The 144179-nt window shown below is 41.2% G+C and overlaps 3 protein-coding genes across 5 annotated transcripts in view; all 3 read right to left on the bottom strand.

Annotated features, from left to right (window-relative positions):
* LOC132818674 (adenosine 5'-monophosphoramidase HINT2-like) overlaps positions 1-335 on the bottom strand; it is an 8886-nt gene extending 8551 nt beyond the window's left edge. The window contains exon 1 of one of the 2 annotated variants that reach the window (XM_060829710.1): positions 84-335. In XM_060829710.1, coding sequence (XP_060685693.1) covers positions 84-194 — 111 coding nt within the window. In that variant the 5' untranslated portion in view covers positions 195-335. The remainder of the gene's footprint in view (positions 1-83) is intronic. The other variant, XM_060829702.1, reaches the window with a different exon arrangement.
* An 11290-nt stretch (positions 336-11625) lies between these two features.
* taf1c (TATA-box binding protein associated factor, RNA polymerase I subunit C) lies at positions 11626-64123 on the bottom strand. The gene is made up of 14 exons (XM_060829690.1): positions 63930-64123; positions 61963-62059; positions 50112-50221; positions 48440-48535; positions 47998-48068; positions 47117-47364; positions 38232-38360; positions 37283-37400; positions 34233-34304; positions 23569-23704; positions 19651-19779; positions 16197-16374; positions 13359-13496; positions 11626-13061 (listed from the first exon to the last, which is right to left on the bottom strand). Exons 1-14 carry the CDS (start codon positions 64065-64067, stop codon positions 11776-11778), a joined length of 2946 nt encoding a protein of 981 aa, XP_060685673.1. The 5' UTR covers positions 64068-64123; the 3' UTR covers positions 11626-11775.
* A 25067-nt stretch (positions 64124-89190) lies between these two features.
* gba2 (glucosidase, beta (bile acid) 2) lies at positions 89191-143468 on the bottom strand. 2 transcript variants are annotated; one of them, XM_060829671.1, is made up of 17 exons: positions 143199-143468; positions 140919-141010; positions 140475-140590; positions 136887-137105; positions 133654-133893; positions 130100-130202; positions 122950-123103; positions 120131-120256; positions 117919-118103; positions 116865-116969; positions 113780-113887; positions 108534-108685; positions 100213-100319; positions 99370-99512; positions 96343-96458; positions 92071-92262; positions 89191-90407 (listed from the first exon to the last, which is right to left on the bottom strand). In XM_060829671.1, exons 1-17 carry the CDS (start codon positions 143405-143407, stop codon positions 90225-90227), a joined length of 2550 nt encoding a protein of 849 aa, XP_060685654.1. In that variant the 5' UTR covers positions 143408-143468; the 3' UTR covers positions 89191-90224. The 2 variants fall into 2 exon arrangements, with proteins under 2 accessions (XP_060685654.1, XP_060685662.1); XM_060829679.1 differs by lacking the exon at positions 136887-137105.
* Between the last annotated feature and the right edge of the window lie 711 nt (positions 143469-144179).

Below are 144179 nucleotides of genomic sequence, written 5' to 3'. Positions count from 1 at the left end.
GCTCGGTGTGACAGGTGATTGGTCGGAGGAGCTATCAATCAAAGCCGCCCCTTTTTTGTGAACACGAGGCCTTTCTTCCGTACCTGCTTCCAGCCGCCGCCGAGTCCTCTCTCCAGCAGCGCCCGCCTCACACACACAAAATCCGGCTCTGAGAAGCGTCTGGGCAGCCTCAATGCAAACAGTCTGCTCATCATCTCTTACACAGGTTAAAGCTCAGGCTCCCTGCACTCAGATGCGCTCCTCTAAATAACAACAATATATTCTGTATTACAGCCTCTGGTTGGTTAGCCCTAACCATGTGGTTTGAAACAGTAAGTGAGCTGTAGCAGGCACTCCGATTTTATGACCAGGGAGATGAAGTAGATCGGAACAAAACCGATTTTAAAGTGCCCCTGCCCCTCAATAATATAGCACAAATATGCCTGGGCACGGATGGCCATTAACCTTCTGAAAAACACTTTAGTTTGGCTGAAACACATTGGTCTACTCCTGACCTGAGTGTTACAGACTGGCACATTCTAAAGTTCAGGACTACATGCTGGCGGATGCACTGTAGCTTAGCCAACAGCTGCAGAGGTAATTGTAGCGAAAAGTCGCTAGCTATTCCTTGTGCCATCATGTAACAACGAACTTTTTAAAAACAGTTTTTAGCTTATATTGTCCTGTATATAGTTTATTTTCATATTTGGTAAATCTTCCAATTTTGCATTTGTATTGAGGCACCTTAGTGTACATAGTGTCATTTGAGAAATGCGACTTTTTTGTTCGATGTTTTGTAATGTCTGGCTTGAATTGTTTAGTTAGGTATATTATGAATAAAATTTATTCTTTGCAAAAAGAATTGCATAGATGTGTGGGTTACCTGTATTTTGAGACATTTCAATTGTTAAAATATTGCTGAGTGAAAAGGTATTTTACAAGTATTAATAAAATAATTGTAGAACGGTACAGCAAATAAGGAGGCCATTCCACCATTCATGTCCATGCTAGCTCTCTTTAACAACAGTTTAAGTAGCCCCCCCCCCCCCCCCCCAGCCCCCAGCCCCCTCCCCCCCATAACTTTCTATACAGTCAGTTCCAAAAATGGGGAATGTCAAATGAAAATAGCTTTGGTCTGTGATGCCTCATATGATTGATTAGGTTGCTGCCAGTAAGACCCTAAAATTGCCATGACAAGTCTTGCAGCTTTATGCTGTACATTTGAAAAAGACTTGCTGCATTTCTCCCAAACAAAAGATACCGAGTACAACTTAGCTTTTGCCATGTTTGACAGTAGTTCCAAAAGCCTTACACTGCTATTGCAGTTAATCATCTTGATTCATAACTGGAAAAAAAATCTCTTTAGAGAGTCCCAGAGGGCGTTATAAGTTACAGGAGACAAAAGAGAAAATATAGGAAACCTTCAAATCGTTACTTCTTCCTTGTAGCATTCTTTTTTTATACAGTACAGAAAGGTAGAATTAAAGGCAGGAAAGTAAAGTTGAAATCAAGCTCAGCTGTAATTGTACTGAATGGCAGCGCATGCTCAATAGGCCACTGGTCTACCTGAACCTTTACCTCCCAAGGCAAAGATGTCTCAGCGAGACTTCAGAATGTTCTCACGGGAGAAGAGGGGCCAGCGGCCAGCAAGAGGTCATTGTCCACCTCGGAACCAACAATATAGGAAGGGAAAAGGTTGAGATTCTGAAGGGAGATTATAGGGAGAAAGACAGAAATTTAAAAAGGAGGTCCTCGAGAGTAGTAATATCTGAATTACTCCCGGTGCTACAAGCTATTGAGGGCAGGAATAGGAGGATAGAGCAGATGAATGCATGGCTGAGGAGCTGGTGTATGGGAGAAAGATTCACATTTTTGGATCATTGGAATCTCTTTTGGGGTAGAAGTGGCCTGTACAAGAAGGACGGATTGCATCTAAATTGGAAGAGGACTAATAGACTGGCAGGAAAATTTGCTAGAGCTGCTCAGCAGGATTTAAACTAGTAAGGTGGATGGGACCCAGGAAGATAGTGATGAAAGAGATCAGACTGAGACAGGTATAGTTGAGAACAGAAGCGAATCAAACCATCAGGGCAGGCAGGGACAAGGTAGGACTAATAAATTAAACTGCATTTATTTCAATGCAAGGGGCCTAACAGGGAAGACAGATGAACTTAGGGCATGGTTAGGAACATGGGACAGGGATATCATAGCAATTACAGAAACATGGCTCAGGGATGGGCAGGACTGGCTGTTTAATGTTCCAGGATACAAATGCTACAGGAAGGATAGAAAGGGAGGCAAGAAAGGAGGCGGGGATGGCATTTTTGATAAGGGATAGCAGACTGGAGGCCTGTGACCAGTGGAGTGCCACAAGGATCGGTGCTTAGGCCCTCCACTTTTTGTCATTTACATAAATGGTTTGGATGCGAGCATAAGAGGTACAGTTAGGAAGTTTGCAGATGGCACCAAAATTGGAGGTGTAGTGGACAGCGAAGAGGGTTACCTCAGATTACAACAGGATCTGGAGCAGATGGGCCAATGGTCTGAGAAGTGGCAGATGGAGTGATAAATGCAAGGTGCTGCAATTTGGGAAAGCAAATCTTAGCAGGAGTTATACACTTAATGGTAAGGTCCTAAGGAGTGTTGCTGAACAAAGAGACCTTGGAGTGCAGGTTTATAGCTCCTTGAAAGTGGAGTCGCAGGTAGATAGGATAGTGAAGAAGGAATTTGGTATGCTTTCCTTTATTGGTCAGAGTATTGAGTACAGGAGTTGGGAGGTCATGTTGTGGCTGTACAGGACGTTGGCTAGGCCACTGTTGGAATATTGCGTGCAATTCTGGTCTCCTTCCTATCCGAAAGATGTTGTGAAACGTGAAAGAGTTCAGAAGAGATTTACAAGGATGTTGCCAGGGTTGGAAGATTTGAGTTATAGAGAGAGGCTGAACAGGCTGGGGCTGTTTTCCCTGGAGTATCAGAGGCTGAGGGGTGACCTTATAGAGGTTTACAAAATTATGAGGGGCATGGATAGAGTAAATAGGCAAAGTCTTTTCCCTGGGGTCAGGGAGTCCAGAACTAGAGGGCATAGGTTTAGGGTGAGAAGGGAAAGATATAAAATAGACCTACTAGGCAATTTTTTCACACAGAGAGTGGTACGTGGATGGAATGAGCTGCCAGAGGAAGTGGAGGAGGCTGGTACAATTGCAACATTTAAGAGGCATTTGGATGGGTATATGAATAGGAAGGGTTTGGAGGGATATGGGCCGGGTGCTGGCAGGTGGGACTAAATTGGGTTGAGATATCTGGTCGGTATGAACAGATTGGACAGGAGGGTCTGTTTTCATGCTGTACATCTCTATGATTCTATGACTCTCTAACTGGACGATCAACTGGGTGGTACAGCAAGCTTGAATAGTCTAATCCTGATCTACCCACAGTTCAATCAAAGTATTTGTTTTGGTTATCAACTCTTTTTAAAAAAAACTTTTCAATCAAGAGCAGCAATAATGAAGGAATACATATGCTCATCCTATCAACAATGGTACCACCAGTCTGTTTTAAGATTTTACATTTATTCTTGTGGATAGTTTTGTCCCTTTGTGCTATGCTAAGCTTTAAATTCTGGCTGAAGGGTGGGCTAGGGTCAGGTCTGCACCAATACAGTTAACAAATGAAATTATTAGGAGGTACATGATAATTGCTCAGGATAACTTCTACAATGTTCTCTTTCTGCAGGAAAGAGTGTGACCTCCACAGCTATTCTCCACAGCAAGTTAAATTGAACTAAAATGCAAACCTGTGGTGCATCACTTGTCAGAGTTCCAAACATCAGCACTTGTACAGAAAAACTATGTAGGTTTCTCAATCATATATTGCCTCCCACTAACAGCCTATTTACAGTCCAGCAACATTCATCAATATTTTTGTGAGAGTATGCATTCAAAACATCCATTTTCACCTTCTTTAATCTCTGTGCTCTTTAGTGATTACATTTTCAGATCTTGGATCATGACCCTAGCACTTTCTCTCTGGTGCCTATGAGACAAATATACTGTATAAATGCAGCATCATTTTTATTGAGGTCATGTGCTGTAAAACAGTGATTTTTCAGCATTCAATAATTCATATTTGTCACTTGGACCAAGGACTCTCTCTCTCTCAAGGATTTTGTGAAAGCCATTGGCTTTTCTTTCACTTGAAGGGAAGATGTGGTCTGTTGATCTGAATCATAGGTATATTCTCCCACTTGTTTTGGATTGCAGATCAATAGTTCAGCAATAGAACCCACTTGCTTTACTTCATAATTGTCCTCAGGATGAAGCTCCACTGTCCGCTTTCTCACTGGATGGGAGAATCAGGCTTAGTGAACTCAGACTCCATAAACATTCCTGATGAAGGTCTTATGCCCGAAATGTCAACTCTCCTGCTCCTCAGATGCAGACTGACCTGCTGTGCATTTCCAGCACCACACTTTTCAACATCTAACTCTCACGCATCTGCAATCCTCACTTTCTCCAAGTTAACTCACAGCATAGAGTAATGGTGATAGCTTCATCAGCTTCCTTGTTCTGAGGCACTTGTTTGAGAAATACAGGAAGGGCATTAACTTTCAAGGAGGTGCTAGTTTGTTAGTTTCCAATGTACAAATATACCGTCTTTTGGTTTAAGTTTGCCAACAATCAGCTCAATGACAGATCCTTCTTTGCTTCATTGCTCATTTGGCATTAAAGGCTAGACTGGACTGTGTGACTGAACATTCTCCATGATACACTTCCTAATAAGCATCACTTCACTTGTGTATGTCCTTAATACAACTGCACTACTGTATCTGATCTGCAGATTTCACATTGCATGATGGTGTTTTATCTTCTTGAGCTTCTTCATCCTTAAACTTTTACTTGGTCATAGAAAATGCTGCAATTGTCAGGTGAGCTCTTGATTGTGCGTTACCAATGTCACAGATTCAGTGGACATTGCGGACCTTTTCAAGCAGATTAATTGTAAGGCTTAGGAAAGTACCTTTTAGATTACTTACAGTGTGGAAACAGGCCCTACGGCCCAACAAGTCCACACCGACCCGCCGAAGCGCAACCCACCCATACACATACCCCTTACCTTACACTACGGGCAATTTAGCATGGCCAATTCACCTGACCCTCACATCTTTGGACTGTGGGAGGAAACCGGAGCACCCGGAGGAAACCCACGCAGACACAGGGAGAATGTGCAAACTCCACACAGTCAGTCGCCTGAGGTGGGAATTGAACCCAGGTCCCTGGCGCTGTGAGGCAGCAGTGCTAACCACTGTGCCACCGTGCCGCCCTTTGTGGTTCAACTCATACTTCTTGTTGGAATTGATTTCTGCCTCAATCGTTGGTCTGATTGCTGAAAGTATTGATCTAGCCTTGCAATATTTTGCTTGATTTTCAATTTGACAGAGATCTTTCCCATATTCCTATTGAAAACAATGGTATGTTTCCTTAGAACTTCTGATAGATCAGTCTCTGCATCTGACAAGCAATTTACTTCAGCCCAATGAGTTTGATTTTCTTCCTAATAAAACTGGAAATTTTCCTTTGTGTTAAGAAGTGTTCAGACTGACTGTGTAACCAAACATTCTCATTGATACAATTCCTTAAAGGCATCACTTCGGTTGTGCACGTTCTTAATACAGTTTTTGAGGGTTGCAGCACAATATGACTCAGGTGCTTCTGATACATTGACGGCTTAATAAAAATATGGGCCCACTTGTGGCTCAGTGGTAGTGCCCCTACACCTAGGCTGAGGAGCCAGGGCTCAAATCCCACCTGCTCCACAGCTGTGTAGTAACATCCTTGAACAGGTGGATTAAAAAAATATAATTTTTTAAGAATTTTTTTTAATTCAATGAAAATTCTGCTCATATCTACCACCATTCTTACAAGTTTGATATTTACTAAGGGAGTGACCCAGTGTCAGAAGCTCTCTTCAGATGGAGTGTGTTGGCTTTTCCCATGCCCTTTTGTACTAGCCTATTCAAGTTTCTGCACTTGGATGTTATGTTTCTTCTTCAAACATGCTAATTCAACGTGTCCTTTTTTTCTACACATTCTACATACAGCTTCCCAACATCAGTAACTTCCTGCTGTGACTGTTGTTCCATACTAACGGCAGCTTTGAGTCTGTGTTGGTTCTCTTCTTTTAGCCACCATTTTGTGAACTCTCTGCTCAAGCTTAGCTGTTGAGCTTCCTTGGCTGCAAGTTACATCAAGACTATCTCTGATAGCATTGGTTGTCTCCAAATTCCCAAATTCCTGCCAACATCTTTAAAATTTCTATGAACTGAAGACAGATTGTATTGGTTGTGTCTCAGGATTCTGAACCCATCAACAGTCACTGCTGGTTTTGGTGAAAAATGTATTTGTAGGATTCCTACTATTCAGAGCTTTTTTAACACGGCTTTTTTGGTTGTATCAGACTTCTCAGGAGGTTAAAGGTTTTGCCCCCCCATGATACTTAGGAAGGCAAGGGCAACTATATCTGATTCAATTTTGTTAGCTTGAACAAAATAATGTAACCTCTCTAGATATACAGAGCAAAATGTCTCATCATTCCGTATTTTTTTTTAACACTGGGAAGGGCCTATACTGCATGATATACCACACACAAAAAAAGCACGAGTTCACACTATTTAAAATAAGGTAATTCTGAGACTGCCTGTTCTCTTGAGTCTATCTCCCAACCCAAAACATTTCCTTCCTTATAGTGCTCGTTACTCAGTATGCCTTTAAGGTAGGGCACTCGGAAAGCTTTTTTTTTAAAAACACTGTTCACCTCTTCTTTAGGTGAGTTATTTCATTTTTTTTTAAATGACTGTCCTTGTTTTGTTGCAGTAATGGCATCCCTTAATTTATTGGGGTCCAGCTTACATTTCAGAATTATAAGCATAGGCTTTCAGTACGTACAAATTTGATTTTAAATGTTTACATAAATAAATTTTTGTGATTTGGCAGATCTCAGAAATATCTAGTGGCAACAGTCCAGAATTACATTGACACTTGACAAAATCATATATAACAATAAATCTTGGTAATGTATTATCAAAGCAGTGTTTTAAACACAATCAAAATTAAGAAATATGTTAAATCTTGGTTTACTTTGATTCATGCTGATACAAGTTGTTACCTAGTCAACAAATGTAAGATCCTTTATCAGCATTTTGGTACGTTTTTCTTCTTTCCCTCTCTTTCTGTTATGAAGGTGTTCAGGACAGGCTGAATTCAATTTTCACAGCTGATCAGCTCCCTCTAATGCTTTGCCAGTATATACTCAAGTCTAGACTAAGAGAATCTGGAGAAAAAAGCAATGTAGCCAAGTCACCATAGTGTCTACGTAGAATTGTACAACTGCTTTTCCAGTAGAATCACCTAATGGCAATCAGGAGAAAGTTTGGGGCACTGATACCACTCTAAAAGCTGTACTGTGTCCTGCTAACATTGCACAACTGAGAAAACCAAACCTGGCAAACTTTGACCTGTATCACTCTACTCATTAGCAGAATGATCAGGGGATTTAGCAAACTTATATCTGTTTTTAAAATGCAGTGAGTGACACTACGACTGGTTAGGGGTGCGATCTTGCATTACTGCCAAATACCTTTCAGTGCCAATAACCAAAATTACCTGCATTACTTGGAGTAATGTTTCAATCTGATTCTGGAATAACAGGAAAGCAAGCTGTACCAGAACTTTTACAGAACCCCACATCATATAATTTCATTTGGTGCTCAGTGGAGTATAATTTTAATGCCTGTCGAGACATTCATTAGTTTTCATAATTATTAGTTCAATGAGAAAAAACATAATTGCGCAAGCTTTGAGGAACACCTTCAAAGCATAGTTAGTATTTAAATAGCAGATGGTTAAGAGTCAAATAGATGACTGTCAATTCAAATTCTGGATTAGTGGTGCTGGAAGAGCACAGCAGTTCAGGCAGCATCCAAGGAGCAGCAAAATCGACGTTTCGGGCAAAAGCCCTTCATCAGGAATAAAGGCAGTGAGCCTGAAGCATGGAGAGATAAGCTAGAGGAGGGTGGGGGTGGGGAGAAAGTAGCATAGAGTACAATGGGTGAGTGAAGGAGGGGATGAAGGTCAATTCAAACCTCACTGGAGAGCTTCAATGTAAATTCTAGTCTGACTTCAGGGCTAAGTGCACAGCACTACCAGTTATGTCCTCCCTCAAAGGTCCTGATATTTTCTCCAGTGATTCAGCTGAATGTTAAAATTTTCATAGCTCTGCTTGAAGATTGACAGCTACATCTGCCTACCTAAGACAATGTACTTATATATAAAATGCTTTGGAATATTTAAAGTATATACAAAGCAACCCCGATCATCCGAAGGACACTGGCGGGGAGTATTTCGTTCGGTTAATCGAATGCCGGATAATTGAGGCTCCTCTGTAAAATGCTACATAAATTCAATGTTTCTTAGTTTTAAAAGCAAATTTAGAAATAACACTCCAAGCCCTGGCCTACGCATCACTAACTAAATCTATATAAGATTAACAATTGTATTTAACATGGAACCACTTGCATGAACAAAAGTAAAAACATTAAACTTCAATGAATTCCCACTTTTTTTTTGGATAGAATTGTTTCAGGAGGCAATTTTGAATATAACTGTAGTTGCATACATATTTTACAAATGAAGATGTAAAATATTTCACACAAATAATCATGTGGGGATTATTTCACACAAATAATCTATAGAAAATTCATATCTATAGTTCAATGATGACATGTCAATCACACAATCGAAGAACAAAAGTCCTCAAGTGTAAAGAAAGGCTCAAAAAGCAGGAGGTATTCCAATTCAGGGACAAGATGGAGTTTCTTGCAAGAATTTAGTCCTCTCAGTTTATCATATATTCACGTATGGGTACAATGACAAATTTCATGAGAAATGCATTCTGCTTCTTGGTGGGATCTTCTCAGCTGAACCTTTAGGCAGCAGATTTGATTCTCCACCACCCAGGACTACTCCTCAACTTAACCTTTCCTGTCATCACCTCAACCCACCCCTGGAGATGCCAGAAACCAACTGAAAAGCACAACATTTCAGTAATTCTTTCCTATAGTTCTCCTGAAGTCTAACCTGGAAAGAAGTGCTTTTTCCTAGGGCTAGCAATGCAAGATCATCCTGATCATTCCAACAGAACCTGAGTGCAATGCCACAAAAGAATGAATGACCAGCGCTGTTCCATGATGTATGCACCACTGTTGTGCTCAATGCTTCAAGCTCCTTACATTGTCTGGATATCACTGATTGGCAAGTATCCCCTCCATCATTTGCCTCATTAATGTCTGTCTCTTCACAGCAGCTACAGATGTAGTACTGCTTGCATTATAGACCTAGACACTACCAACACCATCTTTGGGTATGTTGTGTTCTACCAAATGGACAGACCCATGAGAAATTGCTGAAAAGGGGCATTCAGTCTGTTCAGAGCATCATCGCATGGAAGTTCCCCTCCAAGCTACAAACCATCTTGACTGGAACTATACTGCTGTTTCTTCACTGTCATTGGATCAAAATCATTGCTCTCCTTCCTTAAAAGCACTGTTCAACTTCTGGTCAATGGTAACCCCCAGAATGAGAGTGTTAATCTTAGTAAAGTCAAGTCAGTTACGGGGTTAAGGCAGTCAAACATTTAGCACAAATGTATTGATCCAAGAAGAAATATTAGGAACAAGATGCATGTTTTCCAGTTGAGATAATCAATCTAACCTTTGAGCCATTATCAGGCAGATCATGTCTTGAAAGACGGTCCCATTGCCATATATACATGATAAAGTGCACAAATTTTCCCTTCAAGTGGCCACATGCAAGATATTTGCAGCCTCGATCTTTACATTGTGCTGCCACATAGAAAGCAATATGACTCTTGGTGACCTTCACAATAGCCTGTGATACAGCCCAACAATCTTGTACTTGACCCTTTGCATTATCATTTCATTGTCATGTTGTTAACTTTCAGGTACACTGCCCTGTGTACACTCCTGCAAGTCTGAATCACGTCCCCAGCACGATCCCCGCAGCTGATGAATCTTAGATGCCTTTCTTGAAGGGACATTGTTGGGACATTAGTGTTTGGAGTTCTAAGAGATTAGAATCAGAATCCCTAGTGTGGAAAGAGACCCTTTGACCCAACAAGTCCACACTGATCCTCTGAAGAATAACCCACCCAGACCCGTTCCCCTACTCTATTATCCTATATTTACCCAAGCCAATGCACCTAACCTACACATCCATAAACACAATGGGCAATTTAGCACGGCTAATTCATCTAACCAGCACATCTTTGGACTGTGGGAGGAAACCCACGCAGACATGGTGAGAATGTGCAAACTCCACACAGTCGCTCAAGGCTGGAATCGAACTCAGGTCCCGGGCGCTGCGCGGCAGCAGTGCTAACCACCGTGCCGCCCTAAATAAAGATTCTTTGATTTAATTCCGTAGCAATTGCTTCCATTAATGCAAAGATGTTAAGAGTGCCTACACAAGTTTTTTCCCCCAATTTCTGTTTTGCTTCCCTCAGTTTGGTATTTGTACTGTGTAGGAAGAAATGCAAACAAATCTGGGGGTCGCTCCCATTTAGACTGCACATTTTTGGAGAAAATGTATTTTGAAAACTGAATTGGAGAAAAAGAGTGATGGCAAATGTTTCCTTCAAGTCATGAACTCCTTGTCCTCTATTTCTTTTCTCCTAGAACTGGAAATAGTCTTCTTTCCTCTGGTGTCCCTTCTTGTGACTATCAGCCCTTTCACTATCACCCTCAATTTTCCACCTCCGTCCTACTGTCCCCACTCCCACAAAGATCCTTATGCCTTAGGCTTTTACCACTCCTTGCTTAGTTTACCTGCTCATTTGCCTCACCAGAGTACACAATATCCCCCATTGTGTTCACCACTCCTTAATACGCAGCTCCTATCCTTCCTGACCCTTTGCTCATGACTGTCATTCATATGCATCCCAGTTTGCTATGTCTATACTGTAGAATTCCTTGAGCATGTGACAACAACGCCCTTTAAGTTTCACTCTGTATCAGTGAACGTTTTCAATGGTGTTCCCTGGTTAGTTGTGTTAGCATGAGGGTGTGTGCGCGCGCGTGTGCGTGTATACAGCTACTCCAACATTCCGCACACAGAGATCAGCATCTCAATTGTGGCACTGACTTCAGTTTCAGAAGTTACTGCTATTCACAGGCCTTGGAGATCTCTACGGATGAAAATAAAAATTAGGAGGTATACACTCCTTACATGTTCAGCGTTAAAGAACTAAAAACTAGGAAGACAGAATATAACTGAGACTTCTCATTGACGGGTCGACATGAAGAAGCTTCACTTGTTACAATGTTAGCATCTGTGCACTGAAATGGTTTAGATATGAAGCAGCTAACTAATGGAAGACATTTCATACTGGAGCTTGGAGGAAAAAGTCTACTCTGCTAATCACATGCCTCATTATAAATTGACCAGTTTGTGAACAGGCGTATTCCAATATTTGGCTAACAAAAACCTGAAGAAACATTATTTTAAATATTTATTTATCTATGTTTTTTTTTAAGTATAAATTTAACAAATAATAAAACAAATCATTCAGGTGAAAACAATTTTGGACTGAAAATTTCCAAACAGGAACTAACAATCATCCTGCAAATACAAGTACTGTCCAGGTAGCCAAAGTTTACATTTAAATGGGATATGTGCAAGGTAATTCTCTCCCAAATGAAGACTCAATAGTTTTGGTTTTAAATTCTTAAAATCCCATCTTGGCTCTTTTCTTCTTCGGCTGAGATGATCCAAGTTGACTCTGAGAGGATGGTCGCCAGGGTACTTCATAAGAAGATGCAACTTGTGATGGTTCAGGAAAAGACATCTGAATGGATGAAGTTAATGATAATGGCATACTTGGTTCATCACCCTCTTGAGGAGGTTGGAATGAATGGTCTTCCAGGGCAGCTAAGTAATTTTGAAGAATCCTTTTCCGTTCATTGGGAATACTGACTAACTGCATTTCTTGTGAAAAAATTGGTACTGGTGCCTGGCTTTGTTCCACTACAGCCGCACTGGACTCAGCCTCCATTTCTCTACGAGACTCTTCAGCAACTGCCCTAATTGATTGATTTGTCTCAGCTGATTTATTGGATGTAACATTACTTTCTGTACCAGACAAATAATCACTGTGCTCTGAATTTATTCCAGAGAAAGTACTCCAACTTGAAAAATCACTGAAGTCAGACAAGCCAGACACTGAGGAAGTGAAACTGCCCGAGAGCGCTTTCCGTTGCCTTGTCTGGGCTAATTTTTCACGTCGTCTTTTCGCACGTAGTGCTTGAATCTTCCTGTCCCGGTACATACCTAGCTTTTCTTCCCACCACTGACTCCACTTTCCTTCCCACGCAGCTGTTAGCCTTTCACTTAGTTCATCTCTCCAATTTGAGGCATCCACAACATCTGGGACACTAACAGGATCCAGTATTGGAAATGTACTGTGACAAAGGACTTGTTGCTTCTCCATAACTGCACTCATTTTATCCCACAGTTCCCTGCATGTGTCAGTTGATTCTTCACCCTTCTTAAATGTTTTACATGAAAACAAACGTTTTGAACTGATACCAGTACGTTTGTGGAGCATATTGGAGGCACTTTGAAAGTTTTTTTGCTTCTTTAAAAATGAGTTTACCCATCTTGAACATGTAGCAAGAGCAGTACAACTGGGTTTTAAAGGTTTATTAGTACATTGGAAACTTTGTTCATCTCCTCCACTTCGCGAAGAACTTCCTTCTGGTCTTTCAGTTTCACCTTGTGCCAAATCTTCTGCTCTTTCATCCCTACCGTCTGTAGAATGATTTGATGATTGTACCCTTTCAGTCAAAATTGAGTTATTTGGTTCATGATCACATCCAACCCTCACTCTAGAGGTTTTTCTACTTGTTGATGAATTCTTACGAATTAGCATCTGGTAAAACAGGTCTCCCACTGCAGAGAGCTGAATCACTGACAGGGACTTTTTGCCACAACAATGGTAAAGTGTTGCGAGTCCTGTAAAATAAGAACAGGGGTTTTTCTTCCTATCAAATTCATTCAGGACTTCAAACACCAAGTTGTAAATTTAAATTGCATCTATTCCTCATCTTGTTCAAATCTACGGGTATATAAAAACTGCAACATACCTTCATGCTACCTTAATGATTATAAAGCGAAGATCTTGTAAGATTTCATAAAAATTATATTTCCCATATATGAATCAGTCATTGTGAAATGGCAAACAAATTTACAAACAACTTCGCTGGTTATTGGACTATTTTAATACAACCTTTTGAAAAATGCACATCTCACCTGCTCCAGGGGAGTGAAGCCTCTCAACAACTGCTTCATGTTGCCGAGGTAACTTGACCGGTAAATGCTGCATCATATCATAAATACTAGAAAGCTTCAGTGGTGGGCCAAGTGACTTGCAAGGAAGCTGAGATCCACCTAATGAATTTGTAAATGTTTTGAGGAAATTGAATATTTGTATAATAATTACATCCCTGCATAACCACTTAATTGGCCTGAAACTTGTACAGTTTACAGCAACAAATCGTCAATGAGATGTGTGGGTTTTATTGTGATTTCAGTACTAATCACTGCACTTTCTGCTCTCACAATAATAGGAGGTTGGTGCTGAAGAAGACATTTTTGTCAAGTTTCAAGTTTCACAACATCATTCCGATAGGAAGGAGACCACAATTGCATGCAATATTCCAACAGTGGCCTAATCAATGTCCTGTACACCCATTGAATGCTTGCCACCCTATTGCTCATCTGGCTCACTACCTTACTGGCCACGTTAGCCATCCAGCTCACTTATCTCAGTTCTCAGGAGAGTAGGGAGACAGTGAAGGGTTTGGTGTTAGATAACCAGTGATAATGTAGTGGGTTAGACAGCCAATGGGTACAAGTGGGACAGAGATTAAATTGTGACCCCAGGATTTTTATCTGGTGTTTTGTGATTCAACACCATCTGAAAACTGCAATCTTTAAGTACTGTTGAAGTTTGCCAGATGCCACAACACAACATTTATGACTCTGCATATCGGAGAAACATTTGAAAAATATATTTTATTGGTGCTACACTTGTCAAAATATCTTTGAATTGCTCGATCGTGGATGGTCTTATCTTTTAATGCCAGCAGCTACCTATGAAAATGTTGGCAATGATGTCAGAAGCACTGAAGTCAGAGTGCAACCTCTGTAGTTACAGCAGCAACAAATTCAGCCTTACTGTAAAACCAATCTTAATTTTATTTTTGTGGAAACTGTGTTAAATATCTCCAGTGACTTAGACTTTTAAATAATTTTTAAAAACTTTTTTAAAGAAGTCTGTTCATTATATTTAAACTGCCCGTTTAATCCAAGTCTATGTTCCAATCTTTAATTTACTCAATGAAATTGTTAAATTAAAATGATTTCAGTTTTGTTTCCTTTTTGTTTCCTGGTAGGCTGAAGATACTTTAATCTGATTAGTGCTTTGAGGGTTTGATGACATTACTGGAGTGAGACACCCGTAATCCCCATTGAAACGCAGTATAGCTAAGTTAAAGTTCTCTCCACAGAAATTTCTGGATCTGACCTTTTTCTGAGAGGTCAGCAGTGAGTGTCTTTGCTTTACTGTTAACTGCAAATCAGAGGCTATTGAGCCAAAGCATCACCAGCAATGACTTCTCTTCTGACCCTTTACTGTACTTTTAGGGGCCACCAATCTTTAGACCCCCACTCTTGATTAACCACATTATCCACAGCACCTTGGTAACCCTGGATCAGCTTCTACACTTATGATGACATATTCTGCTCCATCATTTCACCAACTCTCAATCCCTCTTCTCCCTTAATACTATTCCTAAAATCAGTTTAACACAACTTCTCCAACAAAGGGCACTAGTTTAACACACTTAGTCAGAGTCATAGAGATGTACAGCACGGAAACAGACCCTTCAATCCAATTCGTCCACGCCAACCAGATTTCCCAACTTAATCTAGTCCCACCTGCCAGCACTTGGCCCATATCCCTCCAAACCCTTCCTATTCATATACCCATCCAGATGCCTTTAAATGTTGCAATTGTACCAGCTTCCACCACTTCCTCTGGCAGCTCATTCCATACACGTACCCATCCTCTGTGTGAAAAAGTTGGCCCTTAGGTCCCTTTTATATCTTTCCCCTCTCACCCTAAACTTATGCCCTCTAGTTCTGGACTCCCCTAGCCCAAGGAAAAGACTTTGTAAATTTATCCTATCCATGCCCCTCATGATTTTATAAATCTCTATAAGGTCACCCCTCATCCTTTGATGCTCCATGGAAAACAGCCACAGCCTGTTTAGCCTCTCCCTATAGCTGAGATCCTCCAACCCTGGCAACATCCTTGTGAATCTTTTCTGAATCCTTTCAAGTTTCACAACTTCATTCCGATAGGAAGGAGACCACAATTGCATGCAATATTCCAACAGTGGCCTAATCAATGTCCTGTACAGCCGCAACATGACCTCCCAACTTCTGTACTCAATACTCTGACCAATAAAGGAAAGTATACCAAACGCCTTCTTCACTATCCTATCCACCTGCAACTCTACTTTCAAGGAGCTATGAACCTGCACTCCAAGGTCTCTTTGTTCAGCAATACTACATAGGACCTGACCATTAAGTGTATAAGCCCTGCTAAGATTTGCTTTCCTAAAATGCAGCACCTCACATTTATTTGAATTAAACTCCATCTGCCAGTTCTCAGCCTATTTGGCTATCTGATCAAGATCCCGTTTTAATCTGAGGTAACCCTCTTTGCTGTCCACTACACCTCCAACTCTGACGTCATCTGCAAACTTACTAACTATACCTCGAGTTCATATCCAATTCATTTGCAGAATTTATAACAGAATTTAAAATGTTCCACAAATCCCAGGTAAGCTACCAAACATTGTTATCTCGCAGAAAATTGTTTGTAGCTGCCGTTAAATATCTTTGATTAGCTATAGATCTCTGGGAACCCCTTTAATATTTTCCTTTCTCCCCATCAGCCCACCTTGAACATCCTAAAATCCACCAAAGTACGCTATTTTTCTTTGAATCATTATCATCTTGTTGTTACAGAGCAGACAAACAAAATCTCACTAATAATAAAAGTCAGAATTTACTAATCACCTGAATACTGCAGAAGTAAGACTTCCTGGGTACGCTGAGTCCCCAGGACAATCTTGTTTGCTCTTTTTTTGGCTGCCCCACATGCAACTTGTGCAAACATCGGTGGTGACTTCAGCATGTGAGCCCATTTTAGGACAGGTACAGTTGGAAATCGCTCATCTACAATGTAGGCAGAATACTATATTTGAAAAGTAAAATATTGATTTAGTATTCTAGCACCACAAGTATCAATTACTGAATATTATTTAAAATCTCTCAAAGGTTTCATAATTAGATATTATGTTTTAAAATGCTTAGATCATGACCTCAACATTGACACAAAATAATCTTGTTTTGGACCACCATTTTCTTCCCACCGCTAAAGCCAAACTGATACATTTTGGTATAAAGTCTATTGACGTCAATCAGACTGACAAAGTGACTATTTTTTATGGGTGTGCCTCAATAGAAATGTCGGAGCGTGCAGCAAGAGTGTGCAAACACTTGAAGTTGAGCTAAGTGTGGGAGTTCAGACAAGTGCTGGAAGGAGGTATTGTTGTGTCTTTCTCCAGCCATTTTTACAAGGGGCTGCTTTGTGGTCAAGGTGCTGCAGGTTAGATCGAATACCAGACCTTGTTGAAGAGGACAAGCAACAACAAGGTGAGGATGAGACTCATTTTTGCCCTAAGTCTGCTAGTTGTTAAAGAGGCAGAGATGGCAGTCAATAGAGTGGTATGCTCCTCCAGTCAGATGTGGAAGATCAGGGAGCAGTCGACTGTCCATGGCGAATACATCTGAAGGAAGTGTATTTATCTGCAGCTCCTCTTAGACACCATGGATCGGTTGGTGCAGCAGTTGGAAGCAATCAGGAGCACAGAGAAGGCAAAGAGTGCGATAGATAGCAGTTTCAGGGAGGTAGTCACTCTGCAGGTACAGTCACGTAGATGGGTGACAACCAGGAGAGATAGGCAAGGAGTGCAGGAGTCTCCTGTGATTATCTCCCTCTCAAACAAGTATACCATTCTGGATACTGTTGGGGGGATAGTTTCTCAGGGGAAAATAGCAGCAGTAGCTGCCAGGTCTTTGGCACCATAACTGGCTATAATGTAAAGCTGGGTATAAGTGAGTAATTGTAATGGGGGACGCTCAGAGTCACAGAGATGTACAGCACAGAACAAACCCTTCGGTCCAACTCATCCAACCAGACATCCAAACCTAATCTAGTCCCATTTGCCAGCACATGGCCCATATGCCTTTTAAATGCTATAATTGTACCAGTCTCCACCACTTTCTCTGGTAGCTCGTTCCATACACGCACCATTCTCTGCGTGAAACGTTGTCCCTTTGGTCCCTTTTATATCTTTTCCTTCTCACCCTGAACCTATTCCCTCTATTTCTGAACTCCCCCACCCTAGGGAAGAGGCTTTGTCTATTTATCCTATCCATGCCCGTCATGATTTTATAAACCTCTATAAACATCACCCTTCAGCGTCTAACCACTGCAGGGAAAACAGCCTCAGCCTATTCAGCCTCTCCTAACCCTCCTAACCTGGCAACATCTTTGTAATAAATCTTTTCTGATCACTTTCAAGTTTCATAACATCATTCCAATAGGAAGGAGACCAGGATTGCACGCAATATTCCAAAAGTGGCTGAACCAATGTCCTGTACTGCCGCAACATGTCCTGTCTCATCAGAGGCACAGACAGGCGTATCTACAGCCACACCTGAGATTCCAGGGTGGTGTGCTGTCTTCCTGGTACAGGGTCAAGGACATCTCTGAGCAGTTGCAGCAAATTCTTAAAGGGGACTATGAAGAGCCAGAATTCGTTGTAAATATTGGTAGCGATGACATAGATGGAAAAATATAAGGAGTTAACCACCCGCCTAAAAAGCAGGACCTCAAGAGATAGAATCTCTGGATTACTCCTGGCACTATACACTACTGAGGGTAAGAATAGGAGAAGACGGCAGGTGAATTCCTGACTGAGGAACTGGTGCAGGGAGCAGGATTCGGATTTTTAGATCACTTCTGGGGAAGAAGTGACCTGTACAAGGACAGGTTGGACCTGAACCGAGAGGCAAGAACTGATTAGGGATAGTCAGCATAGCTTTGCGCTTGGGAAATCATGTCTCACTAACTTAAATTAATTTTTGAAGTAGTGAAGAGGATTGTTGAGGGCAGAGTGCTGGACATTATTTATATGGGTGGCAGTATGGTGTCTACAAGTTTCCTCACAGTAGACTGGTTAACAAGGTTAGATCACATGTAACATAAGGAGAACTAGCTATTTGAATAGAGAACTGGTTCAAAGATAGAAGACAGAAGGTGGTGGGGGAGCATTGCTTTTTAGACTGGAGGCCTGTGGCCATCAGTGTGCCTCAAGAATCGGTGCTCAGTCCGTTGCTTTTCATCATTTATATAAATAATTTGGATGTGAACATAGGAGGTATGGTTACTAAGTCTGCAGATGACACCAAAATTGGAGGTGTAGTGAAGGTTACCTCAGAGTACAACGAATCTTGACCAGTTGGGCGAAGGAGTGGCAAAAGGGGTTTAGATAAATGTGAGGTGCCGGGTTTTTGGAAAGGCAAATCCAGGCAGGACTTATACATTTAATGGTAAGATCCTGGGACGTTTGCTAAAAAAATAGACCCTGGAGTGCAGGTTCCTAGTTTCTTGAAAGTGGAGATCCAGGTAGACAGGATAGTGAAGGTGGCATTTGGTATGCAGGTCAATGAATTCGGATATAGGAGTTTGGAGGTCATGTAGAGGCTGTGTAGGATATTCATTAGGCCACTTTGGAATCCTGCTTTCAATCCTGATCTCCCTGCTATGGAAGCATTTTGTGAAACTTGAAAGGGTTCAGAAAAGATTTACAAGGTTTGAGTTATAGGAAGAGGCTGCACAGTTTGGGGCTATATTCCCTGGAGCGTGAGGTTGAGGGGTGACCTTACAGAGATTTATAAGATCATGAGGAGCATGGATAGGGTGAATAGCCACGGTCTTTTCTCCAGGTTGGGGGCGTCTAAAACTAGAAGGCATTGATTTAATTTGAGAGGGGAAAGATTTAAAAGGAACCTAAGGGACAACTTTTTCACATATAAAGTGGTTCATGTATGGAATAAGCTGCCAGAGGAGGTGGTGGATGCTGGTACAATTACAACATTAAAAGGGTGGGTATATGAATAGGAAGGGTTGAGGGGGATATGGGCCAAATGCTGGCAAATGGGACTAGATTAATTTAGAATTTCTGGTCAGCGTGGATGAATTGAATCAAAGTGTCTGTTTCCATGCTGTACAGCTCTATGACTCTATGAATAGGCACACAGAAGTTTGGTTTAAAGTCTCTTGCAGAAAACAATGGCTCTCGTGAATTGAAGCCAAGGTGTTCATTTCCTTTTCACTAATCAATTGTCAAAGAAGCAAACAAAATCAGATAATCAAAAGCAAAAAAGATTCAAGAGCACATACCTGAGTGGTAACAAGATAATGATATGGATTTACATCTTGCAGATGTTTGGGAAGAATTACACGTTCACCTTTTTGACAGTTAGCAGTCGCTCCTATCTTAAACAAGGTTTGGTCACAGGTTTTGCCAGCCTAAATGTGCATATTCAAAAGTAGTTTAGAATTAGAAAATGATGCTCAGATAGATATGATGTCTATCTATCATATCTATATGCTTGAATAAAATACAGTCCTGAGGCTTTGGTTTTAATATTCATTCTTGGATGTGGGCATCATTGGTCAGGCTAGCATTTATTGCCTTTCTCTAATTGCTCTCAGGAAAGTGGTAATGAACCACCTTCTTGAACTATCACAGTCCATGAAGACTATAACAGCTCCATGGATGTGCTTAAGGGACGAGAAGGAATGGCAATTTAGTTACATGTCAGAACAAAGAACAATACATCACAGGACTAGGTACTTCAGCCCATGAAGCCTGCACCAAAACATTTTGCCCTTGCATAATAAAACTGCCATCACTTACAGGATCTGTGCCCCTCTTTTCCTTTCCTATTCATATATTTGTCCAACTGCTTTTAGAATACTGCTATTGTGTCTGCTTCCACCATCTCTGGCAGCACGTTCCAGACAGTCAACACCCTGTGTGAAAAACTTGCCCCGCACATCTCTTTTAAACTCCTCTCCCCACCTTGAACCCGTCCCCTAGTAATTGATCCCTTCACCTGAAGAAAAAAGCCTCACACTTTCTGCTCTATCCACACCATTCACAATCCAACAAACTTCGATCAGGTTGCCCCCTCAACCACATGTGTTCCAGTGAAAACAAACCCAATCTATCCAACCTTTTCTCATAGTTAAAATCCACCACTGGGCAACATCCGAGTAAACTTATTCAGTACTCTCTTCAAAGCATTCACATCCTTCTGGTAGGGTGATGAGCAGAACTGCATGCAATAGTGTGGCCTAACTAAAATTCTATCAAGCTGCAGCACAGCTTGTCTAATACCCAATGCCCCTTCCAATGAAGGCAAGCATGCTACAGGCCTTTTTTCTACTACCTTATCTACCTGAGCTGCCACCTCCATTGATCTGTGGACCTGCATACACAGATCCCTCTGCATATCAATACTCTTAAGGGTTCCACCATTCATTGTATAACTTTAATTTGTACTTGATCTTTCAAAATGCATCACCTCACATTCGGCCGCATTAAACTGCCATTTTTCTATCCATGCCTCCAACTGTTCTTTATCTGCTGTATCCTCTGTCAACCCACTTCGCTATCCACAACTCCATTAATCTTTGTTTCGCTAGATGGTATGTGACTTTAATGGGAATTTGCAGATGGTTGTTTTCTCATGAAGCTGCTGTCCTTGCCCTTCTAGGAGGGAGACACTGTCTAAGAAGCCCCAGAGGGTTGTTGTAGCAGATCTTGTGAATGGTACAAACTGCTGCCACTGCATGTCAGTTGTCATAGAGACAAAAGTTCCACAGCACAGAAAAAGACTCTTCAGCCCATCACATCAATGTCCATCAAAAACAATCAATCACCTAATTATTTTAATTTTCCGGCAGTCAACCCACAGACTTATATGCCTTGACATTGTAAGTGTTGATCTAAATACTTGTTAAACATTATGAGGGTGAGATACAGATTCACATCGCCTTCTAGGTGAAAGTGATTTTCCTCACATCTCCTCTAAACCTTTTTTTTTAAAAAGTTCCTGGTCTTTAATCACTTCGTGGAAAAGTTTCTTCCTGTCTATTTATTATGCCCCTCTTAGCTTTATACATCTCAATCATGTTCCTCCCAATCTCCTCTGCTCCAAGGAGAACAACCCCATCTGAACTGAAACTCTCCAGCCCAGGCATCCTCCTGGTTGATCACCTCTGCACCTTCTCCAGTTCTATCACATCTCTCTTATAATGTGGATTCCAGAACTGCACATAAAGCTCTAAACGTGGCCAAATCAACATTTTATACAGTTCCAGCATAACTTCCCTGCTCTTAAATTTGATCCCTTGACGAATAAAAGCAAGTATCCCATATGCCTTCTTAACCATTTTATCCATTCCTGACAGCTTAAGGGACCAGAGAACACTCACACTAAGGGGCAAGTGATCCTTGGTGCTTCCCAAGGTCCTACTGTTCACATATACACCTTTGCCTTGGTTGCCCTACCCCAATCCATCACCTCACATTTATATGGATCGAACTCCATTTGCCACTGATCAGGCCACCTGACTAGCCCTCCTTTAATTGAAGACGATCTTTCTCACTATGTATCACCTCACCAATTTTGTAGCATTTGCAAACTTACTGATCAACCCCCCTAAATTCAAATCTAAATCGTTTATATAAATCACAAACAGCAAGGTCCCCCAACTCTGACCCCTGCACAACCCCACTAGACTCAAATTTCCAGTCAAAAAACACCCTCAACCATCACCCTTTGCATCCTGCCACTCAGCCAACTGTGGATCAAAGTTGCCAAAATTTCCTTGGATCCCATGGGGACTTACCTATGCTATCAGTCTTATCAAACGTTTTGCTGAAGTCAAGTAGACTATATCAAAAGCATTGCCATTATCTACTTATCTAGTCACTTAAAAAAAAATTAAATCAAGCTGGTCAGACCTGATCTCCCCTTAACAAAAAGATGCTGACTACGTTTGGTTAATGTATGCTTCTCCAAATGCAGATTAATTCTGTTCCTCAGAATTGTTTCCAAGAACTTCCCCACCATCGAGGTTGGCCTGTAGTTTTCTGGTTTATCCCTTCTTGAATAAAGGTACCACATTGACTGTCCTCCAGTCCTTGGATACCTCCCCTTTGGTCAGAAAGGAAATGAACATTTTTGCTAGCGCCCCTCCCTTATCTCAGTGAACAACCTGACATATCAGGGAAATCTGGGATAATACACACTTCACAAGTTGTGGACTAACAATCAAGTAGGCTGCTTTGCCCCGGATGGTTTCAAGCTTCATGAGTATTGCTGGAGCTGCTCTCATTCAGGTAAGTAGAGTATTGCATCACAGTCCTGGATTTGTACCTTGTAGATGGTGGCCAGACTTTGGACAGTCAAATGATGAGCTATCTGCTGAAGAATTCCCAGTCTCGGACCTGCTCTCAGAATCCCAGAATTCCCAGGGGAATCAGCAATGGCATAGCCATTGAATGTCAAGGCCAGTTGCTGGATTTACTCTTATCGGGAATGGCCATTACCTAGCACATCAGTAAAGTAAATGGTACTTGCCACTTAACAGCCCAAGCGTGAATACTGTCCAGATCTTGCTGCACTAGGACACTGTCTACTTCAGTATCTGAGAAGTAACGAATCCCCACCTCTGAATTTATGAGAGGGGGAAGATCATTAATGAAACTGCAGATGATTACAGATAGGACACTACCCAGAGGACCTCCTGCAGAGACATCCTGGGATGAGATGATTGTCCCAGCTCGCAATAACTCTGCCTAGGCTAAACCTCCTTGATTCCATATTCAGTCAAATACTGCCTTCATGAAGCATCCAAGGCAAATGTCCAATAACTGTTTACAACAGGTTTACTGTTTTTTGTAGAATATGTCAGTTGGTGTTGCCAGCTGCCAACATCTACTACTACACACACATGGCCATCTGCAATGGCTGAGGTTCTTGTTTTTGGACGTTTGAATTACTTCTGCACAAAGCTTTCTGTAAAACCCCAGAGACGCAGTACTGAAGCAAGGGATGATAACTGCACATGCAATAAAAAACTCCCATTATAGACACATCATAACACCAATAGATATACTCAACATCATTATTGGAGTGAGAGAGATAGGAAAAGAGCAATCAATAATCAATTTCTGAAAATACAGAATATTTGTCAACTTAAGTCCCAAGAGTTCTAAATCGATTTTTTTAAAAATGTACCTACCCTCACATCAGTTAGGTCAAGGCCGGTTCTGTCAGCATACGTATAAACTCGTGGGTGAGCCGTGAAATCGCACCATCTCCAAGGCAACTGGGCATTAAAGTAGAGGTTATCCACTTCCTTTCGAATTTTCTGAAGGCTGATGACATTTTAACAAAGAAAGATAATAAAAATGAATGATAGAAGATGCCCCAGCTGACACATGTATATTAATTACTAAGCAAGTACATTTAGCACCATCTTCATATGATCACACCATATTTTACAAGACATGACTGAAAGGGAAGGGAAGGAAACAGTATGCCGAACAACAGCCTGTTTCTCAAACAAACAGAGCACTTTTTAAAGCTGTGGGTAAAAAATGAGGTCTGCAGATGCTGGAAATCACAGTTGAAAATGCGTTGCTGGTTAAAGCACAGCAGGTCAGGCAGCATCCAAGGAATAGGAAATTCGACGTTTCAGGCATAAGCTGTCCATCAGCAAGTGATAGAAAGAGTTTAATTATCTGACAGCCACAAGACTAGATCTAAGTTCTGAAGTCTTGCCACATCCAGTTGTGAATGATAATGGACAATTAAACAATTAACTGGAGGAGGTGGCTCCACAAATAGCCCCACTGTCAATGATGGAAGAGACCAACACATCAGTGCGAAAGAATGAGAGTGAAACATTCGCAGCAATCTTCAGTCGGAAGTGCCAAGTCGAATGTTCCATTTCAGCCTCCTCCAGGGGTCTCAGCATCACAGATACCAGTCTTCCTTCAGCCATCGAGTCAGAGATGTACAGCACAGAAACAGACCCTTCAGTCCAACTCGTCCATGCCAACTAGATATCCTAATCTAATCTAGCTCCATTTGTCAGCATATGGCCCATATACTTCCAAACCCTTCTAATTAAAAAACTCATCCAGATGACTAAAATTCTGTATTGTACCAGCCTCCACCACTCCCTCTAGCAGCTCTTTCCATACACACCACCCTCTGCATGAAAACGTTGCCCCTTAGGTTCCTTTTATATTTTTCCCCCTCTCACCCTAAACATATGCCCTCTAGTCCTGAATTCTCCCACCCTAGGGAAAATACTTTGTCTATTTACCCTATCCATGCCTCTCATGATTTTATAATCCTCTATAAGGTCACCCCTCAGCCTCTGACGCTCCAGGGAAAACAGCCCCAGTTTATTCCATCTCTCCTGATAGCTCAAATCCTCCAACTCTGGCAACATCCTTGTAAATCTCTTTTGAACCCTTTTACATTTCACAACATCCTTCCGATAGGAAGGAGACCAGAATGGCATGCAATATTCCAAAAGTGGCCTAACCAATGTCCTGTACAGCCGCAACATGACCTCCCATGGTCATGTTGCGGCTGTATGGACATATTGGTCAGAGTGTTGAGTACAGGAGTACATGACCTCCTGTACTCAACACTCTGACCAATAAAGGAAAGCATACCAAATGCCTTCTTCACTTTCCTATCTACCTGTGACTCTACTTTCAAGGAACTATGAACCTGCACTACAAGGTCTCTTTACTCAGCAACACTCCCTCGGACCTTATCATTAAGTGTATAAGTCCTGCGCTGATGTACCTTTCCAAAATGCAGCACCACGCATTGATCTAAATTAAACTCCCATTTGTCACTCCTCAGCCAATCATCCCATCTGATCAAGATCCCATTGTATTTCCTTGCTGTCCACTACGCTTCCAATTTTGGTGTCATCTGCAAGTTTATTAATTATACCTCTTTTGCTCACATCCAAATCATTTATATAAAATTACGAAAAATAGTGTACCTGGCTTCGAAGTTTTTGGTCACAGGCCTCCAAGTCTGAAAAGCAACTCTCCACCACCACCCTCTGTTTTCTACCTTTGAGCCATTTGGGTACAGAACTAACTAGTTCTCGCTGTATTGCATTAAATCTAACCTTGCTAACCAGTCTCCCACGAGGAACTTTGTTAAACACCTTACTGAAGTCCATATAGATGTCATGCACTGCTCTGCTCTCATCAATCCTCTTTGTTACTTCAAAAAGAAAACTCATTTAAGTTGGTGAGACATGATTTCCCACGTAAAAAACCATGCTGACTATCCCTAGCAATAGCACTGAAGATTTGTGCTCCAGAACTTACTGCTCCCTTAGCCAAGCCTTATAATAATGACTGAAAATGTGTTGCTGGAAAAGCGCAGCAGGTCAGGCAACATCCAAAGAGCAGGAGAATCGACGTTTCGGGCATGAGCCCTTCTTCAGGAGGGCTTCTTAGATCAATGCGTGGTGCTGCATTTTGGAAAGGTACATCAGCGCAGGACTTACACACTTAATGATAAGGTCCGAGGGAGTGTTGCTGAGTAAAGAGACCTTCTTGTTGTCTACCTGACAACAAAGAAAATTGCCTAGCTGTGTCCTGTATACAAAAAGCAGGATAAAACCAACACAACCAATTATCACCACATCAGTCTACTGTCGATAGAAGGTGTCATTAACTGTGCTGTCAAGGAGCATCTGCTCAGCAATTATCTGCTCAGTGATGCCCAGTTTGGTGACAGACCACTCCTGATGTCATTACAGCCTTCGTTCAAACGTGGACAAAGTTGATGGATTTCAGAGGTCAGACAAGAGCGACAGCTCTTGACATCAAGGCTATATTTGACAAGAGTGTGGCATCAAGGAGACAATGAGACTGGAAACAATGAGCATCGGGGAAAACTCTCCAATTGTTGGAACCATACCTAGCACATCGGAAAATGGTTGTGGTTGTTAGGAGTTAGTCATCGCAGCTCCAGGATATCTCTGCAGGAGTTCCTCAGGGTAGTGCCCTAGGCCCAACTATCTTCAGCTGCCCCATCAATGATCTTCCCTCCACCATAAAGTCAAAAGTGGAATGTTCGCTGATGATCACACAATGCTCATCACCATTCACAACTCCTCAGATTCTGAAACAGTCAATGCTCAAATGCAACAAGATCTGCACAATGTCCAGGCTTGAGCTGACAAGTGTCAAGTAACATTTGCTCCACTCAAATGCCAGTCAATGACCATCTCTAATAATGGACAATCTAACATCTGCCCCTCGATATTCAATGGTGATACTATCATTGAATTTTCCACTAATTAACATCCTGGGAATTACCATCGACCAGAAACTCAACTGGACTCACCATGTAAATGAAGTGGCTACAAGGGCAGTTCACCTTCTGACTTCCCAAAGCCTGTCCACCATTTATAAAGCACATGTCAGGAGTATGATGGAATATTCCCTACTTGCCTGAATGGGTGCAGGTCCAACAACACTCGAAGCTGGACAGAATCTAGGACAAAGCAGCCCGTTTGACTGGCACCATCTCTATAAGTATGCATTCCCTCCATCACCAATCTATAAGATACCCTGCACAAATTCACCAAAGATCCTGAGCACCTTCCAAAATCATGACCACTTCCATCTTAAAGAACAACAGCAGCAGATAGATGGGAACTCCCCTCCAAGCCAGGCTAGGAGGAAGGGATCAAGCAAGGGAGCCATGGTTTACGAAAGAAGTTTAATCTCTTGTCAATAGGAAGAAGAGGTTTACGTTAGAATGAGGGGTGAAGGTTCAGTCAGGGTGCTTGAGAGATACAAGTTAGCCAGGAAAGACCTAAAGAGAGAGTTAAGAGCCAGGAGAGGACATGAGAAGTTGTTAACAGGTAGGATCAAGGAAAACACTAAAACTTTCCACAGGTATATCAGGAATAAAAGAACAACTAGGGCCAATCAAGGATAGTAGGTAAAAACAAGGACTGCAGATGCTGGAAACCAGAGTCTAGATTAGAGTGGTGCTGGAAAAGCACAGCAGGTCAGGCAGCATTCGAGAGCAGGAAAATCGGCGTTTCGGGCAAAAGCCCTTCATAAGGAATAGAGGCAGGGTGCCTGCAGAATGGAGAAATAAATGAAAGGAGGTGTGGAGAACACAGCATAGAGTACAACAGGTGAATGGGGGTGGGGATGGAAGTGACAGGTTGGAGAGGTGGTGGAGTGGATAGGTGGAAAGGAAGATAGGCAGGTAGTACAAGTCATGGGGATGGTGCGGAGCTGGAAGGTTGGAGTTGAGGTGGGGGTGGTGGGGGAAGGGCAAATGAGGAAACTGGTAAAATCACATTGATGCCTTGAGGTTGAAGTGTTCCGAGGTGGAAGATGAGGCGTCCTTCCTCCAGGCTTCGGGTGGTGAGGGAATGGCAGTGGAGGCGGCTCAGGACCTGCATGTCCTTGGCAGATTGGGAGGGGGAGTAGAAATGTTGGGCCACAGGGCGGTGGGGTTGATTGGTGCGGAGATGTTCCCTAAAGCGCTCTGCTAGAGGAGTCCAGTCTCCCCAATGTAGATGAGACTGCATTGGGAGCAACGAATACAATAAATAACATTGGTAGATGTGCAGGTAAAACTTTGATGGATGTGGAAGGCTCCTTTAGGGCCTCAGATGGAAGTGAGGGAGGTGGTGTGGGTGCAGGTTTTGCAATTCCTATGGTGGCAGGGGAGGATGCCAGGAAGGGAGGGTGGGTTGTTGGGGTGCGTGGACCTGACCAGGTAGTCACGGAGGAAATGGTCTTTGCGGAAAGCGGAAATGGGTGGGGAGGGAAATATATCCCTGGTGGTGGGGTCCGTTTGGAGATGGCGGAAATGTCATTAGATGATGTGGTTTATGCAAAGGTTGGTAGGGTGGGAGGAGAGCACCGGTGGTGGTGTTGGGGGGTGCGGGGGTGTCCTTGTTACGGTTGGAAGGGTGGGAATTGAGGGTGATGGGGTGGGATGTGGACGAGATGCATTGGAGGGCATCTTTAACCACGTGAGATGGAAAATTGCAGTCTCTAAAGGAGGAGGCCATCTGGTGTGTTCTGTGGTGGAACTAGTCCTCCTGGGAGCAGATACGGCGGAGGCAGAGGAATTGGGAATACCGGATGGCATTTTTGCAGGAGGTAGGGTGGGAATCAAGTCGGTTGTCATTAACGGAGATAGAGAGGTGCAGGAAGGGGAGGGAGGTGTCAGAGATGGTCCAGGTGAACTTAAATTCGGGTGGAATATGTTGGTGAAGTTGATGAATTGCTCAACCTCCTCGCGGGAGCACAAGGTGGCACCAATGCAGTCATCAATGTAGTGGAGGAAGAGGTGGAGAGTGGTGCCATTGTCTCCAGGAAGTCCCAGAAGACTGGAGGATAGCAAGTGCTGTCCCCTTGTTCAAGAAGGGGCGTACAGACAACCCTGGTAATTATTAACCAGTGAGCCTTACTTTGGTTGTCGGTAAAGTGTTGGAAAAGGTTATAAAAGATAGGATTTATAATCATCTCGAAAGGAATAACTTGATTAGAGATAGTCAACATAGTTTCGTAAGGGTAGGTTGTGCCTCACAAACCTTATTGAGTTCTTTGAAATGATGACCAAACAAGTGGATGAGGGTAAAGCGGCTGATGTGGTGTATATGGTTTTCAGTAAGACTTTCAATAAGATTCCCCATGGTAGGCTATTGCCACAAAATTCAGAGACATGGGATTGAGGGTGATTTAGTGGTTTGGATCAGAAGTTGGATAACTGAAAGAAGATAGGGTGGTGGTTGATGAGAAATATTCATCCTGGAGTTCAGTTACTAGTGGTGTACTGCAAGAATCTGTTTTGGAGCCACTGCAGTTTGTCATTTTTCTAAATGACCTAGATGAGAGTGGAGAAGGATGGGTTAGTAAATTTGCAGATGACACTAACATAGGCGGAGTTATGGATAGTACTGAAGGATGTTGCAGGTTACAGAAGGACATAGATAAATTGCAGAGCTGGGCTGAGAGGTGGCAAATGGAGCTTAATATGGAAAAGTATGAGGTGATTCACTTTGGAAGGTGCAACAGGAATAAAGAGTACTGGGCTAATGTTAGTGTAGATGAGCAGAGAGATCTCTGTGTCCATGTATATAGATCGCTGAAAGTTGCCACACAGGTTGATAGGGTTGTTAAGAAGGCATATGGGTGTGTTAGCTTTTTTTGGTAAAGGGATTGAGCTTTGGAGCCACAAGGTCCACTGCTGTCGTACAAAACTCTAGTGTGGCCGCACTTGGAGTATTGAGGACAGTTCTGGTCACCACATTACAGGAAAGATGTGGAAGCTCTGGAAAGGGTTCAGAGGCGACTTACTAGGACATTGTCTGGTATGGAGGGAAAGGTCTTATGAGGAAGAGCTGAGGGAATTGAGGCTGTTTGCGTTAGAGGGGAGAAAGTTGAGAGGTGACTTAATTGAGATATACAAGATAATCAGAGAGTTAGATAAAGTTGACAGTGAGTCTTTTTCCTCTGATGGTGATGGCTAGCACAACAGGACATAGCTTTAAATTGAGTGGTGATAGATACAGGACAGATGTCAGAGGTAGTTTCTTTACTCAGAGTGGTAGAGATGTGGAACGCACTGCCTGCAATAGTAGTAGACTTGCCAACTTTAAGGGCATTTAAATGACCACTGAAGCTGTTTTTGTAAGGTGCATTCAGGAGGGTTTCCTAACTAGTACGTTGACAGGCCCACGAGGGGAGAGGCCATTCTAGACTTGGTGCTCAGAAACGAGCCAGGAGAGGTATCAGATCTTGTGGTGGGAGAGCATTTTGGTGATAGTGACCACAATTGCCTCACATTCTACATAGCTATGGAGAAGGAAAGGTTTAGGCAAAATGGGAGGATATTTAATTGGGGAAGAGGAAACTATGATGCAATTAGACACGAGTTAGGAAGCATGGACTGGGAGCAATTGTTCCATAGTAAAGACACTATAGACATGTGGAGACTGTTTAAGGAACAGTTGTTGCAAGTGATGAATAAATATGTACCTCGGAGACAGGCAAGAAGGGGTAAGATAAAGGATGACGAGAGCGGTAGAGCTTCTCGTTAAAAGGAAGAAGGTAGCTTACATAAGGTGGAGGAAGCTAAGGTCAAGCTCAGCTCTAGAGGATTACAGGCAGGCGAGGAAGGAGCTCAAAAATGGTCTGAGGAGAGCGAGGAGGGAGCATGAGAAAGGCTTGGCAGAACAGATTAGGGAGAACACAAAGGCATTTTGCACTTTTGTGAGGAATAAGAGAATGGTCAAAGAAAGAGTAGGGCCGATCAGGGATAGCATAGGGAATTTGTGTGTGGAGTCTGAGGAAGTAGGGGTAGCTCTAAATGAGTTTTTTGCTTTTGCCTTTATGAGAGAACCGAACTTTGTAGTGAATGAAACCTCTGAAGCGCAGGTGTGCATGCTGGAATGGATAGAGATAGAGGAAGCTGATGTGCTGAAAATTTTGTCAAACATTAAGATGACAAGTCACCAGGCCCGGACCAGATTTGTCCTCAGCTGCTTTGGGAAACGAGAAATGCAATTGCTTCGCCACTTGCGAAGATCTTTGCATCCTCGCTCTCCACTGGAGTCGTACCCGAGGACTGAAAAGAGGCAAATGTAATTCCTCTCTTCAAGAAAGGGAATAGGGAAATCCCCGGCAACTACAAACCAGTCAGTCTCACATCTGTCGTATGCAAGGTGTTAGGAAGAATTCTGAGGGATAGGATTTATGACCATCTGGAAGAGCATGGCTTGATTAAATGCTGTCAACATGGCTTTGTGAGGGGCAGGTCATGCCTCACAAACCTTATTGAGTTCTTTGAGGATGTGACTAGAAAAATTGATGAGGGTCGAGCTGTGGATGTGGTGTATGTGGACTTCAGCAAGGCATTTGATAAGGTTCCCCATGGTAGGCTCATTCAGAAGGTCAGGAGGAATGGGATACAGGGGAACTTAGCTGTCTGGATACAGAATTGGCTGGCCAACAGAAGACAGCAAGTTGTAGTAGAAGGAAAATATTCTGCCTGGAAGTTAGTGGTGAGTGGTGTTCCACAGGGCTCTGTCCTTGGGCCTATACTGTCTGTAATTTTTATTAATGACTTAGATGAGGGGATTGAAGGATGGGTCAGCAAGTTTGCAGACGACACAAAGATTGGAGGTGTCGTTGACAGTATAGAAGGCTGTTGTAGGCTACAGTGGGACATTGACAGGATGCAGAGATGGGCTGAGAGGTGGCAGATGGAGTTCAACCTGGATAAATACGAGGTTATGCATTTTGGAAGGTCGAATTTGAAAGCTGAGTACAAGATTAAGGATAGGATTCTTGGTAGTGTGGAGGAACAGAGGGATCTTGGTGTGCAGGTACATAGATCCCTTAAAATGGCCACCCAAGTGGACAGGGTTGTTAAGAAAGCATATGGTGTTTTGGCTTTCATTAACAGGGGGATTGAGTTTAAGAGTCATGAGATCTTGTTGCAGCTCTATAAAACTTTGTTTAGACTGCACTTGGAATACTGTGTCCAGTTCTGGTCGCCCTATTATAGGAAAGATGTGGATGCTTTGGAGAGGGTTCAGAAGAGGTTTACCAGGATTCTGCCTGGACTGGAGGGCTTATCTTATGAAGAGAGGTTGACTGAGCTCGGACATTTTTCCAAGAGGAGGAGGAGGAGGAGAGGGGACCTAACTGAGGTATACAAGATAATGAGAGGCACAGATAGAGTCAATAGCCAGAGACTATTTCTCAGGGCAGAAATGGCTAACACGAGGGGTCATAGTTTTAAGCTGGTTGGAGGAAAGTATGGAGGGGATGTCAGAGGCGGGTTCTTTACACAGAATTGAGAAAGCATGGAATACGTTGCCAGCAGCAGTTCTGGAAGCAAGGTCTTTGGGGACATTTAAGAGACTGCTGGATATGCATCAGGCCACAAATTTGAGGGTGCATACATGAGGATCAATGTTCGGCACAACATCGCGAGCTGAAGGGCCTGTTCTGTGCTGTACTGTACTGTTCTATGTTTTAGACATATGGATGAAAATGGAATCATGTAGTATAGATAGGCTTCAGATTGGTTCCACAGTTTGGCACAACATCGAGGGCTGAAGGTCCTGTACTGCGCTGTAATGTTTTATGTTCTAAGCCACTCACTATCATGACTTAGAAATACAAAGCTGTTTCTTCACTGTCACTGGGTCCAAAACCTGGAATTCCCTCTCTAAGGGCATTGTGGGTCTATCTACAGCACATGGACCGCAGCAGTTCAAGAATTCAGTTTATCATCACCGTCTCAATGTCAACTAGGGACAGCACGAACATTGAGGGTTAGGCAAAATTATTGCATTCTTCTTCAAGATTTGTTCCATAGTTTAGGTTTTGGTAGGCATCTCTCTCTCTGTTTTATAGAACAGTTGTTATAACTTGAATGGGTACCACTCCATATCAAGCATTACTGATCAGAATCTCTCCAGCTTTAATGCCAGTATGGGCATGTTGGATGATTTAGCAGATTAATTATCAACTTGCTTGACTGTGTTGTGAATACCCTTTCCATGGTCAGCAATCTTGGAGGACTTGAACTAGGAGTGTCTGCCTCAGAGGCAGGCGCATTACCACTGAGCCACGAGGCCTCCCATCCATCGGCGTCAGGTTAAATTAAATATTTTTAAAGATTCAATAGATAGCCACTGGTACAACTTTCTTTAACAAAAATGACAAAACAAAGACGTATACCCTTTTATAAGGGCATGCAGTAATATCCTTCTTAAATCCCTCTTATAAAAGAAGAGCATGTTCACCATCCTTATAATAGAAGCATTAGATAGGACAATTAAGAAAGGGAAACATATGATGCAAAAAGAAACAGAATTCTGATTTTTGATTTATGCAAATATTGTTAAGATCAGATCATTGTTGCTCAAAATACAGAACGTCTGGCAAATTAAAACAGATGCTTTAAAGAAGTGATATTGTTAGATCATAACCCAAACAGAGAATTAAATGTTGCTTTCCAAACTCTTTCTGTACAACTTCTCAGTAGACAACAGTGTGTTTCACTCTTACCCACTATACCCACTTAAATGAGACTAAGATAGTCAAACTCTAGGATTAACTAATTGCTTGATATTTACTGCAAAAATGCTTTTGATTGGTAAACACTTAGCTTGATATATCACCACTAGATAAATAAGTACAGTAAGAAAATATACTGTAACTGCAACTCAAAGAAAGTTTTGCTGTGTTTAGCATTTTGATCAAGACTATTATTCAGAAGGGACAAAGTTAAAAATCACACAATACCAGGTTATAATCAAACAGGTTTAGTTGGAAGAAGGAGCAGCACTCAAACGCTAGTACTTCCAAATAAATCTGTTCAATTATAACCAGGTGTTGTGTAAATTTTTAAAGTTTGTCCAACCCAGTCCAACACCGGCTCCTCCACACCACATCAACATTCAGGAGGGAGGTAGTACCATCTGGTAATGTTACTAGACTAGGAATCAAGAGCCTAGGCTCATGCTCTGGAGACATGCATTTGAGTCCAATCACAGCAAATAGTGAAATCTGAATTCAATAACATGAGGAATTTAGAATTGTCAATTGTTGTAAAAACCCATGTAGCTCACCAATGTTCTTAAGGGAAGCAAATCTGCCACCTTTACCCAGGCTGGCAAACATGTAACTCCAGAGCCACAAAAATATGGCTGACTCTTAACTGCCCTCAGAAATGATCTAGAGAGCAAACAGGGATGGGCAACAAATGCCAGCCTCACCAGTAACAAACACATCCCACATAAGGATCTTTATACAAATTCAACTTCACCTGTGAAAGAATTTTGAAAGTACAGTTGCATCTTACCCTTTGTCTAAAGTCCAGAGGTACGCAGTTCCACACTCACTGGCAATCACCAGCTCTCCAGGAACATGAGGACTGAGATAAAAAGGACAGCAAAACTATTTCAGTACATGTTGTTTTTAAAAAAAACTTTTACACTACAACCTCTCCAGTTCACAAAATTTGGACTAAAAAAGTGAGAGATGGAGAAACAGACTATCAGGGCTGGAGAGAGAAGTGGAATGGCTTGGTAACCATGTTCTGAGTTTTTTCATATTAACAGTCAACATATCCACTCCATCACCTGCCATCTTCTACCCTCATTCTGAAGGTCATGTGGGACCCATATGTTCCTGAGCTATACCACAGTCAGAACAATTAAGTGAAGAGTATGGGGTCCTTTCAAGAAAATGCCAGATTTGGAAATTCTGGACAAGACAAGTTATCATGCATTACTTATAAACAGTTCTTTATTTTAGTTATGCAACAGGCTGAATGTCTTGAAACGAATAAAAGTGGATATATCCCAAGGACCTAATCAGGTATACACTAGAACTCTGTGGGAAGCGAGGGAAGTGATTGCCGGGCCGCTTACTGAGATATTTGTATCATTGGTGGTCACTGGTGAGGTGCCAGAAGACTAGAGGTTGGCTAACATGGTGCCACTGTTTAAGAAAGGTGGTAAAAACAATCCAGGGAACTATAGACCAGTGAGCCTGACATCGGTGGTGGGCAAGTTGTTGGAGGGAATCCTGAGGGACAGGATGTACATGTATTTGGAAAGGCAAGGACTGATTAGGGATAGTCAACATGGCTTTGTGTGTGGGAAATCATGTCTCACAAACTTGATTGAGTTTTTTGAAGTAGTTACAAAGAGGATTGATGAGGGCAGAGCGGTAGATGTGATCTATATGGACTTCAGCAAGATTAGATCTCATGGAATACAGGGATACAGAACTGGGTCCAAGATAGAAGAGAGAGGGCAGTGGTGGAGGGTTGTTTTTCAAACTGGAGGCCTGTGACCAGTAGAGTGCCACAAGGTCCACTATTTTTCAGAGCTCACCGCTCTGCCCTCATCAATATTCTTTGTTACTTCCTCAAAAAACTCAATCAGGTTTGTGAGACATGATTTCCCACTTACAAAACTATGTTGACTATCCCTAATCAGTCCATGCCTTTCCAAATACATGTAACTCCTGTCCCTCAGGATTTTCCCCAACAACATGCCACCACTGACGTCAGGCTCACTGGTCTATAGTTCCCTGGCTTGTGCTTACCACCTTCCTTATATAGTGGTACCACGTCAGCCAACCTCCAGTCTTCTAGTACCTCACCGGTGACTATCGATGATACAAGTATCTCAGCAATAGGCCCAGCAATCACTTCCCTAGCCTCCCACAGACTTCTAGGATTCCTCCTCTGTATTATGGACAGTTTTCAAGATGTTACCATCTATTTCCCTACATTCTATATCTTCCATGTCCTTCTCCACAGTAAACACTGACACAAAATACTCGTTTAGTGTCTCCCCCATCTCCTGCAGCTCCACGCAAAAGCCGCCTTGTTGATCTTTGAGGGGCCTTATTCTCTCCCTAGTTATCCTTTTGCCCTTAATGTATTTCTAAAAATCCTTTGTATTCTCCTTAACCCTATTTGCCAAAGCTACCTCATGTCCATTTTTTGCCCTCCTGATTTCCCTCTTAAGTATACTCCTACTACCTTGATACTCTAAGGATTCACTCTATCTCTCCTGTCGATACCTGACATATGCTTTCTTCTTTTTCTTAACCAAACACTTAATTTCTCTAGTCATCCAGCATTCCCTGCTCCTACCAGTTCTTCTTTTCACCCTAACAGGAATGTGTCTCTGGACTCTCGTTATTTCACTTCTGATAACTTCCCATTTTCTAGCTGTCCCTTTACCTGCGAACACCTGTCCCCAGTCAGCTTTTGAAAGTTTTTGCCTAACACTGTCAAAATAGGCATTGCTCCAATTTAAAAATTCAACTTTTCAATCGTCTATCCTTCTCCATCACTATTTTTAAATTAACAGAATTTTAAAACTAACGCTGGCCCAAAAGCAGTCCCCCACTGACACCTCAGTCACCTGCCCTGCCCTATTTCCCAAGAGTAGGTCAAATTTTGCACCTTCTCTAGTCGGTACATCCACATACTGAATCAGAAAATTTTCTTGAACACACTTCACAAATTCCTCTCCATCTAAACCCTTAACACTATGGCAGTCCCAGTCCATGTTTGGAAAGTTAAAATCCCCTACCATTCAGCCGGTCGATGTTGGGCCGAAGGGCCTGTTTCCCCACTAAGCAATCTAATCTAACCATAATTACCCTATTATTCTTGGAAAACAATTTCACGTCTTCGTCTTTTACTAGTTTGAATCTATTACTGTCTAAGAAGAAATAATGGCTTGGTTATTTTCTCCCAGATTGGGCGCCCAGAGGTGAAAGAATTATGATACTGCAACCAACCTTTAAAAATTGGTTGTCTGGACATCAGATTTGTAATCCATGGGTGGTCAGGCTGACAAGTCAGAATTGCCTAGATTAAAACATCAGGGTGATCAAGCCCAGAAGTTTTGTCATGGTGAAAGCTCAGGCCAAATATTTTAGATTGATTTTCTTCTATAATGCCAATTACTCTCCCCTTTTTAAATCTGAAAAATAAGAGCACAGGCCTTTAGTCCTTAAAGACTGGTAATCAGACATCAAACATCTTTCCAAATTTAGTCCTGAATAATTGACTCTTTATCCTGAGGCTGTGCACATGTTTTAGATTTTTTAACCACAGGAACACGCTCATTCTTCAAAACTTCAGGAATGTAAAGGTCCAACTATCTCTATCTCTCATCACTTTGTAGTGGCATTCATCTTGTAGACTAGAAAATAGTTCTAATCTCATGTACTACATTGTCACCTAACAATAGGAAAACTAACTTTCTTGACATAATAGCTTTACATAGCATATATTGTATATGAGCGACTAAATCAAAATATTGACATTTTTCACAGCAGGATGATTTTACTAAATAAAGCATTCAGAACATAATCTTTTACCTGACATTGATGCAAGTAGCAATATTATCCACCTGAACTACCTGCAGAATAGATGGATTCACATCCTGGGAAAGTTTCCATGCTCCGCAATGATAGTCAGACCGAACCCCTATAAAAACTGTCATTCAGAAAAGATTGAAGAATAAAAATAAGGTATTAACAGACTAAGTAAATTAAAGCACAAAGTTTTAAAACTGAAAAATAAACTCTGACTGATGCAGACAATTATCCTTCATTATCCAGTAGATTTACTGACATTTAACAGTAACATACCTCTGTTCTTGTCAATCACCTTAGTCTAGAGCACAAGCTGACTGGGAGGAAATGGTTTTGTCCTGTTATAAGTGCATGAGCAACTAAAGGAAGTAGCTAGGTGGAGTATTTTGAAAATATGCATTTGAATAAAAATTAAATACAAATGTGAACAGGCATTGGCTTTTTTTCTGTGGCATTGGCCCAGAACTCCCAAAAGGTGAAATAAGTCAATAAAAGTACATTCCTGCTGAATTAGTCCTTATCATTTACTCGCTATGACAAAACCCATTCTAAAGTGATAATAAAGGCTGACACTTCAATGCGGTACAAAAGGAGTGCTGTACTGCATGGATATTGCTTTTCAGATGAGATATTTCTGGAGACTCTCAGATGAACTACACTGACACTATTGCAATATTGAAAGAAAAACAGTGGGTTTCTAATATCTTTGCCAACATTTACTCCTCAGCCAGCACTGGAACAATGTATCAAAAATATTAATTGCGTTATTCTTTTTTAATTTAGTTGTGCTTTAATTGGCTGCCTCAAACAAAGCCCTGGATTCGAACAATGACTCCCTTAATGTGAAATGTTTAAGGACATCATGAGTTGCTATACAAATACGAGTTGTTTCTATTTACATTTGATGTGATAAGCAATATTGCAGATCTCAGTAGCTTGCAACAACAGTTACCTTCTTCTTCAACAGCACTGGAATCTATTTGATGGATTCTACCATTTAATTTAAATTTCACTGGTTTAAATTTCACATTCAATTTGGGCATTTTATATTCATCAAGACCCAACTTGATTTTGCGAAAGTCTGATAGAGGCATATTAAGGAACTTAACATATTGAGAAATTATAGGTACTTCGCAAATTCCATACTTTCTGTTCATGCATCACTGGTCGTCTAAAGTCACAGAATCTTAGAAAAATAAAGGTAAAACTTAAGTACATTCTATTATTGTTTTGTGTGATGCTTGTTCAAAATTTACAACAGTAACTCTGCATCTTTCTGTTCACCTCATATTAACAGACTTAATGTCTCAGTTCTGAACAGAACTTTAGAAAGTTCAGAAAAATGTACCTAATTTCGAGTAAACAAAAACTACTAATTAAATAGAAATAATACAAGCAACTCACTTGTTGTACTGACATATTAAAAACTAGTTACAAATCTCTCCCAAATTTTAGCTGTCAAGGTTTCCAAGTGAAGAAACAAGAACCTCTGAATTAAAAGGGTATTTTTGCTTAAAACAAACAAAGCTCAACATAGTGACATTATGGTGAGTTAGATTCATACAGCGCAACTTTCTGGTTGTCTCGAAGTTGCCAGCCAGTAGAAAATCAAATCCAACAGAATTCTGTCAATAATAAGTCAAAGTTCTCTACCAGTAAATCTGGATTAGCCAAACTTTGCAAGATGGTCATATGACCAATCCAACCAGTTACAATGGAGGTAGGTCACACAAGAGTGAAATCACGGAGCTCAGAGGAAGCTAATCCTGCTGGGAAGGACAATCACTCTGGCAGAGATGCCGGTCTACAAAGAATTCACCTGTGGATGTTTGGACCGATACAAGGTCAAAGCACTGTAAGATGTGGAAAAAAAACAAAAACAAACAGATTTTTCACATATTTACTGTTTCCATTTAGGATTTTGTTCTGACATACAGCACATGTGTAGGCAATCTGAGTTACACAGGGGCCTTCTTGTCCACCTTGAAGCTCAATTTAATATGCATTTGTTGGTAGATCTCCTGCAATTTGACTCATCATGAAGTGAAAGGATCACCAGTTTGGGTCAACGTAATACTCTTTTCCCTCCATCTGTTAGCAGAGACTGACAATAAACAGAAGGAAATTGAACAGAATTTTTCTCACCCAATCAGTACAGGGTACCTGGAACTAACTGATCCATAAGTTGGTGAAGGCACAGGTGCTCATTGCATTTAAATTAAAAACTTGGAAGGGCTCTGAAGTTACCATAATCTAAATTTTTATTAATTCATTCATGGAAAATGGTGTTACTAGCTAGGCTGAGATTTACTGGACATCCCAATTGCCCTTGACCTAAGCAGCTTGCCAGGTCATTTCAGAGGGTAATTAACAGTTCAACACATTGTAGTGGGTCTGGAGTCAAATGTAGGCCATACCAATTAAGGATAACAGATTTACTGCTCTATTAAAAGGCAGAGCAGGCTCGAGGGGCCAAACAGCCTCCTGTATATCTTTTTTCACCATGGTCTAAAGGACATTCGTGAAATAGATGAATATTTACAATAAGTGACAAGGTTTAACCAACTGATAAGGTCACCAACAGACTAGGTTTTAATTCTAAATTTTTAATGAATTCAATTCAAACATCACCCATTTGCCATGATAGGATTAAAACCCTCACCCTCAGAACATTAGTATGGACAGCAGATTCCACCTCCCCAATTATGGATCAAGAGCTAGAAAATAGTTTCTGATTGCTTTTATTTTGACTCTGACTTTATTTGGCATACACAGAGATAAGGAAGAGGAGCAGGAGTAGGCTTTTCAGCAACATTTCCTTTAAGCTGTTCAGTTGCACACTCATGCAACCACTCCAATGTTCTGTACACTGTGTGATGCTGCTTCTTTAACAAGGTTATGTTGTCCTTGGTTTTTTATCAGAGGGATCGTAAACAGAGGTTTCAGTGCGTCTGCCTTGGATGCATTTTATGGTTAATTAGATTATAGCTAATAGATACTGCCTCAGGAAAATGGCTTTCAAGTTTAAAAAAAACACTTGTACAATGAAAAGGGAGCAGCCAGTTCTCCCAACTCAGCTTTTCTCTGGTCTGGTTTAGTTTAGAACAAAGAAAATTTACAGCCCAGGAACAGGCTGCTCGGCCCTCCAAGCCTGAGCCGATCAAAATGTCTGTCAATTCTTAAGCATCTGTATCCCTCTTCTCCCCGCCTACTCATGCATTTATCCAGGCGCATCTTAAACGAATCTACTGTGCCTGCCTCTACTCCCTCTGCTGGCAAAGCATCCCAAACGCCCACCACCCTCTGGGTGAAGTACTTGCCGCGTGTATCCCCCTTAAACTTTCCACCTCTCATTATTGAATCCTTCACCCTGGGAAAAAGCTTGTCTCTATCCACCCTGTCTACACCCTTCATGATTTTGTAAACCTCAATCAGGTCCCCTCTCAAGCTCCTTTTTTCTAATGAAAATAAACCTAACCTACTCAATCTTTCTTCATAGCTAGCACCTTCCATACCAGGCAACATCCTCGTAAACCTTCTCTGCATCCTCTCCAAAGCGTTCACATCCTTTTATTAATGTGGCGACCAGAACTGTACACAGTATTCTAAATGCAGCCAAACCAATGTCTTGTACAATTTTAACATTACTTGCCAGCTCTTATACTCAATACCCTGTCCAATGAAGGCAAGCATACTATATGCCTTCTTGATCACTCTATCCACCTGTGCAGCAATCTTCAGGGTAGATTGGACCTGCACGCCCAGATCTCTGTGCTCATCAACTTATCTCAAGGCTCTTCCATTCATTATATAATTTGCTCTAGAATTAGTCCAGCCTAAATGCATCACCTGACATTTGGTTTTGGTTTTTAGCAATCTGGCTGTTCAAAGCTGCTGGCCAGTTGTTAGCTGGGAATCCAAAAGAAACAGCTACATGGAAGAAGCTGTTCCATGCTGAATCTCTCTGCATTTCTCTCTCCTGTAAGAATCTGGGTTTGATGTTACCTTTTTTGCCAAGGGGTTGTTGCAGAAATTTGGAACAGCAAGTTGGGATAGTCTGTTGGGTTTTCAGAGAGGTTATGTTATTCTGTATTCTGTTCTCTTTCGTTAGTGTTTCATTCCGTACTCTGTAAATTAATTCTGTTTTGTTTAAAACTGAAGGGTTTTCGCCAACTGCATTACTCCTGCAGTATCCATTGTATAACTGCTCAAAACAACTGGAAAAGTTAGGGTCTGGGCTACCTTCTTTAAATGTTTTGAGGGGGTCTGGCCTGGTCCCAATCAATAGCGGTCAACATCAGCACACCAATCACAACATTGGCTTCAGATTCTGGAAGTCACTATCGCACCCAGGCCTTAGAAGCCCATGCAACAGATAGATAACTAGAAGGAACACTGCCGTTGAGCCTGCTCCACCATTCAATTTGATAATGGCTGGTCTTCTACTTCAAAACTAATTTCCTGCACTCTCTCCACATCCCAATTTGTTTTAAATGTTTGTATGGACTGAAAGCCTTGTTTGTGATATCTTCTATGAATTGGCCCACGTGCAATGATGTGATGGCATCGAAGCATTAATACAATGTCACTGCACCAGTCTCTTTAAATTACAAGACAAGCAGGTGTGAAAATCAGAGGTCCATCTGCTATTTTGAAACAACAATCTATTGAATATATTAATGACCCAACTGCATTTCACTTTTTACTACTCCCTCCATTATTCTGCAACCAAATGAGAAAATGCTTCAGAGAGATTTATGCCAGTATGAGGGCACAAAGGCCTGGTTATGGGGCAATGGCTATACGTAGAAGTCTTTGTGTTTGCTGGTGAAAGTGACAATGGTAATATGGTTTTTGACATTACTCATTTATTATCTTGACACTCACAGGAGAGGAGAGATGAAGAGCAGGGGCCTTTAAATTTAAGGTCATGACTGAGCTGTTGCTCACAGCACAATGTCTCCTTCATGACATTTGACTTTGACACTCAAATGGTCCAGAACTCATTTACACCAATACTTGGCCATCTGGTGCTCAATTTGCCATGCTGAGACAGCAGGCATGGGAGTGAACTGGCCTCTCACTATTCATTTTGCCTCTGTCACCCACTGGAAAATTTTAAATCCAGCAGATTAGATTAGATTACTTACAGTGCGGAAACAGGCCCTTCGGCCCAACAAGTCCACACCGACCCACCGAAGTGCAACCCACCCAGACCCCATTCTCCTACATTTACCCCTTCACCTAACACTACAGGCAATTTAGCTCGGAGTGGGAGGAAACCCGCGCAGACATGGAGAGAATGTGCAAACTCCACACAGTCAGTCGCCTGAGGCGGGAATTGAACCCAGGTCTCTGGCGCTGTGAGGCAGCAGTGCTAACCACTGTGCCGCCAGCATATGTTTCTAAGACAGAAATACAACACTCTTCACTTCTCAAACTTTGTGCAGATTCAGCAACAGGGAAGGAGCTTGACAGTCATTAAACCCAAGAAGGCCCCCATAAACATGTGCCCCTTCCAGATGGAGAACTACTCAATATAGCCACAGTGCGTATGAACTATGTATTGGAAACATAGAACATTACAGCGCAGTACAGGCCCTTTGGCCCTTGATGTTGCGCCGCCCTGTCATACTAATCTGAAGCCCATCCCACCTGCACTATTCCATGTACGTCCATTTGCCTGTCCAATGACGACTTAAATGCACTTAAATTTGGCGAATCTACTACCGATGCAGGCAAAGCATTTCATACTCTTTGTTTCTGAGTAAAGAAACTACCTCTGACATCTGTCTTATACCTATCTCCCCACACTTAAAAGTTGTGTCCCCTTGTGTTTGCCGTCCACATACTTGGAAAAAGGCTCTCCCTGTCCACCCTATCTAACCCTTTGATTATCTTGTATGTCTCTATTAAGTCACCTCTCAATAATCTTCTCTCTAACGAGAACAGCCTCATTGCCCTCAGACTTTCCTCATAAGACATTCCTTCCATACCAGGCAACATCCTAGTAAATCTCCTCTGCACCCTTTCCAAAGCTTCCACGTCCTTCTTATAATGCGGTGACCAGAACTGGACACAATGAAACACTGAAATCATCGTCTTTGAGCCACATCGCCAATTCCATTCCTTACAGACTTGAGCCCTCTCCCTGACAACTGTCTGGAGGTGAACCAAAAATCAAACTGGGACCCATTGCTAAGTGTCATTTCTATAACATCCCAACCTCAGCTCAGTTGCTGCACATCTTTTTGCTACTTCCCCCACACTTTACTATCCCATTGTTCACCTTGACATTCTCAGATGTTTTAACTTCCACAAATTTAAGATAATTAAAAACTCTGCTGCCTGACTAGTAATGCATACTAAGTCACTTATTACAACTGCGTTCAGTGACGTACATAGTCACCCAGTTAAGCAATGTACTGATTTTAAAATTCACAGTACAAAAATTCCAGGCCGAGAAGAAAGTGAGGACTGCAGATGCTGGAGATCAGAGTCAAAAAGTGTGGCTCTGAAAAGCACAACTAGTCAGGCAGCATCTGAGAAGCAGCAGAGTTGACATTTCAAGCATAAGCTCTTCATCAGGACTACTCTCTTCATAATCTGCTTAAACTCCTCCAGGCCCACACTTGCAGAATCTCTGCACTTTTCCAATTTTGGCTTCTTCAGCATCCCCAGTTTTAATCTTTAAAACTGTATCTTCAGTTGCTGACCAGGCCAAGCTCTGGAAAAACCTCACAGTTCCATCTTAAACAACATGATTCCAAACAAACCCATTTCTAAACTGTATGTAAATTTGCTCACTGAGCTGGAAGGTTTGTTTTCAGATGTTTCATCACCATACTAGGTAACATCATCAGTGAACTTCCAGAGGAGCACTGTAGGTATGACCTGCTTTTTACTTTTGTGTTTAGATTTCCTTGGGTTGGTGATGTCATTTCCTGTGGTGGTCAGCTCCTATTAGTTTTAAAGAACAGGAAATGCCATCACCATGGGAAATGACATCACCAACCCACGGAAATCTAAACACAAAAGTAAAAAGCAGATCATCCCAACAGTCATTTCCCATGGTGATGACATTTCCTGTTCTTTTTCTCAGGAGGTGGAAAATGGGATCCACGTCAATGTGTTTTAATGTAGATCAAACACATTGATTTGGATCCCATTTACCACTCCCTGAGAAAACTAATAGGAGCTGACATCACCACAGGAAATGACATCACTGACCCAAGGAAATCTAAACACAAAAGTAAAAAGCAGGTCATACCAACAGTGCTCCTCCGGAAGCTCACTGATGATGTTACCTAGTATGGTGACGAAATGTCTGAAAATAAACCTTCCAGCTCAGCAAGTAAACTTATGTCCAGAACTTCAACCTGAGCTACAAATCTTCTCAAAACTCGCTATCATCTCTAAACTCCCAAGACTTAGGTCTTGGCTCCCCAGTCTGTAACTGGATTGTTGACTTCCTGATCTATAGGCCACAATCAGTAAGAACAGGCGACAGCAAGACTGCATACTCATCCCCCTATTATACACCTTATACATAAATGACTGTGGGGCCAAATTCTGCATCAACTCCATTTACAAGTTTGCTGATGACACTCCCGTTATAGGGTGGATCTCAAACAACGACAAGACAGAATACAGGAAAGAGAGTGAGTGCTCAGCAACATAGTATAAGGACAGCAATCTCTTCATCATCATCAGCAAAACCAATCACTCCAGAAAGCAGTGTCGAGAGCATGTCTCTGTCTGCATGAACGATGCTAAGGTGGAGATGGTCACAAACATCAAGTTCCTAGGAATGATGATCACTAACAATCTGTCCTGGTCCACCAAGATCGATGTGACGATCAAGAAAACACAAAGTCTCTACTTCCTCAGGAGGCTAAGGAAATTCAGCATGTCGTCAAGGACTCTTACAACTTTTTATAGATGCACGATAGAAAGTATCCTATCTGGATGTAACAGTGTGGCATGGCATGTGCTCTTCCCAGGACCACAAGCAACTAGAGAGAGCCCAGTCCATCACGTAAACCAGCTGCCCATCCATTGACTCCATCAATACTTCCCACTGCCTCGGGAAAGCAACCAACATAATTAAAGACCCCCTCGCACCCCAGTTGTACTCTCTCGCACGCTCTTGCATCTGGCAGATGATATAAAAGATTGAATGCATGTATGAATAGATTCAAGAATAGCTTCTTTCCCACTGTTATCACTTTTGATGTCTCAAATGTTAATTCTGATCGCTTTCTCTCTCTGCATGTTCTTCCAGCTGTAGCACTGTACAGGTAGTTCTGCTATTACGCAGTAGCTGCATTCCTGTGCAGCTCCATGCTACACAAAAATCGCATTATACAAATCACATTTAAAGTTGGCTATGCTGCAGCCAACACACACTTTAAAAGTTTGCACCTTAGAAACAACAATCCCTATTTGACACAATCGCATTCCCTCAAATTCGTGTTATAGCAGAACAACCTGTATTCTGCTTCTCTGATGCATTTTATAAAGGTACAATCTGCCTGTACTGCGTGCAAAACATCATATTTCACTATCACGGTACATGTGACAACAATAAAGTCAATAAAGTTCTTTCTGCATACCTTGCTTTCATCCTTTAAGGCACTTTTAAAATTTAACTTCTAGACAAAGCTTATGACCATCTAATCTTATATGTCACGGTGTGGCTTGGTGTCAGATTTTGTTTGATAAAATTCCTCTGAAGGAACTTGGGACTTTACTTTGTTAAAGACACTATAAAAACACATCTTTATATATCAGAACCTGGATCTCTTTATCACTTGTACACACAAGGAACTAGAGACTTGCTAAACATGATGGGCAGAAGTTATGTATCAACTTTAGAGATGGATTAATAGATTCTTAGTACTTTATTTATGGTGGATCATTAACATTAATTTTCTTCACATTTTAATCAAGCGTCATTTCAATATTTTCCAAAATGTAAAAATTTGGGAATTAAAACAAAGATCATTCAATATTTATAAAAATCCTCATTATCAAACATTTCTGTAGAATAGCACGAAAATATCTATCATGTGATAGCAAACAATAAAAGCTAGCTCTCTTTTAATAAAGAAGCGTAGTTGTACAAAGGATCAGTCGTGATCCCAGTATTGGTAAAATAAGCTCAAAAAGAACAGCAATAGAAGTGTCAGCTTGTGTTCCTAATATTAAATGCTAGAGTCCTGCTGGCATGGAACTAAGAAAACTCAGATTCCAACTTTAACAGAACTTTCAGTGCTTGCTTTCAAATGCTATGTGGACAGTTTCTATTGATGCGTACAGCCTCAAAAAAAATAAGCTTCACCCATGTGAGGAAAGGTCATTTTACAAAAAGAAATTATTCACAGGATGGGAGTCTTCCTTGCGAGGGCAGCATTTATTGTACATTCCAACTTGAAAAGGAAACGGTAAGCCACCTTCTTAAACTTCTGCAATCCAGGTGCTGTAGGTATACCCACAGTGCCTGTGAGAAGGGAGACCCATGACTTTGACTAGCAGCAAGAGAACAACAGTGGTATAGTTGCAAGTCAGAATGGCCTGTAGCTTGGAGAGGAGCTCATTCCCACGCACATTCTACTTTTGTTTCTTTAGGTGGCAAGTCATTGGAGTTTTGAGTATATTGCTCTCATTAAGAAAATATTTAAATATATTTCACTACTTTTGACTGTGGAAGCATTCGGTGAAGTGGTGAAAGATAACCAGGTTGCCTCAAATGTGGTATGGATTTGTGTTAAGAAATGTGTAAAATGCAATCCCCAACAAACTATCAAAAACAAATGAAGTTTACCCAAAGGATACTCAGTATGCTCATGGACTCGCTGCCAGGATAGATCAGGCATCCTTCTTCTAAACAGGCTTCTTTGGAGAAAGGACAGTATACCAGAGCACCACCAGTGGCAGACTGATCAAACAGAAGTTTGTTTCTTTGAATCTTCATTTCTTCATGAATGTTTTCTGCCAACAAGCTTGGTGGAATATCAAAAATACACTCCCGCAACAACATATTTAAAAGTCTTGCTTGCATACTTCTACAAGAAAGTGGGCACCTATAAAAATTATGAAGTGCATAAACAGAAGAATGTGAAATAGATAGTCACCTATACATTTTTGCAGGTCCTAACATTTACATGCAGTAGGACATGCAATGCAATGTTACAATTATACTTAGCCATATATTACTTTTCAAACAACTTTGGTGAATTCTTAAAAGAACGTAGGTCAAAGGCCATTCTGAATATTGATTTTCATACTTAGAAAATCTAATCCTATAACTCAGCAAATGCAATTTAAATGTTCATACATACCTAAAAAACTCAATACTCAAAGGCTGTCATTTAGAGCTAATGTATACGGCATGTTTACTTTTTACATTACTCTGTATTTTGTTAAAATGAATTTGATGACATCAGTAAAATGTAACCTGGACAAATCATTCAGCATATCTGGCAAGGGATCTCTTTTTCTAGAAACCAACATTACAATATGTATCAAAAATAGAAATTCTTGAAGAAACTCAGGTCTGGTAGTATCTGTGCAGAGAAAACAGTTAATATTTCAGGTCTTGTGACCCTTTTTCAGAACTAGTAAAACGTGGTATACATCCTGAAGACTGGGGAATGGGAGAATTTTTTTTTAACAACATGTATACTGAACAGGATATAAATTCTAATGCCACTTACTCTTTTTGCTTTACTTGCTCTGTGAACGCCCTCAGATGGTTTACACTTATTGCGGTCTGTCTTGCTTTTCCCTTGAAAGAAGAACATTCTGATGACAAGAGTTTTTAATATCCAAGCTCTCTGTACTTACTATATTAAACATATAAGGTCTAGCAGACTAAAGCTGTTCAAATTTGGTGTGGTCCATAACACCAAGATAGCTGAAGAATAACAGGAGATGTAGGCTACAGAGGCTGAAATGCCGAAACTAGTCAAACCACACAGCCAGACTGGTCATAGTATTAAAAGCCTAATAGCCAAATACATACTTTCAGACTTACAACCTTGTGTAAGTACAGCAGGAACAAGAATAAATCATACAATTCATTTTGTTCATCATGAAATTGTTATAATTTTATTAAATTCTTGTAATCACTTTACAAAAAACAAAACCAATCCTTACCCTGAGGGGATATTCTCCAAAATAGAAGTTCTCCTCTAGAAGTTTGCCCATTGAACTGAAGGCATCATTACGGTGATCAAGAAAGAAATTAGCCATCTTCAAAATTATGAAAAGCAAGTTGACAGAGGATAAACATATTTGCATAATAGAAGCAACTCAAATTGTTATACCTCTCCTGGTCATCAACTAGTTTATAGATTGTTTCACATTATGCTATTCCTTTAGCATGTTGCAACTATTACATCACATTCCAGTAAATAAACAAACTAACTCATGTGCCTGCGCTAAACTATTTTAATAGAATGGAATATCAGATTTAGTGATATGAATGCATCATAACTCAGACCAAATAATGAAGTCATTGATCACAAAAAGATCCATATAGCCTTTATGAATAGAAATTGAAACAGGTGTAGATTTAACACAGACTATCACTGAGTAAAAAATGAGGTCTGCAGATGCTGGAGATCACAGCTGCAAATGTGTTCCTGGTCAAAGCACAGCAGGCCAGGCAGCATCTCAGGAATAGAGAATTCGACGTTTCGAGCATAAGCCCTTCATCAGGAATGAGAGAGAGTAGCCAAGCAGGCTAAGATAAAAGGTAGGGAGGAGGGACTTGGGGGAGGGGCGATGGAAGTGGGATAGGTGGAAGGAGGTCAAGGTGAGGGTGATAGGCCGGAGTGGGGTGGGGGCGGAAAGGTCAGGAAGAAGATTGCAGGTTAGGAGGGCGGTGCTGAGTTGAGGGAACCGACTGAGACAAGGTGGGACAACCCAACCGACAAGGTGGGACAACCGACTGAGACAACCCAACCTCCACTCCTGGCACCTTCCCCTGCAACCGCAGGAAATGTAAAACTTGCGCCCACACCTCCACACTCACTTCCCTCCAAGGCCCCAAGGGATCCTTCCATATCCGCCACAAGTTCACCTGTACCTCCACACACATCATCTATTGCATCCGCTGCACCCGATGTGGCCTCCTCTATATTGGTGAGACAGGCCGCTTACTTGCGGAACGCTTCAGAGAACACCTCTGGGCCGCCCGGACCAACCAACCCAACCACCCCGTAGCTCAACACTTTAACTCTCCCTCCCACTCCACCGAGGACATGCAGGTCCTTGGACTCCTCCACCGGCAGAACATAACAACACGACGGCTGGAGGAGGAGCGCCTCATCTTCCGCCTGGGAACCCTCCAACCACAAGGTATGAATTCAGATTTCTCCAGTTTCCTCATTTCCCCTCCCCCCACCTTGTCTCAGTCGGTTCCCTCAACTCAGCACCGCCCTCCTAACCTGCAATCTTCTTCCTGACCTCTCCGCCCCCACCCCACTCCGGCCTATCACCCTCACCTTGACCTCCTTCCACCTATCCCACCTCCATCGCCCCTCCCCCAAGTCCCTCCTCCCTACCTTTTATCTTAGCCTGCTTGGCTACTCTCTCTCATTCCTGATGAAGGGCTTATGCTCGAAACGTCGAATTCTCTATTCCTGAGATGCTGCCTGGCCTGCTGTGCTTTGACCAGGAACACATTTACAGACTATCACTGGTCAATTATCATGAGAATGAAGGGTCATAGAGAATCATGGTTTTTATAATGAATTATCGAAAATTGTTCTTCAATTTCTGAACTATATCTCAACATAAAATAAAACGTTTCATGCAAATATACCTGTTCCGTGAAATTAAGTGCACCCATTGTCATTTCATTCCTTTCTCCAGTTGTCATTAGCCTCCCAGTATAAGTTAGATCTTCCAGGCTTGCTGGCCGAAACTTGCAAACTTAAGCGGAAAGAGAAAATATCGAGTTTCGGAATAAATAACAGGAAAAAATACATACAGAAGTTAGACGTTCCATCAGAGGTCACTACATGAACAAAATATCTTTAAAAGTAAATTGGAATTTAAAAAGTAATAGAGCATTTAAATGACTTTTTGTTTAACTAACAGTGCTTATTTCATGGATAGCAAAATTATAATAAGACCATACTGAGAATGTGTAGAGGGTATGAGCAGGTAGGGAAAGAGTTAAGTTTTGACTTTTGTTTCACAAAACATCAGATCAGATAAGAACTCGTAATAAACAATGAGGTGCTGGAGGGACAGGTAGTGGGCTGACAAGGTGAAAAAGCATTCATTATGTAAAACCATTTAACAAGATCAAGAAGCATTTGGTATGTAAAGTCATTTGACAAGGTGAAAAGTATTCATTACATGAAGCGAGTTATTCATTGTGTAACAACAGATGGCTTAATCTTTACTATTGACACTTGCTGATTGTAGTGGTCACCCAATGAGTATGTATGTTGCCTTACCTGGATGCTCCTCCCTGCAAGTGACTATATTACTCATTAAGACACTGCTGCTCGAGAGAAGACAGAACTCATGTCTCTGTGCACGTAGGCGGTCATTCTCTCTCCCTTCAGGGCCCAGAATAAAAATGGAGGCAAAACTATACTGTGTCTCTGAGCGTTTTGCTTCAACTGAGACAAGAAAGGGACAATACGATGTAGGACCAGAAACAGGCCTTTAAGCCATGAATCTGTTCTGCCATTCATGAGATCATAGCTCATCTGAAGGGCTTTTGCCCGAAACATCGATTTTACTGCTCCTCGGATGCTGCCTAAACTACTGTGCTCTTCCAGCACCACTAATCCAGAATCTGGTTTCCAGCATTGTTTTTACCTATCAATCCTCAGTTCCACTTTACCATCTTATCCCCAAATTTCACTCAATTCCCTTACAGATTAAGTATATTCAAGGTTGAGACAGACAGATTGCTACTGACCCAGCTCTGACTGTGCTCTGTGGTCGAGAATTCCAGATTGACTATCCTCAGAGAAAAAAATTTCTCATCTTGGTAAGATTAGGGAGAGGTAGGTTGATATTCCAGGGCATGTCAATATTAAGGAAGTAGTGGTGTTAGATGTCTCGAAAAATATTAAAGTAGATAAGCCCCCAGGGCCTGATGGGCTCGACCCCAAGATCTGACAGGATCAGAGGTTGAGGAACGGCCTGATAGAAGTATATAAAATTATGAGAGGAATGGATAGGATGGATAGTCAGTGTCTTTTCCCAGGGTGGTAATGTCAAATACTAGGCTTTAGGGTGAAAAAGAGAAAGCTTTTTTTTAAACAGAAGGCGTACCTGCCTAAAACTCGCGTCCAGAGAAAGTGGTTAAAGCAAGTACAATAACAACATTTGAGGCATTTAGACAGACACATGATCAAGCAGAGAATAGAGGGATGCAGAAAATGTGTGCAGATGGGATTAGTTTAAAATGGCATCATGGTCAGCACAAACACGACGGGCCAAATGGCCTGTTCGAGTCCTGGACTGTTCTATGTTCCATCTCTGCTTTCATGGTTGACCGCTTACTCTGAAATTATGCACTCTGGTGCGAGACTCTTCCACAGGGGATACAACCTTTCTGCATTTACCATGTTTCAAGGTCACTTCCATTATTCAAAATTCTGACTACAAGTCCAACCTACTCATCTCTCCTTGTAAGTCAATCCCTCCAAACCTAGAATCAACCTGGTGAAGTTTCTCTGGACTGCCTCCAATCTTTCCTTAGATAAAGGGACTAAAATTATTCATGGTAATCCAGGTCTCTCTGCCTAGAGCTTTAGCAACAACTCCCTGTTTTATACTCCAATCTCTTTCAAATAAAGGCCATCTATTTGCCTTCCCTATTATCTGGTGAACTTGGATCATGTAGAGTGAACGCACTTTTATGAAAGAAAATTTGAAGTTTTTTTTAAAGTGTATAAAGTAGATAGATAATGGAGAATCAGTGGATGTTGTATATTTGGATTTTCAAAAGTCATTTGCCACACAATAGGTTATTATGCAAAGTTACTTGCATTCTTCGAAGACAGAATAGACAGAAAACAACATAGGAACAAATGAGCTGCTTACAGAATACAGACAGTAATTAGTGGAATGCTTCAAAGATTAGTACTTCGGTCTAAATTATTGGGTGTTAACTATGACTCTTTACTTACAGTGTGGAAACAGGCCCTTTGGCCCAACAAGTCCAAACCAACCCGCAACTCACCCAGATCCATTCCCCTACATTTACCCCTTAACCTAACAGTACGGGCAATTTAGCATGGCCAATTCACCTAACCTGCACATTTTTAGACTGTGGGAGGAAACCCACGCAGACACGGGGAGAAGGTGCAAACTCCACACAGTCAGTCACCTGAGCTGGGAACCCTCAGTTGGCAGCTGTGGGTTTAAGTCGTGTTCCCTGAACAAAGGAAAGGTGTCACTTCAGTGCAGTACAGAGGCAACATTGCACCTTTGGAGGTGCAATTTTTAAGAAAAAGAATGAAGCCAAGGTTCTGTCTACCCTCTCAGGTACATATTTGAAATAATGTCATGGAACATTTTCATAAGAACGAGGGAGTTATTCCCAGTGTTATGGCCAATACTGATCCCTCTATCGACATCACAAAATAGAATCAGGTCATTATAATATCCGGTATGAAGGGATCACAAGCAAAAGTTCAACAGGTTGGCACTCTACTCACTGGAGTTGAGAAGAATGAGAGGTGATTGCATTCTAATCCTAGACTCTCCCAAAAGGCAAAGTCACAGAATTAAAGAGCACTAATTTAAGACTGCAATGAGGCAGAGTCTTTGGAATTGAGTCTTTAGTATTCCTTGCTGCAGAGACCTGTGGGAGAAGAGTTCTTGTGTATAGTTGAAGCTGATTTAGATTCTTGATCAGCAGGTGAATCAAGGATTATGGGAAATGGGCAGGAAAGTGGACATGAGGAGTGTCAAAGCAGCCATGATCCTACTGAGTGGCAGAGCAGGTTCGAGGGGTCTTATTCCTAAATTGCTGTCACTGGGATTAGCTGAGCACAAATTAGCTGCCATGTTTCTATATTACAACATCTGCACTTCAAAAAATATTTTATTGACTGCAAAGGACGTTGGTATATTCGGTGGTTATCAAAAATGCTACAACAATGGAAATCTCTTCTTTTTACAATCTATGCCAATGACTTACAAGTGTAATTTATCTAAGATTGCTGAGAAAGTAAGCGCTGAAGAAGATATAAAGATCAAGATGGTGGCAAATGGAGTATAATATGGCAGTGTTTTGTCACCCACTTTGATAGGAACAAGAGAAAACAAAAAGATAATTTTTTTGGTGGGTAAGGCACTGGAAGATATTTGATTTGTGTGGTTTACTACACTAGCTTTTCCATGAGGCACTGGTTGGTACATTGAGATATAGTGAGAGCTGAAGATGCTAGCGAGTCAGAGTAGATGAGTGTGGCACTGGAAAAATCACGTCAGGGAGAATCTAAGGAGCAGGAATCGACATTTCAAGCAGGAGCCCTGATGAAGGGTACTGCCTGAAATGTCAACTCTCCTGCTTCTCAGACACTACCTGGCTCGCTGTGTTTTTCCCAGTGCCACACTCTATCTACATTGGTCATAAATTGCTGACTTGATCAATCCACAGCAACATGATCACACCCATCTTTGCAACACCAGAAACGGCTGAGTCTTGGTAAGTATTGAAGCTTATTCATTCCATATTATGGGTCTCTGCACAGATTGAAGCAACCACATACAAAGGTGACTGTCAGGATAAAAGCAGTGTTGGGTACATTTTTCAACTCTTATTAGAATTGTATATCGTGCTTCTGTGAATGGAGTCCATTTTCAACGTACGGACAATGAAGATTACTACTCAAGCAATCGTCACAGCACAGCAGCAGGTATGGCAAAGATATCCGCCGTGTATGGCAACACAAAGAACAACTCGCACCCGATGACCAGGATTTTACCCTAAACGGACAGGGAGCACTGCTCACGTCTAGTTTTTGTTTCACCATAGCTATCTGCTCTTTTCAAAGAAATGTACTTCTAACCACAAGTTCATCATGGAGTGGTCTGCATATAACATCTGAGGCCCTGCAGGAAAAGGAGATAGTAAATTCTGTTTGATGGTTCCTCGAGAAGACTCAAAAACTTTTGGCAAAATGCCTCATCTCCAGATTTTTCAAACAAGCAGCAAGAAATAGCTGGCCGGTGGTGAGAAAGGCCCTCCTACTACACATACCACCTTCAGGGTGGCTGCAATGGGGAAGATCCCATTAGATGGAAAATGCCTCTATAAAGAAGGTCTCATGCAGGGATGCAGTGGTTTCATCCCAAGCAGGACTATGATGCTGTTCCCAGAATGTGCACTGAGACAAACAGTACGTACAGCCATAGAGTCATCAACTCAGTGAAAGATGCTCTTCGGTCAGTTTAAAACTTGCTAGCCTTCCAGTGCAAGGAGCAGTCCACATCCAAGTGTTGCAGACTGGCACATTCCAACATTCACGTGTTAAGGGACCCAGTAGAACTTGGGGCAGCTGCCATAGAGGTGCATTGAGGAAATAACACAGTTCAAGGCCTTTCAGTTATAGTGTAATGTATAGAAACAGTCAGGTTAGATGCATCACATGGAAAATATATTGTAAATATCTAAAGTGCTGCAACTGTATTGAGGCATCTGTTTGCAACATATTGTAGGGAGAAATTATTAATTTTACTGTGCTTTGCTCAACTTGAAATGTTTTGAATATACATTTAAAATGTTGTGAATATTTTTGGAAAAAGATAGATTTGTGTGCCTTTGCATATGAATTGTTGAAAATTAACAGAAGTACAGTAAGGAATTAAGAAGAAATAAGATCCTTAGTTTTATATGGAAGGCCCTGCAATAAAGTCTTGCTGCAATTATATGGGGCTTGAGGGATTGTAGTTCAGAGTGTGGTGTTGGAAAAGCACAGCAGGTCAGGCAGCAGCCGAGGAGCAGGAGAATCGATGTTTCGGGCATAAGCTCCTGATTAAAGGGCTTATGCCCAAAACGTCGCTTCCCCTGCTCCTCAGATGCTGCCTGACCTGCTTTGCTTTTCCAGCACCACACTCTTGACTCTGATCACCAGCATCTGCAGTCCTCACTTTCTCCTCCTTGAAGGATTGTAAACAATCTTTAGTGTCTATACTTGAGGAAGGATACAGTTGTAACAAAGGGGAAACAAACATTTACTTCATTGATTCCAGGAATGTATAGGTTGTCCTGTAAGCAAGAGTTCAGTAGAAATGGCCCGTTTAAAATAGGGGACATCCACTGAAACAAACGAAAAAGGGGAAATATCAGAGGCTGTTTCCCTGGCTGGAAAATATAAAATTAGGAATCGTAATCTCAGAATAAAACGGTTATCAATTTAGAACTGCGATGAGAGGAAATACCTTCACTCAGACTGTGAATATTTGAAAAACTCTAACTTAGATGGCTGTAGATTACTAGTCATTGAGTTGGTGAATACGCGTTGCTGCTATTGAGCATTGGTAGTATGAGAAAGGACTGTCAGCTAACATACAGGGGTGCGCCAAGACTTCTATAGGCATATAAACAGTTAAAAGAAGGTCAAAGGAGAAGTACGGTCAATGAGGAACCAAAATGAGGATTTACACCTCAAGACAAAGTCTCCAGTGAGGTGTTAAACGAATACTTTATGTTTGCCTTTACTTAAATCAGAAGAACCTATCCAGGCCATGATGACAGTCACTAAATGGGTTCCAAATTGATAGGGCAAAAGTGTTAGACTGACTGTCGGTACCTGGACTGATGAGATGCATCTGACAGTTAGAAGGAAGTGAGTGTGAAAATTGCAGGGACACTGATCACAATCTGTCTTCCCTAGATTTGGGGGGAGTTGTCAGATCGGAACTTTGCAAACATTATAAGCTTTCTTGAATACGGCTGTAAGGATGAGCCCAGTAATTACAGTCATGTCAGTTTAACTTCAGTGATAGGAAGCTTCTGAAGACAATTATTCAAGATAGAATTAATAGTTACATGGAAAAAGATGGGTTGATTAGGAAGAATCAGCATGAAGGGCCTTCTTGTGGTGCAGTGGGAGTGTCCCTGTGTTGTGGACAAAGAGCCTGGGTTCAAGTCTCACCTACCCCACGGTTGTGTAATAATATCTCTGAACAGGTTGGTTAGAAAATTAGGTTAAAATATTTTCCTTGGACCATGTATATATGGGATGTGGGCGTTTGCACTCCCTTTCTGATTTTCTTAACAACCTCCTTCTCTGTTTTTGATTGCACTTCAGTCCCACGTTCCTGATCTTCGGGCACCCGGTACAGAGGGGGGACGGCAGGTCTGAAGACCACCTCGTGGGTCTGCTTATGGGCCTGACCAAACTGGCCATAAACAGGTCCAGGCAGCGGGCCACGGAGGGAGCCGTTAGAGCCGACAGTCTGCCCGTCTTCCGCAGTTACGTTAGAGCTCGGGTGTCTCTGGCGAAGGCGCACACCGTGTCCACCAACACCCTTGAGCTGTTCAGGTGGAGAGGTGGGTGCCGCAGGGAGTGGAGTGCATTATGTCCCCCTCCAATTCTAATTTGATTTAATCCCTGCCCTCCCCTTCACTGTTTGATGACGCAGCATTGCCCTTTGATGTGAAGGGCATTGCTTGTCACTGACCACTTGGGTGTTTCTTTTCTTCCTGGAGGTGGAAACTGAATAAAGATTTGGACACCTTGTGTCTTTCACTGTGTCTCACACCTGCACACACACAACATGGGTGCTGGGGAAAAACTAATAATAAAATAAGCACTACCGCAGTTAGGCAGTAGTATGGGTAAGGAAGAAAAATAAACAGGAGCGTCATGGGTTCTGAAAAAAAAAGAATCAGCATGGATTTCTAAGGCAGAAATCATGTTTATCTAAACTTATTGCAGAATTTGAAGAGATAATAATGTTCAAACAGGTAATGCCATTGATGTGGAGTACATGAACTTTCAGAAAGTGTTTGGTACACAACAGACCTGTGAGGAAAGTTGTAGGACGTGGCATAAAGGGGTCATGAGCAACGTAGATGCAAATCTGGATGAGTGATAGGAAGCCTGGAATAATGGTCAACAGATATTTTTTGGGATGGAGAAAGGTTTGTAATGGAGCTCCCCAGGGGTTAGTATTGGGACCCCTGCTTTTCTTGATATCTATTATATCTTGGTGTACAGAGAACAATTTAAAGTTTGCAAAAGATGCAAAACATGGTAGACTTATAAACAGAGAAGAACAGTTTAGAACACCAAAAAACACACACACATGTTGGTGCAGTGGGTGAGTAGGTAGCAGATGCATTTCAATGCAGAAAAAAAGTGAGGTGATGCATTTCATAGAGATGTACAGGACGGAAACAGACCCTTTGGTCCAACTCATCCACGCTGACTAGATATCCTAAACTGACCTAGTCCCATTTTCCAGCATTTGGCCCATACCCCTCTAAACCCTTCTTATTCACGTATCCAGAGAAAGTGAGGACTGCAGATGCTGGAGATCAGTCGAGTGTGTGGTGCTGGAAAGGCATAGCAGGTCAGGCAGCATCCGAGGAGCAGGAGAATCAACGTTTCGGACATAAGGACTTATGCTGGAAGTGCTGATTCTCCTGCTCCTCAGATGCTGTCTGACCTGCTGTGCTTTTCCAGCACCACACTCTCGACTATTCATGTACCCACCTCGATACCTTTTAAATGTTTTAATTGTATCCACCTCCACCACTTCCTCAGGTTGCTCATTTCGTACACACACCACCCTCCACATGAAAAAGTTGTCCCTCAGGTCTCTTTTAAATCTTTCCCCTTTCACCTTAAACCTATACCTTCTAGTTTTGGTCTCCCCTACCTTGCAAAAATCGTGGATGGGAGACAATCGTGGTAGTAATTGCTGCTTCTTTTTTTTGAGGGCTTCTTTTCAATGCTGGAAGTAATTTCCTTACTTTCTTGGAGCAGTAATTACTGTTTTTATAAAGTTTGCATTTTTTGAAACTTTTAAGAAGAAAATCAAGAACAATGATACCTTAAATGGGAGGAAATAGAGAGAGAGAGAGTTGGAGACGAACTTTCAAGATAGCGACCACGTGGCGAGAGTGAAGGGCTGAGGTGGCACAGTGGCTCAGTAATTAGTACTGCTGCCTCACGACACCAGGTACCTGGGTTCAATTCCCACCACGACCACTTGTGTGGAGTTTGCACATTCTCCCCATGTCTGCGTGGGTTTCCGCTGGGTGCTCAGGCTTCCTCCCACGATCCAAAGATGTGCAGGTCAGGTGAATTGGCCATGCTAAATTTCACATAACGTTAGGTGCATTAGTCGGGGTAAATATAGGGTAGGGGAATGGGTCTGGGTGTGTTACTCTTCAGAGGATCGGTGTGGACTTGTTTGGCCAAGGGGCCTGTTTCCATACTGTAGGGAATCTAAACCAACAGAAGTAGCAGTGCACTTTCACAGCTGACTAACTGCAAACATTTGGTCGGAAGATCATTGAAAAACATCAAATAGAGTGCACAACCGTTGTTCCATCTAATCTTTGCAGCTACACTGTTGTTCCGTTGGATTCGGAAGTTGCTTCTGTGCACAAACCTTGGAGGTCTACACGACAAAAAGAAAATAAACGGAGCATAGGTACAATTCTAAAGGGGGTGCAGCAGCATTCCATTTGCAATTCACTGTCAATGAATTTCGGGGACAATAACATTAAACTCGCCTTCCATCACATTCGCCTCTATATCCATTTGTTTGTGCAAGAGTCTTTTCCTTTAACCCATCTCTGATACTGTCCACCTAGATCCCACCCACTGGCCTTTACATGCACCCAACCGGTTCAGAGAACTGTTCAAGTGACATGGCATCTTAATTTCTCTACCCACTCACCCATTCAAAACTATCTTCCTCTGAAGAAAAAGGCCTGAAGATTCAACATTCACCAACACCGTCCTCTGCCTGGCTGAGCTCATCCTCATTTTCAGCAACTTCTCCTTTTACTTCAGATCAAAGGGGTAGCCATGGATACACACATGAACCTCTGCTATACCTGTTATGGTATACGCATATGGTATTCCTTATTCCATTCCTACTCGGGTTAGTCTCCACAACTGCTTCTGTTTCTCATGCAGAATTGTAAAATGTTAACAATTTTGCTTTTAATTTCCACATGCTCTCACATTCACCTGGTCCATCTGACTCCTCCTTTCCCTTTCTGGACATCTGTTTCCATTTCTTAGGATAGGTTGGCCACTGATATCCACTACAAACCCACTGACTTCCACAGTTACCTAGACTATAAAACCTCACACCGTGCTTCTTCTAAAGCCTCTATTCCATTGTCCCAATTTCTCTATCTCTCACATCTCTTTTGATGATGCTACCTTCCGCAGAGAGTGGGGGGGGGGGCCTCAGAAACATCCACCTTTTGCCTCAACCAAGAATTCCCCAGTTCCCCACCACTATGGTTGGTAATAGATGGGATATATACATTAGGGTGTCAAGACGCATACTGGGTAGGTGCTTTGCAGAATACCTACACTCTATCCACAAAAATGACCCCAAGGTTGCAATTGCCTGCCTCTTCAATACATCACTATGTTCCCTAGCCAACATTTCTGTCTTGGGCTTGCTGTAGTGTTTCAGCAAGGCTCAGCACAGGCTGGAGGAACAACATCTCATTTTCGACTTGATAACTCTGTGGTCTTCAGGGCTCAGTATAGAGTTCAATAATTTGAGAGCCTGACCACTTTCCTCCATTAACTTTATCCACCCCCCAACCCAGTCATCACATGGACTGCTTTCAGTACAGCCAATCCATTTCCACCTAATTATGATCCCTGTAATCACATTTTCTTTATCCCTAGCGTATTATCATCCATTCCTTTGTCTGCCTAATTGTCATCCTGTCTCTTTGAGTTCCATCTCCATCTTTGAGCTCACTTCTTTCCTCCATCTCCCTATCTTCAGTGTATTTGCCACCACTTCCTTGCTATTATTGATTCTGAAGAATAGACACTGGACTTGAAACATTAACTTTGCTTTCTCTCTACATATGCTGTGAGTCCTGATCAGTTTCTCCAGCAATTCGTATTCTGAGAACTTAATACCCAAGTTAAGGTTTGCATTGCAGATCACTGACCTTTTTGTTCCTCGTTATGATGAAAGGGTGTCAGTCTGAAACTCAACTCAACCTTTTGGTCCAGGTACCTGACCACAGAGTCATAGAGATGTACAGCACGGAAACAGACTCTTCGGTCCAACCCGTCCATGCTGAGCTGATATCCCAACCCAATCTAGTCCCACCTGCCAGGCCCATATCCCTCCAAACCCTTCCTATTCATATATCCATCCAAATGCCTCTTAAATGTTGCAATTGTACCAGCCTCCACCACTTCCTCTGGCAGCTCATTCCACATACGTACCACCCTCTGCATGAAAATATTGCCCCTTAGGTTTCTTTTATATCTTTCCCCCCTCACCCTAAAACTATGCCCTCTAGTTCTGGACTCCCCGACTCAAGGGAAAAGACTTTGCCTATTTACCCTATCCATGCCCTTCATAAGGTTTTAAGGTCACCCCTTCAGCCTCCGACATTCCAAAGAAAACAGCCCCAGCCTGTTCAGCATCTCCCTGTAGCTCAAATCCTCCAACGGCCTGGAATGGTGATAGGCATTTGGAAGTTATTGGGCTAGTGTAGATTAGGTAGGATTCGGTCGGCGCAACATCGAGGGCCGAAGGGCCTGTACTGCGCTGTATCTTTCTATGTTCTATGTAACCCTGGCAACATCCTTATAAGTCTTTTCTGAACCCTTTCAAGTTTCACAACATCTTTCCGATAGGAAGGAGACCAGAATTGCACATAATATTCCAACAGTGGCCTAACCAATGTCCTGTATAGGCGCAACATGACCTCCTAACTCCTGTACTCAATAGTCTGACCAATAAAAGAAAGCATACCAAACACCTTCTTCACCATCATATCTACCTGCGACTCCACTTTCAAGGAGCTATGAACCTACACTCCAAGATCTCTTTGTTCAGCAACACTCCCTAGGACCTTACCATCAAGTGTATAAATCCTGCTAAGATTTGCTTTCCCAAAATACAGCACCTCACATTTATCTGAATTAAACTCCATCTGCCACTTCTCAGCCTATTGGCCCATCTGGTCAAGATCCTGTTGTAATCTGAGGTAACCCTCTTCGCTGTCACTACACCTCCAATTTTGGTGTCATCTGCAAACTTACTAACTGTACCTCTTATGCTCACAGTCAAATCATTTATGTAAATGACAAAAAGTAGACGACCCAGCACTGATCCTTGTGGCACTCCACTGGTCACAGGCCTCCAGTCTGAAAAACAACCTTCCATCACTACCTTTGAGCCAGTTCTGTATCCAAATGGCAGCTGAAGGTTTTTGAACCTTGCTTTATTCCAAAATATTCAGTATCTGTTGCATCTTGCTTCTGTTCCCACTATAACCATCTTCTCACATGGTGAGAAACTGCATAGCAAATGCCTAAAGTAAAATGGTGGCGATGAAAAGTTAAGCTAAACAAACTGTTTTCATGATAATGCTTTCATCCATGAGCTCTCATAAGTTTTTTACTCACACATAAAGCTACTGACAATGTAGCTGATTAATGAAATCAACTTTGCATTACCTGTTTTGGCTGGAAGAAGTGGAAGTGCAATGGGTTCCAATGGCTCCCAATTCTCTTGCTTCAGACTTTTCAGAGCTGACCATTTTAATTCAGTTTCCTGCAACAACAGTTGTGTGCATATATAAAGGAAAAATTCAAATGGCTTGATTCAAAGAAAACGTGATTTTAAAAGATTTAAAACAGTTGCTTTCTAGTGCAGAACCTGAATTTTGTGGACAAATGACATGTGGCTGAAGATAGGTAAAAGTAGGCAAAAGTAAGGACTGCAGGTGCTGGAAACCAGAGTCTAGATTAGAGTGATGCTGAAAAAGCATAGCAGGTCAGGCAGCAGCTGAGGAGCCCTGATTCCTGATGAAGGGCTTTTGCCCGAAATGTCGATTTTCCTGGTCCTCAGATGCTGCCTGACCTGCTGTGCTTTTCCAGCACCACTCTAGTCCAGACTCATGTTGCTGAAGATCCTGCAGTCATCAGGACAAATGCAAGAATGCAAATTTCAAATGGGTACAATAATTTATTCTACAGGAGATAAAGAGTGCTGACTGATTGGAAAATCAACTTGTATGATCAAATGATTTTTAAAACGTCTCTTTTCAACAATACGGTCAATAGGTATAGGTGCAGAATTAGGCCATATGGCCCATGAAGGCTGCTCCACTATTCAAACATTGCTGATACATTTCTTAACCCCACTCTTCTGCCTTCTCCTGGTAACCCTTGATCCCCTTACTAATTAAGAGCCTATCTTAAATATACTCAAGTGACCTAGCTTCCACGACTTTCTGTAGCAATGCGTCCCACAGATTCATCACCCTCTCACTGAAGAAATTCCTCATCTCAATTCTAAAGGGTCATCCCTTCACTCTGTGGTCATTCCCTATTCTCTATAAACATGTTCTCTATGTCCACACCATTCAGGTCTCTCAGTATTCTCTAAGTTTCAATGAGATCCCTCCCATCTTTCTAAACTCCAGCATGTACAGACCCAGAGTCCTCAACCACTCCTCACATGACAAACCCCTCATCCCCAGGATATAAAAAGACAAACTGAACTAATTTTACTCTTGAGCAGTATTGCTGATACAGTAAAAGTTTCACCTGATTACCTCTACATTGTATCTGAATCGTCTGAGTGGAATCTAATTTTATGAGATTTTTTTAAACTAAAAACAAATAATTGATAGATTTGTACTACTTTCTCTACATCTACCTCTTCTCAAAAACATAATTGGGCTCTCTCCTTATTTTCACTTTCCTCTACATGAGCATTTGACTCATCTTCCAACATCTATGAAAATAGGATGAGAATATGCCTTTCTGCACTCAAGCCTGTTCTGCCACTTAACGAGATTGAGAACAATGTTCAATTTCCTTTCCTAACAAGAATGTATCCATTTTAAAGACATTCAATAACCCCCCTCCCACCACCTTCTGAGGCAGAGAGCCTCATAACCCTATTAAAATAAAACCTTAATATCTGTCTTTAAAAAGTGTCCCCATTTCTCGACTCAAGTCCACCTTGCTAAGACCATTCAGAATCTTATAAACTTCAATCAAATGACCCTTCACTTGTCATCTCTGATATGCTTGATGCATCAAGAAGCTTCACTTCCCTTGTCAACTATACCCAAAAATAAATCCTTTCCTGAAATCCCATGTAGGTACAGATGAGTTGTCCCTTCAGCCTCCCACACACCCACACGAACATTCAAGATTTACAAAACACTCCTGCCACATGAGATGACATCTGCTGTTGCTCTAACCTAGCAAGCAGCCTTCAGTATTCACGGTGAGGTCTCCCAAGCATGACGGAAACCAGGTGAAGACATATCTGAGTGTTTTGCTGATTGTGTTGTAGGTGCTAAGAGCCGATGCTGCCCCTGTCCCACCTCAAAGGGAGGAGCAGCGGCGTTTCCCGCTTAACCATCGAGAGGAGAAGGATCATCCCGCTCCCGCAGTTCAACCCTCACCTGTTGGTCCCCGCTCTCCGCACAGAACGGCTGGGCATGTTCATACTGCCCCCAGCCACCCGGCTCCCGAGGGTTCCTGACGGAGGGGCCGGGATTGTAGAAGCTGGGATACAGGGAGTAGGGGAAAGCGCTCTCCATGCGACCGTCACTGAGCCCACATGGTAACCCTGCGGAAACCAGCACCCCCCTCACTGCCCGCCCCATGCCTGCGCGCGCTCCCAGGAGGACCGCCTTCCAACCGACTTCCGCCTGACACGAATGAGGGGCGGAGCCTTTGCGCCAACCGCCGGGGATCCCGGCAGCTCGCGACCTTCTGTGGCTGCTCGAGTACGCCATGTTGGTGAGGGCGAGCAAATGGCCCCTGCGTTACCCAGGGCAACCAGACGCTCTCAGGCAGAAGCCGCTCGATAACGGATCTGTGCTTGTTCCGAGAGCACTAGGACTTGCCAAGAGGCGATCTAGGAGACCTGATGGTCTAATCCGGGACTAAATTAATTGTTAGTTTGAAAGCCGTCATGGATTTGATACAGACATGATTTGGAGATACCGGTGTTGGACTGGGGTGTACAAAGTTAAAAATCACACAACACCAGGTTATAGTCCAACAGGTTTAATTGGGAGCACATTAGCTTTCAGAGTGACACTCCTTCATCAGGTGATTGTGGAGGGCTCGATCGTAACACAGAATTTATAGCAAATATTTACAGTGTGATGTAACTGAAATTATACATTGAAAAATTGATTATTAAGCCTTTCATCTGTTAGAATACAGTGATAGTTTCACTTCTTTCATGTGTAAATCACAAAACCCTTTTTTTAAGTTGCATTCTCGGGTTAGCTGTTAACAATGGTGATAGCTAGACAATATGTTGAAGGTGTTAGCCCCCTGTGTTCTTTGTCTATGACCTGATGTTTAGATTGATTCTAATCTAAAAAGTGAGATAACAGAGTTTTTGAGCTCAGAGTTCTACATGAATGTATGCAGTTTTTGAGCAAAGTGTAATGTAATTCTGCAAGTACAAATTCATCACACAAAATATATGTGTGCATGTGGGTCTTTGTGTGTGTGTCTGTTTGGGGTGGGGGTTGTGGGTGTGAGAAAGTGTGTGTGTGTGTGTAGTGAGTGCAGAGTGTCTTAAGTCTGTGAGGGGGTGCATGTGTGAGTGTGTGTGTCTATAAGGGTGTGTGGGGGTGTCTGTGTACACCTGTGTCCGTGTGTAGTTAGAGTGTGTGTGTAGTGCAATGGTGATCACCTGTAATGTGACATGAACCCAAGGTCCCGGTTGAGGCCCTTGTCAACTTATCGGACCACACCCTTCGACCAGAAGAGATTGAAGTCCTGAGTAGGAGTCTCAACTTCTGCCCCACCACCAAAATGGACCCGTTGATTCTGGCAGCAGACACAGAGGAGTTCCGGGAATTCTTTCAAGGTGCCAGCAGTGATCCCACTGAGCCCACTGATAAACTGGAACAGTCATCACAGGGATATGTAGAGGAGCGATCAAAGAAGGTGTCAACATGGACCCCACTGGAGGGCCACTGCTCTGGGCTTAACATGTATGCTCAAACTGTCAGGAAATATATAAATGCCAGATTCATCAGCCGTACCCACAAGGTAGAGCAAAACATCACACGTTCACAACACAATGCCATCCAGGCTCTCAAAACCAATGACAACATTGTCATCAAACCAGCAGATAAAGGAGGCGCCATTGTCATTCAGAATAGAACAGATTACTGCAAGTGTACCGACAACTGATCAACAAGAAACACTACAGGCAACTACCAGCTGATCCGACCAAAGAACACACCCGAGAATTAAACACACTGATCAGAACTTTGGATCCAGTCCTTCAGAGTTCCCTACGCGCCCTCATCCCACGTACTTCTCATGTAGGCGACTTCTACAGCCTTCCAAAGGCACACAAAGCCAACACACCGGGATGTCCCATCGTGTCGGGCAATGGGACCCTATGTGAGAATCTCTCCGGCTATGTGGAAGGCATCTTGAAACCTATTGTACAGGGGATCTCCAGCTTCTGTCATGACACTACGGATTTCTTACAGAAACTCAGCACCCACAGACCAGTCGAACTGGGAACATTCCTCGTCACAATGGACGTTTCCGCACTCTACATCAGCATCCCCCACAAGGATGGCATCGCGGCAACAGCCTCAGTACTCAACACCAACAACTGCCAGTCTCCAAACACCATCCTACAACTCGTCCGCTTTATCCTAGATCACAATGTCTTCACCTTTGACAACCAGTTCTTCATCCAGACACACAGAACAGCCATGGGGACCAAATTTGCACCCCAAATATGCCAACATTTTTATGCACAAGTTTGAACAAATTTCTTCTCTATGCAGGATCTCCAACCAACACTGTACACCAGGTACATTGATGACAATTTCTTCCTCTGGACCCATGGCGAGGAGTCACCGATAAAACTACACAGTGACATCAACAAGTTTCATCCCACCATCAAACTCAACTTGGACTACTCTCGACTGTCTGTCTCATTCTTGGACACGTGCGTCTCCATCGAGGACGGACACCTCAGCACCCCACTCTACCGCAAACCACAGACAACCTCACGATGTTACACTTCTCCAGCTTCCACCCAAAACATATTAAAACAGCCATTCCCTATGGAAAAGCCCTATACATACACCGGATCTGCTCAGATGAGGAGGAACGTGACGGACACCTGGAAGTACTCAAGGATGCCCTCACAAGAACGGGGTACGATGCTCAACTCATCGCCAGTGCCACAGCAAGGAACCGTAATGACCTCCTCAGGAGACAGATACGTGCTGCAACTGACAGGGTACCCTTCATTGTTCGGTACTTTCCAGTGGCTGAAAAATTACACCATGTTCTTCATGACCTGCAACACATTATCAATGAGGATGAGCACCTCACCAAGACCTTCCCCACACCTCCACTACTTGCCTTTAGACAACCGCCAAACCTCAAACAGACCATTGTTTGTAGCAAACTGCCCGGCTCTCAGGACATCTCCATACAACCCTGTCACGGTGGATGCTGCAAGACGTGTCAGACTGTGGACATAGATACCACTATTACATGTGGGAACACCTCCCATCTTGTACTTGACAGGTACTCATGTGATTCAGCCAACATTGTCTATCATATACATTGCAGGCAAGGATGTCCGGAGGCATGGTACATTGGGGAAACCGAGCAAAGGCTACGACAACGGATGAATGGGCACCGCACAACAATCAACAGACAGGAGGGCTCCCTCTCAGTTGGGGAACAATTCAATGGTCCAGGACATTCAGCCTCGGACCTTCAGGTGACCATCCTCCAAGGTGGACTTCGGGACAGGCAGCAGAGGAAAGTGACCGAGCAGAGGCTGATAGCTAAGTTCGGTACCCATAGGGAGGGCCTCAACCGGGACCTTGGGTTCATGTCACATTACAGGTGATCACCATTGCACTACACACACACACAGATATTCCTACACACACACATTCTCACATGCACACGGACACAGGTACACATAGACCCGCACACAGACACCCACACACACCCTTATAGACACACACACTCACACATGCACCCCTCACAGACTTAAGACACTCTGCACTCACTACACACACACATACATACACACTTTCTCACACCCACAACTCCCACCGCAGACAGACACACATACACACACACACACACACACACATAGACAAAGACCCACATGCACACATATATTTTGTGGGGGGAGTTTGTACTTGCAGAGTTACATTGCACTTTGCTCAAAAACTGCATACATTCATGTGGAACTGCATGAATCTATGTAAAATTCTGTTATCTCACTTTTTAGATTAAAATCAATCTAAACATCAGACAGAGAACACAGGGGGCTAACACCTTCAACATATTGTCTAGCTATTACCATTGTTAACAGCTAACCCTAGAATGCAACTTGTTAAAAAAAAATTGTGATTTACACATGAAAGAAGTGAAACTATCACTGTATTCTAGATTGCTGTTAAGTCTTTCATCCTTTAGAACCCATTCTAATGTGTGATTGTGTGATTTCTCACTTTATCTAAATGGAGAAAAACTTCAGAGTGCTTCAGTGTGAAGGGATCTGGGTGTTCTGCATGAATCATTGAAAATTTGGATGCAGGTATAGCAGATAATAAGGAAGGTGTAGTGATTGTAACAAGGTCAGCCAGATGGATCTCACAGAATATAAATTCACTGACTGAGCTTGTTAACCTGGTCCAATCAAGGAGCTCTGGCTGGCAGATCTAAACAGGAGTATCAGAAGTTCTGTTCATTCTGACAGCTGGCTTAGAAGAAGCCAGACCAATATGAATAAAGGGTGACTGGGTGATGGGATACCAGCCCCTGTGGAGGTATTTCAGTGGTGATGAAAGAAAGGAATATGCTCCTGAAGAAATTCACTCACAACAGTCATCATTAAGTTGGGATAAGCATTATGCCGTTATATGGGAAGCTTGACTTGCTCGATCTTGTGTTCAAAGACTTGGCCCAGTATGTAGAAATAATGCTCCTTTTTTCTGGGCAAATGGCATTGGGACAGATAAAAAGCAATGAGTGATTCTCATGATAGCTAGTGGACCCCTAGCTTTTTAATTTTTAAGGAGCTTAACATTTCCTGAGGCACCAGCTGCTAAAGTCTTTCAAGAATCTTGATCAGATTGGCCAATGGACTGAGGAGGTGCAGATGGAGTTTAATTTAGATAAATATGAGGTGCTTCATTTTGGAAAGGCAAATCAGGGCAGGACTTATACACTTAATGGTAAGTTCCTGGGGAATGTTGCTGAACAAAGAGACCTTGAAGTGCAGGTTCATAGTTCCTTCAAAGTGTAGTCACAGGTAGATAGGATGGTGAAGAAAGTGTTTGGTATGCTTACCTTTATTGGTCAGTGCATTGAGTATAGGAGCTGGGAGGTCATGTTGCGGCTATGCATTACATTGACTAAGCCACTACTGGAATACTGCATGCAGTTCGGGTCTCCCTTCTATAGACAGGATGTTGTGAAACTTGAAAGGGTTCAGAAAAGATTTGCAAGGATGTTGCCAGGTTTTGAAAGTTTGATTTATAGGCAGAGGCTGCCTAGGCTGGGGCTATTTTTTCTGGAGCATTGGAGGCTGAGGGGTGACCTTATAGAGGTTTATAAAAACATGAGGGGTATGAATAGGATAAGTAGTCAAAATCTTTTCTCTGGATTGTGGGAGTCCAGAACTTGAGGGCATAAGTTTAAGGTGAGAAGGAAAAGATTTAAAATGGACCTAAGGGGCAACTTTTTCACGAAAGGTTGGTGCATGTAATGGAGGTAGTGAAGGCTGATAGAATTACAACATTTAAAAGCATCTGTTTTGGTATATGAATAGAAAAGGTTTAGAGGGATACGAGCCAAATGCTGGCAAATGGGACAAGATTTATTTAGAATATCTAGTCAGCATGGACAAGTTGGATGATAGGGTCTGTTTTCTTGCTATATACCTCTATGATTCTAATTGAAGGATTTAATTAAGGAATATTATGACCCCAAATCTCCTCTAAGTCTGAGATGCTAACAGTTTTACTCGGCAATTCAAAAACCCAGGGAATCTGTGTTTGACAAGATTAAGATGACTGGCAGAGGCATGTGATTTTGCTTTAACTCTTAATGAAGTGATGAGAAACCATTTGGTATGTGGGATTAATAATTAGGTGTAATGTGGATATTGCAGGAGTGATGCAGTTGGCCCAACAACTTAGTTAAAAACAAAGCTGAATTTAATTGCAAGATTACCGAATGAAACACAAACAAAAGAGAACAGAATATAGAATAACTTAAACTATCCGAAAACCCAACTGATTACCCCAACTTAATGATTCTGTTCCAAATACTTGCAACAATCCCCATATCTGCTTCTTGGCGCAACAGGTAAAATCAAACACAGGGCCTTAGAAGAGAGATGTCGGAGACAGGTACAATCAGCGTGGATCTGCTTCTTTGGGTGCAGCAGCTTTTCAACTTATTTCCTAAAACCAAACAAAACCACAGCTGCACAAAATGAGATCTTCGAGGAGGGTTTGTCTACAGTCAGTACGGGTGGAAATCAGAAACAGGAAAGGAGTAGTCACTTTATTGGGAATTTTCTACAGACCCCCCAATAGCAACAGAGACATGGAGGAGCAGATTGTGAGGAAGATTTTGGAACGGTGTAGAAAAAGCAGGATTGTTGTCATGGGTGACTTTAACTTCCTAATATTGACTGGAACCTCTTTAGTTCAAAAAGTTTAGATGGAGTAGTTTTTGTCAGATGTGTCCAGGAAGGGTCCCTGACCCAATATGTAGATAGGCCAACTAGAAGAGAGGCCATATTGGATTTGGTACTTGACAATGAGCAATGCCAGGTGTCAGATCTCTTGGTGGGAGAGCATTTTGGTGATAGTGATCACAATTCCCTGACCTTTACTATATTCATGGAGAGGGATAGGAGCACATGATATGGGATAGTATTTAAGTGGGATGGGGGAATTACAACGCTATTATGTAGGAAATAAAGCGCCTAAATTAGGAACAGATATTCATAGGAAAATGTATGACAGAAATGTGAATGTTGTTTAGGGGGTACTTGCTTATAATGCTGGACAGGTTTGTCCAACTGAGGTGAGGAAGGGATGGTAAGTTGAAAGAACTTTGGGTGACAAGGAATGCAGAACATCTAGTCTAGGGGAAGAGGGAAGGGTATACGTGTTGAGGAAGCAGGGATCAAACAGGGCTCTAAAGGATTACAAGGTAGCCAAGAAGAAAGTGAAGAAAGGTCTTAGGAGATCTAGAAGGGGGCATGACAAAGCTTTCGTATGTAGGATTAAGGAAAGCCCTAAGGCATTCTACACTTATGTGAGGAAAAAGACGATAGCCAGAGTCAGGGTAGAGCCGAGGGATAGTGGAGGGAACTTGTGCCTGGAGTCAGAGGAGGTAAGTGTGGTCCTTAATAAATACTTTGCTTCGGTATTCCCTACTGAGAGGGACCTTGTGGAGCAGTAGATGTGCGTGGATTTTAGCAAGATGTTTGATAAGATTCCTCATGGTAGGCTCATTCAGAAAATAAAGAGGCCTGGAATACAGGGAAATTTGGCTGTCTGGATACAGAATTAGCTGGCCCATAGAAGATAATGGGTAGTGTTAGATGGCAAGTATTCAGCCTGGAGCTCGGTGATTAGTGGTGTTCCACATGGATCTGTTCTGAGACCTCTGCTCTTTATGATTTTTCTAAATGATTTGGATGAGGAAGTGGAAGGGTGGTTTGTAAGTTGGCAATGACATGAATATTGATGGAGTGGGGGATATCGTGGAGGGCTGTTGTAGGTTGCAACGGGATATTGACAGGATGCAGAACTGGGCTGATAGGTGGCAGATGGAGTTCAACCTGGTAAAGTGTAAAGTGATTCAGTTTTGAAGGTCAAATTTGAATGCAGAATATGGGTTAAAGGCAGGATTCTTGGCAGTGTGGAAGAACAGAGGGATCTTCGGGTTCATGTGAGAAAGTTTACAGCCTTAAATGTTGTCCTTCAATATTTAGACTAAAATGTAACTTTGAATTATATAACACATTTGCTGCATATTAGTATGCCACTGGTATGGCAGGGGGGATGAGATAATTAAGAACATCAGTGAATCTGTATGAACAAGACACCGAGTGATAACCTTCATGGCTGTTCCTTCGTAAAATTAATAAACAATGTTTAATTCTGACTTCGGAATGAAACTCGATATGAAATTAACTTCTCTCCCGAATTATTGTCCTTCGCTATTAGCTGCCTTGTTCAGAAAATGCTTTCATTAACTTTTGTTTTTGTGACAGTAACGCCTTTGTAAACCTGTGGATAAAAATAGTCTGTTTTTGATAGTACGACAAAGTGGCCTGCCAGGGCTCTTGAAGAGCTGATGCTCTACTCTCCTGGATTATTAGAATCCAGTTAGCCTGGCTTATAGATATCAGTGTTATGTTGTAACAGTGATGCTATTAGTAAATGAAGGGAATGATTAAAATTAAACTAAACTGTCTGCAAGAAATTTTCTATTCCAGACAACCAAAGAGTACGATCTCCGGGACGAACCATGAGAGAGGCTTACAGGTCTGAGTCCACAAGAGATTCCTTGAGCTGTCTCAAATCAGTACTTTAACACATGTCTAGATCCCTCAAAGTTGCCTCCAAGTAGATCGGGTTGTTAAGAAGGCATATTGTGTGTTGACTTTCATTAGGAGGGGATTGAGTTTAAGACCTGCAAGATTATACTGCAGCTATGTAGAGCCTTGGTTAGATCACACTTGGAATAGTGTGTTCAGTTCTGCTCACCTCATTATAGGAAGTATGTGGAAATTTTAGAGAGAGTGCAGAGGAGATTTACCTGGATACTGTCTGGACTGGAGGATACGTATTATGAAGAAAGATTGAGGGAGCTAAGGCTTTTCTCACTAGAGCGAACAAGGGTGAGAGGTGACTTGATAGTGGTGTGCAAGATGATGAGAGGCATAGATAGACTGAATAGTCACAGACTTTTTCCTAGGGCAAAAATGGCTGTCACAAGGGGGCATAATTTTAATGGTGTCTGGAGAAAAGTTTAGGGGAGATGTCAGAGGTAAGTTCCTTACACAGAGAGTGGTGTGAGAGTGCAAAGCACTGCCAGCTGTGGTTAACAGAGTCAGATCCATTAGAGACATTTAAGCTACTCTTGGATAGCCACATGGATGATAGTAAAATAAAGGGTTTGTAGGTTAGTTTGATCTTGGAGTAGGATTAAAGGTTGACACAACATCAAAGGCTGAAGTGCCTGTACTACGCTATCCTGTTCTATGTACTAAAAGCTGAGCTGGGAGAACTGGTCACTTCCCTTTCATTGTACAATTTTTTAAAAAACTTGAAAGCCTTTTTCCTGAGGCAGTATAATCAAATTGGCCCTAAAGCCCTTCAAACCTAGACCTTTCAGAATCACTGCCTTTAAGACTTCTCTGAAAAAAAGCCAAAAACAGCAAAGCCTCGTTAAAGGACGAGCATTGTCACACCTCCATCTTAAAAAAATGAACCATCAATATTCAAAGATGACTTAATTTTAAAACTTCTTAATCTTACACTGTTAATACTCTACAACAGACATATACATTATATTGACAATAATCCTGTAAACATGCACCACTACATTGTTTTTCAGTCTGTTTTACTCCTGCCACCGAATGCCTCTGCTTCTCATCCAAGTCTTGACAATGGATCAGCAATCATGTTTTCTCATCCTGCCACCTGCACAATTTTAAAATTAAATGGCTGTAACAAGCTCCATCTAAACAGTCTGGAATGTTTGTCCTTAAATGTCTGCACAAACTTCAGCTATGGTCAGTGTCTCAGATACATTACTGGTAACATAAATATTGAAATATTGTAACGCCAACACTAAGCTCAAAGTCTCCTTCCCAACTGTTGTATATCCCTGCTGATGAATGTTCAAATTCCTGGAGAAATATCTTTCTATCTTCTTGTTGTCATCCTGCAAGAGCACAGCACCGACACCCACATCACTTGCATCGGTAGCCACCTTGAATGGCTTTTCGTAATTAGGTATGGCTAATATTGGGGCAGTGGTTAACACAGCTTTCAGGTTGTCAAATGCCTTTGCCAGTCCACTGTCCACTGCAACCTCTTGCTTTGTCTTTAGCAATTCAGTGAGTGGAGCAGACACACTGCTAAAATTTGGTACGAATTTTCGATAAAATCCACTCAATCCCAGGAATCGTAGCACTGCTGTTTTTGTTGATGGAATAGAAAACTCCCCAATTCCTTTTGTTTTTGCATTCTGTGGGGCCATTTGTCCATTCCAGTAACCTGGCCCAGGAAGATGTCGTGGGCTTTGACAATTCACTTTTAGCTAGGTTTATCTCCAAGCCTACTTCCCAAAATCAATCAAACAATTTTTATACATGTTGCAAATATTCCTTCCATGTGTGACTAAAAATCACCAGGTCATCTATATAAATGACACAATTTGATAATCCAGAAATGACTTTATTGGCTCATCTCTGAAATGTGGCTGGCGCGTTTTTTGTACCAAATGGCATGACTTAAAATGATACAGCCCATCGGCATTATGAAAGCTGAAATTGTCTTCGCTCTTTCAGACAAAGTTATCTGCCAGTATGCTTTGAGCAAGTCCAACTTATAAATATAAGTTGCTTGTTCCACCATTTCAACACCGTATTCCAAACATGGAATTAGATATACAACAGTTTTTGTAACTGCATTGACTTCATGTTGATCCACACATAATCCTTGGGTGCCATCTGGTTTGGCATCATTACTATGGGGAATCTCCAGTCACTGTAACTTACTTTGATTATGGCATATTGGAGCATGCGTTCAATGTCTTTTAGAGGATTCCGCCTATAAGCATGTTGCTTGATCAGAACAGCATCTCCTATATCTACATCATACATAATTAGGTTAGTACTTCCCGCCTTATTTCCACATATCTCCCCATGTGATTGCAATACTTCTTTCAGGTCATTTTGATTTTCCTCTGGAAGGTAACTCAATAATTTATCGCTATTTTTGATAACTCGTTCATTGTCCAATTTAGTTTGAGGAATATCCAATTCAGAATCTTGTGAACTTGGTTATTCCCTCTGTGTTGTAATCAATAACACAGTCTCCTTTGGCTTTCTTTCCCTATGAAAATACTTTTAAAATATAGCACCGTATAGGCCCTTTGACCCTCAATGTTGTGCCAACCTTTTATCCTAATCTGATATCAGACTAACCTACATTGTACTATCTTCCATGTGCCTATCAAAGAGTTGGTTAAATGTCCCTAGCTCTATTACCACCACTGGCAGTGCATTCCATGCACTCACCACTCTCTGTGTAAAGAACCGGCATCTGATATCACCCTTGACCTTTCCTCCAATCACCTTAAAGTTATGCATCCTCATGATAGCCATTTCCACCCTGGGAAAAGGTCACTGGCTATCCACTTTATCTATGCCTCTTCATCTTGTACGCCTCCGTCAAGTCATCTCTCAGTATACTTCACTCCAATAAGAAAAACCCTAGCTTCCTCAATCTTTCTCTAAGACATGCACTCCAGTCCAGGCAGAATCCTGGTTAAACCCCTCTGCACCCTCTCTAAAGCTTCCATATCCTTCCTATAATGAAGTGACCAGAATTGAACACAATACTCCAAGTGTGGTCTAAACAGGGCTCTATACAGCTGCAGCATAACCTTGCAGGTCTTAGTCTCAATCCCCCTCCTAATGAACCCAACACACCATATGTCTTCTTAACAACCCAAATCAACTTTGATGGCAACGTTGAGGGATCTATGGATATGGACCCCAAGATCCCTCTATTCCTCCACACTGCCAAGAATCCTGTATTCTGCATTCAAATTCGACCTTCCAAATTCATTCTTTTCCAGGGTGAACTCCATCTGTTACGTATCAGTCCAGGTCTGCATCCATTGCAACCTACAACAGCCCTTCACACTGTCCACCACTCTACCAATCTTTGTGTCATTTCCAACTTACTAATCCACCCTTTCACTTCCTCATTCAAATCATTTATAAAAATGAGGACTCAGAACAGATCCCTATGGAACACCAGGTGTCACCAAGCTCCAGGCTGAATATTTTCCATCTACCACCACCTTCTGTCTTCCATGGGTCAGCCAATTCTGTATGCTGACAGCCAAATTTCTCTGTATCCCAGGCCTCCTTACTTTCTGAATGAGTTTACCATGGGGAACCATATCAAACGTCTTGCTAGAATCTATGTACACTACATCCTCTGCTCTACCTTTACCAATGTGTTTTGTCACATCCTCAAAGAATTCAATAAGGCTTGTGGGGCATGACCTGCCCTTCACAAAGCCATGCTGACTATCTTTAATCAAATTATGGTTTCCCAAGTAATCATAAATCCTGTCAGCCAGAATCCTCTCCGATACTTTACCCATCACAGACCGACTGGCCTGTGATTCCCAGGATCATCCCTATTCCCTTTCTTGAACAAGGAAATAATATTTGCAATCCTCAAATCATCTGGCCTTCCTCCAGTGGACAGTGAAGACACAAAAATCATCTCCAAAGGTACAGCAATCTCTTCCCTCGCTTCCTGTAGAAACCTTAGGTAAATCCCATCTGGCCCAGGGAATTTATTTATCCTTTCATGTTCAAAATGTTCAATACATACTCTTTCTTTTTTTAAATATTTTTATTAAACACCTTTTCAAATCTTTTACAAAACATCTACATACAAAAAAAAACAGAATAACATCAAAAACAGAAAAGTTGAGGCAGTACAACAAAGACATAATGCAATATTATTATTAATGAACAATCTACTATCCTACCAGAACAAACATATCTACTTAACTTAAACTAAACTACAAACAAATTAAATAAATATTAACTTAATCTAAATTCAAGCAACTTAAATTATATCTCACTACTTTATTCTATTTCACTCATGACACCTCCACTGAGGGTCCCATTCTTGAGAGCATCAGCTATAGTACCTATTTTCTTTTTTCCCCCCAGCCTTCCCCGCCCAGGGCTCCATGGGCACACATTCTGATTCCCACGGCGCTAATTAATATTGCTGATAAGTCTGTGTCAATATAATTTTAAAAAGGCCGCCATGTTTTGTAAAACCACTCCATTTTGTGGTGCACATATTTATGAGGGGGAGATGCTCCATCACCAACCTAAACCACCCCATAAGACCTGGTGGTTTTACCAACATCCAATTCAACAAAATGTTCTTCCTCGCACAGTGGGTAAGAATGTTACACAATCTCTTCCCATGTTCCCCGAGAGGGGGCAAATTTGGTAACCCCAGAAGAAGAAACACAGGATCCACATTAATATCAATCCCCAGGATGTCCTTTAGCTCCCTTACTGTAGCACTCCAGTACCTCTGGATCTTAGAAAATGACAAATAGCAGTGTGCAAGAGTGCTTATATTAATTTTACATTTGAGACACTCTGATGACACTCCTCTCTTGAACTTAGCTGGCCTCTCTGGCCCATATAAGCCCTGTGTAAGACCTTCAATTGCATGGCCTGCACTCTGTTACATGCTGAAATTTTCCTTACATTCCCCCATATAATCTTCCCACACCTCTGATGAAATGTCCTCTTCTAGCTCTTGATTCCACCTCCTACAAAGTCCTTCCACATTCTCCAAGGCACAATCTTTCTGTAAATGATACAAAATACTGACTGAAAGAGCACCCATACATCGGAGTACTCTTTTCTCTGATTTGCAACACTGAGCCAGGAGTATGGTCTTCTTTTGTATATAATTCCTTATCTGAAAGAACCGGAAAAGTTCCCTATTGGACAATCCATATTTCTGGCTTAACTGACTAAATGACATCAGGACCTCCCCCTCGAACAAATCTCCCAGGCATGAGATTCTGTTATTCTCCTATAGTTTAAAGTTGGAGTCCATTGCTGCAGGTTTAAATCCTTGGGCTTCCACCAACGAGGTCTTAGACTGATTGCCCTCAACTTGCCTCATTATCTTCCAGCTTTCACCGTATTTAAAACGATTGGATTCTTACACTGCTTGTCATGGATTTCGTCTTATCCATAAATAATAAGTTGACTAGAGGGCATCTTGACAGTGAGGCTTCAATATCAAGCCAAATCGAAACTAAACTCCCCTGTACCCAGTCACCAACATATGCTAACAGGGCGCTTATTTGATAGTCTTCAAATCCGGAAGATCCACTCCTCCCTCACCCAGCAAAAACTGCAATTTAGTGAATTTAATTAGAGGGTGCCTGTGGCACCAAATGAAGGACCCTAGCCAACCACTGAGCCTCCATAATACTCGTCTGGGTAGCAGCAATAAGAGCATTCTCATGGGGTGCAACAGGCAAGGAAGAACATTCATTTTAATCAGGGCTCTTTGGCCCAACCATGATAACAGTAACCCTTTCCACGCTGCAAATCCTTTTTTATCTTCTCCAGTAGTTGTACATAGTTAGCTTTATACAGCTGGTGGAAGGAAGGAAGGGGTAATAAAAATTCCCAAATACAAAAAACCTTTTGGCGACCATTTAAATGGGAACTGCATTCTATCCTTCAGATTAGGCACCTCCACTAATCCTCCTACCAGCATGGCTTCCAATTTTGTAAAGTTGATCCTGTAACCTGAGAATCCGCCAAATAAACTAATAGTTTGAATGTCAAGGAACAGACTTCTCTAGATTGGCCAAGAACAAGAGGACATCATCAGCATATAAGGTAATCTTATGCTCCCCCATTCCCACCCTTGGCACCATTATTTCAGGATCCCTCCTGACAACCTTAGCTAACAGCTCAATTGCCAAGGTGAATAACATTCCTGTCGATTACCTCTCCCAATGTTAAAGTTATCTGACTTAGCACTGTTTGTAATGACTGCCGCCTTGGGATCATTATACAATACTGCCACTCATCTGGCAAAGGATCCCCCCCCCAGACCAAAGCGCTCTAGGACCCCAAACAGATATGACCATTCTATCCGATGAAACATCTTTTCTGCACATAGGGAGACCACCGAAGCCGGGATCAATTTTTGCTAGTATGCCTGCACTATAGGTGAACTTGTGGCGGATATGGAAGGATCCCTTGGGGCCTTGGAGGGAAGTGAGTGTGGAGGTGTGGGCGCAAGTTTTACATTTCCTGCGGTTGCAGGGGAAGGTGCCAGGGGTGGAGGTTGGGTTGGTGGGGGGTGTGGATCTGACGAGGGAGTCACGAAGGGAGTGGTCCTTGCGGAACGCTGATAGGGGAGGGGAGGGAAATATATCCTTGATGGTGGGGTCCGTTTGGAGGTGGCGGAAATGGCGGCGGATGATACGTTGTATGCGGAGGTTGGTGGGGTGATAGGTGAGAACCAGTGGGGTTCTGTCTTGGTGGCGGTTGGAAAAGCGGGGCTCAAGGGCCACTTCCCGCTCCTCCGCCCTTGAGCCCCGCTCCTCCAACCGCCACCAAGACAGAACCCCACTGGTTCTCACCTACCACCCCACCAACCTCCGCATACAACGTATCATCCGCCGCCATTTCCGCCACCTCCAAACGGACCCCACCACCAAGGATATATTTCCCTCCCCTCCCCTATCAGCGTTCCGCAAGGACCACTCCCTTCGTGACTCCCTCGTCAGATCCACACCCCCCACCAACCCAACCTCCATCCCCGGCACCTTCCCCTGCAACCGCAGGAAATGTAAAACTTGCGCCCACACCTCCACACTCACTTCCCTCCAAGGCCCCAAGGGATCCTTCCATATCCGCCACAAGTTCACCTGTACCTCCACACACATCATCTATTGCATCCGCTGCACCCGATGTGGCCTCCTCTATATTGGTGAGACAGGCCGCTTACTTGCGGAACGCTTCAGAGAACACCTCCGGGCCGCCCGAACCAACCAACCCAATCACCCCGTGGCTCAACACTTTAACTCTCCCTCCCACTCCACCGAGGACATGCAGGTCCTTGGACTCCTCCACCGGCAGAACACAACTACACGACGGCTGGAGGAGGAGCGCCTCATCTTCCGCCTGGGAACCCTCCAACCACAAGGTATGAATTCAGATTTCTCCAGTTTCCTCATTTCCCCTCCCCCCACCTTGTCTCAGTCGGTTCCCTCAACTCAGCACCGCCCTCCTAACCTGCAATCCTCTTCCTGACCTCTCCGCCCCCACTCCGGCCTATCACCCTCACCTTGACCTCCTTCCACCTATCCCACCTCCATCGCCCCTCCCCCAGTCCCTCCTCCCTACCTTTTATCTTAGCCTGCTTGGCTCTCTCTCTCTTATTCCTGATGAAGGGCTTATGCTCGAAACGTCGAATTCTCTATTCCTGAGATGCTTCCTGGCCTGCTGTGCTTTGACCAGCAACACATTTGCAGCTGTGATCTCCAGCATCTGCAGACCTCATTTTTTACTGCCTGCACTATGTTCAGTACCCTTCAAATATCGTTGGAAGAGTTACAGCCCTTGACAAAACCTGTCCTGTCTTCTTTTATAAGATCGAGCAGGACCTTTTCCAACCTCAGAGCTAGCATTTTGGATAGAATTTTAAAATCTGCATTCAACGGTGAAATTGGTCAGTGTGAAACACATTCTTCAGGCTCCTTCTCCTTCTTTAAAATGAGGGAGATATCAGCCTACCTAAGAGAGGTCAGCAGACAATCCTGTGCATATGAATAGTTATACATCCACAGAAGTGGCTCCACCAACACATTTATGAATTCTTTATAGAATTCACTTGGGAATCTGTCTGACTTTTGTGCTTTGCCACCCCGGAGGTGCCTTATTGCTTCCTGCATTTCCTGCACCATTATAGGTGCATTCAATAGGGAAGCCTATTCCGTGTTTATACTGGGGAGATCCAGATTCTCAAAAAAGGACTGCATTCTCTCTGCATCGTGGTCACCCCCTCTGATCAATATATCGCTGCAAAGTATTCCCTAAATCTAACATTAATCTTCTTCAACTCACAGGTAATCATACCAGCCTTCTCTGTAACAGACATAATAGATTGTGAAGCTTTTTCCCTCCTAGCCAAATATGCCAGATATCAATCTGGCTTGTCTCCAAATTCAAACAGTCTTTGTATAGAAAGGAAATCTCTTTTTTTAGCCACTTGTGTGTGCAACTTGACCCACTGCAACTTGACCAGAGATGGCCTATTATAATATGTTTCCTCAGCTATCTGCAGCCGGGCCTCCAGCATCCGTTGTTACTCCTCCCTCTGCCTCCTTCTAGTTGCAAAATATGAAGTGATCAGGCCTCGTAAATATGCCTGAGTGGCCTCCCAACGTATTGCCAGATTACTGGCTGTACCTGAGTTGATATCCCAAAAGGCCCTGAACACTCTTCTGATATAGTCAACAAATTTGCTATCCCTTAACAGAAATGGTCCTGTGCCAGTGCCGCACATCCATTCCACTACCCTTGATTTTATATCTAAATACACTGGCGCATGATCCGAGACAGCTGTATTCCCAATTTTGCATGCCAATGTTCTGTCCAAACCATCAGTTGGCATAAACAACATGTCAATTCGCGCATGGCACTTGTGTGGATTGGAGTAGAACGTAAAGTCTCTTCCATTAGGGTGGAGATGCCTCCATGCATCCACTAGTCCTAACTCTTCACACATGTCCACCAACTGCTTAGATTGCGCGGGCTACCTGCTGGGCCCCTTGGCACCCTGTCAACTTCAGAATTTATCAAGTGATTAAAATCCCCTCCTATGATCATGCAGTGCACCCCAAGATTCATTAATTTAGCCACTGCTTCAATTAAAAAAATTAAGAGGGTGCGCTAGAGGACAATATACATTCAAGATGCCATACTCTTCCCCATGTAGGAGGGCTTTAAGAATAATTATGGTCCACGTTTGTCCTTAATCTGCTCCGTTACCTCAAAAGGGAGGTTCCTTCTTACCAATATAGCCACTCCTCTACTCTTAGAACTGAAGAAGGGGAAGAATACCTTGTCATATCCCCCCTGCCTCCTTATCAGTTAGATGCATCTCTTGCAGTAGGGCAATGTCCACCCTTTCCTTCCTAAGGCTGGATAACACCTTCTCCCTTTTAAATTCCAGGTGCACCATCTGAACAAATCACCAGCCATGTCATCCAGGGCAGCCCGTGGTTTCCCAAAAGGAGGAAGGTTATCTGAAGTTTGATGAGCTACAAAGACATTAACTCTATGAAGTCTAAAAACTGCTACAACTAAAAAAACCTAATCATTGCTTTTAACTGAAACAAACACCCAAATAACCCCCAATTAATTAGAGACCTTCCCCCTTGCCAATAGGGCACATTCCTCCCAATCCTTGCTATTATCCCACCTCCCTCTAGCTGAGGCCATGCCCTAGCCCCAGGCAATTCACAAATGAGGACAATCTGTTACTTACATTCTGAGAGTTAACAATGGATATCCATTCCACCCCCTGCCCTTAACCACAGATATAGCCATCCCCAATACAAAATCAAAAGGACAACAGTATTAAAAAAAAGTCCTAGATAATTCTAACTGACCGATATGTAAAATAATTCCAGGTTTTACAACAAGGCCGTATGTATAAAGCCAATAACCACAAAGAAAGAAAGGGGGAGAGAGAGAGAAGTGAAAAAAGGGCAATAAAAAAAAAACATACCACTGTCTGCAACGATGTCCCCTCCCCTCCCACCCCGACTCAAGTCCTTCAATTCACAAAATAATTCACAAAGTCCTTCTTCGCCTTTTCTGTGGAGCCAGAGTTATATACTGATCCCCATGGGTGAAACGCAACATGGCCAGGTACCTCAAGGAATATTGAATGTGCAGGTCCATTAATTCTTTCTGACTTCATCAAATGCCCTTCTCTTCTTAATTAGGGCTCCTGAAAAAAAACATTATCTTTGAGCCTTTGTACATTAAATCCTGTGAATATCTTCCCAGTCTTCTTGCTATTTCAACTATTAACTGTTTTTCTTTATAATACAAGAGCTGCACTAGGATCATGCATTGGTGCAGGTCTGACCCGGACCTGCACATTGCGATCCGGTGGGCCCACTCCATGCTCACCAGGCCCGATTCCAACTCCAGCCCCAGGAATTTGACCAGGTCCTTGCCTTCCTCGCGTTCCGGAAGACCCACGACCCTCTAAGTGTTTTCTCCTATTTTTGTTCTCTAGGTTGTTGACTTGCTCCTGAAGGACCTGAACCTGGTCTTCCAGTGATCGGATCCTTCCTACCAAGACCTCTGCCATGGTCTCCGATGCCGCAATCCTCTCTTCCATTGACTCCATTCTTCGGTCCAGTAGTTTGAACCGGTGCCCTCTTGACTTGACCTTTTCACCCTGGGAAAAAACCTCTGACTATTCACCATATCCATGCCTCCCATAGTTTTGTAGACCTCCATCAGGTTGACCCTCATCCTCCGTCTTTCCAGTTTATCCAATCACTCCTCAAACTAAAACCCTCCAGACAAGCACAGAGAGCAATGGACACCATAGATGTGGTGCAGCGTATTATCCTCTGCCATTTCCTCCACCTACAATCATACCCCAGCACCAGATACATAGATTTCCCTCCCCACCACTATCAGCATTCCACAGAGACTATTCCCTCTGCAACTCCCTCATTAGGGCCATACCCTTTACCAACCCACCCACCCACTCCTGGCATCTTCCCTTGCTGCTTCAAGAAGTGGAAATCCTACACCCACACCTCCCAGTCACCTCTATACAGGGCCTCAAAAGGATCCTTTCACATCCGGTAGAGATCTTCCTGCATGTCCAATCACCTCATCGACCATGTCCGCTGCTCTCGATGTGGTCTCCTCTACATCGGTGAGACAGGACGCCAACTCGCAGAATGTTTCAGGAAACATCTGAGCCACATGCACCAAACATTCCCACTGCCCTGCAGCCAAGCACTTCAACTCCCCCTTCCACTCCACCAAGGACATGCAAGTCCTGGACCTTCTCCACCACCAATCCAAGTCACCCAACACCTGGAGGAAGAACACCTCATCTTCCGTCTTGGGATTCTCCAACCACACAGATCAACGTTGATTTCACCCCTCCGGCCCCCCCCACCCCATTCCAGATTCAACCTTCCAATTCAGCACCATGACCTCGAACTGTCCTACTTGTCCATCTTCCTTCTCACCTATCTGCTCTACCCTCCCCTCCAACCAATCACCATCACTTCCCCCATCCATCTATCACCTTTCCAGCTACCTCCCCCAGCCTCATCCCCATCTTCTGTTTATCTCTCAGTCCCCTTTCCCCATCCCCATGAATCTGGTAGATTCTCCTGTTCCTCAGAAGCTGCCTAACCTGCTGTGCTTTTCCAGTGCCAGTTTTCAACTCTGATCTCTTCCTAATCAGTAACACAACTCCACCTCTTATTTCCTGCTGTCTCAGCTACTTGTTAGTTAGGCTGCCAATCCTGTCCCTCTTTCAACGATGTATCTGTGAAAGCAACATCATAACTGCATGCATTAACCCAGACTCTAAGTTCATCTGTTTTACCCATTTCTTGCGTTGAAGCAAATACAGTCCAAGCCTCAAGTTCTGCTGAACTCAGCAACCTCTCCCTAAGCAACATACTATCGTGGAGTCTCTCTTGCAGCCACAAAATCATCTATGCACCCGACCATCGATTCTCCAATTATTACTGCTGTTACTATATTTCTCATCTTCCAGAATTCAGTTCAGAATCAATATTTCTAAACTGCTCCAATATCAATCTCAAAAAAAAGGAATTTTGACTGTGATAAAACTTATAGTAGTGGCTGAGTGGTTAGCACTGCTGCCTCACAGTAGCAGGTGTCCGGATTCAATTCCAACCTTGGGAGATGGTGTGGAGTTTGCAAATTCCCAGTATATCCACATGGGTTTCCTCCAGGTGCTCTGGTTTTCTCCCATAATCCAAAGATGTGCAGGTTAGGTGGATTGGCTATGCTAAATTGCCAATAGTGTCTAGGGATGTGCAGGTTAGCTGGGTTAGCCATGGGAAATGCAAGGTTACAGGATGCTGTTCCGAGGATCTGTGGAAACCCGATGGCCTGCTTCCACACTAAGAATTCTAGGTGGAGGTGTCAGAGTCTTTTTACTGGCATGCTCTCATGCCAATCTCTTCTGGTAGATTAATTTATCCTGTTACCTTTTAATTTAGTTTCATCAGCCACAGTCTTGCTTACCAGAGTTAGTCACTTAAGGTTATTTGCCCCACTTTGTTACTAAATGGCAGTTTTCTAAAAATAATAATCAAAGATTAATGTTCTCATAGCAAAGTTTCAGCAGTGAAACAAAGTAGGGTAAACAAATGCACCCCATTAATAAGGCGTGTATGAAATTGGTTTGCTACTGACTTTTGGGAACAATAGTAAAATGCTGTGGAGCGACTTTTATTCAAGATTCTACATAGCAACAAAGTAAAACCAGGAAAACAGATCAAATGACGGCTGCATTTCTGTTAAAAATACAAAAACAAACAAGAGATTCTGAGAATATTTTACTTGATTTCTCTGTAGCATATATATTAAAAATTATTTACAATTTAAGCAAAAAAGGGGCTAACTTACATTTACAAATATCAATTAATGCTCTCCTGAAGAATGAATCACTGTTTTACTGATTGTTATATTTAGCATGCAATCGGAATTCATTACCTAATAACTACAAGACTATAAAACATGCAGACCATTGCAATTAACATCTGTATGTAATGATTTTCAACAAAACATGCATTTCGTTACCCCGAATAAAGCACTGTAGATAGTAATAAACAATATACATGCCCTAGATGCTGATTGCCACCATTCTATGTAATAGTTGAATAATTAAAAATAAATATTTGAGCATAAAAATCTAAAGTTAAAAGAAGAATCACATTAACCTATCAAAGGTTCAGGTTTAATCCAGGCACCACTTAAACTATACATCTGAAACATCAGATGAACAGCAATCGTAGAAGCATTCATTAGGCTGAGAGCAGCACTGCTTTGTGAAGGATGGGGTAAAAGGCAAAAACAAAAAATAAGGAGAAACATTACATCCACGAGCTGTTTCTACTAGAGTGAACTCATTTCAGACAGCTATTAGTATAATTACCTCATCCACTTCCGATGTCTGTTAAATAGTCTTAATTAAATCACAGAAGAACAAGTTAATCTGGCCTCTGCTTCATTTTACTGTACGGCTTTTGGGGAAAAAAAATTGTCAAGTTTTTTTGATAAAGAATACTAATTAGAATTTTTTTTGCTGCAAACTGACCTGTAACATAATTCTAAGTTTGTGAAGCAATGAGAAGTCCAAGTCATAAAGAAACAATGTTAAAAGTCACACGATACCCGGTTATAGCCGAACAGGCTTATTTGGGATCATAATCTTTCGGAGTGCTGCTCCTTAATAAGGTGAAGTTATTGGTGACTTTACCTGAAGGAGCACACACCAAAAGCTTGTGATTTCAAATAAACCTGTTGGATTATAACCTGGTGTTGTGTGACTTCTGAATGTCCTGCCCAATCCCACATTGACACCTTCACATCAGAAAGAAGCAAATTCCCAGTGTGTAGAAGGTGATCCAGATTCACAGATATTAAAGTTTTATTTTTAATTTTTTTTCTGGCTTGCTATCTCCTCTAAAAGGTAACACACAGTTCTTTGAAATCTAGAACTGTCCCCAAAACCTGTCAAGGCCAAGACGTTTAAAAAATTCAAAATGCTGATTGATAAATTTATATTGGGAAAGAGTATGAAAAGAAATGGAACTGTACAAGGACTATAAATGGAATTACAGATCAATCCTCATTGAACTGAATTGTCAAACAGACGGAGAGCTGAATGACAACTCATTCCCATGTTGTTTTGCATTATTCTGTACAGTTGTATATTTTGTTCTCCAAAAGCAACACTGGTTAAAATGTTTTTCATTGAAATTAGGAACTTTTAAAATAAGTTGTTCTCGACTTAATTATTTTTAAAATGCACTGGGTTTTACAATTGAAGTATGAGCACAAGTATGAGACTGTCTTACTTTCACTCTGTTTCTAATTCTCAATCTTCAAGTCAGTCATAATCAGCAGAGACCAAATGATCCACACACCAGAGTATGGGAGATAAAATTTAACTTCAGCAGAAATTGAAATAGATAGTATACAGTATACTAAAAACCCCCCTTCCCACCCTGAAGTGGAACTTAAACTCTACATCTCCAAAGCAGTCTTCAATTTGGTCTTTCAACTTGCTGCATATAGGAATTCGACTGTGCTACCAAGCTTGTTCATTACTGTGAGGCATACCTCAAGGTGATTACAACATTAATGATTTTCTTTCTTGTGAACCACCTACACTTGGTTCTTGTTGGTGGAGGTTATAAAAAAAAAGCCAACAGCACAACATCAAACACTGACAAGAAATCCAACAAAAAGTGTTGATGAGTTAGAAAGGGGGACATAGAAAATGGCCATTTAGGGGAGATCCAAGATGGCGGCGACTCAGCAAGTCTGAGTCTACAGAGCCCTTCCCAAAACCTGGGAAAAGTGGGTTTCCTGCCCCCACCACACTTGCCAAACCACCCAAAAAATTTCTTTAATCTTAATTAGCTGCTGAATATTATATTTAAACAGTCTAATACTGAGTGGATAATGAGTAAATCAAAGGGACCCCGCAGCTCTCAGAAAACAAAGACCCCTCCCCCACCCTCCTCTCCTCCGGCTGCAGCTGATGTAAAAACAGGCCTTATAGAGATGATTGCTAGATTGGAATCGACACTCGTCAATTTCATCGCAGAATCCCGACAGAGATGGAATGCATTCGAAGAAAAGCTGCAGAAACAGAATCACTCTATCGGAGAATTGCAGGGCCGAGTGGAGGGGGCGGAACTAAAGGCCACGACCTCCGAGGCTGCAGCTCAAACAGCTGCAGAACAGGTGCGAACCCTCGAGCAGAGAATCAGGGCCTTTGAAATCTACATGGATGATATTGACAACAGAAATCGGAGAAAGAATATTCGGTTGCTGGGCCTTCAAGAACAAGAAGGGAAAGGACAGTTAGCAGCATTTCTGGAGCGATGGCTGCCCCAGCTTTTAAACCTGGGGACTGAAACTGACCGGGTAAGGGTGGAGTGGGCCTACCGGGTCGCAGTACGCGGATCTGGCCCAAACCAGCGCCCACGCCCGGTCCTGTTCCGGCTGCAGAGTTATAGGGAGAGGCAGATACTCCTGGATGCCTCCAGAAAGCTTGGAAAGGATCTTAAAGCTATGATTCATGAAGGATCCAAGATTATGTTATTTCAGGACTTCTCCTCGGCTTTGGCACGAAGAAGGAAGGCGTTTGATGAGGTGAAGAAATGTTTAAGGGACTTAGATATTCAATACACCTTACGCTACCCAGCGACGTTATGCTTTACCCACGAAGGATCCGAGTATAATTTTAGATCATCGGAAGAGGCCAAGAAACTTTTAGACTCGGTTAAATAAATCGTAAGAGACAATTTATGTTGGCTTGCCTCTCCCACACTCCGTGGGGAGAAATGGATACTTTATTCTGCTTTACTTTTGCCTCTGGGAGCGGGGTTGTCTTCCTTGCTATGTTATTATACTTAACTGTAATCTGTTGGAGTTGTAATTTTATAGTTATGTGTGTTTGTACGTGGCATTGATGCTAGCAGATATACTCAGGTATGGGTGGGGAGGGGTGGGGGTGCGGCGCTCACTGTTAACTCTAGCTCAGTATTATATCTAAATCCTATTAAGGAGCGCCCGGGTTGAGGGTGGGACACTGTTTGGGAGAGGATATGGTGGAACATTGGAAAGGTAGTAAGGCCCCCTGAGAACAAGGGGGAAGATCTCCATTCAAACATGTTTAATTTTTTTTTGTTCTTATTGTTTGGAAATAGCTTCCTTTTTATCATACTGTTATGAGTGTATTAGCGAACATTTTCTCTTATTTGAAGGATGTAAGCGACTCAACTATACACTCTGGATGATTGTGGATTAGTTGAATTTTGATGATTATATATTTAAGATCTATTTTTATATTAATGTTTGTGCTTGAAAATTCTGCTTATTTTTGTAAATTTGTCAAAATGTTAAATTCCCAATAAAAATATCTATATAAAAAAAAAGAAAATGGCCATTTAGAATATGTTCAGAATAATAAAAGTGAACCAACATTTGGACAGGTTTGAGTTTGTTTTGTGTACTAGATTTAGAAAATAAGCCCAAGAAATTATCAAAACAAAAATAAATGTCTGTGAAACAGCAAGTTTTAGTGAAACCTCGATGGCTTTAAATATCAATGTATTACAAACTTGGTTTTCAGAGATAATGCTAAAACTAACATTGAAAATTCAGGGCATTAACCGAACATTCTTTCTATTGGTTGGCTGTAAACTTTCAATATTTCTTTACTTCTAATTTTCAGAATTTGTTTTTCTGTATACAATATAGATCTTTGAACATATATATTTTACTGCAGGGTTGATGTTAGACAGTTAGCCTTCAGCATTTTTACCCCACATTCTACATTTCCTTTCTCCTCAAAATGGCCATTACTTTGCACTATAAAAGTGATTAGTTACTTCTGAGATTTAGCTTAATTCACACTGAATCAAATTGCAAACAATTTGTAATACACAGTTGGGCACTCATTCAAAATGATATATTTGTAGTGCACTCAAATATATAGAAAAAAGTGACTAAAATCAATTCATATATACAGACACAAAAATGTACAATTTATTATTTCATGCATAGTAACCCGACCAAGTTTGGTGTCAAAAGTCTGTTACATACCCAAATGAGGGTAGTTTAAAAAACAAAAGATTAACACACAGTACTGCTTTGTTTAAAACTCTTCAGTTCAAAAGTAAGTTCAACCAGAAAAATTTGACATGTCTGAGAAACATTTCAAATCAACATTTTCACAACTGTTTTGTAAAATTGCATTGATTTTCTAAATGATTGTTATTGATTGTATAAACAAAGTGCAAATATACAATTTAGTGATCATCCATATTCATCACAAACATTTCAATTTAGACTATGCCTTTGAATTCATAAAGCAAATCCTTCAGGACCTAAAATATAACATCTGGAAAGAAGATATTAGGAAAGTTGTTTAATGATTGAACTATCTGAGCCAGAAATCATGAGTACTTCATAGTTTGAAATAAATCCAAGTGAAGTATTATCTTGACATTCTCCTGCACCAGTGACCATATGCCTAAAAAAGGTTTCAATGTTTTGCTGTCAACTTTCAAAAACAGGAATGTGCTCTTTTTGTCTTAAAAAAAATGGCAAGGCTGCTTGAAAGGTTTAGGTTCAGCCTTGTATTGCATAATGAACATCATTAATTTAAGATGCTCACGTAAATCTGAAAACATAATATAATCAATTTTTGTTATTACTATTAATTTGCTGTTGAACTGTTTTAATCTGGTGCACATTTTTCAGGGCTTTAATATAAATTAAAGTTATAACGAAGTGTGCTTGATTAAATTTTTTAGGACATCATTTGACATGAATGAAAACAATTGATCTTGCATCTTCTCTTTAATGAGGAATATTTTTATAATTATTTTGCACACTTTGCATATTACTGTAATACAATGAAGTAGTGGTATATTTGGAAAATAGTCAAAGCTCTAATTGATGCTAGGGTTTGGAGGTGCATTACTGACTAAAGAAAGTAAATGACAAATCTGAAGCTCACTCATCATTTACAAATATGAATGTCAAACAAGTCAAGTCACCCATGCATTTTGTCCAGTGCTAGCTGCATACTCCAAATGCTCAGAGGTCTCATATATGCCAATGAACGATAAATGTTCTTTTTGCAATAAGCTTCAGGTGTCTGAAAAGCCATGCCAAGTTGTTCCCATACTGTCCTGTATGCACCTTCTGCAGTCTTGAAACCTTCATTGACAAGTCCCTATAAATCCCCAGAGGAAAACAATTAATCTTTTAAATGAATCTTAAGTTAAACTATATTTCAAAAATATGTTATAATGCAAACTAATGTACTCATAACCACTGCATAAGAATAAGCATGCAGGCAGAGGAGGAGGAGGAAGATAGATTTTGGGGAGCACATGCAAGGGTGGGTGTAAAATTGAGAAAGAGGTCAGGCAGAATTATTGGAAGTCGACAGCCTGAATTTAAAAGTATAGGTGCCTACTACAGCCACTAGGTAGCACTTATGATGTAGCAACCATAGATGTGATTCCAACCCTACAGATCTAGTTTTTTTTTGACAATTATCTTCTCCCTTTTCACCACCTTTCTGATGATGCTCTCTGCATATTCATCTACTAATTTATCACTGCACATGCCACCCCAATAATTCTTCATTCCAGTATAGATTTTCCCAGATGAAATCAATCATTAATTCCTTACTTTTAAAGCAAATAAAGTTAAATGGTAGGTGACGTGCAGATTGGAAGTCAGTTCTGTAGAGCTTTGAAGTGGAGGTTTGAGTTTTCACAGTGATTTGTAGGTGCTTTGATAACAACAGGTGATTGAGGCACCAGCACTAGTGAGACAAAACCTAACATTTAGTTTAATGGGCAATTGCTGGAAAATAATGAGTATTGTTCAAATATAGTTGGCAGGATTATCCACACTGTGTTGTTGGAAAAGCGCAGCAGGTCAGGCAGCATCCAAGGAGCAAGAGAATTGACGTTTCAGGCATAAGCCCTTCAGATTCCCCATGGCTATAGAAGTCTGGAAACCACAAAAGTTTTGATTTGTTTGTATGTATGTGCATTTACATTTGTACACACAAACACACACTTTTGACCTTGGTTAGCTATTCCAATTAGACATACAAAATGTCTACAAAATGTAGACATACAAGTCAGAAAACATTTAATGACAGAGAAACAGTTGATGTTTCAAATCAATCGGAAATACTGAATTGATCTCTCTCTCTCTCTCTCTCTACAGATGCTGCCATGCCTAAGTATTTTTAGCATATTCCCCTTAGATTAGATTACTTAGTGTGGAAACAGGCCCTTCGGCTCAACAAGTCTACACCGACCCGCCGAAGCACAACCCACCCAGACCCACTCCCCTACATTTACCCCTTCACCTAACACTACAGGCAATTTAGCACGGCCAATTCACCTAACCTGCACATTTTTGGACTGTGGGAGGAAACCGGAGCACATGGACACAAACTAGCCATGAAATGACACGACCAACTATCCTTAGTAGCCACACACGCAGATGACAAGCAACATGAATTCGACTGGGACAACACTACTATTATAGGACAAGCCAAACAGAGAACAGCCAGGGAATTCCTAGAAGCATGGCACTCATCCACAGATTCAATCAATAAGCACATTGACCTGGACCCAATATAGCGGCCACTGCAACGGACAGCTGAAACTGACAACCGGAAGCGGCAGATTCAAACCACTACAAATGCCGGAGGAAAGATCACAGAAGCGCTTCACAGGAGGCTCCCAAGCACTGAGGATGTCACCAAGACAGGGGACGAAACGTCTGCAACACAAATTCCCAGCTCGGCGAACATCATTGAGTTTAACTCAAAGTCTCCAGTACCGGAAACATCTTTCTTACGAACTCACCTCTTGTATCATGGTGGCAGCCAGACCATAGACTACCCCAATCCAAACCTCATCTGATTGGACACTGGATGTGTCTATTGTACCATTGGGTCTCATTCCATTTACTGCACCCATAGTCCCATTGGCAAAACTCATTACATTCAAGTCGAAGATTGTCTTTAGTGCTGATAATACATGAGCTTTTGGAAATACCTGTAAATATTAAATAACATTCTTATTTTAGCAGCATGTGATATATACATGCACATTACATATTTATCAATTTTCAACTATTGCTGCATACAATATAGCACCACCACAGGGCAGACAAGAAATTCAGCTTTATGCCTCTGAAACCTCTTCCATGATTTCCCAAATTGATGATGTGAAACAATTTTGTTGATCAATTATTTTTCAAGCAAGAAAATGCTCCATCTCTGCTGAAAATGTGTTGCTGGTTAAAGCACAGCAGGTCAGGCAGCATCCAAGGAACAGGAAATTCGATGTTTCAGGCCAAAGCCCTTCATCAGGACATTTTCAGCTCTGATCTCCAGCATCTGCAGACCTCACGTTTTACTCGAATGCTTCATCTCACCTCACCAGATAAACAAACTATAGCCTAAACTAAACCATCCAGCAAATTTCAGGTGTAAGTTTACTGTGTCAATACAGTCTCTCTGTCCAATTATTTAAGGAAACAGTTGGAATAGAATTACAGACTGAAGGCACACAATAATCTTGAGTAAATGCATTAATTTCACAATACTATTATGCTATACAGAACAGACACTTTTTAGGGTTAATCTGCTTGATCTAAATTTCTTGATTTTAGCCACACATAGACAATTAAAATGTGGTTCCTTTAAACTAGAAAATGAAACAATAATATAGCCTGCTCCTGATACTGAATAGAGATCCAATTTAGAAAATCCATGATTCTTAGGACAGGACATGAAAAGGATCAGGCTTAAGTGAGAGTCTTCCCTTCGATAATTTCTATTCATGGCTTATTCTTCAAGAATTATTTAGATTAGATATCTGCTTGCACCCAAAGGTGTATCCAGAAATGAAATTGCAGTGGAGGGGAACAAAAAAATAGACTTGAAATAATTTTGAGCTTTACAAACATTGATAACAGTATTTAACAATTTTTACAAGTTGCAGGTATATGAAGCAGAGGGGCAGGATGAGCTATATTTTCACATTATAGGTTGTAATCAAGCTAGGGCCATTATTTATCAGGAAGTGCAAAATTAAGTTTTATCGGCAATGATTGCCATTGATGTTGTAATTGTTTCTTCAACAGGCATCTTGCAAGGATGATGCAACATTCAAGTAATCTACTTGAAACTATGTCCAGACTTCGCAGACTTTTGAAAAATAAAAATTAGAATAAAGAATAGAAATATTCCAGCTAGCCTTTCTTTCTTCCTAGGAAATGGTTCAGGACCATTTCCTAAGAGCTTGGCAGCAAGATACACAGATTCTGGTATTCCACCAACATTGTGTCGAGCTTGCACATTACTTTTTCTAAATGGCTTCATTATCACAATGTATGTGGTCCATAACATTGTAGAATTTTTACTAAAAATATATTTTCATGGAATATCCATGCTGAAAAGGCCAACATTTATGGTCAATCAACAACTGCCTTCGAGAAGGTAGAGATTAGCTACCTTATTAAACTGCTGTAGAACATACATCCACACTGCTGTTAGGGAAGTAACTCCATGATTTAGCCCCTGCGATAGCGAAGGAAATGAAACCAAACTTCCAAATCAGGATGGTGTATGGCTCGGAACCTACAAGTCATGGTATACCCATGCATCTGCTGCTCTTACTATTCTAGGTTGTACGGATCACAAGTTTAGAAAGTGCTGATGAGGGAGCCTTGTGAGAGTTTCTGCAGTGCATCTTGTGGCAGACCAGGGGATCCAACATTAATTTTTAGATCCTCTTTGGGCACGGGATGGGTGCTAGAGGATTAGAAGACAGGTCATGTGAAACCATTATTCAAAAATGAGTAATGGGAAAAACCAGGGAACTACAGGCCATCAAGTCTAACATTTGTGATAGGCAAATTATTGGGGGACAAACAATCTGAGGGACAGAGTTAATCGCCTCTGTGAGAGAAGGATTAATCAAGGATAGTCACCTAGGCTTTGTAGCAGGCAGATCTTTTCTAACTTTTCTTTATTCATTCACAGGATGACGGTGTTGCTGGTTAAGCTGTATTTATTACCCATCTCTAATTGCCTAGAGGCCAATTAAGAGTTAGAGTTAATCACATTGCTGTGGGGGTCAGGAATCACAAATAGGTCAGGATTATGTAAGGATGGCATTTTAGAACATAGAAAAATACAGCGCAGAACAGGCCCTTTGGCCCTCGATGTTGCGCCGACCTGTGAACTATTCTCAGCTCGTCCCCATACACTATCCCAAAATTATCCATGTGCTTATCTAAGGATTGTTTAAATCTCCCTAATGTGGCTGAGTTGACTACCTTAGCAGGTACGGCATTCCACGTCCTTACCACTGTCTGTGTAAAGAACTTGCCTCCGACATCTGTCTTAAATCTATTACCCCTCAATTTGTAGTTATGCCCTCTCATACAAGTGGATGTCATTATCCTATGAAAAAGTCTTTCTCTGTCTATCCTATCTAATCCTCTGGTCATCTTGTATGTCTCAATCAAATCCCCCCTTGGTCTTCTTCTTTCCAATGAGAATAGACCCAAGTCTCTCAGTCTTTCCTCACAAGGCCTTCCCTCCAGACCAGGCAACATCCTCTGCACCTTCTCCAATGCTGCCACATCCTTTCTGTAATGGGGCAACCAGAACTGTACACAATATTCCAAGTGTAGCCTCACCAACATTTTGTATAGTTGCAGCATGATATTGCGGTTCTGGAACTCAATCCCACTACCAATGAAACCTAACATACCGTATGCCTTCTTAACCTGGGGGCAGTGATTTCTGGCAATCAACAATTCATAGTCTTCATTTGATTCTTAATTCCAAATATTTTATTGAACTCAAATTCCACCACCTGCCAAGCTGGGATTTGAACCAGAGTCCCCAGAATGTTATCTTGCTCTCCGAATTAATAGTCCAAATGATAAAACCATTAGGTCGTCACCACTTCTAATAGATTTGATTGAAGTTTACGGCGGTGATAAGGTGTGGAGTGCAGTTGATGTAGTCTACATGGACTTCAGTATGGCTTTTGACACCATCATGCATGGCAGGTTGGTTGAGAAGTGAATTGAGCCCAAGGGATCCAGGACAAATTGGCAAACTGAATCCAAAATTTGCTTAGTGACAGGAAGCAGAGGGTGATGTTTGGAGGTATATTTGCAAATGGAAATCTATGTCCACAGGATTTGGTGCTGAATCCCCCTATGTTTGTTGTGTCCATTAATGATGTAGACATGAATGTCAGAGGTACGATCAGCAAGTTTGCAGATGACACACTGACAATGTGGTAAATAGTGAGAAGGAAAGCCTTAGATTCCAGGACAATATTGACAGACTGTTCAGTTGGGCTGAACAGTAAGCAAGTAGATTTTGGGCAAGACCAGAATATATGTGGCCCAATTCCCAATGGCGATAAATCCACCAGAATTAACATACGTGGGTTAGTCAGAATTTTCTAATTTGCAAAGGAGTTTGTAGCATATGCTAGAGGCTTCATAATTCAATCTCCTCTGGCTTGGCTAGAAGTGATGGCTAAGGGCTCATTTCAGTGCCTCTTGCCAATCCTTCCTAAGCACATATGTCCCAAGTCAAACTCCCAGGTTTCATGTTTCACCTGGAAGAGAAAACAACTCCATACAGTAGATAAATGAGATTTTAAAATTGTTAGGCTAGAAAGAGAAAAAGAAAACTTCCCAGCTGGTAGAGAAGCCCACAAGGGGAACATTTGTAAAATTATAGTAAGGCTGTTCAGGCATGACAGCAATAAGCATTTCACACAAAAAAAAGTGGGATTCTAGAATGTATCTCAAAAGACTTCATAAAAATTTCAGATAGGTAGATATTTGTGGGACAAGGATGTGAAGGGTTACAAGAAAGAAAAGCACAAATACTTTAAGTCTTAAGCCTTTAAGTCTGCTACATCATTCAATAATGTCATAGCCAATCTAGTTGTGATCTTAGCTTCACCTTCCTGTCTGTCCCCCTAACTCCCGACTTTCTTGACAATCAAAAGTCTACTCAAATGTTTTAAGAATTTTGGCCACACCATTCAATTCTTCAAAAAAATAAAATTATCAAAAACATTTAATAGAATTACCTCGTATTCACCTTCTCCAAGGCCACATGCTCTCACAAACCACTGCCCAGCACACTGGTCTGACATCACACTATTTGCATAGCATTTCTTACTACTGTCATAATTGTAGTACTTCCCTGCAAAATTAGCAGAATGGCATATTCAATAGGTTGCTAAAACTCAAAACATTGCTGACGGCAGACAAGTCAGAACATGCATTTTCATGATATTAATAAAGCCCCATAGGACTAGAACAACAAGCTTCACGAAGTCACACGCATTTTTCCACGCAAAATGTAATGTCCATGTGCATCATTTAAGTGGATCGACCAAGTGGTTGTAACCACAACAGAGGGGAAAAAACATAAACATTGCAAAAAAATAGACAAAAATGTGATGCTTTTCATCCTGTAATCAATCAGAACAAGGATGCAAGAAAAAGACCTGGAACACAGATGGAAGAGTGCTGATTTGTTGACCAAACTACTGGTATGGAGTGGTTAACTGCCAATCTTATGTCTCAGAACTGACAGCAGATTTGGATTGGTCAGGGTGCTGCAGTAGGAACTGGCAGTCTCGTTGCACTTTTTTCATAGGTAGGCAATGTGCATATGTATTCTTTTGCATAAGCTGGCTTCACCACATTTTTAAGGAATGAGGAAAGCCCGATTCGAAAGCAGTGAACTTTAACAAATCAGGATTTTGCATGTAATGTAAAGCAAGATTAATAGCTTTTGAAAACTGAGGTTTTAACTTCAATGTTGCTGTTATGAATTCTGAACTGAAATTTGATACCGATGGAGACAGACTATTGAAAACTCTGGTTATGCTAACAAGTCCAATGACGGTTGGGCTGTAACGGGATGGGGGGGTAAAAAAATCAATTTATCTTTTTTTTTGTAATTCAAAGCTACAAAGCCAACATTGAGAATAATTCAAATCTGGGCTCTTTTGCTTTCAATTTTACTTGTATCTTTCCTCGTCGTTGTACTATGTATTATTCTTCACAGAACACACACTGGAAATTTTCTACTCTGTGTTGCCCTTAATTTTAAAACTGCAAAACATTCCAGCATACTTCAAAGGAACATAATCAAAACAAGTCTTGTGTGCAATAGCTTCTAATACACACAAATACACGGAGAGCCTGACTGATAATTTTAAATTGATTTCTAATGTAACTTTGTAACAGACTTCAGATAGTTAATAAACTATTTCCAATATCAGAATTGTATTCAATAATGAATGCACTTTGTGGCTTACAAGCACAGGCTGATTCAGCACAAATAGGGCGGCACGGTGGCTCAGTGGTTAGCACTGTTGCCTAACAGCACCAGGAACCTGGGTTCGATTCCTGCCTTGGGTGACTGTCTGTGTTGAGTTTACACATTCTCCCCGTGTCTGTGTGGGTTTGCTCTGGGTGCTCCGGTTCCCTCCCATATCCAAAGATGAGCAAGTTGGGTGAATTCGCCAGGCTAAATTGCCCATGGCGCTAGGTGCATTAGACAGAGGGAAATGAGTCTGGGTGAGTTGCTCTTCGGAGGGTCGGTGTGGACTTGTTGGGCTGAAGAGCCTGTTTCCACACTAGGGAATCTAACCTAATGAGTCTAATTGGCTTTCTGCCTGCTGCAAACGATCAACTGGATGTGCTGTTTTTGTACATCCCAATGACTAGTGGACTGTATGACCTACTTACATCACACCTCAAACTACTGAAAACTCTTCACAATAGTTAGTACCCAAAAAGAGATTAACACAAAATGCACATACTAAATAAATGGCTCCCTTATACATATAGACAAGGAGCAGAAATAGGTCATTTGGCTTGCTGAGCCTCTCCACCATTTATTAAGATAATGGCTCATCTCCAGTCCAGATTCCTGCTGATGCTAATAACTTTTCACCCTCTTGTATTCCAAGAATCTATCCATCTCAGAGTTAAAAAATTAGAAAGGTGTGTTGCTGAGAAAGGATAATCTGATGAATCAGTATTTTTAAAGCAGCAAATCTAAAACTGGTGACACAAAGAATGAGGATTCCCAACACAGCACATTTTCATTGAAGGTTAGTGATTAAACATTTGATGTTTAGCAATCATTTTCTTAAAAGTTAATTGATAGAAAAATGTGAATTTGAAATATGCGAAGTTGCTCATTTTAATAGAGAGCAAAAAATGTATATTTCAAAAGAGAAAAAACTGCAGAAAGCTGCAACAACAAAGGGGGCTTGGGGTACTTGTGCATGAAGCAAAACTAGTACACAAATACACAGCAATTAGGAAGGCTAATGGAATGTTGGCCCTTATTTCAAGGGAGTTGGAATACAAGAATAGAGAAGTCTTGCTGCAACTGTACAAGGTGCTGGTGAGATGACATCTAGAACAGAGAGCAGTTTTGGTCCCCTTAGTTAAGGAAGGGGCTTTCATTGCAGGCAATTCAAGGAATCTCTGCTGGATATCTCCAGCATGGAGGGATTGTCTTATGATCAAAGGCTAAGGAAGTTGGAGTTCCACTTGCTGGAGTTTAGAAAAATGACAGGATCACTCACTGCAACAGTTACGATTCTTGAGGAACTTGACAGGGTAAATGTTTCCCCTCATGGGCGGCTCCAGGATCAGAAGGCATAGTCTCAGAATAAAAGGGACATCAATTTAAGATTGAGATGAGGAGTAATCTCTTATCTCAAAGGGTTGTGTGCTTTTAGAACACCCTGCCACTAACAGCTGTGGGGACAGAGTCCTTGTGGATATTTAAGGTTGCGAGAGATAAATTTTTGATGAGAAGGGGAATCAAGTTATACAGGGAAATACACGTTAGAAGTGTTGAATGGCACAGCAGACTCGAGGGGCTGAATGGCCTAGCCGTGTTTCTATTTCATACAGTCTTAAGGGAAATTCCTTCTTCTCCACAAGGTGCGGAGTTTTATCTATTCTAGTTAAAAGGCTAGGAAAGAATTATTCTAGTTCAAGTGTTGTTTTTTTCTCCAGTAATATTTTTAATCAAAGTGCTAATATTATATGTGATAGCTAAATTCAGGAATAAGGCTTACCATTCCATAAGATCCTCTCAAAAGCTTCTTTTCCTTTTTCTAGTATGTCTCTGTATTTTTTGTATTCTTCTTCTTCTTTAAGTATCTCAGCCATCTTGCACATAATACACACAGACGCTAACCATAGCCCGCCACAGTAGGCACTGCAATTTATACAAAGAAAACAGAATTATTTTGAACAGTCAATATACATCAGCTTTGCAGAACTAACCAACAACACTCCTCATAGTTTGAGTCAAAATGAATGTTACTTGTGAAACTACCAAAAGGCAGACTTTAAACAAAGTTGTTTATTTTAGAACCATCTTCTCTCCTCTCCCATTCCCTCATTGCAAGTGAAGGAGCTGTGTGATGTTAGGACGTGATGAGACTGCACAACAATTATAACAGTTCAACATTTTGAATCACACTTTCACAGTTCCTGGTGATACACTGTGGCATACAAATCAAAAACAGGACAGTAACAGAAGTACACTAACAAACATATTGTAAATACTAATGTTCCACTCATGATCTGAGGGACTTGGAACACAGGTCAGATTTTGACTAAACGGGCAAGAGGGTATCAGCAGAAATGTTAGCCCCAGTAGCCATTTTAAGCATTTTAATGTCAAATACAGTTTGATTATGCTCCTTTGAAGTAGGCTAGGATATTTCGATATATTAAAATTAAGAGCAGTTACAGAATAGAAGATTTCCTGCATATGTTCTTTGAAGAATAATGTATAGCACAATGAAGACGAAAGATACAAGTAAAGTTGAAAGCAAAAAGGGCAGATTTGAATTGCTGTCAATAAAATTGGTTTGTATCTTTAAATAAAAAGAGAGGGATGGATTTCTTACCTAGGTCCCGTTACAGCCCAACCATCATAGGTCTGGTCAGCATAACCAGAGTTTTCAATAAGTCCATCTCCATCAGTATCAAACTTCAGTTCAGAATCCATGACAGCCTAAAAACAGTATTGAAGTTACAAACTCCGTTTTCATCAGTTATTAATTAGATTAGATTAGACTTACAGTGTGGAAACAGGCCCTTCGGCCCAACACGTCCACACCGACCCGCCGAAGCGCAACCCACCCATACCCCTACATTTACCCCTTACCTAACACTACGGGCAATTTAGCATGGCCAATTCACCTGACCCTCACATCTTTGGACTGTGGGAGGAAACCGGAGCACCCGGAGGAAACCCACGCAGACACGGGGAGAACCTGCAAACTCCACACAGTCAGTCACCTGAGTCGGGAATTGAACCCGGGTCTCAGGCGCTGTGAGGCAGCAGTGCTAACCACTTGCTTTAATCTTGCTTTAAATTCCATACAAACGTTCAAACAACCAAATCCAGATTTCAAAGTTCACCTCTTTTGATGTTGGGTTTTCCTCATTCCTTAAAAATATGGTGAAACAAGATGACCTACCAGCTTTACAAAAGGCAATTATTTGAATACAGTGCGAAATGCAGTGAACAAACTTCATTCAGCTCATTAAGCTTCCCAAAATTTACATATTAGTTTACTATAGCTTTTCCTTCTAAATCATCGATCAATTCTATTTAAGGAATACTTACTTATTCCCTAAAGCTGAAACACAAGTAGAATCCTAATTTTGTTAAATCATTTGAAACTTCTTTAGTACTTCAATATTTGAGAAACATGAATTATAAAATAACCTGCAATAAGCAATTCAGTATTTTTGATCTGTAATGTTCTCTCAACAACAAAAAAAAGTTGAAAAGAAATTTTGCCTACTATACAATTTTACCAAACTGCTTCCTATTAGAACTAAAGTTGAAAACCCCCCCTGGCCTGACCCTTGTCTCTCAAAAACGAGGGGTTGCAGAAATTGCACTTGTGAAATTCCAAAATTCTCTAAATTCAGAAATGTTCCTAGTGGATCATAAAAATTGCTAATGTAACATTCTATTTAAGAAAGGAGAGGAGACAAAAAGCATGAAACCATTTGCCAATTAGGTTAAGACCTACACAGGGAAAACTTTAGAATCCATTAATAACAGGTAAAATCAGGACATAAAGTATATTATAATACTTGGTGACAGGTTTTATGAAAGCAAATCCATATTTAACTATTTTACTAGAATTCTTGGAGGAAATAACAAGCAAGCTGGATAAAAGGAAACCTGCACGTGACATACTAGGATTGGATATTTGATAAGGCGCCACAATAGTTACTACATAGAGTAAGAGCTCATGGTTGTTTTTCTTGAAGACACAATTAGCTCAGAGGAAGGACAAAACTGGCACAACTCTGGTCTTTTCAACAGAGTCACAGGGGTTAACACTGGGCCCCAACTATATTATTAACTTGGATGAACAGATCAAATGTATAGTTGCTAAATTTACTGGTGATATAAAAATAGGCAGGAGAGCAAATTGCAAAGAGGTCATAGCTTGCAAAGGGAAATGGAAAAATCAAGTTAGTCAGCAAATTTTGGCAAATGGAATACAATGCAGGAAAATGTGAATTTGTCCACTTTGGTAAGAATAAAGCATCATACGTTTTGAAAGAATAAAGACTACAAAACTCTACCATCAAGAGGCATCTGGATGTTCTGGTGTATACAACTCAAAAAAAGTAGAAAAATGCAGCAGGTGGTTCAGAGGACAAATGAAACATTGGCTTTTATTGCAAGGATTAAGTACAGTTACATCCTCACTCCAACTTTTTTCAATTTCTTTTAGCTATTTTCCAATGTTAGTCAACAGAGTAATTTCATTTACAATTGTAAGATTCAGTTTTAAAGTTGTTTCACAGATATGATGTTAGGCCAGCAGACCCAATGGAGAACATTTTTCTGCTCCCTAACCCATCCCCTTCCTGCGAAACCTCCAACCTGCAGTCTCTGCCACTCCCACTCACCTCTCATTTTAGAATATCTGCTCCCGCCCCCCCCATTCCCTCATTGCAAGTGAAGGAACTGTGCGATGTTAGGACATGTGACTGCACAATGATTATAATAGTTCAACATTTCAAGGTGCACTTTCACATTTCACAAGCTGCAACTTTGAAACATAAATTCCTGTTCAAGGAGGTCCAGATCTAATTTGATCTGATGTGAAGCCAAGCTCAGGTGTTGTGAAAATGCAGGTCCCAGAAGTGGGGTTGTTATAAATTGATGTAATTGTCATCAGATCCCCAAGGTCCTACAGCAGTCAAAGCTTGCTTTACTGACAGCAAGGGTTGGAACAAAGAACAAGTTCAGCACAGAACAGGCCCTTCAGCCCATGATGTTGTGCCGAAGATTATTCCTAATATAAAATAAGATAATCTAACCTACACATCCCTCAATTCACTGCTGTCCATGTGTCCAGCAGTTGTTTAAATGTCACTACTGACTGTTTCCATCACCAGCGCTGGCAACACATTCCACGCATTCATAACCCTCTGCATAAAGAACCTACCTCTGGCGTCTCCTCTATACCTTCTTCCTAATATCTTGAAACTTAAAGTCAATCCTGCCCTGGAGATAAGTCTCTAGCTGTTGACCCTATCTATGCCTCTCATTACCTTGGATACCTTGATCAGGTCACCTCTCTTCCTCCTCCTCTCCAAAGAGGAAAGTCCAAGCTTAAAAAACCTCTCTTCGTAAAACAAGCCCTCCAGTCCAGACAGCATCCTGGTAAACCTTCTTTACATCCTCTCCAAAGCCTCCGTATCTTTTCTATAGTAGGGCAACCAGAACTGGGCACAGTATTCCAAATGTGGTCACATCAAGGGATTTGTACAGCTGTAGCAAAACCTCGCAGCTCTTAAACTCGATCCCCCTGTTAATGAAAGCCAAAACACCATATGCTTTCTTAACAACCATATCCACTTGGGTGGCAACTTTGAGGGATTTATGCACTTGCACACCAAGATCCCTCTGTTCCTCCACTCTGCCAAGAAAAGTGGGCGGCACGGTGGCACAGTGGTTAGCACTGCTGCCTCACAGCGCCTGTAGACCCGGGTTCAATTCCCGACTCAGGCGACTGACTGTGTGGAGTTTGCACGTTCTCCCCGTGTCTGCGTGGGTTTCCTCCGGGTGCTCCGGTTTCCTCCCACAGTCACAAAGATGTGCGGGTCAGGTGAATTGGCCAAGCTAAATTGCCCGTAGTGTTAGGTAAGGGGTAAATGTAGGGGTATGGGTGGGTTGCGCTTCGGCGGGTCGGTGTGGACTTGTTGGGCCGAAGGGCCTGTTTCCACACTGTAAGTCTAATCTAATCCTGTCTATAATCCTATATTCAGCATTCAAGTTTGATCTTCCAAAATGTATCACTTCACATTTATCCACGTTGAACTCCATTTGCCATTTCTCAGCCCAGCTCTGCATCCTGTCTATGTCACGCTGCAGCCTGCAATCGCCCTCAAAACTATGAAGTGCACCTCCAACCGTGTCATCGGCAAATTTACTAACCCACTCCTCAACCAAGCCTTCCTAAAAACTACAGACAGCAGAGACCCAAGAACAGAACCCTGCGGGACCACTCAACACTGACCTTCAGGCAGAATACTTTCCATCCACAAACACTCTCTGCGCTCTGTCAGCCATTCAATTCTGAATTCAGACAGCCAAATCTCCCTGTATCCCTCCTCCTGACTTTACAAATGAGCCTACCATGGGAAACTTTATCAAATGCCTTGCTGAAGGCCATATATATCACATCCACTGCTCGACCTTTGTCGACCTGTCTCGGCATCTCCTCAAAGAACTCAGTAAGATTTGTGGGCATGACCTGCCCCTCTCAAAGCCACGCTGACTGCCTTTATTTGGAAAAGCATAGCATGATTAGTGTTAAATCCTTTCCCTCAATTGTATCCAAAACCTTGCTGACCACAGATGGAAGACTGACTGGTCAGTAATTGCCACGGATTTCCCCACTACCCTTCTTGAAAAGTGGAACAACATTCGCCGCCTGCCAATCCTCCAGTACAACTCCTGTGGAGAGTGAGGAATCAAAGATCTTTGCCAGCGGCTTAGCAACCTCCTTTCTTGCTTCCCGGAACAACCTAGGATAAATCTGCTCCGGCTCTGAGGACTTATCAATCTTAATGTTTGCCAAAGTCCCAGCACATCAACTTCATCAATCTTGATCTGGTCACGCTTGTATCCCAGCTCCTCAAAGTACTCATTCACAACAAGGTGCCTTTCCTTCGTTAAAACAAAGCAAAAACTCATTTAGGGCTTCCCCTTCTGCTCAAAATCCATGCACAAGTTCCCTACACTATCTTTGACCGGCCCTACCTTCTCCCAGATCATTCTCTTATTCCTCACGTATGAGTAAAATGTCTTTGGGTTCTCCCTAATCCTTCTTGCCAAGCCTTTTTTGTGTCCCCTCCTGGCTCTCCTCAATCCATTTCTGAGCTCCTTGCTAGACAAGCCTGTAATCCTCTAAAGCAGTGCTAGATCCTTGCTGCCTCCACCTTACACAAGCTGCCTTCTTCCTTTGGACAAGAAGCTCCTCTGTTCTCATCATCCAAGGCTCCTGAATCTTACCCTTTCTTGCCTATCTCAGGAGGAACAAACTTGTGTATCACGCAACAACTCCTTAAACACAGTCTCCATATGTCTGTGGAACAATTGCTCCCAACTCCTGTCTGACAGTGTAGTAATTACCTTTTCCACAATTAAATATCTTCCCTTGTTAACTGCTCCTTTCCCACTCCAAGGCTATGGTGAATGTGAGGCAGTTGTGGTCACTGTTATCAAAAATGTTCTCCCACCACAAGACCTGACACCTGTCCTGGCTCATTGCTGAGCACCAAATCCAAAATGGCCTCTCCCCTTGAGGGTCTTTCTCCAAACTGAGTAAGGAAACCCTCCTGAACATACCTGACAAAAACAGCTCCATCCAAACCATCTGCACGAAGGAAGTTCCAATCAATTTTGGAAAAGTTGAAGTCACCCATAACAACAACCCTGCTACCTCTGCAATTTTCCAACATTTGCTGGCCTATGAGTTCTTCAATCTCCCAACTGCTATTAGGGGCTCTGTAGAAAACCCCCTAATGACAAGGCTGCTCCCTTGCTGTTCCTAGCTTCCATCCATACTGACTCAGTAATAAACCTTCCTCAACGACCTTCGTTTCTGTAGCTGTGATGTACTCTCTGATTACCAATGATCACCACTTCCCTTCTCCTTTTCCACCCTCCCTCTTCTTTTTAAACGTTTTAAATCCTGGAACATCTAGCAACCATTACTGCCCCTGTGAAACCCACATCTCCGTTATGGCCATAAAATCATAGTCCCAAGTACTGAACCATGCTCTAAGTTCATCACTCTTATTTATGACAGTCCTTGCATTAAAGCAGACATACTTTAACCGATCCCTTTGTTTCATCACCCGATAGATTCACTATATCCTGTCGCTGCCCCATCCACAACTACCCCCCCTCTCAGATATGTAGCTCTAGTTCCCACCCCCTTGCCAACAAGTTTAAACTCTCCTGAGCCACACTAACAAATCTCCCACACAGGACATTTGCGCCCCTCCAGTTCAGATCCCACCTTCCCCAGAAGGCATCCCAATGGTCTAGTTTCTGAAACCCTCCCTCCTGCACTAGCCTCGCAGCCACATGTTAAGCTGCACTCGCTGAATGTCCCTCACCTGTCTTGTGGTACCGGTAGCGAACCTGAGATCACTATCCTACTCGTCCTGCTCTTCGGCCTCCAACCTAGCGTTCTGTAGTCACTTTTCAGATCCTCAATCCCTTTCCTGGCTATATCATTGGTGCCAATGTGTTAAGGAGAGAAAAATGGATAAGCAACAGTTAGGAGCAGGAGGTTTGGCATTAAAAATGGCAAGAGAAGAGTCTGGTAGCAGAGGCCAAAACTTAGATGGTCAGCAGCAAGAGAGTGTGTTAGAGGGTAGGAGAGGCAGCAAATTGGAAAGTCTGCAAAGGCCAAGACGGTCAGAGTGCAGGATATATGATGAGCAGGATATAATGTAGATGTTTTAGTTATACTGAATCTGGAGTTCTGAGATTAAATTAGATTAGATTACTTACAGTGTGGAAACAGGCCCTTCAGCCTAGCAAGTCGACCCGCAACCCACCCAAACCCATCCCCTACATTTACCCCTGCCCCTAACACTACAGGCAATTTAGCATGGCCAATTCACCTAACCTGCACATTTTTGGACTGTGGGAGGAAACTGGAGCACCCGGAGGAAACCCACACAGACACGGGGAGAATGTGCAAACTCCACACAGTCAGTCAGTCGCCTGAGGCGGGAATTGAACCCTGGTCTCTGGTATGGTGAGGCAGCAGTGCTAACCACTGTGCCAGCGTGCCACCAACGTTCTGTGTAAGTTTCGCTCCCCTTGCTTAAAGGGGAATCTAAGTGCATTAAAAGCACTTGATATTTTCTTAGGCTCAGCATCACTAGACTTACTTGGAAATAAGATATGACATTGCTCACATTCAGCAACTTATTACCTAATATTTAGTTATATCATAGCATGACCTAGATACCTTACAATAACATGCCCCAATGTGTTTCTCTAATCTTCCAGGAGACTAAATAATTGACACCTCAGAATAGGCCACTTCTAAAGCAACAGGTATAGCAGTGTTAAAAATGGAATTTCCTCTAACCTGTGAGATTATTTGTAACATAGGAAAGAGAAAAAAATCCATTAGCAGATTAAAAGCTCTCTACAGATTTGAAATTTCTCAAACCAACTGGCATGAAGCTGAGCTGTAATTCTGATTTCTTTACCAGATTTCTGGAAAAACTAAATCATTTTCTTAGTTAAGCAAAGTCAAAGGCTTCGCTCCAGAATCACCATGAACTCTTCATGCTTTGTAATTGGGTTCAATAGGTAGCTCTATTAACATCACCACAGGATGATAAAACATAGTAGCAAAAGTAGGCCATTCAGCCCACTGATTCTGATCCCCCATTCAATGAGATCATGGCTGATCAATAATCCTCAAATCCACTTTCTTGCCTTGCCCTTATAACTCTGGAAATCCTTACGGATTAAACGGTCTATCTCAGCCTTGAACAGTCCTCAAAAGACTTTTACATTCAATATCTTGCAGGAGGAGAGAGATTTCTCCTCATCTGTGTTAAATGGGCAATCCCTTATTCTGATTATGCCCACACTCTCCCAACTTTTCCCCATCTAACCTATCAAGTTGCTTAAAAATCTTAGACTTCAATATGATCACCTCTCATTCTTCTAAACACCAATGAGTACAGGGCCAAACTACTCAACCTCTTCTTGTAAGAAAATCCTTTTGTTTCCAGAGTCAGTCAATCTAGTCAATCTTCTCTCAACTGCCTCCAATACAAGTGTACTGTTGCTTAGATAAAGGGGAACAAAACTGCTCACAGTATTCCAGCCATTGTGTGGCTACTCCTTGTGCAGCTTTAGCAAGACCTCCCTACTTTTCATACTCCAATCTCTTTGCCTTCCGTATGATTTGCTGATCTTGTCTGCTAGCTTTTTTTGACTTAAGCACGAGGACTCCCAAATCTCTGTCCTGTTGCTTTCTGCAGTCTCTTTATTTAAATAATATCCAGCTCCTCTATTCTCTCTGCAGAAGTGTATAATTTCACATTTTCCCACATTATATTCCATCACCTACCTAAATATGATTAAGTAATTGCACAGACTCTCATGACTGAAGCTATTCCATGATGCTTGAATGTTTAATGGAACATCTTGAAGAATCATGATGTGCAGCAAGTGTGGTCTGTAGCAAACACCATTTTAGGCATGCTTTTAATTCTAAGCTATTTTCTCAACAACTTTATGCTGTTAGTATGGTCACTACTGAGTTTAATGGAATTTAATAGCAACATTGTAATATTAATTATAAAAATTCCCACAAAGCCAAAAATCTCCAAATACAAACACAGCGTGATGTAACTTTCATTATAAAATTATAGATCTGCTTTTCAAAAGAACATCAGTTGCTACGCTTGGAATCCAAGACCTTTCAAGTATAATATTTTTCTTCCTCATTTATCATGTTAACATTATGTATTTACCCAAATTCCACGTTTGCAATTCATATTATAGGTTGTGAGCTATTTAAATAGCTGACTTAACCCATGGTTTAAACTTTTAGACTGCCTAGATAGGATATTTAAAGAGTTATTTTATACAGAACAACTGAAAACAATTTTAAAAAAAGACTTATTGAACCATCTCTACCTGGCAGATAGACCACATGTCTTTAAGGAATGTAAGATCATCAGTTAAATAGTAGTCTCTATAAACTTGTAGAATAAATTTCAGGTTGAGATCCTTCCAGTCGGCTGTATCATGAATCAAATAAGCATTGACTCTTTCCCATGGTTCATCATCTAGCAAAAAAAATTATAAAGAAGGACATTTTTAACTGGAATGATTTAAACAATTTTTTTGATTAAGTTATTTTAGTTTCTACAAGGAAAAACTGAGCAGTACATTAAGGCAGCAGCCTTCCCCAGCCGGGCACTGCTCTCCTTGTACTTTCTTCCAAGAGCATAGCCACTAACTAACATCTTCCATAGTTAAGTAATTTGCTATCACTTTGAATCGAAAATGTTGGTCAACTGGTATTCCACTCATTTATTTTCTGGAGTCAATATAAAATCTACTGACTGAAAATGAAATCCAAATCAAAAATGTTAATTTGCATACCCATTCTACAGACATGAAAGTCTGAGCTTCCCGCATTTAGACATTTTACATTTATTTAATTCTTAAATTGAGCTTTTTGACTTTGATTAGAAAATCTGACCATCAATTTTATGAAAGCTACAGACTGTGGCTTTGTGGCACAGAACTTCAATACTGCTGAGAAAGGAGATATGCTGACATGTCGTTTCAGCTTAACTCATCATGAGAGATGCAAGGATGCCAATTTTCAAAAGAAGCAATATTTTACCATGTATAAGAAAAGGGTGAAAGGTTGAGAAATTTCCATAGAGGATGCACAAAAGTTTCACAATTCAAAAAAAAAGTATGCCTAGTCAATAGAATGACTATGTAAACATAATACCTAGTAAACATAACGAGCTAATTGCAAGCCAATTGACAATCTGAAAGTTTGTACTAGTGCAATTCTTAACAAAAACAGTTTAGAAGCCACATATATTCATGTATAGGGACCTATTCTTGGTAGGTAAAGACATTTGTCTAGGAATTGTGCCTTCTTTGAATTAAACAAATCCATGGAGGTTATCGCTCTTTGGTGCATTAAGGCTGAGCCCAGAATGAAGTAGGATTTTTTAAAGCACACGACCCTAACTTGGATCTTGTGTTTTAGCTTTCATAAAGTTCACAGGCATTAGGATTCACATATTCGTAATTTGCTTTGTTGACAAAATAATTTTCCATAGTCTTATTTGATTTGAGGTATTGAGATCATCTCAGTTAGATCTGTGGTGAACAAAAGTAGTCTTTAACAAAAACAGAAATTGCCAGAAAAGCTCTGCAGGTCTGGCAGGATCTGTGGAGGTACTGGACATTTCAGGTCCAGTGACCTTTCTTCAGAATTGATTGTAGCGATGAAGAGATTGGTATATATTGGTGGAGGGAGAAGGAGGACGTGGTGGTGTAACCAAAAGGTGGAGATGGAGCCTAGAGAGAGAGAAAAAATGTTGGATAGACAAAAAGCTAGGTAAAGGTCAGCTTGGGAGAATGAATAATTGCTAGAAGGAACCATTAATGACTGACAGTGGGTTGTTAGTGATAGCAGCTCATGTGATGACAAGTAAAAAATGAGGTCTGCAGATGCTGGAGATCACAGCTGAAAATGTGTTGCTGGTCAAAGCACAGCAGGCCAGGCAGCATCTCAGGAATAGGGAATTCGACGTTGAACATAAGCCCTTCATCAGGAATGAGAGAGAGTAGCCAAGCAGGCTAAGATAAAAGGTAGGGAGGAGGGACTTGGGGGAGGGGCGATGGAGGTGGGATAGGTGGAAGGAGGTCAAGGTGAGGGTGATCTGAAGAGTTTCTGTGCAGAGGAGATGACCTGGGGGTGCAGTGAGAGAGACTCACTGAAATCCTTGTAGAGGGAGGAAGAGAGCTTCTTCAAGGAAGGCATCCTTGCAAGAGGATTCGCAGTAGGTTAAAATGTTCGAGTAAAAAATGAGGTCTGCAGATGCTGGAGATCACAGCTGAAAATGTGTTGCTGGTCAAAGCACAGCAGGCCAGGCAGCATCTCAGGAATAGGGAATTCGACGTTGAACATAAGCCCTTCATCAGGAATGAGAGAGAGTAGCCAAGCAGGCACCTTGACCTCCTTCCACCTATCCCACCTCCATCGCCCCTCCCCCAAGTCCCTCCTCCCTACCGTTTATCTTAGCCTGCTTGGCTACTCTCTCTCATTCCTGATGAAGGGCTTATGCTCGAAACGTCGAATTCCCTATTCCTGAGATGCTGCCTGGCCTGCTGTGCTTTGACCAGCAACACATTTTCACATGTGATGACAAGGCCTGGCATGTGGGACATAAGGCAAGGATATGGAGAGGGCGCTCAAGCCCCAAAAGTTTTGAACTCAAAGTACAGAAGGCTATAGAGTTTTCAAGCAGGAAATGAGGTGCTGTTCTTCCAGCTTGTGATGAGTTTTGCTGGAGCATTAAGCAAGTCTAAGACACAACAACAGAACAAGATGTTGGCCAGAGAACAGTGACATATTGAAGTGACAGGCAACTGGAAGCTCAGGGTCATTTCTGCGGACAAAATGCAAACGTTCTGCAAAGTTGTTACCCAACCTGCACCTCTACTCCCCAACGTAGAGGAGACCACATTGTGAGTTAACCTCAACAGGTTTTGACAGGTCATGTAATTTATATAATTTATGGTACTCCGGGGAGATACCATCTAAAAGGAGTGCCTAGGGTGCATTATGGTGTTTGAGGAAGTGAGGAACTCCAGTTTCCTACTGCATGCTAGGCAGAATATGGAGCCATAACTAGTTCAAAGCTTGTGCGCAAAACCAACCTTTTTTGCACTTTCTACCTGAATTAGCCACACTCAACAGATTGTAGGTTTCAATCTTTCATCACCAATTCTCCAGTGTGTCTATCTTAAGTAAAGCCATAGAGTCAGAGATGTACAGCATGGAAACAGACCCATTGGTCTAAACCGTCCATGCCGACCAGATATCCCAACCCAATCTAGTCCCACCTGCCAGTACCCGACTCGTATCCCTCCAAACCCTTCCTATTCATATACCCATCCAAATGCCTCTTGAATGTTGCAATTATACCAGCCTCCACCACTTCCTCTGGCAGCTCATTCCACACTTGTACCATTCTCCGAGTGGAAAAGTCACCAAGTAGGTCCCTTATATCTTTCCCCTATCACCCTAAACCCATGCCCTCCAGTTCTGGACTCCACGATCACAGGGAAAAGACTTTGTCTATTTATCTTATCCATGCCCCTCAATTTTGTAAACCTATAAAGGTTACCCCTCAGCCTCCGACGCTCCAGGGAAAACAGCTACAGTCTGTTCAGCCTCTCCCTATAGCTCAAATTCTACAACCCTGGCAACATCCTTGGAAGTCTTTTCTGAACCCTTTCAAGTTTCTCAACATCTTTCCGATGTTGAAGGAGACCAGAATTGCAAGCAATATTCCAACAGTGGCCTAACCAATGTCATGTACAGCTGCAACATGACCTCCCAACTCCTGTACACAATACTCTGACCAACAAAAGAAAGCATTCCATATGCCTTCTTCACTATCCTATCTAGCTGTGACTCCACTTTCAAGGAGCTATGAACCTGCACTCCAAGGTTCAGCAACACTCCCTACGACCTTAGCAAGTCCTGCTAAGATTTGCTTTTCCAAAATGCGGCACCTTGCATTTATCTGAATTAAACTCCATCTGCCACTTCTCTGCCCATTGGCCCATCTGGTCAAGATCCTGTTGTAATCTGAGGTAACCCTCTTCGCTGGCCACTACACCTCCAACGGTAGTGTCATCTGCAAACTTATTAACTGTACCTCTTATGCTCACATCCAAATCATTTATGTAAATGACAAAAAGTAGAGGATCCAGATCCTTGTGGCACTCCACTAGGTCACAGTCCTCCAGTCTGAAAAACAACCCTTCACCACCACCCTCTGTCTTCTACCTTTGAGCCAGTTCTGTAACCAAACGGCTAGTTGTTCCTGTATTCTGTGAGATCTAACCTTGCTAATCAGTCTCCGATGGGGAACCTTGTCGAACGCGTTACTGAAGTCCATATAGATCACATCTACTGCTCTGCCCTCATCAATCCTCTTTGTTACTTACTCAAAAGATTCAAACAAGTTTGTGAAACATGATTTCCCACGCACAAAGCCATGTTGACTATCCCAAATCAGTCCTTGCCTTTCCAAATACATGTACATCCTGTCCCTCAGTATTCCCTCCAACAACTTGCCCACCACCGATGTCAGGCTTACTGGTCTATACTTCCCTGGCTTGCTCAAAATGGAAACCAAGACTTATGTTGATCAATACCAGTCCAATATTCTGTTCCAGAGTACATTGCAATGTCATGTACAAAACTGTTGCCCAAAATGAAAAGGTTATGTCATCATGGAAACACACTGAAGTATACTTAACAGCAAGCTATGTACAGGAGAGGACATGTTGATACCAAATAAAGAGAAAAATGTACACAGTCCTGGCTACATGAATAGAAGCATAGGATAAAAAGACTACTGGAAAACTCCAATTGTCTCTAAATATCATCTTTCCTTCCCTTTCCATTTATGGTTTTTACACAAATTAAATATTATAACCAATACTTCCTAGTTTAGACTATGTATCTCAGTTTTCCAGATAACTTAAGAAACACTCATGTCAGAGTCAGACAGTGCATATGTTCAGACATGACAGCAAATGCTATTCAAAAGCTTGCAAAGTCTGTAGGCAGCTTAAAGCAGCATGAAAGGAGAGCACTATGCCTTCAACACTAGGTCAAATGAGCAAAATATATAGAAAGAAAGCATTTCTTCATTCAAATTAGTAAACTATGGACAAGCAACCACAGCGAGGGAAATATGAAATAAGTGTTTAAAGAAAATATTAGATGGCACTGGAAAGAATAGGAAACTGGAATTGAGAATACACACAAGTGACCAGTGTAGGCACAATTACATATATAAACATTTCTGAGAGTCTGTTTAAAGTACTGGAATGCTTTAATGTAAATGTACATGCCTACATACATTTTCCCTATAGATACCAATGTGTTAAAATAAACTATAGAAAAACAATAGCAGAATTCCAGCTAAGCAAAAAGTAATAAAATTATGCCAAATTAAACAGCAAAGAGAAATTGCAATCCTTTTAAAGGACAAGCATTCTTAAAAGTAAATTATTATATGGAAAAAGAAAAAAAAATTATTTGCTCCTGTTGAGCTTTGACAAATTACAAGTTTAATTTTATCACTGAAGTAATGCAGCAATCTCACCCGGATCTCCGATATCATGTGGAACTACATTTGACGTATTCACTTTTGCCAATCTACCATTCATCAAGTGTATTCGCTGTGTATTATCCTCCTTCAGTACAGCAGCAGCTTTAAGAAAAAGGAATTTGCTTTGAATTTTCAATATGTAAGCAACTCTCAATGACTTACCCATATACAAATCACTAAAAATCTGAATCTATGCCAAATTTTGGATTTGCACAATATTCTCAGGTTCCATGCAAATCTCTTCCACTAGTGAAAACCACATGCCTTACAATTGAGATGGAGTGTTCATCACAGGCTTGTGGTGATGATTTGACCACATGTGCCCTCATACATTGTCCTGGCTTCTTGGAGCAATGCAAGTTAGGCAAAATCCGCTGTAAACCCACCAATTTATTTACTTTGTAAGTAATGGTACAGAATACAGTGGTCATGCAATTACTTACTTGATAGTTCCTACCTCTGTACCCTTTCCAGCACCAAGTTCCAGATACCCACAATTGCCGAGACAAAATAATTTTTCCTCAAATCCCTTCTTAAACTCCTTCTACTTATCTTAAAAATTGTGCCCCTAGTTATTGAATATTCCAAGGGCCAAAATTTTTCTCCGTACTTACGCCCTTTGTAGTTTTGTATGCCTCAAACAGGTCTCACCTTGGCCTTCTTATTCAAAATAAAACTACGCTAGCCTATCTAGTCTCTCTTCATAGCTGAAGAGTGCAATGACATTCTTCCTACAGTATAGCCACCAGACTGTACAAAGTTCTCCAGCTGTGCCCCAACTACCATTATATACAACCCCTCCATAACCTCCTTAGACCATAAAAGATATAGGAGCAGATTTAGGCCGTTCAGCCAATCAAGTCTGCTCTACCTTTTGATCTCAGTTGATATGTGCCTCAACCCCTATTCTCCTGCATTCTTCCAATAACCCTTGATTCCCTCATTAATCAAGAACCACTCTCTCTTAAATACATTCAATGACTTGACCTCCACAGCACTCTGCAGCAATGAGTTCCATTGACTAACCACCCTATGGCTGAAGAAATTCCTCCTCAACTCAATTCTAAAGGGTCATCCCTTCATTCTGAGGCTGTGACCTCAGGTACTAGTCTCTCCTACATCTTCTCCATGTCCACTGTATCCAGGCCTATAAGTATTCTGGAAGTTTCAATTAGAACTCCTCCTCATCCTTCTAAACTTCATTCAGTATAAACACAGAGGCTTCAATTGCTCCTTATATGACAAGCCCATCAAACCTGGGATCATTCTTGTAAACCTGCCTTTCCTTAGATTCACGACCCAAAACTGCTCTTTGCTCTTGTATTCTAGACTTCTTGAAATGAATGCTAACACTGCAGTTGCCTTCTTAAGTGCATATTAACTTAAGAATGAACCTGCATATTAACCTTAATTAATTAATGAATTACAACTCCAAAGTCCCTTTATGCTTCAGATTTCTAAAGCATTCCCCCATTTAGAAAATATTCTGCATCTCTATTCTTCATACCAAAATTCATAACCTCACTTTCCTACATTATATTGCATCTGTTAATTCTTTGCCCACTTGCCTAGCACGTCCAAGATCTTCTGCAGCCTTACCACTTCCTCTACACCACCTGTCTCTCCAACTATGTTTGTCATTTGCAAACTTAGCAACAATGGCCCGAGTTCCTTTTTCCAGATCATTAATGTATGACATGAATAGTTGCAATACCAACACCGACCTCTGAAAAATCCACTACCCTGTATGCATCAGCTGCTATCCTGAAAAAGATCCTGTTATCCTCACTTTCTGCCAATCATCCAATCCTCTATCCATGCCAGTATTTTGCCCTCAACATGGACTTTTATTTTAGTTAGCACCTCTTGTGCAGTACTTGCCAAAGGCCTTCTGGAAATCCAAACAGATCACATTCAATGGTTCTCCTTAATTTACTCATTACCTCCTCAAAAGAATTTAACTGGTTTGTCAGGCATGATCTCCTCTTGACAAAGCCTTGATAACTCAGCCCTATTTTACCATGCACTTCCAAGTACTCAGCAATTTCATCCTTAACAATGGACTCTTTAATCTTACCAATGATTAAAGTCAGGTTAACCAATCTATAGGTTCCCCTCTGCTGCCTCTCTTTCTTAAACACGGTTTTACATTAGCCATTTTCCAGTCCTCTACGACCCTCCCTGACTCCAGTGAGTCCTGAAGAATCACCACAATGCCTCTATAAATCTCTTCAGCTATCTTCTTCAGGACCCTGCAGTGTAGCCAATCTGGTCTGAGTGATGTACCCCCTTTCAGCTTCCCCAGCACCTCTTCCTCAATGATGGCCACTACACTCACCTCTTGAAGTTCGGTATATCTCAAATTTGTTCAGACATATCCCCCTGAATAGCCACACTGACCATGTGATTAATTCATGCCTCTGGAGAATGGAGATTAATTCTGTCACTCAATTTCCTTCCCCCAATACTTTTCCTTCCATAGCTGGTAGACATTAGACTCACTGGCCTGTAATTTGCTAGATTATCCCTACTACCTTTTTTGAATATAGCGCTACATTAACTGTCCTCCAGCATCCTGTGATCAGAGAGGATTAGAAAATAAAAGTTAGAGACTGAACAATCTCCTCCCTTGCCTGTCAAAGAAGCATGAAATAGATATCATCTGGGCCTGGGGACATAGCTATTTCCAAGCCTGCTAAAAACGCTAACACATCCTCCCCATCAACGCTGACCTTTTCAATCATATCACACTCCCCTCCTTAGTTTCTAGACCTACTTCATCTTTATAAAACAGATTGTAAATACAGATGATCTCTATGTCTCTGGCTCCATTTGCATATTGCCATTTTGGTCCCTAATGGGCCCTACTCTTTCCTTTGTCGTATACCTATAAAACAGTTCTGGCTCCACCACCTTTCAGGATAATTAGGGATGGACAATATGTATTGGCCTAGCCAGAAATGATCACATCCCAGAAAAGAAAAGAACTCTCAAGACCAGGCAATTACTTTAGCCCCATAAAACATTCAGAACAGTATTATTCTTGTAAAATGCACCAAATGGAGAAGATATAACTTACCAATATCATACTGCAGACTAAGTTCCAGTTTGGGCCATAGCATAATTAGTGCAAATGACGCATAAAAATGAACATCGTATGTATTGTACATTCGATACTCCTGTCCTACAGTGCATGAGAAAAAATAATTGACACTTTACAACACTTGATTCCTTATGCACAACTAGGTAGTCATTTCAGTAGCAAAGAACAGTTCCATGTTTATTAGATGCCTCCTACAAATTGGTCTATTTATTGGATCAGAGTTTCCAAAATTATGACTCACAATGCCAATGAGTTTAAGGGAAAAGGACCCTTCAATATAAAACACAAAACTACCTCTGAGCCATCCACCCAATGGAAACAATGTCTTGTAATTCCAGAATTATTATTGCTGGACAAGATATGAGAAGCATTAAAATGAATTTATGTCAGGAAAAAGTTTGGGAAGTACTCCATTAGATTTTACAGAGTGAAACCAAAAAAATAGGGAATAGCAGAAGGATTTACTTGTTGACCAAGTATTTTTCAAAATATTCATTTGGTCGATTGTCTAATTTTAATTAGATTAAATTACTTAGTGTGGAAATAGGCCCTTCGGTCCAACAAGTCCACACCGACCCCCCGAAGAGCAACCCACCCAGACCCATTCCCCTACATTTACCCCTTTACCTAACACTACGGACAATTTAGCAAGGCCAATTCACCTAAACTGCACATTTTTTGGGACTGTGGGAGGAAACCCACGCAGACATGGGGAGAACGTGCAAACTCCACACACAGTTAGTCACCTGAGGCGGGAATTGAACCTGGATCTCTGGCGCTATAAGGCAGCAGTGCTAAACACTGTGCCACCATGCCTCCCTCTTATATGTGGCAATTTCAATGTAAACTGTTTGGAAAACAAAACATTATCAAACTTCTAGTCAAATTTAATACTGAAATTATGCAAAACAAAATGTCTGGATTAGTCTCCACGAGATGATAGAACCTCTCACACTGATGATGGCATAGGGAAAACTGATTGTTATTCTGAGTGTAACAACATTGTACAGTACGTCAACAGTGTATCTACCTTCTAAATATGCAAACCGTCCATAATCCTTCATCACTTTGGGTAGAGGCGGAAGCTGATCCCTCCGATCAGTCAAGCCATTTGTTATATTTAAATCACCAGTCACTTGAAGCCAAATTGTTCCTCCATCAGATATGAAGTATAGTTCATTAAATAAGGCTGACTTGTACCAGTCAGGTAATTGGCTGTTGAATTAACGGGAACAGAAAAATGTGAACACAGATACTCCAAATTTAAAAAGTTTCAGGTTAAAAAGAAAGGATTTTATTTGTAATAAATATGTGCAAAACATGTGTGCAAAAGTGTATAAATGCAGGTCTGGTCATTTCCATAAAAACTTGCTAGTCAGTTAACCAGAAGATAATCATAAGGAGGGAAATTCTCTTTAAATAAAGTGGGCATTCTGTCTTGGTTTGTAATTAATTTGGGGATGGAGATGGTGTTCACTTCAGGAGCACTTCAAGATTTGTCTTAAGAAACAATGATGGTATTCACAAATTATCAATTTGTGAACATCAATATATTCAAATTTATAAAGCTTCATGGAAGCAAATAATAAAAGCTAATAAAATTCCAACACTACGATTTTGCCCTGCAAAATTTCATTTGGTATGGAATGGACTGGACTGGTTCAGTTAAAGGTGCATTAATATGGAATATTTAAAATATTATTGTTATAGTTCTTCAACGGATGCACTCGTCAGCAACATTCCAAGTTGGTTTATTTACAGTATTTGCTCAGTACCTCCTCCAGACAAACTGCTTTAACCGTTGACCTACACATTTGTCCTCACTTATACTATTTCTACTTTGCCAAATGTATTTGGTAATTGTTGGTCAATGCATGTAAATTACTCAAACATATGATTCAATTTGAAACGAAAATACAAAAAAAACCTTCCCTAATGATTTAATAGTTAGTTGCAATGTTGAATTAGCTAATCCTAATTAGACTCAGCAAAACTGAAAACAAAGGGCTGCTGTTTGTAATATAGTCCATTGTCCAAAACTGGGCAGTTTAACAGTTATATCAGGCAAGGACAGACTCCAAAATTCAGTTTTCTAGGCCGAAACATTTAGTTTATTTGGCTAAGGTAACATAAGAAATTTGCTGTTCCTATAACTTGGGAAAGAAATAGTATTCTCTCAAGGTCGGAAGAATAGAAATTAAAGGGGGAAAATATGTATTTAACATATTTCTCAGTTGAGAAAATAAAGTTTATGTATTGCATTAGGATCTGAAAGTTTGATTTTTCAACCTGTTTTTGGCAGCCTCAATTTCTTTTTCAATGAAACAAAGAACGGCTGATGCTCAAAATCAGACGAAATCAAAGTCTTGGACAAACTCAGCAGATCTGCCAGCATCTGTGGAGTAACAAAAGTCAAAATGTTTGGTCAGTGCCAGGGGAGGACAGAGGGGGAGACAGAAAGGGATTTCTGCTAAAATCGAGAGATTAATACTGAGTAGGGTGCTAATGAGAAGTGTAAATGGGTTATTGGAGTCAGGATTTAGGGATGTGGGCATAGGCAACAAACCTGGAGGTGTCTGTTCAAAATCTGAAATTGTTAAAGCCAATGTTGAGTCCCAAAGGCTACAAGGTACAAAGATGAGGCTGATGAAGGGCTTATGCCCGAAACATTAGTTCTCCTGCTCCTCAGATGCTGCCTGACCTGCTGTGCTTTTCTAGCACCACACTCGAAATAGAAGGCTGCCAGATCTGCAGGGTTTCTCCAGCACTTCGTTACTTTTGCTCCAACTCTATTTTTCCAAACAACAATGGTTCAATAATCTTTTTCATATAAAGTTTAAGTGAGACCTCATTTGTTATTTAGTGCATAATGAACAGTCAGGAGAATAAATACATAATCAAGAACATGCCATTTTAATTGTACATTCACCAATTTAGTTCCACTAAATAATGATAAACCAATAACAATTGTAAGTTCTGATGAGATCAACATTCAACCTGCATTTTAGGCTGCACAAACAAATATTTGATTGAAGATGCATAAAATGCTTGCACTGTGGAACATGTAGGGGACAAAATTAGACAACGCATATTGTTTCACTGTCTTCTAAACAACTGATTACAGGTGGTTTAAACATTAGGAAGTGGATAAAATGAATTATCCTATTTTAAAAAATAATAGCAAAAGGACAAGTTTATATGTAAAATCAAATTTGTCTTATGCTTAACTTTGCACTATTTACCCATTTTCTAAAATTGGATGTTGCCAATCATCAATCTTTTGTTCCCATTGCTTGTAATGCGTTAAGGAGTAGTGACTCAAAGCAGGAGCAGCATCTCCACTTGTCCCAAAAAAACGTGTGTACCACCTAGAAACAAAATTTAACTAAAGTTAGCAGCATACATCATTACCAGAAGACTTTAACTTTCTCTTAGCAATATAATAAATAATCCCAATATACATTTGAACTCCACTCTTAAATGCTGATGAAACAGTTGAAGCCCAAATATCTCAAATCTGAGATGGCAGTTACCAACTTATATTCCTCTTCAAATTATTGTGCCATATATTAGGATTGTTGTAATAAAATATTAATGATAAGATAAATAAGAATGAACTTATATGATATATTTGGAAAAGTACAAAGGTTGCAGAACATGCAGGTCAGACATACATAAAGAAATAATATTTTGGTTAATTTAAGGCAGTTTTGTTCTGCACTGGTATTACCAGGTTTTTCCATCATGGGTCCTGTCACAGGCAACAAATCAAACATCAAACTTTCTGGTTTGTGCTGAATGACTTATTAAAACCTAGCCCAAAGTAATATAAAATGTAAAAATACAAGGCTGTAGCTGATCAAGGAGATAAAAAAAGTTTTAGGTATGCACAATAAAGTGACCATTAAAACAAAAAATTGCTACAAGTACTGACTATTCTGTAAAAGCCTTTGGCCAAAACAAAAGTATGAATTGAAGTGTTTCCAAGGGTTTTTGACTCTGGAGTTCGAATGAGTCATCCTACCATGGAAACGTGCAGTAGTGGGTATAATTCTGGACACCCTACCGTCAAAAGGATATGTACGAGGAATTTATAGAGGAGAGCAATCAGCTTTCAATGGGAAACAATGAAGACATGCAAGTTTTAACACAGTAATGGCAATGTAATGAAGCTTGCCTGCTCCAACTGAGCAAAAAAAAAAGAGTGAAGGAATTAGTACAACATGAATTAATAATTTTAAATCAAAAAACGCAGAAATATCAATTTACTATGAGACATGTGGCTACAAAGACATGGACAGTTAGGGACCATCAACATCCTCATTTTCACGAATGGCAGACAGTTGAAATTGATGTGGAAATGGTAATTGATAGGATGTGAGAACTTATAATGGATAAATCAACAGTACCAGATTGGATACATCCAAGAATACAGAGGGATAAGAGGAAACTGTGGAAGCACTGGCCATAATTTTTAAAACATCGCCCTGTGAGAGAAATCTTGAGAGCTACAAATGATACGCTTGTTCCAAATAGGGTGTCAAGAGAATCCCAGTAACTATGAGCTGTTGAGTTTAACTTCAGTACTGGAGAAGTGGAGAAATAGTAAATTGAATAATGTTAATAAGTCATTTGTGCAAATGGAATACTTAATAAATGTATTTTCTTAAGGGCAGATCATTTTAAAATAATCAGCTAGAGTTTTTGCTTCGAGGTAAAGGATTAATGATAGTCATGTTGATGTAGTGTCCATGGACTTCCCAAAAGTCATACATCAGTGTCACGTAGCCGAATTGAACACAAAGTTCTCGCTTCATGAGATAAAAGGGACAATGGCAACATGGATACAAAATTGGCTGAGTAACAGGAAAGAGCCCTGATAAATGGACGCTTTCTTTGGGTTGAAGGTAGGTTTGGAGTGGAGATTACCAGATTGTGTTGGGACACTTGTTTTTTGGATACTAGTGTCCTAGACTTTACTGAAAAGGCACAAGCTCAAAATTTGATGATGATACGAAATTCTGCAGCATGGTGAACGGTGAAGAGGGTCATCTAAAATTTCAAAAAGGACAAGTTGGTCAGATGAACAGACAAACAGCAGATGAAGTTCAATATGGAAAAATATAAAGCGATTCATTTGGTCAGGAGAATATGGACAGAAAATAGATAACAAAAATAGTCCAATCCAAATGGAGATACAGGAGCAGAGTGACCAGAGTACAGATACAGACAGGTCATTGAAGGTGGCAGGATAGGTTGAGAGGGGAGCTATTATAGAAAATGTAGCAACTTTAGTTTTATTTAAAATAGCATAGAATATAAGAGCAAGAAGGTTACATTTAATATATAAAACACTAGTTCAGCCACAACTAGAGTCAACTGTGTCAAGCTCTGGGCAGCACACTTTAAGGGAAGGTGTGCAAAGAAGATTTGTGTGAAAGTTACTTATCCCTGGAACCATCAGTTATGTAGATTAATTGGAAAGGTTGGGACTGTTTTTCGTCAAGTAGTGAGAAATAGAGGGTTCTGGCAGTTGATAGGGAAAGGTGGTGCCACTGAAGAAATTATTAGAATAAAAAAGGCACAGATTTAAAATATTTTGCAAAAGTAGTAACGGAGAGAGAAACTTTTATGGGGGCGATTAGGATCTGGAATATATTGAGGGTGGCAGAGTCAAGTTCACATGAGGCATCAAAGAGGGAATTGGTTAATTGAAAAAAGGAAGAAAAAATGCAGGGTTATAGGGAAAAGTCAAGGAAATGACCCAATGTATAGTTGACTTGGAGAGCTGGCGCAGACAATGGGCCAAATAAACTCCTCTGTCATAAAACTTCAGAAATGTACATACAGTCCCTTAAGAAAGTTTTTGTGGGTGGGGGGAAATAAATGTATAAACATATCTTGGAGAATTTTCCCTCAGGAGATTGAAATTGGTGCAGACCAAATAATGTAGACAACTGGGTCAAAATTGCCTTTGTGCTGGACTAATCTTTTTTTAAGAAAAGGTCTGGTCTGCATAGAAAAATGGAAGTGATTTTTCTTCCTGTTCTACTTCTCTTACCTTGCATGCTCTTTTTCCCTTGATCCAAAATGGATCTTGGGCATGTCCCACGCAAGACAGAACTCAACGACATTTTGCTTTCGTGCTGGCACAATGCAGGTAGTTGCAATAGCTGCTGCAATGACTTGCCCTTTGTCTGTCTGTTTACCTTTTCCTAGGCACATAAAAAGGTGGCATGCTCAGTTCATTGTTATGTGGATCAAACCAAGAAACTTGTGTGGTACTTGGCGGGTGAAAGATACTGCCACCATTCCTTTTTTTTGACTTAACAAGATATAGTTTTGTTTGCATGAAAGCAAATAGGTATATAACTTAGTAAAAAATATTTAAGACCAGAGGGAAATAAATGACATTTCTGATTTTCTTCACTGAAGACTGTTTTGATATATTGTGGGGAAATTAATGCAGTTTCCAACATTAGCTTATACATCCTCCCTAATAAAAGTTGGTTAGTCAACCTATCGGAAGAATGCCATTCTGTGGACAATAAGGACAGTTGCATTGTGATAGGATTATGGTTATATGAAAAGCACATATTGATAAGCAAAATAAACATTTGAAACAGGCTTGGGTCTGCTAGAAGAAGCTTCCGTTAAAATATACATTCTGCATAACAACAGACAAAAATATCTAAGATTTACAAAAGCAAAGATATTAAAAATCAAAATTGAAAACTGAAAATGCTAGAAATACTCAGCATTCAGGCAGCATCTGTGGAGCTACGGAAAGAGATAATGTTGCAGGTTGCTAATCTTTCACTGGAGCCAGGAAATGTTAGATATGCAATAGGTTTTAAGTGAAAGGGTGCGTAATTTGGTAAAATAAGAAAATGAATTATATGTAATAAGGTAGAACACATGAGATTAAATAACAGAAGAGTTTGTGGTGTAAGGCCAAAGGGAGTCAAAACGTGAGAAGGACTAAAAGGGGTGTCTGGGGATGTCAATAGAGTTAGAGATGTACAGCATGGAAACAGAGCCTTCCGTCCAACCTGTTCATTCCGAAAAGATATCCCAACCCAACTTAGTCCCACCTGCCAGCACCTGGTCCATATCCCTCCAAACTCTTCTTATTCATATACTCATCCAAATGCCTCTTAAATGTTGCAATTGTACCAGCCTCCACCACTTCCTCTGGCAGTGCATTCCATACACGTACCACCCTCTGCATGAAAAAGTTGCCCCTTAGGTTTCTTTTATATCTTTCCCCTCTCACCCTAAACCTATGCCCTCTAGTTCTGGACTCCCCGACCCCAGGGAAAAGACTTTGCCTATTTACCCTATCCATGCCCCTCAATTTTGTAAACCACTATAAGGTCACTCCTCCGACATTCCAGGGAAAACAGCCCCAGCCTGTTCAGCCTCTCCCTATAGCTCAAATTCTCCAACATCCTTGTAAATCTTTTCTGAACCCTTTCAAGTTTCACAGTTGCTGTTCTAAAGGAGAGAGAAAAACAGGAAAATAAAGCAAAACTAGCAAAGAAAATGACTTCTGTTTGGATTTTATGGTTGGAAAATAGTTAAACTCAATATTAAGGCTGGTAGGAAGCAACAGGCCGAGATGCTGTTCTTTAAGCTTGCACTGATTTCCATTGGAACACTGTTGGGAGGTTAAGGATAGGGAGATCAGCAAGAGAGCAAGGTGGACAATAAAATGTCAAAAAATCAGAATCTTGGAATCACACCAGTATGCTGTTACACTCCACCAGTGAGACTTGAATCAAGGCCTCCTAGCTCAGGGGTAGGGACACTACTAATGTTTCAGAAGAGCACTTCTGCATCATCGGGTATGTTTGGTGTTGCCCCTCGCATGCACCCCTGCACTCTTCACGGAGCCAGAGTCAAATGCCTGTCATTGATGAGTAATGGCAGAATGAGGAGATGCTGGCTCATGGGGTTGGCAATTGAGAGAATGCAATTCTGCTTTTTACGGATGCACAGTCGAGCTACTAGATCCATTCGAAACTTCTCAGTGAGCATGGTGGTAGTGCTAGTTAACACAATGGAGGGTATTCTTCAATACGAAGATGGAATTTTTATCTTTACAAGGAATCTACAGTGGTTACTCTGACCACTACAGTCAAAGAAGTGCATCTGTAGCACACAGATAGTTGAGGCCATTAGTTCCCATTTTAGCTGTAGACTCCGTTGACACAGCATGGAAACAGACCCTTTGGTCCAACTTGTCTGCACAGACCAGACATCCCAAACTAACCTCATTTTATTTACCAGCAGTCATCCACATGCCTCTAACATGGGTAGCCCTGCTTGGAGCAGCTTTTGTTGCCTATCCCTAATCGCCCAGGAAAAGGTAGTGTACAGTTGTTCCCTTGAACTGCTGAAGGCAGTTCCTGATGAAGGGCTTTTGCCCGAAATGTCAGTTTTGCTGCTCCTCGGATGCTGCCTGACCTGCTGTGCTTTTCCAACACCATTCTGATCCAAAAAACTTGAACTGCTGAAGTCCACAATGATATCAGGGAGGGGTTTGCAACATTTTTACCCTGCAACACTGAAGGAATTGTGATTTGTTTCCACATCAGGACAGTGTGGCTCGGAGGGGAACTGTTTCCATGTATCTGCTGCGCTTAATCTTTTAATTTGTCACAGGAAAATGCTGTCTAACAGCCTCGGTGAATCACTGAATTGCATCGCATAGATGGTACATACTGCCGCTGTTGAATGCCAGTGCAGGACAATGTTTGTGTATGTTCTGGCAATCAGGTGGGTTGCTTTGTCCTGGATGGTATCAAGAACCTGGATTGTTGTTGCAGGTGCACCCATCTAAACAAGGAACATTCTGTCACATTGATTTTTGCCTTGTAGATGATGGATAGACTTTGGGATGCTGGCCGTGCGTGAAGGGGGAATTACCCACTGCAGAGTTCATAGCTTCTGACCTGCTCTTATAGCTATTTATATGTGGCTAGTCTTGTTCAGTTTCTGGTCAATATCCATTCCTATGATGTTGATGTGGGAGGATTCAGCCATGGTAATGCCAGTCAATGTCAAACAGTATTGGCCAGACTTCTGTCTTGCTGGAGATGGCCATCGGCAGGCAAACATCACCTGCCACGTATGTGGCCAAACCAGAATAGTTTTCCACATCATGGTTCATTTGAACAATGAGTGCTTTAATATGTGAATTATAGCAAGTGATGCTAAACACTTGGCAATCATCAGTGAACATCTCCACTTCTGACTTTATGGTAAAGGAAGGGTCATTTATGAAGCAGCTGAAGGTAATTGAGACTGGACAGAAAAACTCCTGCACGGATGTGACACCCAACTATTTTCCTTTGTGCTAGGTAGGTCTAGGGCTCAGTTAAGTATGGCCTTGAATGTAAAGGACAGTCACTCGCATTTCACCTCTGGAATGCAGAGCCGAGGCTTCCAAAAGAGCCATCTGCAGAAATAATATAGCTATGATTTCCTGAACTCCTTAGATTCAGGAATAAAAGCAGAAAGATCTAGAGAGTCTCAGCAGGTCCGGAAGCATCTGTGAAGAGCGACACAAAGTTCACATTTCGAGGATAGAATTACTCCTCTTTGGAACACTGGAATTCCAAAGAAGAGTCATAATGTCCTCAAAATGTAAACTTTATTTGTGTCTCCATAGATGCTGCCAGACCTGAGTTTCTCCAGCAATTTGCTTTCATTTCAAATTTCCAGCATGCTCGGTATTTTGTTTTTCCTCAGAATCAGAAATATTTCAGCTGGAATTTGGCAAGATGCAACGCAGCTATTCAAGAAAGACAGGGAGAAAGATAACTATTATAGACCAGATAGCCCAATATCGATGAATATATACAAGAAAGTACAGTACAATTTGAGTAAGTCAACATGGTTTTATAGGAGGGAAACGTTGTCTGACAAACTTAGAATTTTAGGATGATGTAATTCATAGGGAAACCAATAAATGTAGTGCTCCTAGATTTCCAAAAGGCATAGTTAGATGCCATATACAAAGCTTAGGGCAGATGGTGCTTTTATCTTTTGGGGGGGGGGGTTGTGGAGAGAGAGGTGGTTAGAAAAGGAGGAAGCAAGGGAACATATTAGCATGGTCAGATGATTGGTTAATGGGACATTTTCATATTAGCAGGTTGTGCCGAGCAGAATATTACAAGGATCAGTGAAAAAGCCTCGGCTATTTATGTACTATATTAGTGACTTTGGAGGGACACCGAATAACATATCCAAGTTAGCTGACAATACAAAACTAGAAAAGACAAACGATAGGATGCATAAGGGCTGCAAAAAGACAGTTTCAGTGAAAGAGCAACAAGGTGGCAGATGGAGTACAGGATAGGATACGGGTTGCAACAGTTCAAGGCAGCAGCTCACAACCACCTTCTCAAGGGTAATTAGGGAGAGGTAATAATGTTGCTCACATCCTACAAATGAATAATAAAAATACTCCCCTCCTAAGAGTACTCTGAGTGTCCATGCGCAGCAAGGGCTGCAACAGTTCCAAGAAGGCAGCTCTTCACTCTCCATGTCAGGGTAATTAGGAATGTGTGATAAACGCTGGCCAAGCTAGCTGTGCCCATATCACAGGAACGAAAAAAAAATTCAGCTGAGTTCTCCCATTTCCATACATAAATTCCTTTCTGACTCATCATCCCTGCTCCTTTCCACCCCCTCCCCCCAATTTATGTCTGTAAAGACGTGGGATTGACAGCTAGCATAAAATGGGTTCTCTTTAACTGCTTCCTTTTGTTTGCTTCTTCACTGTCTCCAGATACATTCAACTTAGTTTTTCAATTGTACTTTCTTCCTGATATCCAGCATAAGCACATATTGTTTTTACCTTTTTTTAAAAAAAAATCCTTTGTCATCCAGAGAACTTTGGATCAGTTTGTCCAACTTTTCCCTTTTCAGTGAATATACCTTACTGTCCTCAAATTCTTTATTGAAGGCGGTTCATTGATCAGTGACCATTTCTCCTGTCAATGTCTGATTCGAGCCAGGTCCATTCTTACCCCATTCAAGCTAACTTTCCTCACCCTGGACTATTCTTAGGCTTCTACAGCAGTTATCCTAAACCTTATAATACAATAGTCGTTAAACCTTTCTCTGCTGATATTTGGAATGCATATTACAAGCTCAATCAAGTGAGTGCGCCAAAATGAGAAGCCTGCCCATTGTGGAAAAAAAAATTAAGGCTTTGAGCTAGCTGAAAGCCTGTTAGTGGGAGGTACCAACTGGAGAAAATGTTCTTGAAATAGTATAGCAGAGTAATGTAAATGTCTTGAAAGACTGGAAAGCAAGCAAAAAAACATTCATATTGAAGCAGATGGTACAAAATAGGTGAGCTTGATGAATGAATGTTCTTCCTAAAAAGGGTGATTCTGCTGGAAAACAAGTAACATTGTTCAATATGAAAAAAACAAGATGCTGGCATCAGAGTTTGCCAGAAAAGGCTGATTAAGAACTTAGTGCTATCAGTTATTAAAGCATTAGTTGATGTATTTAACTGTAAATACAGCTCTAAATTTGAAATTGATGACATGGCAGTTCTTCAAAAATTACTGTCCCACACAAAAAAAAAGTCAAGAATACATGCAGCCTAAGTATTGCCATTAAACATTCTTGCCTTGTTTACCTAGGGACAAAAACCAAGGATTAGTTTTGTGCAAGTTACAGTCTCACCCATATGCATAGCATTTGGTTCTTTTTTTTCATATGTCACCCAAGAGTTGAGTGTGCGGTTTCCTCTTCTCCCCCAGCACTGGACAATATTGTACAGGTTATACCTCTAACACAGCAGCCTCAGGACCTGGTCTTTACCAAACTAGAGAATTTGGAAGACCACGAAATTCTGCCAGGGTCAGTACAAGAGCTTTTGAACATGTTTAAAAGCATTTTACAGCATTAAAAAATAATGGCTTTCATCTCATTTTAATACAGATAAGCTCATATACATGATTTCCCTGCCAGAACAATTTCAGTTGTTTTGTCAATGTCGCAGTGAACAACCCTGCTGCTTTACATGAGTATAGACGAGGTGAAATTACTGTGGATGCCAGACCAGAGAGATTGCTGGAAAGAGCAACAAACTTGTCCTGAAATCAATTAGGTACGCTGTAAGAATTTTATTGTAAATTGCATTCCAATCACTCCACAACATTATAAAAGCTTTTATTAACTATTGGCATTAGAAGCTAAGGTTGCAAGCAAACTTGCAGCTGATCTTGATGTTGTCCAGGATGGAAATGACATTTTGACTGGTTAGACTGTATACAGTCTGTTAGAACTGTAATTTGACACCCAAATTCATGAAGCATAGAAGATTATTGTGCTTGTACAGCAAATAACTGAAAATCTAATATAATTTTATAATTCACCAAGAGGGATATGAACATAAAATTGAGAAGACTGCTTCAATCATATAGGGTGTTGGTGACACTACAGAGAGAGTACTGTGCACAGTATCAGTCACCTGATTTAAGGAAGATACATAAATGCATTGGTAGTAGTTCACAGATTTATCAGATTAATAGTTCAGATTAATAGCTAAAATAAGCAAAAGTTGGGCCGGCTAGGCCTGTATCCACGAGGAGTCACTACATTAAAACAAAAAGGTAATCAATTTAAAATAGATGAGGAAATGTTTTATTTTCTCTCCGAAAGGGTCTTCTTGAAAGGGTGGTGGAAACAGAGTCCGTGATTATGTTTAAGGTAGGGGTACAGAGTTTCTGGTCAAGCAACGGATTTAAAATTTAACTGGGGTAAGCAGGAATGCAGATTTGGTTACAGATCAGCCATGATCTTATTGAATAACAACAAGCTTGGAAAGGTGGAAACGCCTGTTCCCTGCTCCTTGCAGCCCTGTATTTTTCTTTCCTTTTCAGATAATTTGTCAATTTCCTTTGAAAGCCACAATTGTTTCTGCCTTCACCACACACTTAGGCCTTGTATACTAGGTAAGAAATTCAATATAAGCATATAAATCTGAAGGAGAGTTTTTGTGCTTGTGTCTATTAAGGCAAATGCCATGTAATTTTAATTTTAGCATATTCAACAACTCTTATTCAAACCTAAAATAATTTTATGATGTAACAGAAATAAAGTTGGCGTGCCCATTTTCAGAAGGAAATGCATTTATAAAAACACAAAGAAAGTCACATTAAAAGTAGTTAACATACAAATACCTGGTAGAGAATCTAATTTCCCATCCTGAAGCAGATCTTTCCAGATTTCTTGTCCCATGCCATTCGGGTTAAATTCAGTCTGGTGACTAATTACTAAACCTTGCTGTTTAAGAAACCAAATTGAATTCAAATTAGATTCAAAACTACCTTTACACTAAATGTATTCAAAATGTATTTACACAGAGGTGTCTATGCAGATCAAGAATCTAACAGAAGGCATAAACTCTCAATGTTGCAAATCTATATAAAGCAGGACATCTCTTCCAACCTTAAGAAATATGGCTGCCAGAATTTAAAAAAAAACATATTTTGCCATCTAGTTACACCAAACTAATCAATATTTTACAGCTAGCAAAGAAAAGACATCATTTAAACATTGCTGAACAATTACATACAGAATCTGCATTTGTGCTAATTTCCATTGAAGTCAAAGACGTTTCTTATATTCATTATCCAGTGTAAAACTGACTGCTTTAACAGTGCAAATACACTTTATAAAGTGTTTGATTGAAAGATGATAGTGCACGTGAATACAGTTACAACAGCATATGAAACGACTAGTAAGCAAGGAGTCCTGACCAATATACAATAAGATCAACGCAGTTTGAGAAATTTAATTCAAACCTAGGAATTGGAAATTGTAAAATGTTGACATTAGTAAAATACTTCCTTAATAAGGAAGTTGTCCAAATATCAACATGACTCAAATTAATTCAATAATGTTCTTCCAGATGGAAACTTGGGGCCTGATTCTAATTCAAAGAATTGTTTTTAAATTTATCTGTAAATAAAATCAGGCCTCAGGTGCCCTTATCCAGTTCGATTTACGTGTAACTAAGATCCCACAGAATAAGTGGCTGTTTACTGCATTCCAATGTCACCTAGCAAGCCACCCTGTTGTATTAAACAGCTGCAGCAGCCCATCACCATCTCAGGTGAAAATAAATGCTCACCTTTTATTTTAAAAACAAGTGTGCAACCGGTGTAAAGTAGCCAACCACCAAGCATCATTTTCCATATGTAGCAGGCAAAAAAAAATTAGATGAAGTAACAAGAGGGTTGCACAGGTTTTGGAAAGGGTACCATTTAGATTCACTAGATCACCAGGATTAAGAAAGGTAAACTTGAAAAATAGGTTTTATATCCCAGGAATCTCGAAAATCATGTTATTTAACTGGGAGCTGCATAATGATCAAAGTACTGAGGGAAATAATTTTCCTTGTGGTGTAGTTCAGAAAAAGCAGGCATTTAAACTAAAAACTTAGAGTGAGTGTTTAGGAGAGATGTCATAAGGAACTTCACTCAAAAAAAAAGAGTAAATTTGACCATTTTCTTTCCAAACATCTGTTCAGGCTAGGTTGAATTAAAACTTTAAATGGAGACCAAAAGTTTATAGTTAAATGTATTAAGGACTTCAGAACACATGAATGTAAATGCAATTAATATACTAATCCATGATCTAACTGAATGACAAAACAACCTCAAATAGCTTACTCCTGTTGTTCGAGTTGGAGGTCAAAATATCTGCGGTTAACAGTAATGATTCATTTCTGTTAAAAAGCCAAGATGTACACTGGGTACAAAAAAAATTGAGAAACAGCCAACAGCAGCTGGTAAAAATTGTAATAAACTGAAGCATAGACCATTTTCATAGCAGATGAGTTACCATCACATAATGACAGCAAGTAAAGGAACTGTGCATGCACTAGCAGTAGGTCAGAATTTTCCCTTAAGATTAGCTATTTTCCAATGTAATTCCTGTATTCAAAAAGGGGAGGCAGAAAGCAGGAAATTACAAGCCAATTAGTTTAACTTCCACGAGAAGAAAAATATTAGGAACTATTAAAAGGTAATGTAAAATGAAGAATGAGATAAGCTCAAGGTAATCAGGCAGAGCCAATATAATGTTTGCCAAAGGGAAATCCTTTTAACGAATTTATTGGAGCTTGTTTAAATAAATATACTGTAGATAAAGGGGAACCTGTAAGCATATTGTACTTAGGTTTTCAGTTAAGACATTTGATAAAGTGCATCAAATTTACTGCAGAAAATAAAATCTTGCAGTATTGAGGTAACATGTTTACATGAGCAGAAGTTTGGTTGGCTAAGACAAAAAAAAGAGACTCTGAATAAATGGATCTTCTTCAGGCTGGAAGGACATCACAAGTGGTGCCACAGGGGTTAGCATTGGGGCTTCAACTCTTTACAATTTGTATAAATCATTTGGATGAAGGGAGCGAAGGTATGGAAGCTAAAATTTTTTCAGACCACTAACTGAAAGTTACCCCCTTATTTAATGCAAATATCTGACAAAAGAAGTGGGGGAAAAAAAAAGAAACTGCCCATTATGGCAAAAAGTTTAAGAAAGCAATGTACCTAAATGGTGAGAGGTTGCAGAGCTCTGGAATGTAAAGATCTGGGTGCTAATGCATGAATCACAGACATTTAGGATGCAGTCCAGCAAATAATCAGGAAGGCTGGTAGAATGTTATAGTTCATTGCAAGGGAAATTCAGTGCAAGAATCAGAAGGTTATGTTTCAGTTATACGTGGCATTGATGAGACTACACCAGGAGCACTGTGTACAGTACTGGTCACTGTCCTTACAGGACCATGTGAATACATTGGAAGCAGTTCAGAGAAGCTTTCCTAGACTAATACTGAAGTTCAAGAGTGGTGACTTAATTGAAATATAAAAAGATCCTGAAGGGACTTGATTGGGTGGATGCTGAAAAGATGTTTTTTCTGGTGGGAAAACGTAGAACTAGGGGTCTTAGTTTAAAAATAAAGGGTCACCCATTTAAGAAAAATAAAGAAATATTGTTCGTATAACAGGATTGACTCTTTGGAATTCCATTCTTTAAATGGGAGCAATTGAAGAATCTTTAAAAATATTTAAAGATAATAGATTGTCATGGAGGTGAAAGATTACTAATGGTATGCAGGAATGTAGAGGCAAGGTTAAAAATCAGATCAGCCATGACCTTATTGAATAGTGGGCAGGCTCAAAGGGCTGAGTGGTCTACATTTATACCTTATTTATTTGGTCTATGCCTCAAACATAGAAAGATATGTTTGGAGCTATAGTAGGCCATTTGGCTTGTTGAGCATGATCCACCATATATTATTATTATGACTGAACATTTAACTCTGTCTGTTCTTGTTTCCCGCTCCCCCCCCCCCCCCCAAAATATCTCTTGATCCCTTAAACCCCAAGGCGAGATTTTTTTCCTCTTTGAAATCAGATTGCTTTGGCCTTGACTGTTTTCTGTGGTAGTGATTTCCACAGGCTCATCACTGTCTACATGAAGAAATTTTTCATCTCAGATATAAATGTTTACCTCAGTTCCTTAGACTGCGACCTTTGCTATTGGGAATATCCTTCTTCTATCTACTCTACACATTCTGAGGCAACGCATTCATGCTCCGAAATCCCTTTCATAAAATGGAATTTCATTAAATTTTTCTCCATTCCCAATGACCATTTTAAAATTGATGCCCTACTTCCACCAAGTTACACTAAACTCTGGAACAGTAACAACATAAATCACTAACCTTATGTCTGGCTGAAATTGCCATTGTATAATTATTTACAGGGGCAGCATGATGCAACAACACTCCTGAAATGTGCTCTTCTTCTTTATTGAAATGGAATGGCTCATTCCAGTGCCCGCCTTTCAGATCATCCTTGGTTCCAGTACCATTCCTCAGAGTAAACATAAGCACAACCTCCAGGTCCTCTTCATTTTGGTTTTCAATTTCCCATATAAAGACTCCAACTGGCAAACTAGTGTCCTACAAGGCAAGTGAAATGCTCGTCAAATCCATTCCACATTTCTTTTGTCTATTCAACTGAACCTTTCACAGCTTGCAATTAGAAATCCAGTTTCATCTTTGATCCCCATTCAGACTATTAAATTTGTGTTGTACTCTGACTAGACACCAGCTATTATTTTTTAAGAAAATTGACAAAACATGAGATTCTGAATACTTAAAAGAATAAAACCACAGAATTCCACAATTTTGAACAAATAATAAAATTATACAAAATTAGAACAGCAAGACCTCCCACAATAATCATTTAAATTCTAATTTTCAAAATTAACCAGAAGTACGAACGAACAGAAATGACTTCAAATAGCAAACATGGTCAAGACAAATCCCATGGACATTTCAGCAACCCCCTCAAAATATTATTAACATTTGTGTGTCATGAAATTTCATTTAAAGTTTACAAGAATATCCAATATTTCACATTTGAAGATCTAAATTCAAAAGCAGTGACATCACAGATGGCCTCACTCTCCCAACTGGGACTCTGTCCCCCTGGAATCTGGAAACTGCACTCTGACATCTACTCACATCCACAACTTCTGCTGGCCCACAGATGGCCACGTTCACAAAACTGCACTGTCCTTTCATCTCTTGGAACTCTAAAATCGTACTTAGCTGCATAACAGAAAAACTGCTCATTGGCATTGTTCACCCTGCCCCCACAGCTGCGCTGAACTATTAATACCACATTGCTTTGCCATCTAGTTGGCATGGACGAGTGGACGAAGGGTCTGTTTCCATGCTGTACATCTCTATGACGCTAAGTCATGAGTCCCAACTACCCCAATATACTTGCCTAGACCTTCCTGGAAGTCCAACTGTTCAAACGTTGCATAACATCTTTTCTGGTGCCGCTGGCCCCAAATACCTTAGCAATTAGCAGTTGAAAGGTAGTTCTTTCTTCTCGAACTGTCTTGAGCCAACTGATTAAACTGACAGGGTGGTAACTCTTGTTCTAAGCAACCAATGAAAATCCCTGTAACTAGTCTAGCTCTTGTTCCTAGGCAGTACTGAATATAGCTAACATTTTGGAACAAATATAGCAAAATCTCTGTTCACTGAATGTTCAAATTTCCACAGATTGCTGACTTCAATAATATAAATTGCATTCAAATAAAGGAAGATTTAATCACGTGGCAGCAAGACAAAAATCAGTAATCTATCAGGAGAAAAAACTGAATGGCATTAGACAGCACAAGAGAAAAGTCATGAAAACAGTAGAAATAGTACCAAGAGAATTTTGTACATCGGATACCAGCATTACACAGGAATACTAATACAGACAAAATTGCAGAAACTTCAGTAAACGTTTTTAAAGCTAAAGATAATTCCTTTATTGTTCAAAAAAATCTAAGGGATACAGTGAGCGTGTGGGTAAGTGGAGCTGAGTGCACCAAAAGATCAGCCATGATCTTATTGAACAGCAGAGTAGGCTCAAAAGGGCCGCACGGCCTACTCCTGCTCCTAGCTCTTATGTTCTCAACTCACTACCACCAAGGGAAGTGGGGGAAAATAACGGAAAAAGATTATTGCTATAGGGAAGTCAATAGGCATGATTTATAAATAATTTTCTTTATAATAATAAAGCAGAAAGATGCTGTATTAAATCAAGACCAAAAGATTTGTTACTTTTAAAATGTTAAAAGGTGATAATACTTTGAAATAGTTGTGCCTTGTTCCACACCACTGCATTTGACAGTGTTTTTATATTTCACCAATAACAGCAAGATGTTCAAAAGGGAGTTTTAATAGCAGATCAGAGAATTAAAGAAAAGTTATGAAAAAAAAGGGCAACTAACCTAAGTGAATCCCAAGATCTTCTGTATGCATGTAAATAATAAAAAGGGTGGCTTATGCATTAAGGTGGAGTCAAAGTAGAGATATTAAAATGAATGTCATATGTCAAAGGAAAAGATGTTACCAAGATCACAACAATTGAAGATGCATTCAGGGATACCGAAGGAGTAGAGAATGGAAATTGCACTGGCCATGCTCTTTCACTCTTGCTTGTACACAGATGATAGTGCTAGAGGAAGAAATTATAACCATTTTTGAACAGTGCTTGCAACGATAAGCACAACAATTACAGATCAGCCAATTAATTTTAGTGGCGGGAAAGATTTAGTTACATGTGGATTAATTAAGAAATATACGTTGGCTGTTCCGAAGAGAAAACAACAGTTGTTTGAAGAGTTAGCATATGGTTAATGAGGATATCTTGTACGGCACAAAGTTGATTTTCAAACGGAATTTAATACAGCACCATACAGATCTGAAGATCAGTCTATTCCATGAATTATAAAAGGAATAGCAGCAATGAGAGTATAAAATTGGCTGACTGACAGAAATATTTTATATTTGGAGAAAAACATTGTGATGGAATTCTTCAGGGATCAGAATTGGAATCCTGGTTTTACACAATTTACATCCGTGATTTAAATCTTGGCGTGCAGAGACCAATTTCAAAACTTGTTGATGGCACTGCACTAGGAAGATTTATAAACTGGGTGAGCATGACAACATACAACTTCAAAATGACACTGACAACTGCAGGGGTGTGCAGAACTGTGGCAGGTGAAGTTCAATTTGGAAAAATGAAAAACTATAGACTTGGATGCAAAAAACATGAACAGACAGTACAAACTAAAGGGCATATCTCGAAGAGGTGCGCAGGAGCAGAGAGACTTTGATATACATGTACACAAGTAATTAAAAAAGGTGGCAGGGCAGTTGGACACAGTAATGAATAAAGCATACACTCTCCGATCCTTTATCAATTCCTAGATGATTTGAGAAAAACCTGTATTTGCACAACTTGACGCAGAGGCCATTGATTTCTGATAAATTATATGTCATAAATTGTAAATAAATTTAAATCTTAGTCATAACTCATCTTTCCAAAAAAACTTCCAGATCATATAGCATAATAACATACTGCTAACAATAATACCAACCATATAATTATGCGGAATAATTGGAGATATTTGCCGACATGTCAAAGTTACATTTTGCCCCGGAAGTTTGTAAACCGTCCATGCACGTGGATAAAGAGCATGGTAAAAAGCATATTCTCCACAGTATCCCCAATTCCAACACTGCAGCTTGTGAGGTCTCTCAACAGAAAGTACTTGTTGATAAATAGTCTGTCCATTCTTTCTTAAGCAGACAGTAAACTGGGAACAACAGAAATCCAGTTAAGTGTCATCATACATCATATGGGTACATAGTGTCGAAAATTTAATAATTAGTATTAAAAAAGGTTTTAAAACTTGCTTCAGACACTCATGTAGCAATCGGTTACCTTGTTTTTCAGGTGTCTGTTTTGGTTACTATGGGAAAAATACAAAAATTGTACCATCCCAGCTGTGACAAATTATGCCATTAAAGGAGGATTTTACCATCCTGATTCTCTTGGAGAGGTATTGTAAACCTGAAGCAGAGATGTTTGCTCTATTGGGTTTTGTTTTAAAATTATACAAAAAAAGCATGAGTGGGTGGAGTCAGGCACACACAGACCAAGAGGTTTTAGTTTTGCTTTTAGCTGAAGTTGGAGTTTTAGAGCTGAAACAGCAAGATACAGCTCTCTCTCACCCTGGTGCTAGATTCATTTTTCAGTTTTTCCTTTCTCTTGAACTGGACATAGCATGTGAGTGAATCCATTTTCCCAAATTTTCATTTGCCAAGGCTATCTATGGGATGCTGCTATTTTGGAAAATTTGACAAGTAGTAAAAATAATATATTATTTTGCTAATAATTTCATTAGAGTTAAAGCTATGCCAATTTTGTTTTTGGATTTTAACTGCGGTGTAAGAATAAAGTGCGCTTTAATACTAGTAGTTTGATCAATTGAATCACATCTGGAATGCAGTCTCTTACACTTGCCTTCAAGTAAGATAAATGCTAAGGTCTAGGAGAAGTGAGGACGGCAGATGCTGGAGATCGGAGTCGAGCAGTGTGGTACTGCAAAAGTACAGCTGGTCAGGCAGCATCCGAAGGGCAGGAGAATCGATGTTTCAGGCATAAGCCCTCAAAGTTAGGGTCTAGGCTACATATTAGTTTTGAGGAGGTTTGGTCTGGTCCATAACTCAGCTCAGAGTGGCATGAACACAAGCAAAGTTGGCAAAAGGTTAACGAACTAAGATAAATGTGGTACATTTCATTTAGAAATCACATTAACCTGAGCTCTTTCTGCATCTCAGCACCACATTTCTAACAAGGTCCGTTCAGAGAATACAAAATTATTCAGAGTTTCAATCTTATTTACACAGCTGCAGTTAATAGAAAAATTAACATTAAACACCATAAAATAATCCAAATTTCAAAAAAAGTTTTGAAATTTGAAATTCTGTAGGGGCTCTACAGCAAAGTAAATCAATACTCGCAGCTTTAACATACAGCAATGATATAAAATTTTCATCACCTCATAGGGCCACATACACAATTTTTACTCAACAATACATTATACAAAAAGTTCCTTCTTTTAAAAAAAACTAGCTCAATGACCACCTTTGAGCAAGTGAAACCAATAAGCAGGAACTAGCCCCAAGGTTTTAAAAATATGGTCAAAAATAGGAACATAAAAAACAGTAGTCAGCCAAACAATCTCTTTGCCTGCTCCCCCACTAAATTAGATCATGGCTTGTTAAAATACTCCATTGCTCTGCTCAATCACCAAATCTTTCAAATTCTGCAGAAGCCAAAAATCATTGCTCAGGTGTGAATATTTGTGATAGCCTATAATCTCCTGCAATAATAACTTGTGCTGTGATGGTTGACTGTATACATCACCTGATGTAGCTGAGGAACTTCACTTTGGCGTAACTGCTTTTTCCTCAGAGGGAGACAATGGTCCGAGTTGCATGGCTTACTAGCTTCCAATTCCCCAGGGCCTTCTGCTCTGTTGTAAACAGGTCCACCCACTCCATTCTCAGCACCTCTGCACAATCCTTTGGTGCCTTCCCATGAAATCACGGGTGTAACATCCGCCAACTTACCTCCTCCCTCCTCATCACCCAAGGCCAAATACATCTTCCAGGTGAAGCAGTGATTTACCCATACTTTATTCTATCTCGTCTGCTGTATTTGCCGTTCAGTGTGGTCTCTTTTACACTGAGATGAAACGCTTTACGGAACACCTATATTCTATCCCTGAAAATAATCCAGAGCCTCCAGTTGCCTGCCACTTCAACACCGTGTTCCTTGGCCAACATTTCTGTCTCGGGTTTGCAGCAGTGTTCTAGTGAACTTCGCCAAGCTCAAAAGATCAGCATCTTGTATTCAGCTTACAGGATCCTGCAGCCTCTGGGACTCCACATTGAATGCAATAACTTTAGAGCACAATTCAATTTGTTTGCTCAGCCCACACCCAGTCCTGTTACCACATGGGTTTCTTTCAGCATAGCCAACCATTTTCACATGACTTTGCTTTTGGCATACACTACCCATTCCCTGCTACCCTCGGCTCTCACTATTAGCTTCTCTTCTGTCCTGGCCTGATCCATAATAATCTCTCTTTCAGTTCTGATGACAAATCATCAGACTTGGCATATTAACTCTGCTTTCTTCCCAATCATGTTGCCAGACATGCTGGATTTATTTTTGTTTCAAGTTTCCCAGTTTCTGCTTGCCATGTCCTTCAAGCCAACATTCAGACAGTCAAGGCCATCAGTGTCAGTCATCTTTATATCTCATTTGCAGTGTTCTTGCAGCAGTTGAGAGCCAGTGGCCAATCCACTGCACAGAATGTAATTGGTATGCAACTGTAATTCATCCAGTAAGTATGGCTAAGCTCATGTTAATGACCTTGAGCTACCAAAAGACACCAAGGATACATCTGAGAATGCAAAGATAGAAACTCTTCAGTCTTTGGTCCTGCCTAGCAAATGACCTCCAGATCTTACCAGTGCACAGCAGTATGCTATGAACACAGGATTAGCAGACTCAATTGGGATACTGTTGCTCCACACTCTTACTCACAGTTATGATGTTGAATCTATTTGTTGATTTCAATATCAATGACTGATTGCTGATGAGAAATAATTGGAAAAAAATTGTTTTGACACAAGTCCACATACTTAAAACACATATTTCTCAAGACTTCTGCAAAAATGAATTACTCCACAGCATGTTTATGAAGCAGTTAACAAGCACTGTGTGGAACCTCAACTGAATAAGCATCAACATGACTGTGGCTAAGGGAGATCACTCAATGACCTGCAGGCTCCAGTAAAACTAAAAATTAATTTAGCATTAAATGGAACGTTCTCTTATAGATTAAAATGATACCCAACTAAATGTTTTTCTAATTAACTCAAATTTTAGGAAAGAAAGACCAGCTGGGTTATCATTACTGAAAAACAGAAGCCTAATCACTAGTTTAGTTTTCTTACATTTTTATTTACACAACTAGTAAGAAAAGCACATTTCAAAAAGAGAAAATTGAGAATTTCTTTTTGGCAACAGCTCAATTTTACAAGGGTATTCAAGGACAATACCTCTACTAAGTTTCACAGCAGCCTTACTTCCACAATCAAATACATACCTGGTTCTCAATCACAGTGTCATAAGTGTACATTCCTGGGTTTAGCTGCCATCTGCAGAACTCCCCTCGCCATCCCCTTGTAATGGAACCCCCTCCAAACCCACCTAGTGGAGCGCCTGAGAAGAAAAATCAGGTTGATATTTTGACTCCACTAATTCACCATACTTTGAGATCAAAATTCTTCCTAATCTTTGCACATCAAAAAATATGGTTGGTAGCCTAATTACTTGGTTAAAACTAACAATACCTCTATATTTGTCTTAATTCCTTGCACATACACCAGCTATACAGTGGATAAGCAACAATTCTTCTATTGACATTTACAGGATTAAAATAATCACTATTATTCAGATGGCAAAACACTGGAAATTCTAACTATACAGTAGTCTCAAAAAACCTTCAAATTATTGAACCACATTTATAAATTTACTCATTTGCACTTACCATAAATCTGACGCAATGGAATAGAATTAAAAGTGTCAATAAAAGGTGTCTTCTTTTCTATTCGAGTTTTTCTGTACCACCATTTCAAATAACTGTTCAGAAATAGAATTGTGGTACATAATGACTGACAACTAAACAACAGCATGAATCGTTTACAGAATTCAGTTTATAATACAGCGTAACCCTCATCTGACCATACAGAATACTAAGTCAACTCCAATCTTCACTTGAAACACAATTTCAAAAAGCTTGATCCGATCATTTTAAAATTATTCTTTCACCAAGGTGAGCTGTTAGGAAAGCAGCTCCAGGACTTTCATCCAACAACAGGAAACGAATGGCCATGTCAGGATGGTGCAGTTTCTATAGAGTACACACTGCTACAACTGAGGTGGTAAATGGAGTTCCAAACAAGTGAAGGCATTTGGCACGCTTGCTTTTATTGGACAGTGCATTGTGTTGGGAAGTCATGTTCTGGCTGTACAGGACATTGGTTAGGCCACTTTTGGAAAACCTTGTTCAGTTCTACTCTCCTTCCTATTGGAAGGATGTTGTGAAACTTGAAAGGGTTTAGAAAAGATTAACAAGGATGTCGTCCAAGTTGGAGGGTTTGAGCTTTAGGGAGAGACTGAGTGGGCTGGGGCTACTTTTTCTGAAGCATCAGAGGCTGAGGGGCGACTTTGTAGAGGTTTATAAAATCATGAGGGGCATGAATATGGTGAATAGTCCAAAACTAGAGGGCTAGATTTAAGGTGAAGGGGGAAATATAAAAGGCACCTAAGGGGCAACATTTTCAGAGAGTGGTGCGTGTATGGAATGAATTACCAGAGGAAGTGTTGAAGGCTGGTTCAACTACAATGTTGAAAATGTGTATCTGAATAGGAAGGGTTGAGTGATGATAGATAGATTCCCTACAGTGTGGAAACAGACCATACAGCCCAACAAGTCCATACCAACCTACCCAGACCCATTCCCCTACATTTACCCCTGACTAATGCACCTAATGCTACAGGCAATTTAGCATGGCCAAATCACCTAACCTGCACATCTTTGGATTGTGGGAGGAAACCGGAGCACCCAGAGGAAACCCATGCAGACATGGGGAGAACATGCAAACTCCACACAGACAGTTGCCCGAGGCAGGAATTGAACCCGGGTCCCTGACACTGTGAGGCAACAGTGCTAACCACTGACCCACCATGTCACCCATACGGGCCAAATGCTGGCAAAGTGGATTAGATTACAGTTTGAGAAGATTTGTAGCTCAGGTTGAGGTTCAGGTCGTACGTTTACTTGCTGAGCTGGCAGGATTGTGTTCAAAACAAACCTGCCAGCTCAGCAAGCAAACTTACAAGCAGGACTAGATTAATTATAGGCATGGATGAGTTGGACCCAAATTGTCTGTTTTCATGCTGTAACCTCTGTGACTCTGACTCTGTCCTGGATGGAGCCCAGTTTGTTGAGTGCTGTTGGTGACATGTTCATTCCAAGAGAGTGGAGTGTATTCAATCATACTCCAGACTTAAATCCTGTACGTAATGGACAAGCCATGGAGACATTAGATAAGTTATTCAACACAATTTAGAGCCTTTGATCTGCTCTTCCAGTCACTATATTTATATGACTAGCCTACAGTAATTTCTGGTCAATTGTAACCCACAGGATATCGATACTGTGGGAATTCAGTGACGGTAATGCCATCGAAAAGCACCGGAAGGTGGTTAGATTCTTATTTGAAGACAGTCGCTGCCTTGCAGTTAGCGAACAACATGCAAAACTTCCTTTTTTTTTTACATAACCAAGTTCTTGGTTAAGATCTTACGCAGTGTTACTGGGAGAATGGGGCAAGGTGCAAACTGCTCTTCCAGAGACTCAGCAGAGACTGGCAAACATCCTCCTTGTGTGCTATCTACCAGGACTGCAGTTCACAGTTAGTGCATTATATAATCCAAATGGCAATGGAGACCATTTAAAATCTTTCAGGGTAATAGCGAGCTATTGACACTAAGCATTCCCCCCCCCCAGGTTTGTACAGGGACTTCAGCCCCTTCCCGGTGAGTGGCAGGTGCTATATCGCGGTAGTGAGCAGACAGTGTCATCTGTTATCAATACCAGAGAGAGCAAGGGAAGGGAAATTACCCAAATACACAACAACAAACAGCATCAAATCCCAGGCCGGGCATATCAGCTGAGAGTCAAACACCAATTCCATCAGCACTCAAAAACGCTCCAAAGCAACAGCCGGGGCCTTTAAACCGCCAGTTGCGGGCCCTCACTCACCGGATCCCCAGGCCCAGGTGGTCAATCATATGTGACATGGAGACATCGCTGGCCTCGAACGGCTTTCTCTGCTCCCTGAACTGATGGGCCAGGCAGATCCTCCAGCCAAACCGCGGCACACCGACTCCCTCCGGACTGCCGCCCGCGTATTCCTCCATCAGCTCGGTACTCGGGGCCTCCGCGGTGCCCATCTTCCTTCCGCTCCTCATACACGGCACCCAACTGCCGCACTCAACCTGACCGGCTGACGCCGACCTTGTACTTCGCCCCATCCTGTTCCGGCTCCTCCTTCCGCCCCACTCTGCTCCTCACCTCTTTCAGCACTCTCTTCACCTTCCGCCCCGCACTGTCCCTCCCCTTCTTCAGCCCCCCCGTTCTTCACCTTCCGCCCCGAACTGTCCCTCACCTTCTTCAGCCCCCCCGTTCTTCACCTTCCGCCCCGCACCTTCTTCAGCCCCCCCAGTTCTTCACCTTCCGCCCCGCACTGTCCCTCACCTTCTTCCGCCCCGCACTGCCCCTCACTTTCTTCAGCCCCCTCCCCTACTGTTCGTCACCTTCCGCCCCGCACTGCCCCTCACTTTCTTCAGCCCCACCCCGTTCTTCACTTTCCGCCCCGCACTGTCCCTCACCTTCTTCAGCCCCCGTCCCGTTCTTCACTGTTTAGGCGGGGCAAAAGTTCACGCATGTGCCTTGTGGGTGACGGCGCTTTGTGACGGGTGCGCATGCGTGCCGCTGGTAATCAGAGGGACTACCCTGAAGTTACAATGAGAGCTCAGGCAGCTAGTTCAATCAGAAAAAACCTCTGAGGTAGGAAGACCAGATGGGCTGAATTACCTTCTCTGCTGTAATTGTCTATTAATTTAATGGAAACTGAAACAAACTTCAAACGAATTTGAACCAGAAAATGTTGGAATACACTCAGCAACTGATTCTCACAGAAATAGAAAATAAAGTTTACATTTCAGGGATAAGTTTATCTAA

This window comes from Hemiscyllium ocellatum, chromosome 1 (assembly GCF_020745735.1).
Source record: "Hemiscyllium ocellatum isolate sHemOce1 chromosome 1, sHemOce1.pat.X.cur, whole genome shotgun sequence".
In the NCBI taxonomy this organism is placed as follows: Eukaryota; Metazoa; Chordata; class Chondrichthyes; order Orectolobiformes; family Hemiscylliidae; genus Hemiscyllium; species Hemiscyllium ocellatum.
This window is presented reverse-complemented; position numbering and strand designations above follow the sequence as displayed.

Bases quoted from the DNA above. Each gene is read 5' to 3' on its own strand.
- taf1c (XM_060829690.1), bottom strand. From the start codon at position 64,067: ATGGAGAGCGCTTTCCCCTACTCCCTGTATCCCAGCTTCTACAATCCC. The intron at 48,069-48,439 runs GTAAGGATTGGT...TCTTCTTTCAAG, and splicing joins TTGGAGAATATCCCCTCAGG to GGAAAAGCAAGACAGACCGC. The intron at 13,062-13,358 runs GTGAGATGTGCA...CTTATTTTACAG, and splicing joins GCTTCACTCCCCTGGAGCAG to GACTCGCAACACTTTACCAT.
- gba2 (XM_060829671.1), bottom strand. From the start codon at position 143,407: ATGAGGAGCGGAAGGAAGATGGGCACCGCGGAGGCCCCGAGTACCGAG. The intron at 137,106-140,474 runs GTATGTATTTGA...TGTTGTTCCCAG, and splicing joins ACACTGTGATTGAGAACCAG to TTTACTGTCTGCTTAAGAAA. The intron at 92,263-96,342 runs GTAATTCTATTA...TAATATTTACAG, and splicing joins TTGGAGAAGGTGAATACGAG to GTATTTCCAAAAGCTCATGT.